Source organism: Diadema setosum, chromosome 8, assembly GCF_964275005.1.
Source record: "Diadema setosum chromosome 8, eeDiaSeto1, whole genome shotgun sequence".
In the NCBI taxonomy this organism is placed as follows: domain Eukaryota; kingdom Metazoa; phylum Echinodermata; class Echinoidea; order Diadematoida; family Diadematidae; genus Diadema; species Diadema setosum.
Window position 1 is genome coordinate 11,355,743 of NC_092692.1, and position 144,179 is coordinate 11,499,921.

Below are 144,179 nucleotides of genomic sequence, written 5' to 3' on the forward strand. Positions count from 1 at the left end.
AGAGAACAAAGTTGGGAAGAAGGTGTGTTCAGTCAGCCAGCTTTAATCAAAGCACAGATGGAAGATGAGGAGTTGTTGAAGTTGAGAGAGGGTGCATTGACTGTAGATGAGGCGAAGGGAGTGCCAGAATGTTTCTATGTAAAGTCTGGTGTTTTGATGAGGAAATGGCGTCCTCCAGATCGTCCCGCAGATGAGGACTGGACGGTGGTCGACCAGATAGTTGTTCCTCCTCCGTATCGAAAGGAAATTCTACGTCTTGCACATGAAATTCCAATGGCCGGACACATGGGTGTCAAGAAGACTTTGTGTAGAATCAGAACTCATTTCTTCTGGCCCAAGATGAGAAAGGATGTGTCTGAATTTTGTCGAACGTGTCATGAATGTCAAGTGGTAGGAAAACCACAACATGCCATTAGACCTGCGCCGTTGATTCCTATTCCGGCTTTGGAGGAGCTATTTAGCCGTGTGATGGTAGAAGAAGGAGGTGCAGTTGTGAGTGAGAGTGTCCTACACAGTGCTGGGAAAAGTGCAAAAGAGTTTGAACCTGATGCTCCAGATTCTCAGAGTGTGAGTTTCAAGTCAGGAATGATTCCGCGAGTAGAGAACTCAAAGGCACTAGAAAATCCAGAGTTACTGCTCAGTCATCTGTCTGATTCGGAGAGGCAAGATGTTGTCGACATCTTCCAGGAATTTCCGGAGGTTTGCAGTGATAAATTAGGCTGTGCGAAAGACACTGTTCATACGGTTGATGTTGGTAAAAATGCGCCCATAAAGCAGCATCCATATCGGATTCATCCTGCTAAGAATTTGGCCAAATGCGAGTTCGGGAAAGCTTGTGTGACTTACCTAGGTCACAAGGTAGGCCGAGGTAGCGTCGCACCACGAGATGCTAAGGTCCGAGCCATCGTGGATTTCCCAGTGCCGTCATCGAAACGGGAGCTTCAGCGCTTCTTGGGAATGTGCGGATTCTACCGGAGATTCGTTCCCAACTTCAGTCACCTGGTGGTGCCCTTGACGGACCTGTTGAAAAAGGGTACAACGTTCCAGTGGTCGGCGAGCTGCCAGGATGCGTTCCAGAAGCTGAAGGCCGTCCTCATGAACGATCCCGTGCTCATCGCACCGAACTTCGAGAGGAGCTTCCAGCTGGCTCCGGATGCTAGTGACCGACGAGTAGGAGCCGTGCTACTTCAGGATGACGACAACGAACACAGCAAACCCGTGTGTTTCTTCTCCAAAAAATTGAATCGCCATCAGCAAAAGTATTCAACTGTGGAGAAGGAATGCCTCAGTGTCGTTCTAGCTGTGCAACATTTCGAAGCGTATTTGGACGGTGGAAGAGACATTGTGGTGTACACTGGCCATAACCCATTGACATTCTTAGAACGCTTCAAGCACAAGAATCAGCGTCTCTTCCGTTGGAGTTTGATTCTCCAACCGTACCCACTGAGAATTGTGCACATAGCAGGAAAGGACAACAAATTAGCAGACGCTTTGTCGCGAGTTTGAAACTGTGCGCGCGCTGATAATGTTGCCGAACGATAATTACATCAAATCTACAGTGAAACCTACATCAAGCTGAACATTTCAAGCAGGACTCAAACCAGACAAGAAACTGATGTTGATATTTTTTTTTTTGTGTATGACAAAGTATACATGTGTTTATGTATTTTCGTTCAGTTTTCTTCCTTTCCCAATGATCTGTGAAGGAAGAAATTGTATTTATGTTAATCATGTTTGTTTTCAGCGAAAACATTATATGTGAGTGATGCTAGGAAGTATGAGAAAGTACTAGTACACAATATTCTGTCTTTACAAGAAGACATCGCTTGAAAAATTTCATGATGTGTTACACGCCAAGCATTATATGATATTTTGGAAACCCAACATTACAGGAAGCGCCAGGATACAATATCTGTGGTGTGTAAGATTACAGTGAAAGTTGTGCTTTAGTTGCACACTTCTACATGTATTGTGATTTCATTCAATGTACCAAAGAGTCAAAGGATTCATATTGTATGTATACCGATACGTTACAGAGTTAATGCTCGCAAATGCAAAAAACAGTATAGCAAAACACATCCGGCCAGTCACAGGAAAACTGTTGACCAAATTTTTAGTTTTATGTCAACCGATTTGTGTTAAAACACAATAATTTGTGTTGTTTTGTATAAATGAAAAAAGTGTTGAGTGACAGTGAGGCATAAAGAAGCCAAAATGTTATAATGTCACCTTTGTAAATTAATAACCTGTATATGTATTTCGTTACAGAGTGACAGCGTCACATTTGTGTGTCGAGTATGATCTCGATATTTTCCAGAGTTTGCACATATATTACAACATCTTATCGCGTGACAGTACATGTGTGTGAAGGGACAAAAAGAAATGTCCGATGGTTAAAATTTTGTTGTTGTTTTGGCTAACTTATGACGAAGAGTTGACATAAGTATAAGATGTATTAGCAAGTACATTGAGTAGATGTACACATGTGTTGACGTGTTTAAATACGATTTTGTATAATCAAGAAATGTGTGCTGTTACAACATTCAGTGAAACTCCAATGAAAGTTTGTGTTGGAAAAACAGACATATCTTTGCAACAGTCAGAACAATTTTGTGAAGAAAGTGTATTTTTGGTTTTCACATTTAAAGATGAAGTGTATGTGTTACCAAAAACAAAATACTATTCATGCCTGAAGTTATGTAAGTTTATTGGTATGTGAGGATATAATTACAGTCGAGACTACCAGAAAGCACAGTCTCAGTCAAAATATTGATACTACTGGAGAAATGATTGATTACATTTGGTGTAATCTGTCCAGATTATGTGCACTCGTATGTGCACCCGTTGAAAACAGTTGATTTGTGTATTTATATGTTTTGTAGGGGGCTTGTCAAGTTTGCATATATTGTTCTAAAAGTGGACAATTGATGCCGGAGTTAACTGATTCTGATAAGGCTCAAAATCAGTAATTATATGTGTAGTCTGCCAGGTGATGTTTAAAGAAAACAACACAAAGCTAAATTAATACGTGTAGTAAGCAAGAACAGTGAAGCAAGCCTTACAACGAAGGTGTTTATAGTCGAAAAGTTACATTCATAACTTTCCTCTTGTTGGGGGGAGGTGTGACGGAGAACCGTGATGTGCCTTGGTGAAACCAGGATGGGGTGGAACAAAAGTGTCCATTCGGGACATGAGAGTTGAAGTTGGCAAACATGGCGTGAACAGTTGCAGTCATTCGGTGCTGATCCAAGAATGTTTTGTCGGTGTATGACAGATGTTATGTCGGTGCTGACGGGTGTTCTGTTGGTGCATGACAGTTATATTTAAAAATAAATTTAAACGATGATTGTATGAACATCAGTGATATGGCTACAAAAACAATTAAAATTTCACTTCCCACATTCCCATTTTGTTAAATATTTCACTTTTACATTACTTTGAAACTTGACAAAGTTAAACATAGTTTTATATTCTCATTTAAATCATTCCATATGTTACTTTATTTCAATGTTTGGGTCGTATGTTCTATTGGTTTATGTAACAATATTCAAGTAGATGAGATGCACTAAAACATATTCTCAAATATACTAGTAACATTACCAATGTGAAAATCATACTTAGATATTGAAGTATTAAATATGATCAATTCCTGGTAGGGGAGAATTTCATTTTCTTTGAATAAAGGGACTGTTGGAGCATATCGCACAGTGTGCGTGATAATCCAAATGGCTCTTTTCTGAAGCATTACAAGTTCAGATAGATGAGACGAATACGAATTACCCAATACGACATCACAATATGACAAGTACGGTGATACTATAGAACTATAAAGTAGGTTTAAATATTTTGATGAAGTATATTTCATTCTGGACAATGCTTCGATACTTCTTGAAATCTTCAGTGATACCTGTTTGATGATATGGGCCTTCCAGCCAATGAATTCATCACTGTAACACAAAGAAATTAAATTGTTTTCACACACTGTCTGGAGAATTAAGTTATCTTAAAAATAGGGTCATTTTTCATAGGAGCTTTTCTGTTCCTTGTTTTGAAAATGTTATACACTTTAGGGTGTTTTTTTTTTTCTTGATTGAGAAGTAATCTATTGCTTTGAAACCACAAACTTAATCTCTTCATCTCTTCTTTTGCTACAGATATCAATACTGACAGATTTTGATGTGACAAATTGACAACTATGTCATCAGCAAATAAAGAAAATCGAAATATATTAGAACTATACATGATATCATTAATGTAAACCAAGAACAGAAGAGGCCCCAGTACTGAACCTTGTTAGACACCACATGATAGTTCAATGAATTGGATTCGACACCATCGAACACCACATATCGCTTCCTGCCTAGTAAGATGACACGTCCATGAGAGCTTATTATGAACACAAACACCTAAAATTTAATTGACTAGACTTCTTCTAGGGAAGTATAAGAGAACCAATATGTGCCTTATTGCATTTACTACAAATACAATTCTATTTCAACATACTATTTTACATCAAAAACTAATCACACATAAATAATTACAACTGAAAATAAATCAACTAATTTGGGATACAATATACATACATGTAAAGCAGACCTGTAATGCAATAGTCATGTATTATAAAGAAGGGATAAACTTCACATTCATTAACAGTTTGGCTTCTAACCTATATAGTTATCAAACTATATCCATGAATTTAATAATCCCAAAGAAAAAATCGAAAAAAAAAATCGCAAACTCCTAAAGGGCTCGCGCATGTCAATTTAGGAACACCTGACTAAGAAAAACCAAAACCTTCTCGCCAAAACCAGAGAGCACTCGGCAGTGAAAGACGCATGGTCATCGGACGGAAAGATTGTTGCGTTGATCCGGGCGACGGGAGGAAAGTTAGTAACTCGAGGGATCCGAGGAGAAAACGACCTTCCTAAAGGCTAATTTAGAAAATTGAAAAACAAATGACACTGGACATTTGATTTTTATCAATATGTCATATTGATTTTTGATATTTCAATGGTAAAGGGTTATCCATGTGTTAGTTGTTCAAAGCCAGTAAGAAATAACCATAAAGGAATACAATGTGTTAAGTGTCAGAATTGGGTTCATATCAAGTGTGTTGGGATCTCTGAAAGTGAGTATGATAATCCATGTCATGAATTTTTAAATTGGGAATGCTCTAAATGTATGTTTCATTATTTATCAAATTATGTAGATCAAGATGAATTGCCTCCCAATAATAGTAATCTCATTAATAAACCGCGTTCTGTTAAATGTCAAAATGATAGTTTGAAGTTTAAAGAATTATCACAGAAAGGGCTTCGGATTTTACATCTGAATGTACGCAGTTTGACTAGAAATCTCTCTGAAATTCACTTGTTAATTCAAAATGGCATTGATGTTCTATCATTAAATGAAACCTGGTTAGATGATACAGTATTGGATCATGAGATTCAAATAGACGGTTACCGCATGGTTCGAAAGGATAGAAATAGACACGGGGGGGGGGGGTGTTCTTGTATATCAGGCGCGGTGGAGCACCCCAATTTGCATCTCATTATCGCCCCGTTCTATTTGAATTTCCAACGGGCATCCACGGCTGCCCGAAACTGTGTGATTGAAAAAGTCAAATCTTTACCTTCTCCTTGTGCCGCTATGCGTGCCGCTAGTAAACTCAAACTTCCCACACTATCTAAGTTTTTAAAAACCTTCCTTTTGATGAAAAAATTATGAAATTTGCAGCACTAGAACTTGAGATTAAAGCGTTTTGAAAATCACCTCTCGCAAAACATGCTCTCTGTTTTTTTCCGACTGGACTATGGCCGGGCTCCAATGTGTCCGAAATTGGCAACATAAGTTTATCAGGCCTCAATCCATATATGGTGAAAGTTTTCGCTTCGTTCCACCTGTATTTTTTGAGAAATCAACTTGTTTCTACAGGGTTTGGAATAAAAAATTGTAGTCAGCGGAACAATTGAAAATTACGTCATTTCTTTTCCCGTAATATTGGGCATGCATGGTACGTGAGATTCAGGATTTCGTGCTCATTGTTGGTTTGCATGTGACGCAGTCAATTTTGCTGAGTGTCGCACGGCGGTGACTGCTGAGCTGCTGCCGCGCACGCTGCATGCAGCAAAGCGTTGTGTGTGCTGTGACATGCAACGCTACAGTCACGCGATTATATATACATGGGACCGACCTGTACGCTTTGCGTTCGTGTCATTTTTGACATCATCTTCTGTTTTTTTTTTCGACACAACCATGGCCGGGAATATTACGGTATGACATTTAAAATGCAAGCAGATAAATAAATTTCGGTGTACTTTGTTCGAATGGCGCTTTGGTTCCACAATCACACTTCGTGAATTTTAGGATGATTTTCGAGGCATATTTTTGGTAATTTTGCTCGCCAGGTTTTCCCTAAAATTTCACATTTTATCATTGTGAAATCCTTTAATATGTTATATGTGCATATTCGGACATGTTTTCAAATTCAAACTAACTCAATTTTAATCCGAAAATAGGTTTCCTTAAATTGTTATTAGCTTGAGAAGTTGTTTACTTTTTCTCAACTACGCGAGTACATGTTGTTTACTTTATGCAAATAAGGCTCGGCTGCCGATGGATTTCTGCGATATAATTGGGGTGCTCCACCGCGCCTAATATATACGTAATAACTTACACTATTATGTATTGAAACACAACAGCTTAGAACATTTAGAAGCTATTCCTCTTATAATTCCTCTTATAAAACTCCTGATCACTCAAGAGCGTTCATTTTTGTGACATGGTATCGACCGGCTAACAGCCCAATTTGTGTGTTTGATTATTATGAACAATTGATTTCATTTATTGATTCTTTTGGCCGAAATGTTATTGTTATGGGAGATGTCAATTGCGATATTATGAAAGATCCAATAAGCAATGAAACTAAGCATCTTAATCAAATAAACATTATTCATTCTTTAACTCAGATTAATACAAGAGAGTATACAAGATGTTCCGATGTTTCAGTTAGTTTAATCGATCATATGATGGCAAACTCTCACGATATGGTCAAGTCCCATGGTGTTATACATTCAGGGATAAGTGATCACTCAATTTGTTGTTTGATTTGGAATTATAATGTCTGTATTAAAGCCCCTGACATAGTATCTTACAGAAAAATGAAGAATTTTTATGAAAACTCATTTCTTGATCAATTACGATCGCAACCGTCATGCATAATGTCTACGATGAAGACAACATGGAGGAAGCCGTTAAAGAATGGGAAGAATTATTAATGGAAGTTATAAACAATCATGTGCCTATTCGGCACAAACGTGTAAAGAACAGATTCTGTCCTTGGATGTCTCCAGAGATCATTGAATTGATCAAAGATCGAGACAAACAGAAAAATAAAGCACATAAAGTAAAGATTGAATTGTTAAAGACGCAAGAGGAGTCTACGAAAATCGAGCTGAAAAGAAAACATGAGGAACTTTGGAATAAATATAGGAAATTACGAAATCATGTTACATTTAAAAAACGGAGATGTAAACGATCGTACTTTTCAGATAAATTAGCTTCGGCAAAGACATCTGGTGAAATGTGGAGTATGTTAAAGGGATCGTATAGTTTTGGTTGAGACCTAATTTCAGGTTTCTAACATTTTTTGGTGAGATAATGAGAAACCTCTTATGAAATATGAAAGAGCATGTAATTCTATGAGGAATTCAACGTTTATTTGATGAAAATTGGTTTGGAAATGGCTGAGATATCAAAAAAAGAGCGATTCTGATAAGTGTGGGACCCACACTTTATTACGATCGCTTTGTTTTACTTTGTTTTTGGATGTTTCAGTCATTCCAAACCCGATTTTCATCAAATAAACTTTGAATTCCTTTTAAAATGGTATGCTCTGTACTATATCATTAGTGTTTTCTTGGTATCTCGCAAAAAGTTAAAAGCCCAATTCTCATCTCCACCAATACTGTACCATCCCTTTAAGATCTGTTCTCCCACATCGTACCCCAAACAGTTCTCAACATGATAAATCTAATAGTGACAGATCAGAAGCCAATGTTTTTAACCAATATTTTGCAAATATTGGGTCAGAACTAGCATCGAATATTCCATCTGTTTCCCCTTCGTCTCAGGCCTCGTATCACGTTGACTCCTCTAACTCTTCCATGCAAACTTCTCCCAAGTTCTCTTTTCAAACTGTTTCTGAAGATGAAGTTAGTGATCTTTTCAGAAGCATGGAAAACAAGAAGTCTGTTGGTGTAGATGGAATTTCTATGCACTTGTTAAAAATTTCTGCTCCTGTCATCGTCCCTTGTCTTACTTACCTTTTTAATAAGTCACTGTCAGAAGGCGATTTTCCATTACGCTGGAAACAGGAAACAAGTTATTCTTTGCATTAATCAGGTGATAAAACATTACCTTGTAATTATCGTCCAATTGCAATTTTATCTTCTGTCTCAAAAATCCTCGAGAAGATTGTAGGCAAGCAATTCTCAGAGTTTTTAAAATCTAGTAATATACTTTCGGAGAAACAGTCAGGGTTCAGGCAAAAGCACTCAACTGTGACAGCTCTTGCACGTGTTTCCGACGATTGGTTAAACGCGTCTGACAATGGTCAATACACAGGAGCAGTTCTTATTGACATGAAAAAAAGCATTTGATACGGTTGACATCAATATTTTATTAAAGAAACTTATGGGTGCTGGTGCGCAAGGAAATAGTTTTGCCTGGTTTGAAAGTTATTTGACAAATCGTCAAATATGTACTTATTTTTGTTCTGAAATGTCTGAGTTTGTTGATGTCAATTACGGCGTACCTCAAAGTTCAATCCTTGGACCACTATTGTTCACCCTTTATATAGACGATATAGTTCAGCGGGTACAACACTGCGACCTACAACTTTATGCAGATGATACCATTTTGTATTACTCTCACAAAGATGTTAATTGTATACAGTATTTTCTGAATGCAGACTTGGAACGCATACATGATTGGATGTGTTTGAACAAACTTAGCTTGAATGTTGATAAAACGGAGAGTATATTGATTGGTACCCGTTCGATGTTGACTAAACGCAAAGATTTAAATGTTTATATTAGTGGAAAGCATATTCAATGCAAAGAAGCCGTGAAATACTTAGGGGTGATAATACACCAAGAATTAAAATGGAATGATCATATTGAATATCTTTGTAAAAAAAAATTGGTAAATTGGTTAATTTTTTAGGTCGTCTTCGAGTTTATATTAATGAATGTAATTTGAAATTGATTTATCGTACAGTAATTCTTCCTTTGTTTGATTACGCAAATATAGTGTATGATTCCTCCCACCTGAAAAATACCGATCGACTGCAGAAATTACAAAACAGGGCTGGTAGAATAATACTTGGAATAAGTCCCTATAAACACATATCCAATCATGAATTACATCAAATTTTGAATTGGGAATCCCTAAAATCTCGCCGTATTAAACATTCTATATATTTGGTGTAGAAAACTTTTAAATGATCTCAGTGCACCATATATGCAAAATTCATTTCAATTTGTTTCACACCCATACAATTTACGCTCCTATGGAAATCTCTCCTTACCAAAGCCTCACTCTGATTATTGTAAAAGAATGTTTTCATATCGTGGAGCTACTTATTTTAAAGATTTACCACGTGACGTTAAATTTTTAATCTCATATAATTTGTTTCTGAAAGAAATTGATCAATATATACCAAAAATGGCTTTAATGGATATATATATAGACGATGAAGACAAACAAGTTGACGTAATGCATTAGAATCCAACTTCATTTATTTGTAAATAAATTTGTTTACAAATAAATGAAGTTGGATTCTAATGCATTATGTCAACTTGTTTGTCTTCATCGTCTTCATGCTCTTATTCCAACACGCGGATAATAATACCATTATATATATACATATATATATATATATATGTATATATATATAGTTTTGGCGGGGGGTGAGTGAGTCATAATGATGGGATAATTGGGGTTGTAATTTATTTGATTTCAACTGGTAGGTGTCAGAGGTATGTGTCCATTTTGTTCTTATCTTAACCTTATTTTTTGGTTTGATTAAAGACTTATTGATTTTCTTCACTATTATGTATTATTGACTCATGCCTTTATCATTACGTGTATCACAACATTGTTATTTCTAGGACCCCTCTGGAAAACAGCTGTGTTATGACGAACATAGCTGAGTAGGGATATCCTTCCGTTCATTTTATGTACTATTTTGTTTATGCAATGATTATATGTAATATGACTTTTTAACGGAAAATAAATTTAAACTCAAACTGGAAAGTTGTTGGGAGAACAATACAATACTATATGTACAGAGCTTTTCCGATAAAATTCATAAACCTTTTACATTATGAATATAGTGCTCATAAAAACAAATTCATTAACATTTGAGATCTCCCTAATTCATTAAACACACGTTAGTGTGAAGTAATGTTATATGCAGATGACACGGTTCTGTTTTATAGTGAAAATGATGCCCAGGAGATTGAAACCGTGCGTGAATACTGAATTGCATTATGTAAACCAGTGGTTGGGACAAAACTGTCTGATGTTGAACGTTGCAGATCCGTTGAAACTTGAAACTGTTGGACGAATGGATGAAGTAACGGAATACAAGTATTTAGGAGTTTGGATGGGTGAACAAAGAAGATGGCAAACACAAGTTGAAGCATGTTGTTAAAAAAAATGCCACACGACTAGCATTGTTGAGACGACTCCGGAAGTATCAAACCGAAAACAGTGCTAAAATTTTGGCAGACTCATTAATCCTACCTTATTTTGATTACTGTTCTTGTGTGTGGTCAAATTGCTCACAAAGCCTCACAGTTTATATGCTAATCAAACAACACAAGAAATTGCCAGAGTGGTAAGGAGAGTGGATCACACAGTGCCAACCAGCCAGGTGCTTGGAAGGCTGAATATATACCAGAACTCATTGCACCCCTTGGTAACACACACTCATAATATAGTACACGAAACGCAAGTCATAATGGTCTCATAATTCCACAAGTTAAAACTCAAGCAAGAAAAACAAATCGTTTTCACACTATTCTTCATGTCTTTGGAATCAGCTCCCCGCTGAAGTCCGAAACGCCATTTCCCTTCAAACGTTCGTAAGAGCATAAACATCTCACTTAGGGTAGAATTCCGTCATTTTCATATCCCTACATTATGTAAGGGTATCATTATATTTCAAACAAAGATTTTTTCATTGTATACACAGCACTGATATTATTTTGATATTGCGATGTAAACGGGATGTCCTTTATTTGTTACGTTGTGTATTTTGAATTAACTGTTGTACTGTGTTATTCTGCTGCAGGGCCCCCAAGAATAAACCACTGATGGGGCTACCCTGGAAAGAATACTGAATAAATAGATAAATAAATAAATAAATAAATAAATAAATAAATAAACCTTTGAACTTTATAAAACATGTGTAATACCATATTTACTCAAAGCGTACCGTACATACCTTTATAAAGGTTGTTTTGTTTTTTCGGAGAATAGAATGGCATTGATAAACTAGCGAAGACATTGTTCTGCTATATCTACATATTTAAAGGGTGCGCATTCAAAGGTGAACCATGAGACGTGCTCAAAGATACCTTCACAGCCCGGTACAAAACATTCATTATTGCTATGGAAATACAGCTGTTATGATGCCTTGAAAGAGACCTCAAGATGATTTTCAGATTTTTACGATTAAATAACTATAAATCAGTTATATCAAGTACAGAGTTTCAGAATTTATAGTGATTTGGTTGAGGATAAGAATTTTTTTCAACATTTATAACAAATCGCAGTGAACAAGGATGATGACATAGCAGCCTCACCATGAAAATGTAAAATTTTGGGCTCAAGGAAGCAGAACCAAAGAAGAAGGCATGCATAAATTCTACACAGAAGAACCTGTTAAGCAAGTAGAAATTGCCTACACTGCTACATTTCTGAAATAATTATGTGAGCTTCCTATGTCATCATCATTGTTCAGTGTAATTTGTTTTTGATTTTTTCTTTTTCAAAGTAAGTCTGTTGGTTTCTCTGCTCAAAGACCACAATGAATTCCATAAATCTATTCATGGAGCTGTCGATTTATGGACTACATGATGTGAAATTATGAAAATCGTCTGGATTTCCCCTTCGAAAAGTCGCTGCTTTCGTACAGCAAGACTTTCTTATTACCATGAAATGCCATGGAAATGATTAAAGAGGCATTGTCGTACAATGTTTAGATATTTAAAAAAAGGGAGCGCATAGGCAACTCAGTGAAAAGTGTCCACAGTTACTCCCACTCCCACGGCAATAAAGAAAACACGCAGCATTGATACCAACGCGTATGCGTGTGTTCGTGAGTATATACATGGCTTTCGATCCAGCCGAATGGCTATGATGGCTACAAAGACACTTTTAGTTTCGAGAAATGTTAGGGAATTGAGACAGGAGATCTGCCGTGGCTCAACAATAGTCATACGGTCGAATAGGTGCACATGTATAGGCAGCCTCTGGCGTCTGGGGAGGTGCTCGAAGTTACCCCTACCCCGTCGGCCTCGGCCCCTTCGATACAAAACATGCAATATACCATAAAGGGAATGTAATTATTCCAAGCGGTATGCATGCCCTTTGATAGTCGTTCAAGTCGAAAGGCAAACAAGCTTTATTTTTCGATAGAATTTAGCGGAATGTATGGACGAGACTTTTTTCCACAATATCTTTGGTAGTGTAAACAGGGCGACCATTCAAAGGCAACCACTGTAATCAGCACCCTCGAATTGACAATATACCATCAAAAAAAACAAAACGTTTTACATATCAAGAAAATCAAGGCTAGGTGCACTTTTTATGAAGCCTAGCCTTGTTTTTCTTCATATATAAAACGTTTTGGGGTTTTTTTTATGGTATATTGTCAATTCGAGGGTGCTGGTTCCAAATCTGATTGATGCCACTCGCGTAACATTGAGTATTTTCTGCAAAATGCAAAAAATCCAAAATGGCCGCCAGAAATGCTAATTTGGCCATGATAATCCCAGTTGTGTCAATTTTATGACCGCGGTTATTCCATCAAACTTTTTAAATTGTTGTTCCTTGTGTAATTCTATTTGCATATGCAATAAAATTGTCATTTCAAGTAGGTACATTTAGTATTTTAAGCTTATTTTCAATTCAAAATGGCCGCCACTCCTATACTCATGTACTATATGAATGGCAAAAAAAAAATATGCATGGAAATGGGAGACGAATTTGCTGTATTTCCTTTCACATACCAACGCTGTTATCAAATTTTGCATGTGCAATGCAAATCTGAGGAGTGCCACTTGCAAAATAAACAAACAAACAGAAAATATATTGTTTGTAGGCTTATATTTTCTTCTTAATACAAAACTTCATAATGGATGCCACTCATATACCACTGTACAATATGAATGGCAAAATATACATGGAAATAAAGAAATTTTCTTTTTTTCTGTCATGCAGCTACATTTTTTATCAATCAATTTGGGTGCCGATTATAAATCAGAAGGTTGTTACTAACAAAAATCTGTTTCATTTGTGATGCAAACATCCAAATTTGCCACCTCAATCTGGATTTGTCCCTAGGGATTATAAAAAAAAAAAAAACACCAAAACTTGAAGTGACGCCAACATCAAGATCATTTATCAGGAATTATTAGATATGAACATTTGATGTTTATTTACCTTGAGATGTTCAAAATCATAAAATTCACTCTGATTTACTGAATTAAAAGGCTGAATCTCAGATGATGACACAAATGAAATTCCCAAATAACTGCCGTGTTCTAAAAGTGATATATAAAAATTTTTCAATCCCCTCATCCGAGAATAACCATTAGGCAGGGGAAAGTGGAAAAAATTTACCACCTAACTTCCTCTAGTCAAATCTCTGAAATAAAAAAAAAAAATGCCCAAAAAAAAATTCTGTATTAACCCAGAATAAGAATGATTTGCCTGAAAATACAAATGACAACTGACCTTCTGTCTTATTTGTACATCGTAGATCAGATTTAGCACTGGTTCTATGATCGTGTGATTTCACCTATTCTCTCAAGGCTGGTAGCATTATTTTGAAAAGTTAATGTAACAGCATGGACTTGTGTTTGGAGGATTACAAAGAGTTTTGTTAAGTATTGCTGGTAGTATCCATCATATTTCTATTCTATTTTTATTGTAAACAGAAAGTCAGGAAACGGAAAGCCATCATACCACAGTTGTCCTATTTTGTAACACCCAACAATGATTTTATATTTTGTCTAGGAATGCAATCACTGTGTAATATAGAGTTGACGCATGATGCTGAAAGACGCATTGAGTTGTTGTCAGCAGCATTGCTACTTCCACCAGGGGAAAAGTCTGTCTTACCCCACACGACTGTGGGAAGCGCACTGTTACTCCACTACTAAAACAGCTTTGACCTCAGTAGGCACATATCATCACTCGACATACTCAAAATAACATCAGATACTCTTAATTTTGTGCTTGCCACTGTAGAATTGACACATTTTCTCTCTGGAGATGAGCACTTTGCTCACACCTTTCCTTAAATGATGAATTGTGGAATTATGGAATATATACCAATGTCAGTACAATGCAGGTGATTCATGATGGAAGTAATGGGATGGGTCTATTTTAGTCAAGGGGCTTGCTTTACACCTGTTTGCCCCCACCTCTGCTGCTGCCCAGCCCTCGGTTTCGTGGCCCCTGCAATCCTGCTGCAATCGCCTTACAAGGTACTTACGGGTCACTGGGTGATCTTGCCATAGAGACAGGGTGAAGACATGGGGACTTGCTTGAGCACTCCTTTACAGAAGATCCAAAGCCCAACCTTACCAGCAAGCATCCACAGAGCTATCTGTCAATAGGCATGCTGACATTGTTGCCTATAAAATGCAGCCATGGTAGGTGAAAGGCTTCACTGTTCTCGAGATAGATGGATTTTACCACCAGTTTTCTTGGATTGAATGTGTTTGCGTATGATGTCAAGGGAGTCTCTGAGATCTGTAAAGTGCTCCCTCATTCTGAAAGCAGTGCTATAACAACTTTACACTGCTTGTCTTTACTCTTCAGCACTTGCAGATTCAGGATTGCTCTAGGTAACAAGACCAGCTGTGCTAGGACTCTGGATGATATGGCCTCCCCAGGGTGGTTGTAAACTAACTCCACTCCTCTTTAACAAATACATGGTGACATGACAATCACTTCATGAAAGAAGTTTGCTCGTGCAGATGATCTTGCCCTTACGTCTCGTAGAAGGTCCTTGGATGACATCAGTCTGACCCATCTCAAGACAATGGGCGAATACTTCACCTTCTGAAGACTTTGCCCTAACCTTTAAAAGATTACCATCAGGGCTATGCCTTCCATCTTAATAACCATCTTGCCAACGCTATGATCAAGGTAGCCTCCTGTGGCAAGCCTTCCAAGCATAGGCAAAGGAGTTCCCTACCTATGACATAGGCCCTACCTGGGAGTTTTCTTGGACCGCACTCCCACATACAGGGAACACAAAAACTGCGCTGTAAACAAATGATTGTTCATAGTCATCTGGAAACTTGCAAGCAGGCCTTGGGTCCAAAAGTCATTACTCTTATTGTTTGTTCTTTTATCCATCTGAGAAGATGGCTGGATAGCCTATAATTAGCTGCTCTATAACATAGCTGGTTTACTATGGGGTCCAAATGGATGTAAGGCAGGACCTCTTAACCTAGTTATGCACCTTACTTTGAATGAATGAAGCAGAATATTTCATATGTATGAGTTGTGACTCTCTCCACACACAGAACCTCAATTTTGTGTCCTATTTGAGGGACAGACAGTTTTTATTCTTTCTAGTGGGAACGGTATGATCGATTACACACAGCATTCAATCCGGTTCCTTTGGATTTAGAGGCTGACGTGCTCCTGACTGAACCAAACTTGCCACCTCTGTACTGTTACCCTAGCTCTCATCTACTCAACTGCAGAGTATCCTGCTCATAAGTATGGGCCAATAGCTGCCATACGAAGCGTATTGATACGTCTCTGAATAACGGCACACCCAAGTCTACCCTCCTTCACTGGCACTCGACGTCTGACTCTCCCTCCTTGCGCTGAAGGAAAGGATGGCAAGTGTCACCAGTGCCGTCAAAGCATACCCTGACCTTCCAAACAAATCATGACAAACAAATTTGTCTGACAAATTTGCTTTCACCCAGTCAGATGCAAGGATTTTAGTACCTTATAACAGTTTGTCGAAAAAAAAGAATCCGACAAAATGCTTCATGAAATGCAACCCTAAACAACCTGCCATCAATGCGTCTGAAACCCCACAAGCCAACCTGGATTTCCCTCCCGTCACTTGAAAGCTTTGATCCCAAAACTGGTGGTGCAGATGCTGGTCTGATGCCATCTCTGATACCACCCAAGTTTAGTTACATGTACCTACAACACTGTCTCTGGCCTGGCAACAAAGCCAAAGGGCTTCAGTGGGTGGTGAAATAAGTCTTCATGTCTTATCCTGTTTCTACGGCAAATGATCACCCTCTAACCCTTGAGGAAGTACTGAACATCATCAGATGCGGTTGCAATTAAGGCAATTGCAAGACTGATATGCATCTTTAGCCTGAGAATCCTGCGAATTTGGGGCTGATGTCGCCTGCTGCCAAATATCCAATTTTAGAGATCTTTAAAGACAATAAAAATGACAGTTTTAGTTTTAAGACAAGACTAAATGACCTTATGATGCCAAAGTGTCTATTATCAAGACCTGGGAACTGGGAGAACTGAAAGAGGGTTCTAGGAACAGTACCCCCTGGAAAACCACCCTCCGGATAACTACCACCCGGATAATCACCCCCCAGGGAAATTCCCCCTTAGGGCAACTGCCCCCCGGACAACTACCCCCCTAGGGCAATCACCCTCCAGGGCAATTACCCCGTAGGACATCTACCTCCCGGACAACTACCCTCCTAGGGCAATCATCCCCCTGGGCGATTCCCCTTAGGACAATTACCCCACGGATAACTACCCCAAGGATGACTACCCCTGGATAACTATCCCCCAGGATAACTACCCCCTGGATAACTACCACAGGAAAACTACCCCTGGATAACTACCCCCCGGATTACTACCCCCTGGATAACTACCCCCCGGATTACTACCCCCTGGATAACTACCCCCCGGATTACTACCCCCTGGATAACTACCCCCCGGATTACTACCCCCTGGATAACTACCCCCCGGATTACTACCCCCGGGATAACTACCCCCCGGATAACTAACCCCCGGATAACTACCCCCCGGATAACTACCCCCCGGATAACTACCCCCCGATAACTACCCCCCGATAACTACCCCCGGGGTAACTACCCCCCGGATAACTACACCCGGGATAACTGCCCCCCGGATAACTACCCCCCGGATAATTACCACCGGGAAAAATACCTCCTGGATAATTACTCCACTTCCCCCCCCCCAAAAAAAAAAAAAAATAAATAAATAAATAAATAAAAAATAAATAAATAAATAAAAAAAGAATAGATGAAATGAATAAATAAATAATAAAAAACAATAAATAAAAAGACCTGGATGCCCCCGGATTACTACCCCTAATTTACCCCCTCCCTCGAAGAATACTCCCTGGATAAGTATGACCTATACCCCCTAGATAAATATCTCCCTCACCATGAAAGACAGTAGGAGTTATTGCCCCGTTCTTCGACATTTTGTGTGCATTTCGTGCGATATAAGACTTTCATGTACTAGTATATCCTAGACGTAGGCCTACGCACACGTTTGTTTAACCCATTGAAAAATGATGGTTATTGAGCTCTTGCAGCATAGAATTCTGTCAGGATTGGCAATGGTTATTGGTTATTAGTTGTTTGTTATTGGTTTTGGTTATCTGTTATTGGTTATTTGTTGTTTGTTATTGGTTGTTGGTTAATGACTTTCGGTTACCCCAGGGTTCTGTTGGAGGCCCGGGTTTTGTTTTTGTTGTTTGGTCTGTTTAGGAAACTAATCACTAAAATATTGCGCAAGCATTGTATTGGTTATTATTGTTATGCATGTGATACACAGCCTAATTTTCTTTTAAACCTCTTCTGTCTTCACTGTCACCCGCCATAACTGCAGAACTTGAAGCGTGTTGGCAAGACATGAAGAATCTTGCTGGCATCCAATGGCCTTAAACTGAATGATGATAGATTTTGAGTTTATTATTATTATCATTATTATTATCATATGTATATATTGGTTTCAAGAATGAAATGTTAAGTGAAGTTGATCATCAATGATATTATGTCCACATCAGTCCTGTCTGTAGCACTGGTATACTTCATCAAAAACAGCCCGTAACTCCAATAGGTGTTATAATTCATTATGAAATCTCATTTCGAAGTCATGTAACTCAAGTTCAGCGGAATGTTAGAGATGAGTTGTTGTTTTTTTTTTATCTGCAGCTGATATGCTTAATCATGCTTTGACTTCTTCGCGGTTGGCTTATTTAAATTGGTTTCTGTGTATTCTTCAAAAAAATCACAAACTTTCAAACACAGACGGTGAATGTACGTATCATCGACTCGGATGCGGCTCGGGCATACCGAAATCATCGAAAATAAACGAAGAATCACTGTGGTTGCTTAGGGTGGGATTTCACGGAGCACGCGAACGATTTGCGAAGGACGCGAATGACAAAATCCAACATTCGGAAAAGTTTTTCTCCGAATGTTTTCCGACAATGAAGCCGGAAACTATTCTTGCGCAATTTGTGCGAAGTTCCCACGACGTATGTGCGATTGTCGTGTGTATCATTGCTAAAGTACAGCATGTTACGTACACGAAGAACACGCGACGGAAATGCGAACAACGAAAAATTTTCAATAATCATGGGAGAAAATGTAGCAAGGAGAGGTGGAAGCGATAAAAAAAAAATCAACTCAAATCAGCTTTCTTGAGTTGATTTTTTTTTTCTTTCCTCTATTTCTCTTTTTGTTTTCTCTCATTTCTCTATCGTGTGTTTGCCTACATTTATTTCCCCTAACTGTTAGGACGTATCTCCACTAGTAAAGCATTTGATCTTTTTTTTTTTTTGCAGTTCCTCCAACACATAATCTGTATAGTTCAAATGAAATTTACATACTTAAGATTGATTTTAAGTATATTCTGCGATTTTTTTTTTGTATATCAAATATTCTTTCTCTTTGCTAGTCTATAATTTCTTTTGTTACTATAGTTGCTAATAATTGTTTGATGTTTAGATGTATGCTACGATTTCTATTTGCAGAAAACGTACAGGGCATACATCCCCCAAACGTGCGCTAAACGTTCGCGAGAATGTCTCAAAAGGTACGCGAACAGTTTGCGATTACGTCGTAAAATGATCGGAAAATCTTCGCAGATTTCGCGTAACATACGCGAGACATTCTCAGAAGTTTCGGAGTCTGTTTGGGGTTTCACGAACATTTTGCGAACATCGCGCGTGTCTTGCGAAGGTCTTGCGCATATGACGAAGCTTTAAAGACACTTTCGAGAACAATTCACGAGCAAATCCCGACTAAGTGTGCGGAAAAGGTTCGCGAAAAATTTCAAACTTTTTTGAAATTCTCGCCGAAGTAAAAACGACATTCGCGAACAATTGACGACGCTTCCGAACCCTCACGTTTGTTTGGCGATCTTTTGCAGACTAAAATGCGAATGCTGGATTTTGCCATTCGCGTCATTCGCAAATCGTTCGCGTGCTCCGTGAAATCCCACCCTAAGACTTCGTCGATACCCGTTATTTTTCGCTGTACAGCCAAACATTGTATATTCAATAACATCTGTCAGATGATTTATTTATTATTTGTAAGGCATCATTTACAACATTTTGGCATCAAATAATAAAATGTAATATATATACAATAATATGATTCTCATTATGGCTAGTTTCTTCAATTTAAACGATATTCATTATCCAAACATCTGAGACATAATTACAGTACATATATATGAGATTACTCTACAGAATATGATATTATATTCTGTCGGAAGAGAAAATACATAATTATCTAAATGTATAGGTAAGCATATAGCGATACGTATTTTGCACACGTGTGGTTCTCTCTATGTGTCTACAGGGAGGCCTACGTCGTTGATACAGATCGGCATGCTACATTACACAAAGCCATGGGCGTAAATCGGGGGTGGGATGGGGGTATACATCCCCCACCCCTGAAATGGAGGAGGGGGGATTGCCTGTTCAATCATCCTCCCTGAAATTTGAAGAAAAAAACAACTACAACAGAGGAAGCAGAAATGTGATTATATCATTTTTCAGCATATTGCTTGACGTTCATACACCCACCTTCAGAGCGGTAAGAGAGCTGAACAGTATTCAATCTTGTTGGATGATGTATAGACTATTTCAAAAAAAAAAAAAATCCTGAATACTTCTGAGTGTACAACACTTATATCACTTATATTCGGAAAACTCGAAAGTTATTTCATGTACAAAAGGAAATTCCCTTTTAATTAACACTTTCCTCTCTTATTTTCACAAGATCAGTTAATTTCCCAAATATTTCATCAAACCGTATTCGAGATATCTAAATTGTAACTTTAAAAAGGTAAAAGCTCCCTCGAACCGGAAGTGTGGTGATAGCTCGCCCCCCCCCCCCCCCCCCCGCTCCATGCATGCAAGGACAGACAGTTTTCCAAATATGCCACAAAATATTTGCATCAAAACGTTTAAATGCAAGCAGAAAATGCAGAATGTCCCTCGTGCGAGAGAGGGGGGGGGGGGCTGGATAGCGCTTATCCCCTTCCACATTTTTTGATTGACAATTAATTTCCAGACATTCAAAAAAAGTGTGCTACAGATTTTTGAATTTCAGTTCTAAAACTAAAAAGAGCTCCCTCGAATATGGGAGAGCTACTTTGCCACCCTCCCATTGCTTGGTCCCCTCTATAGACTTAATACACTTCGGGAAATGACAATTTCCTAATTCTGCACAAAAAAGGGTGCTTCGGATCGCTTTATTTCAATTCTAACAACGCAAAAGCTCCGTCGAGCGGAAGGGGAAATCCTTCTCCCTCACCCCAACCCTAAACTTTACTTCACTAGATTTTGTTCATACATAGACATGATGACTCGGAATAAGAGCTAAATTCCGTGATTGTAACACTTTCCTGAAAGAGCCCTATTTATTCCATTATTCCTTTTTTTTTTTTTTTTTTGCACCAAAAGTTTGCACCAGATCGCTGAATTTCAGGTCTGAAAAGACTAAATCACCTTCGTGTGAAAGGACAAATGCCATTTATCTACCCCCTCATGTGCTTGCTTTTTCTTTTTGATTGTTTGACAGACACCGTTCATGATATTCATAAAAATTAGTTATCCGGGGGGTAGTTATCCTGGTGGTAGTTATCCTGGTGGTAGTTATCCGGGTGGTAGTTATCCGGGTGGTAGTTATCCTGGTGGTAGTTATCTGGGTGGTAGTTATCCGGGTGGTAGTTATCCGGGTGGTAGTTATCTGGGTGGTAGTTATCCTGGCGGTAGTTATCCAGGGGGTAGTTCTCCGGGAGGTAGTTATCCAGGGGGTAGTTATCCGGGTGGTAGTTGTATGGGTGGTAGTTATCCTGGTGGTAGTTATCCAGGGGGTAGTTCTCCGGGAGGTAGTTATCCAGGGGGTAGTTATCCGGGTGGTAGTTATCTGGGGGGCAGTTAACCGGTGGGTAGTTATCCGGCGGGTAGTTGTCCTAGGGGGAATTGCCCTGGGGGGTGATTGCCCTAAGAGGGTAGTTGTCCGGGGGGTAGTTGCCCTAGGGGGTAATTGCCCTGGAGGGTAATTGCCCTAGGAGGGTAGTTTTCCGGGTGGTACTTGCCCTAGGGGGGAATAGCCCTGGGGGGTAATTATCCTTCTGGTAGTTATCCGGGGGGTGGTTGCCCAGGGGGTAAGTGCCCGGATACGCTGAAGGAGGGACCCCACATTGCTCTTTAGTTGATGTTTAATGAATAGTTTGTCGGTTTTGCGTTTGGATATAGAACGGGACAGTTTCGTTTATGCCCTCACCAGTTTTTGTTGTTGTTTTAATTCAAGAAGAAATTCAAGTTTGCTCGATAATATCAAGACGGTACTCCTAGATTATATCATATCAAAGTGATGAAGGTTATGATCCATTTCAAACTGGCCTCAGGACTCCCAAAATTTATGAATTTTAGAAGTTTCTGCTCAGTCACGGCTGGATGAAAAGACTACTTTGTGAAAAGACTACTTAGCTTGTGATGTCACATGTGTACAACGATATAAATCGATGATATTGTGTCTTCCTTTGTATCTGACGTGAACCATTTGGAGTTATCCGTCCAGGCTCCTGAGAACTCTTTGAACTGCAACCTGAGCGAGTTTAATCCGGTCACTGATGAACAGCTTCGACGTCTCATCATGCTATCTCCACCAAAATCTTGCACTCTGGACCCTCTTCCAACTTGGCTGCTCAAAGAGTGCCTTGATGAGCTGCTTCCGGTTCTTAAAAACATCATTAACACATCATTGTCATCGGGTATAGTTCCAATACCTTTCAAGACATCTCTTGTTTCCCCTCTGTTGAAGAAACCGAACCTAGATCCCGATGTCCTGAGCAATTACCGACCAATTGCCAATCTGCCATTTGTGAGTAAGCTTCTTGAAAGGATTGTGTCTACACAGTTAATGTCTTATGTTGACAGTAATCATCTGCTTCCTACAAACCAGTCAGCATACCGCAACCTCCACTCAACAGAAACTGCCTTGTTGAAAGTGCTCAACGATCTCCTTCTTGCTGTCGACAAGGGCAATGAGGCTGCTCTTCTTCTTCTTGACTATTCGGCTGCGTTTGACACGCTCGACCGCACGTTGCTACTACAACGACTTAGTAATGACTACTCCATCACAGGCACTGCCATCCACTGGATCAAGTCATATCTTCAAGATCGCACACAGAGGGTGATAATCAATGGGACCTGTTCACGTCCTAGTCCTATCAGCTGCGGAGTTCCGCAAGGATCCGTTGCCGGCCCCCTTCTTTTTCTCCTCTATACAGGTCCACTCACCAGAATCATCAATTGTCATCATGGAGTCAACTACGCTATGTATGCTGACGACACTCAAATTTACATAACTATGTCACCTGGCGATAGGATTGCTGCTGTTAATTCACTGAGAGAATGTCTCAACGACATCAAAGCCTGGTCCACTGCCAACAGACTCCGTCTGAACGAAGACAAGTCTGAACTCATCCATTTCTCATCACAGTTTAGGAGCGCAGTTCCTCTACCAGATCTAACTACTCGGGATGGGATTATTAAGGTCTCTGACTGTGTTAGAAACCTTGGCTTTACTTTGGACAAACACTTAACTCTTAAACACCATATCACAAACATTTGTAAGTCTGCATCATGGGGTATTTTCAAAATAGGGAAGATCAGGCGTCTGCTTGATCAATCATCAGCTGAGCGGCTCGTCCATGCCTTCGTCTCCTCCTATCTGGACTACTGCAACTCCCTCCTTGCCGGCCTCCCTCTTTCTCACATATCCCCTCTCCAACGTATCCAAAATTCAGCCGCTAGATTAGTCTCCCTTAGTAGGAGACATGATCATATATCTCCTGTTCTCCGCTCACTACATTGGCTTCCAGTCCATTCCCGTATTACTTTCAAGATCCTACTTCTGACGTACAAAATCACACGTAATCTTGCACCCATATATCTTCAAAACCTAGTCTCTCTCCGCTCCTCCTCTTCTGCCAGACCCCTCCGTTCATCTTCCTCTCTCCAATTGCTTCATGGCCCACGTACAAAAACCCGTTATGGTGACCGAGCCTTCTCTTCCATTGCTCCCACTCTTTGGAATAAACTCCCTCTGTATATTCAGAATGCCTCATCTGTCGAATCATTTAAAATTCTTCTTAAAACTCACCTGTTTAATCAGTTGTAATTTTTTTTCCTCCTGGAGGCGCACACAGTTATCAATTATTGTACCATTGTATCACATGTATTTGTCTTTTCTTTCTTCTTCTTTTGTTACTGTTAACGCTGATTTTGTTAATGTTATTGTGTTTTCTAATCTATTTGTATGAGTAGCAAAGTGCGCTTAGAAACGTCAGTATGAAGCGCCATATAAATGCAATTATTATTATTATTATTATATAAAGAAAGAATAAAGAAAATTCAACATATTAATTCCATTTTCTTACATAACAAAAGAACGCTCGACTTCTCTCGTTCAGAAGGCAGGAGGAATAATATTACCTTTAATATACGTCAGTAACAAGTCGAAGAATCAATGTGCACTTTATTCAAACAGCAAAGTTTTGTGAAATTCTCTTTTATTTTCCTTATAATCCTAATTATCATTGTACGCGTGTGACATCATACACTGTAGTAGTCTTCTCATCCAGCAGTGACTGCGCAGATACTTAAAAAATTCATAACTTTTGAACGGATTGTCCGATTTTCCTCAAACTTTCACTGATGTGTTCTACTAATATTGCTGCTTTCTCTCAATCCTCATGTATATGAAGGTGGACTTGTCCTTTGAGGACATCCATGAGATATATGATCAGCACTAAATCTTGATTTAAAAGAATGTAGCTGCATGACGGAAAAAAAAACAGCGAATTGGTTTTCTATTTCCATGTATATTTTTGCCATCCATATTGTACAAGAGAATAAGAGTGGCGGCCATTTTGAAATTTTGCATTTAGAAAAATAAAAATACATGTGGGCCCTCCATATTGTAAGTGGCACCCAACATATTTGTATTGCACATGCAACACTTTATAACAGCGTAGGTGCAGGACTGGAAATACAGTAAATTTGTTCTATATTTCCATGCATAGTTTTTACCGTTCATATTGTACATGAGTATAGGAATGGCGGCAACTTTAGATACAAATGTACCTATATGAAATGAAAATTATTTTGCATATACAGATGGAGTAACTCTAGGAACAGAAATTTACAAAGTTTGATGCAATAATAAATTGGTCATAGAATGCACATTATTGTGATTAACACGGCCAAATTAGCATATCTGGCGGCCATTTTGGATTTTTGCATTTTGCCGAAAATGCTCAAGGTTACACCACTGGCATCAATCAGATTTGGAATCAGCACCCTCAAATTGACAAGAAACCATCAAAAAACATTGTATCAGATTATCAAAAATGAGGTTAGGTGCATTCTAGCCTGGACTACTGGGGAGGTGCCCAAAGTTACCTCTACCCTATTACGGCCCCGTGCAAAATATGCATATAGTATGCCAATATGAATGGGTTCTTCTCTTACTATGCTTTTATTTTGGCCAAATTCATAGCCTTCCAATGGCAATACTATATTAAACATGCATTGTACCGATCGGATGCATATTTAATTCCATGGTATATATGCCCTTAAAAAATCGTTCTAAGCTCTGTTTTATGAAGAATGTATTGATGATATAGTTAATTTCTATGGTAAGTCTACGGCAGCCTGTGTGGTAAGGAAACTTATAATCGATTATATCTTTTGATAAAACGGGGCCCTGCTGATGGCCATGTAGCAGAGAAACTTCTGTCTTTACGAATTGCAATATAAATTGATCTATGGAGAATATACAGAGGTGGCATTGTCCTACAAAAATCTACATAGTGAACCGCACTGAGCACATTCAAAGGTGACCACATGGGAATTACACGCCTAAACTCACCCCTTTGTCATATGCTTGTACCCTCTCAGTAAACTGTCCCGTATACAAAACATGCGATATACCATAAGAGAATATAGAGTTGTCCTGAAAGCATACATATTTTTTTTTAAATCGTTCCCGCTGTTAAGCAAAGACACTTTTCTTTTCATCAAATATAATGGAAATGAAAGAGAAGACGATGCTTTATAATACATATGTTAAACTAGTAGGAAAAAGAGGAGTAGGCAAAGTTCCCCAACCCACAAGGCAATATATCAAACATGTATAATATACCAACGTCGTTCCGGTCGCATAGCAAAGACATTTTTGTTTTAAAGAAATACAACAGGCATGATAGATAATAGAAGAGGCATTTATTTTACAGAGTTGAAATGGTGCACATTAAAAAGGCAACCCTTTTGGAAAGTGCCCAAAGTTACCCCCCCCCCCCCCCCCACTCCACAGCCCCTCGTAAACATGCATTAAAGTGATGGTATAGTACTGGAAAGGTGGAGATGAGGATTGAGCTTTTAAAGTTTTTGAAAGATACTAAGTTAATTGTTCATGAAATGTTACAGAGCATGCGATTCTGAGAGGAATTAATAGTTAATTCGATGATAATCGGGTTTAAAATGCCCAAGAAAACCCTCTTTTTATCCATTATTTTATTGCTAACTGAAATTGGAACGGAAAACATCCAAAATCTGACGGACTTAGTTGTCAGTTTACGAATATCGGACATAGCTTTTTTAATTCATTTCACTTTTATTCGGCACAAAATAAATCAAAAGTACATTATGTACACAATAAAAACAAAAGCAAAACGTATGTACCGGGACACCCCCCCCCCCCCCCCCCCCCCAGCATCTAGTGCTTGTTGTTGGGGCCCAAGACAAGATTATACAAAGTACAGTCGTTCAATGGCATATTGTGCAAAAATGAAAAGAAAGAAAAAAACGCAAAAAAAAATTATCAACCCTACACTATATATATACACACCCCATGTTCTTATCACACACGCAGCGCCCAACAAACACATTCAGTAGCAATGTCAGGATCAGAGAAGTGAAGTGAAGAAGAAATTTGGTATCAAGCAGTCTACTCAGTCATGGATAACAGTTTCTGAAAAGTATGCTGTTTGAAATAATGTTCTGAAGCGAGAACGTGTAGTGCTGGACTTGAGATCTGGACTAATTGAACTCCATTCATTTACACCTGTAAAACGAATTGAATGAGTCCTAACTGTTCAGCTGTTAAACGAGCTAATGGCATTCTCCGCCTATATCTTTCTCGAGTAGAATAATCATGAAAACACAAATTACATTTAAACATATCATGAAACAAAATTGGGAGAATACTATGATACTGAAACATGAACACTAATAAATCGAACATTCATAAATGGGTAGAATTTTTAACTTGACAAAGATTGGTAAACTTGAACTGCGAGAATTGCTCTTATAAATCAATCTTATCGCACGCTTTTGTAACATATATGATTTCTAAGCATGAGTTTTGTATGTCTTACCCCATATTTCATTTCAATAATTAAAATGTGGTAATATCATTGCATTGTATATATGAAATAGAATTTTTCTAGGTACAAAACCTACCAATTTAGATAACACTTCAACACATTTTGATATTCTCGAAGATATGTTTTCTAAGTGGTGCTTCCACTCAAGAGACTCATGAATAGAAATACCAAGAAAATCTATAATTTCCGTTCTTTCAATAATTACATTTTCAATCTTAATCAAATCAGAATTTAAAGAAATGGCTTTTTGATGTCTCAGTTTCAATCAGTTTCATGTCTCTTCAATCAGAAGATATTTTTATAATTTCCTAAGGAGATGATGGTTTTAAAAAAAAAAAAAGATTTAGCACTTTGACATGACATAAACTCTTGAAATTAATAAGATGGGTTAGAAATTGACTTTGACAATGTTTCGCCAATATCAATAAAATTAATAGATGCTGATTCCAATTGTCTTTTCTTTCATAGCTGAATTATATATTAAAATGTTTTCAATAAATGCTTTCATTTAAATTTTAGGAAAAGTCACCAAATATGGTTGAAATTGGGTAAAGGGGGTATAGGAGTGGAAAATGAAAATATAGTGATTGTGCCCCCACCCTATTTTTATTTTCCACTCCTTTTGTATAGGATTAAAGAGGAGATCCAGTCCAAATATAAGTTAGTCTGATAAGAAAGAGTAAAATATTACGAGTTCAACAGTAGAATTTTGATTGAAATCGGATGAAAACAAGGAAGTTATGACATTTGGAAATTTTGGTAATATTTCAGGAAACAGTTCTTGAACGGTCAATATGAATTTGCAAATGGCAAAGTGAGCATGTCATCCCCTCACAACTTTAATACCATATATTTTGTACATAGAATTTTGAAATTTCCCGTTTTCATTCAAACGCAATTATGCCCGAGGCTCATATCCTGATATATCTAATTGATCACTATTCTGAAGTTATTCAACCAGGAATAACATCATGTTATTAAATAATATATTAACATATTAATTGATTTTTTGCCAATTTTGTACACGATGAAAGGAAAATTGTGAGGTTACAACATGGTCAGCTTACTAATTTGCATATTCATATCCACTGTACAAGAACTGTTTTGCAGAAACTATAGCGAATCTTCAAGATGTCATAATCTTCCCCTTTAATGGGCTTTACATGGTTAATGGGCGGGTATAGTTTGTTTGATACATTCTTTTTTTCACGTTTTTGCAATATCATCGAACATCTATTCGATGTTCCTCTTATTTCTTTACCTTCTTGGACTCAGTCTGCATCCCATCTTTTGTTGACAGCCAACTAGCCTGGACAAACTCTTTACATATTTGCAAAGAGCACATATCCTTCACAGTCAAGCATGACGCCTGCCTACTACTTCACTTTGCATTAACGTTTGCCTTTAATAATGCGCGCCACCTGGTCCGGTTTCTGTCGAGCCGACTTTTCTGTTGTTGACTGCGTTGGTTTCTCCCTTGTTAGCCTCAATGGTGCGGAAAATATTTTGTCAGAATCGTTCTAATCCAGAATGACTGATGGGGCAGGTGGTGTGCCTTTTCATTCTGTATTACTTGATGAGTTCTTTGATATATTTAGACCTACTACACCAGAATTGATTTTTTTTAATAAAGGAGTTTCTATAATTCATGTACATCTTTTAATGATGAGTTTGTTGCTGACAACATAAATTCAGCAGCCAAAGAAATACAGTATGATTTTCATGATTTAACCCAAGCCCCATTGTCTAATCATGCACTATGCATCAATTTAAAGATATTAGTAAGGGTTTCACTAAAGATACATTTTCATTGATACATTGAATGTAAGAAGTATGAACAAGAATTTTGAAGACTTACAGTAATTGTTGGATGATCCAAATAGCCCTATATTTTCAGTGATAAGACTCATTGAAACGTGGTTATCTTCACGTCCAAAACGATCCTTAGCGCTTGAAGGATGGAATATTTATGTGAATACTAGACCTGATCGCTGGTGTGTTACTGTATATGTTTTAAGCACTTTTGAATGCACTGTTTGTGAAAAGTTGAGTAAAATGGATGATATCTATGGGTCTCTTTTCATTGAGATTAGTGTTCCTGGTAATAGAAATATCGTGATAGGCATTGTTTATAGCCCTCCAAATTCCAACAACAAAGATTTCTTATAATTATGTCACCGAGTTGCTTACAAATCCTTTATTTGCTACCTCAGACTCTTTTATTACATTCGGTGACTTATAATGACTTGCTAAAACACACAACGGACAATATACGTTGGGTGAATTTCTTTGAGACATTTTAATCTCTTCTAATTTTTTACCTCTTATTTCGAAACCGACTCTAGTATCTCTTCATGCGGCAGCTTTAATTGATAATATTTTTTGTAATGTTTTAAACCTACACGACTCTTCAATAATTCTTTCCGATTTCACAGAGGCGTAGGCGAGGCGTAGAATAACCCAAGAAAATTTGTCTTCCCTTTGTGCTTCTTTAAATAATGTCAACTGGGAATGAGCAGTGGCGTACCGTGGGTCAAGACATTGGGGGGGCACCTCATGGCAGCAACATCAGAATTGCATAACGTAACAATTAAATGCGAGCGAGCGGAGCGAGCGAGCTTGAAAATTTTGACATTTAAAGTCCCCAAACTGCCGTTTGTAGCTATATGTATGTATATATTTGCTTTGGAAATTAAGGGGGTTGCACCGGGCGCAACTACTGGCAGTTGCTGGCAGTAACATCACGAGAATGGCATAACGATTAAATGCGAGCGAGCGAAGCGAGCGAGCTTGAAAATTTTGACATTTTACAGTCCCCAAACTGCCGTTTGTAGCTATATTTTTCGCTTTGGAAATTCAGGGGGGGGGGCGCACCGGGTGCAACTGCTGGCAATTACTGGCAGTAATATCAGGAGAATGGCATATAACGGTTAAATGCGAGCGAGCGAAGCGAGCGAGCTTGAAAATTTTGACATTTCATGTTCCCAAAACTGCCGTTTGTAGCTATATTTTTTCGCTTTGGAAATTAAGGGGAGGGGGCGCATCGGGCGCAACTGCTGCCAATTACTGACAGCAACATCAGGAGAATTGCATAACGATTAAATGCGAGCGAGCGAAGCGAGCGAGCTTGAAAATTTTGACATTTTACAGTCCCAAAACTGCCGTTTTTAGCTATATTTTTTCGCTTTGGAAATTTAGGGGAGCCAACGCACCGGGCGCAACTCCTGGCAATTACTGACAGCAACATCAGGAGAATTGCATAGCGATTAAATGCGAGCGAGCGAAGCGAGTGAGCTTGAAAATTTTGACATTTTACAGTCCCAAAACTGCCGTTTTAAGCTATATTTTTTCGCTTTGGAAATTAAGGAGAGGGCCTGGGCGCACCGGGCACAACTGCTGGCAATTACTGACAGCAACATCAGGAGATTTGCATAACGGTTACTTAGTAAATGCGAGCGAGCGAAGCGAGCGAGCTTGAAAATTTTGACATTTTACAGTCCCTAAACTGCCGTTTGTAGCTATATTTTTTTCGCTTTGGAAATTAAGGGGAGGGGGCGCACCGGGCGCAACTGCTGGCAATTACTTACAGCAACATCAAGAGAATTGCATAACGATTAAATGCGAGCGAGCGAGCTTGAAAATTTTGACATTTTACAGTCCCCAAACTGCCGTTTGTATACATTGTATATTTTTTCGCTTTGGAAATTAAGGGGAGGGGACGCACCGGGCGCAGCTGCTGGCAATTACTGACAATTACTGACAGCAGCATCAGGAGAATTGCATAACAAAAATGCGAGCGAGCGAAGCGAGCGAGCTTGAAAATTTTGACATTTTACAGTCCAAAAACTGTCGTTTGTAGTTACATATATGTTTTTTCGCTTTGGAGGGAGGGGGCGCCCGGTGCTCCCCCTGGATCCGCCACTGGTAGTCAAGGGTGTCGGTTTATGTTCATGATTGGGGGAGGTATGACCAGCGAGGGGGCGTCGAAGTGACCAAGCGGGAGAAGGATGTCTAAAATCTGCACTTTATATAGAGCATCCCCTAATTTGTTTGTGTTTGTGAGTGTGTGTGTTTCATATAGATGGAAAAGTTAGGAAATAGCTAAGGTCAAGTCTTATTATTGGCAATGCAAGGCATTTTAATATAGACTAGTATGTAAAGCAACACTGCAAAAATCAATGATCAAGCTTTGATAGCAAAATGTGTACAACCTATCAAACATCACATTGCGCAACATTGCAGCGACTCTTTTTGCCATTCCGATGTTCTGAGTACACTGCGCACATCCTGCTTGTATTCAAAATGGCAACCAGGAATCACACTGAATCACAATCTTTTATCGTCTCCGGGCTTTTTGAACAATGTTTCACTATAATACCTCTTTATGGTTAAAAGAAATCTTAGAAAAATATCTTTTTTCTTGATCATCCTTTCATGTCGATTTCAAAAGCAGTTTACTAACCCTTAAATTACCATTTTGGTAGGGTTTTTTTTTTCTTTTTTTCTTCTTTTTTTTCTTTTTTTTTTAACCAGCGGATTGGGGGGGCACGTGCCCCCCCCCCCCCATGCCCCCCCGTAGTTACGCCACTGGTGTCTGATGCTGATGATATTAATTTTTCTTTGAATGATATTTTTGGATGTTTTGAAAATCATTGGGATATTCATATCCCTAAAAGAAAGGATAGCAATGTGGGAATAAAACAACACCAAAGCTTCCTTGGATTTCAAAGTCCATTCTGCGATATACTAATAGAAAAGATATAACATTTTTATGCATTTGGCATAAAAAGAACCCATGGCAGCAAGCACGATTGAAATAAGAAGGCTCTCACTGAAATGATACATTTGAAAAAGAAAAAATACTAAGCACCCACAGAGACAAAAATATGATATCAAAAGCACGTAGAATGAATTAAAACAAACAATGAATACATCTACTGAAATTTCTGGCATTTCGAAAGTACGATATGATGGTGTGTCGATAGTCAGATAGTGTAAATATCTTTAATCAATATTTTGAATGTGGGGAAGACATCACTCAAGAAATTCCTATTACTGATAAACATTTTTCTGATTTTTAAACCAGTTAATACACGTTCAATATTCTTACTCCTTTACCATTAGGTATGATGTTATTAATATTGCATCTGGTTTAAAAATATAGTGTAGGTTATGATGACATAAGCAATATGATTTTAAAGTGCGTATTATGTTTTAGGATCTCTTAATATATAGATCTATCATTCAACTTGTCAATGTTAAGTGGTCACTTTCCGAAACAAATGAAAAAAGCCATAGTCATTCATATATTGGAGAATGGAGATAATTTAGTTATTAGTCATTTTAGGCCTATTTCTTTATTATCTTATTTGTCAAAGATCCTACAGAAAATTATAGGCCTATATAAAAGAACAATGATTTCTTTGAAGATGTATTGTGTTTTTACAGGCGCCCAGTTTAGTTTCCGAGAAAAGCATTTATTATATAGCACCTGACATGCTCTATTGACTTTTGTTGATTAAGTAGCACATGCTTTAGGTAATCATTATATTTTAACTGATTTGACTTCTCCAAGTCCTTTGACACTATAAACCATGATAATTATGTTACTTTTTTAATTGTCCCACTATGGTATACGTGTTTCTGAAATTATTTCAGGTAATACAGGCGTTATTAAAGGGGGTGTCTAGTAACTGATCAGTGGGAATCAGTGGGAATGCTGAGGGATGATTGTTCCAATCCTTGTGGGATTCATTTAAGAGTACATTATATATCTATTGTTGTGTGAAAATTATGTGCTTCAGAACGGTCTCATATTCAAGTAATGTGCAGATTAATGCCCCGTCACTGACTAGGCACGCTAACCTGGAAACATTAAACTGCACATTACTTGAATGTTTGAGACCATTCTGAAGCAAATAATTTTCACACAACAATAGATATATGTACTCTTAAATGAATCTCACAAGGACTGGAACAATCACCCTCCAGCATTCCCACTGATTCCCACTGATCAGTTACTAGCCTTCCCCTTTAATGACTTCCTCAACATTCGTTGTTCATACTATATTCGTCTTTGATATTACCTTATTTAGATTACGGTATTTTAGCATGGGCAAACACGCATCAAGCACTATTGGATATACGATATAGGGTTTTACTGTTACAAAAGAAAGCACTTCGAATCATGATTTTGTAATGCTTTTCCATATTCTCATACAGCTTCTTTGATTTTTGATAATGAGATTCTGAGAATTAAAGATTTGTCTTTATTTCAGTTAGGGCAATTTATGTACAGCTATAATAATAACTGGCTCCCGTTTATATTCAATCCCATGTTTCTTCGTAACCTGACATGATTTATCATAAATATCCAACTAGACAGCCAAATGAATTTCATTTGCCTCTGCTAAGATCTATGCTTGCTCATAAGGCATTTATTCACACAGGTCCGAGATTCTGGAACTCCCTTAGTTTAGACATTAAAAATGCGCCTTCATTGAATGCGTTAAAAAAAAAAAGAAGATTAAAACTAGCCAATTGCATGCTGTAGTCCTATGTTGTAATAGAATTAAACTAATTTCGTTATTCTTATAGGTTCTATTTTGTAAGCATGATGTTATTAATTCTTCTTGGGCTCCTTCTGAGGCATTCCATATCACGTCCCATGTTCATTTGCATGTGGACTAATTTCGTTTACTATTATACGTGTCTACACGGAGTAGAAAATCAGTTTTGATGCCAACAATATTCCCTGTGCCACTTTCTCGATCGCTTTACACACTAATAGATTGTTACTGTCCTGCTAATATGGCTAATCGTCTCTGTGCGCTTTAACCTTTATAATGTATGCAGTGATCTAGGTTTTTTAACTGTCTCATCTCTTTTCCTCTATTTCTGTTTCCTCTTTCTCCCACTTTTTTTTTTTTGTTCCGTCATTCCTAATTTTCCGCACTCTTTGTAGTTTTAAAGGGATCGTAGTTTTGGTTGAGACCTACTTTCAGGTTTCTAACATTTTTTGGTGAGATAATGAGAAACCTCTTATGAAATATGAAAGAGCATGTAATTCTGTGAGGAATTCAACGTTTATTTGATGAAAATTGGTTTTGAAATGCCTGAGATATCAACAAAAAAAAGGGCGATTCTAATAAAGTGTGGGACCCACACTTTATTACGATCGCTTTGTTTTACCTTGTTTTTGGATGTTTCAGTCATTCCAAACCCGATTTCCATCAAATAAACTTGGAAGACCTCTTAAAATGTTATGTTCTGTACTATATAAGTGGTTTTTTTTTTTTTTTGGTATCTCGCAAAAAATGAAAAGCCCAATTCTCATCTCCACCAACAATGTACCATCCCTTTGCTCTTTACCCCCTCTTTCCTCTTCCATTGAGTGAGGTACCCACATAAAAGCACAGTCTTTTTAGTTAGTACCTCATTTTTTTCATAGAATGTATAAATATGTTTGTATAAATTATACCTCATTTTGTAATGACTACAGACATGAACATGTTATTCTTTGCTAAATGTGCGTATCATTCCATAGAATGCATGTCAAATTTTCGCATTTTTGTGCAGTCTGTTGAAAGAAGTGAAAATAAAGTTTGATTTGTATTGAACTAAACTGAATTGTCCAGAAATCCGACTTTTTTTTTGTAACATGAAATTGCATGTATAGGGGAACCCGGGGCAAAGTGGACCAAATTGTTTTGTCCACCCAAAACGGGAATCCAAAGCAGAGTAAAGCAAGATTTTTGGTTTATGATATCACCTTTATAGGACTACCGCTAACAAATGATAATAAAATTTGTTTTCAAATTATCAGTTTTATCCATTACTGTGACCTTGAAAAAAAGTATGAAAATTCCATTTTGCCCCAGACCATTAGGGCAAAGTGGAATACGAAATGGGGCAAAGTGAAACGCTTCTCCTAGAGGTTATCTTCTATGTAAAGACCTACTTACAGTTTTAGAATTTAAGAGTATCTATAGTCCCTATAAATTACCTTTTTTTACGCGTGATAATTTTCCACCAGAGAATTTTAAGTGTTTTCTAAAACTGTACTTGAAAAACATAATTTGCAATAATAAGTTGAGGAATTGTATGCAATTTTCGTGAAGTGTTAGGTCACGTGACAAACCCTAGAATAGTGATTGATGACGTGTAGGCACGGAGTCAAGATCAGATTCCGCTAGCGATTCAATCTAGCAACTATATTGCAGGACGAGAGCGTATGGTTGCAGCAAGGCATGTGACATGCGGCCCTGCTGCGCGGCCTCGAGCGTGGAAACGTACCAAACTTCATTTACTTTTACCCACAAGCACAAGCCCATTAGTTAACATGTTCCACCTTGCCCCGTCCACTTTGCCCCAACCATGTATATTTTTTTCCCGACATGCATCACTGTGATGTACTGTCGGCCAATATTTGCTAGCCCTGGGCCCCGTTGCTAGAAACTTTGCGTTTAAACGCAACTTGCAACTGATTGTCACTGGCCAATCAAAATTATTGTTGCATGCATGTCTTCTTACTAGGGCAGACCCTGAGCCAATCAGAATGGTTGTTTCAAAATTAGCAATTATTTGCAATTGATTGCAACTTCCTTGCAACGGGGCCCTGATACCATAATCTATGAAAGCTTACACCCATATGCATCCTTACCACGGTTTTCGAGATATTTCAGATAAGCATGATAATTTGGCTTAAAATATATCTAATTATCAATTTTTGGTTTTGAGGTGGGACAAACAGATATTTTCCGTAAAAACATACAAACAATAACTTATTTGCACGGCTCTGATATCAAAAGATGTAGCCTCCCAGGAGGGTTCTTGGTGCATGAGCTTTAGATTTAAGACTGAATATACATAGGTTTAATGGAGGTGTTTCACTTTGCCCTGTGTTTCTTTGCCCCGGCTTCCCCTTATATTATTTACTAGGTGGTGATCGCTGGCGATGAGGTGTATGTACAATAGGTTTCTATGTTTGGAGGACATCTTTCCTTGAAATTGCATAAGCCCTATCTTTCTTTTCCCCTCTTTGTTTATTTTTCTCAATGAAAATGTTGTACAATGGTAAGTGCTTTTTTTTTTTTAGGTATACGATCCCCTACCTGAACCTCTCGTTTGACCAGCATAATGTGTGCCACTAAAAGTGGGTGAGAAAAGAGTAGAAAAAAGTCATAAAATAGGAAGACAAAATCGGTAGCCCTAGTGAGTTTGAGGTATGGAAAGAGGAAAGGGGAGGAGGCCCAGCTATTGGAGTCCCCCTCTTCCGTTCTCTAGACTTACAACCAATTTTCATGTGGAGGGGTGCAAATATGCACCATATATGGCTTTTGAGGGTGCTAAATAAGCACCCCATTTGGAGGTGAAAAATAGATACCTAAATGGAGCCGCTATTGTTACAACGATATGAACCCTTTAGAGTACAAAATAGAACCGTAATTTCTGTGTGCAGGGTAAAAGATAGATTCAGCTATTTTTGCTGGAAAGCACTTTAGATACTTTGCACAATGATGATTGAACTAGATATTCTGATCAAACAATGAAAAAGTGGTCCGCGGAGAGTGTAAGTTTTTGCACTACAGCTTTGTCACACCCTTTTTTGTTTTGTTTTGTTTTGTTTCGTTTCGTTTCATTTTCGTTTTGATTTGTTTCTGCTCCTTATGATTTTATTGATTCGTTATAATTGCTGAATCTGAATAAATTTGTGATAATTTGGAAATAAAACTTGAGTTGAATTGAATTGAATTGAATTGAACTGAAAAATTCAATTCAATTAATCAGGTTTTTCCTGTTGGGCTTCTTGATTATGTTTGTTGTTGTTGTTGCTGCTGCTGTTTTATTATTTTTTATTGTCAACTAACCTGAATGTCCTTTTCAAGAGATTACAACATGGGATGTAATGTGTTCTGGAGGAACAATAACTAATGACAATACAAATGTTGTTGTCATTTCAATTTTTTACAATTGGATAAGTGAAATGAACTCTTATCATATTTTTGTATTTTTGTTATTAGATCGCATCCTTTGCCGTCTTTTTTTTTTTAATAAGCGTGATTAAAATGAGTATGATCGTTAATATCCCATCAATCAGCTGCCGCTTCCTGCATGTAGGGCCTACACCTTTGAGAATTTTTTTTTTTTTCTATATATTTTAGGATGGAACGAACTACTCCACTGAGCTTCAGAGGAGCTATTAATAATAATACATGTAATAATAACATGCCCTAAAAGACACAAAACGTGAGCTTAAACGCTTTTCGTCTTTGGGACATTGTATTTGACATTATCATTATCATATGACATTGAATGAAGCACTACGTCTGCCATCGTCAACAACGACAACAACAACAAATCAACAATTTTGGTCGTGTCGCCGTCAATGTTGCTGGCGGCGTGTAATCACCTGACCTTTTTTTTTTTAGAGTGCAATGCCGTGGAACCTTCGGCGACAACGTCATCATCGCACCGGACAGGCAGTTGACCCATCTGTTTTGTGTCAGCTCACACAGGTCATTTCCTTGTGTTTTCGTCATCATTGGTGTGTGTTTTGTGCTTTTGTGGTGAAAGATAGGGAGGACGAGATCTGAGGTCACGAGATGGGATGGGCAATGATTCTGAGCAGTTCATCCTGACAATTAAGCAAGCAACAACTGAGTAATTTACTGACCAAAGCAAAACAAAGGTGGTTTCAGTGAAACGGCAGAAAGAACTCTATAGCCAATAGGTGGGACTACGTAGATCTTGGGGAACACACTGACTAGCACTGTTCAGGCGTTAGAGGCACATCGTCCAATGCTTGATTGATATCAATCATGGCTGAGCCATTAACAGAGGCAGGGACATCTTTCTCGCCATGGGTGAGTCACTTTACACACTTAATATTCTTACTTTTGGCCAGAATATTTACTGTGAAGGTGTTAGTACTGTTACCATGTAAAAGGTTTTAGGCCTAATTTGAAACACAGTTTCCAAGTTAGTTTACAACACAGCTTACCTTCAACACACGGACGTAGGCCTACACACAGGGAGGGATGCTATGTTGAACCCACAAATGTAAAACGCCCATAACTAAATGTAAAAATACATCGCCCACAAATGTAGAAATTGGACATCGCCCACAAATGTAGAATTACTAGAAAACGCCCACTAATGTGGGCGTTTTGTTTTTTTTTAGTCATTATCGATTATTGTTATTATTAATATTGATTATGGACTTGTCAGTTTATTGGTTACTTATTTATTCATAATTCATAGGGGCAAGCATGGTATTACCGGATGCATGGTATTACCGGACACGCACATTTTTGCGTACTAATGACATTCTATACGCGCGAGACTTCGTAGATTAGCCTCACAGAACTTTGTGTGGACCGAAATCGCAAAAAACGCCACATAAAAATGTAAAAACACGAAAAAATTCACATTTTACGTCAAATTTATAGCTGAGTGACCCGCACCTCGAGATAGCTAATATTTATGCATGTTTGAATCACATTTCGCGACTGAAATTCTATGAAATCCCACTCACATACAGGAAAAATGCTGAAGATTCCAATAGAACCAGAAGTTCACTGATCGATATCGGAAATTTGTAGCTATTGTCCTCAAACGCGAACGATGCGGAATAGTTGTGCGCTAAGGGGCCCGCAACTCATCACCCGCGCGTGCAGCTCCCATAGACAAAGCATGTAAACTAGAAGTAGAGTCTAACCAGTTGTCGATTTTTTCACAAGGTTTTATACTGTGAACTGTTTGAAATGTTCAAGACAAACATTTTACCGTAAAATACGAATTTTAGCCTCATTTGCCAATTTTTTCTTTGTCATCCGCTCAGTGATAATGTGTATGATGATTTGTGGGATAAATTGTGATTCTTGTGCAAGGATTAGGTGCGAAAGATGTCGATTATTTCATTGCAAAAATCGTGTCCGGTAATACAATGCGATTTTGCACCGCGCAAAAAGACAACTTTTGTAGAGGGTTATGTTTGAAGCATATTTTCTAAAAACTGGAGTGAACAATTGACATCAGTTGGCTGAATTCGTAATTTCCAGGAGTCTGTGAATAAGTGATGTTATTTTTAGCCCAAATTTCATCCTCTGAGTACGGAATTCAAAGCCACGAAAGAAAGCGTCCGGTAATTGGATGTGCCACTTGGATGATGATTACTACGGCAACTATTTGAACTCTTTGAAGACTTGCATAACTTAGACCTCCCCGAAAGTGACAGAATAATCAGCAAGTTGATTGCGGTCACTCTTACGGAAGAAGAATGTAGAAATGATTCCAAAACGTCGCCCACAAATGTAATGACCAATACGTTGCTAGACTTGCTTCTTATTTCGCAGGGCTGCCCATCCTGTGAAATAATATGCGTGTGCGGGTACGATGGGGAGATGTGTGTCTGTATGCATGTCTGTTTACGTGTTGCGGTGTGCTGTGTGTCACACCTTTCCGGGCAAGCTATGTACGCGCGCTTGTTGCGAGTAGGGATTTTCCAGCACGCAGGTCAATTTCCTGCGGGCGGACAAGGATGTTATGGGGCTTGTTGCGAGTAAGGATTTTCCAGCACGCAGAACAATTTTCTGCGGGCTGACAGGATGTTGGCGAGTTCCGTACTTGCGTTTTACCTGCTAGACGCATGCTACTTACATGTACCTGCACTTGCATGTATTCTGTTTGACCTGCATGAGAGCTTCAAAATCGATCTGTTTTTCAGTTATGAGCAACATACGGGGATTGTACCTGCGTTACAGCTGTGAATTAAGTACCTGCGTGGCGCCTTGGGAGTTGCCAGTGAAGTGCTGGCATGGCGCTATGAGGGCCTCCTACTGCTGTTCTGCGTGTACTTCTGCGGGCAAACCCCCGCGAATCACCCTGAACAAGTTTTAAGCATGCTCAAGGCCTTGTCAAACCGTGTCTCGGGAAGCGTTGCGGGTTGACTTGAGGGGCCAAAATTTTTACCACTGGACCTCCCCGCAGTTGGCCCGCACATGACAGTACCTAGCACGTATCTCGCCCGTAGCTGCCCGGAGGTGCGCACGCTAGTCCGATTTTACCTGCAGCCAAGTTTTGAGCATGACCAGAACATTTTCCGGGTAGATTACCTTTCATCCCGCCCAGAAAGGTGTGACAGGGCCTTAAAATTTGTGAAGGCACTCCGCACCCCCTTTTACAGAATTCCTGGATCAGCCCCTGTGTTCAGGACCCCCAAATAAAAACAAAAGCAAAAACAATTAAAACAAAAACAAAATAAAAAAGAATCACACAAAAAAATTAACTCACTGTACACACGTATTACAGCTGAAATAGCAGTCTACATAAACGCCCACTAATGTAGAAATACGCCAACCACAAATGTAGAAATTTTCTACATTTGTGGCAGGTTGATGTATGATTTTTTATTTTTACTACATTAGTGGGCGTTTTTTTTTTTTTACATTTGTGGGCGCTGTTCGTTTTTACATTTGTGGTTGACATTTTTACATTTGTGGGCAATGTTTTCTACAATTGTGGGCAATTTTTACATTTGTGGGCGATGTATTTTTACATTTGTGGGCGTTTTTACATTTGTGGGCATTTTTACATTTGTGGGTTTAACAAGGGAGGAAACGACATTCGGGCAATTAGATCTAATTGCAAGTTCCCAATATCTATTCAAATCCTGCAATTAATCGCAAATTTGCAATTAATTGCAAGTTGCAATCAATTCTGTTGCAAGAAAGATGCAATTGATTGCAAATCAATTATTGCAACTCTGCAATTAATTGTAAATTTATCTTGCAAATTGCAAGCTCCCTTCTTTCAACTGCAACTTGCGATTGATTGCAAGTTGCAATAGATATTTGCAATTAATCGCAACTCGACTTTCTTGCAACACCCCCTTACAGACTCTATCCGTCACTTGAAACCGCTCTGGTAAAATACTTTTACTACTCGTTTTAGCTGGTTAGTAGCTGGTGTCAGTGCTAGTGTCACAGACCTAGTCACGGAGGAGTGATAAAAGGCCCTAAACACTAAAACAGGTCTACTCTAGCTCTTCTACTAGTCTACATGTAAATTAGACATCATTCCTACATCTGTCATTATTGTCAATGATAGTTATGATTGTCATGAAGTATTATAGTATTGCACTCCGACCTCTGACACTACTATTATTAGACCTAGTAATGTTATACCAAATGATGCACAGATGCGCAACCTGATTTGTCACACTCACAGGCAAGAGACCACTCCAGGGCGGGAGTCCAGTGTCACAAACATGATGTCAGACTTCAGCTTGGCCTCCATATGACCAGCTTCTTTTTGTCAAACTAGCTGGCAATGCACTGTTATTGTAAACCCGATGAATTTATTCATATTTAAGACCAGTGTGCCGGTTTAAATGCCTTGAAGAAAGACAAGCAAACAAACAATAGGCAGACTTGGCAGCAGCCAGCAGGACGATACTTAGACAAAAAAAAAATAAATAAATAAATAAAAAATCTCTTTGTCTGGAGGAGTCTTTTATCATTTTTTGACTGTATCGGCTCTCCTTCATAGGAAGGGTTCTGTGAAGCCAGACGCAGTCTCTGCGAAACATATCCCCGACGACCAGATACAGACCGATCTTTCAGTCCAGACGACAAACTTGAAACCCATCTCCACTACCAATCAATATGGCAAGCTCCTTTTTCTCAGACACCATTTCTCACTGGAATAACTTGCCACATTAGATGTAGAGGCTGCAAGTAGCGATGTAGATGTTTCTAGGCAAAGAATACTAAAAAAAAAAAAAAAAATGCTTTTAAAATATCTTTTAACTAAGAGTACTTAATCATCCTGTCGTGGTATGTCCTGTACAATGTACATGTACTTGCTATTACTGTACATTATATCACATGAGAAGGAAACTGGTACATTTTAACTAATTCCAAATAATTAATAGTATCAGTATCCAGTTGGTTTTAATAATATTGTAACAGATGTGCTTGTAGAACTTGTACATGTATGTGATGAATGCAGTATTGATGGGTAAAAAATACAAAGTTATGGAATTAACATTCTTAATTCCAAATGGGTAGTTTTGACTTCAAAGAGAATTCTCTCTTGCCTGTACCTGATAACTCATATCCCATCTCTAGTATTCTGAATTTGGACTCTGTCCTGCAGGTCGGCTTGATCTTCATCTTCAATCTGATTGTCGGCACAGGGGCACTGGCGATGCCGAAGGCCTTTGGTGCTGCAGGCTGGCTCCTCAGCATGATCATCATTACAATCCTTGCCCTTGTCAGGTTTGTTACAACTAGACATTTCCTCTGGCAGAATGTTACTGCTAAATGTGCAAGTACATGTTATGTGTACATGAACTGTGATATTATTTCGTGATAACATGGTGGATTTGATTGATAGGGTCAAATGATGGATGAGAAGACAACGACAGGACTGAAACATACACAAGAAACAAAATGTTCACAGACCCCCAAAAGTGACTGCGAGGCTGTGACTTTCAAAAAGTGACCATTGTGTATTTTATACTCACTCATGTACGTATGACGGAACAGATCTTTTTTCATTTTCACACAGAAAATATTCAATAAGTGTAGAAACACCCCAGTCAGATTATTTTGCTCATAATCTTTCAGCATTAAAATATTACGCCATTTTGATAAGAGCAGGAGTTACTTGTTGTTACGTGTTGTTACTTGAGTTACTTGTTACTTGTTGTGGTGGGTATTTTGATAGGAAGCCTAGTGATGATGTCTGTCTTTCTTCTTCTTCTTCTTCTTCTTCTTTTTTTTGGTGATGTTTAGAAATGAAATTGTACTTATTCCCAAGGTTCCCTCAAAGAGACTTGAAGTTCAAGCATCACAGTCAATGGTCGAGATCAATGAACTGCGTCTCGGTGTAAACAGAAAGCCATACTCTAGGCAGAATACAGTGCTCATCTGAGAGGTCTAGTGATCTAGGGCAGTCACCTATGTGGTGCATTTGAAACGCGCTCCTCTTTATATCATATAAACCAAAATAATGTTTACATTCTTTAAGTTGCTCCACTACATTTCGTTATTTGCATAGGATGGTTTACTTTGTACGCTTTTAATAATGATGCTACACTGGTGCCTTTGTAACAAGTAATTCACTTTGAACACTTATTCTATTATATAGTATTTGCAATCTTGTTTTCAATACATGATTCTTTTGTTCAAAGGCAACCCTCAAGCAAGCTTTTGTATCATCACAATCAGCCACTGCAAAGTAAGCATGAAACATGGATTATAAGCCAGCCTGTTTGGAGGTAGAGTTCACAAGCATTTGTGAAGTGGTGGGATATTTTTGATTTAGTTCACACAATTGACAAAGTAATCATTACCCATGATATTGTCTTTCCCCTTCCTGCTCATATCCAGCTACATAACAGCTACCTTTGTCATAGAGGCTATGGCAGCAGCCAATGGCATCATAAAATACAGGCGGAAGGACAAAAAGAGAGAGGTGAGTTACCATGGTGACACTAATCCCCAAGCTGAAAACAATGTTTATAGGTGGGCTTTATAAATGCATATTTGTGACACTGTTTCACAACCAGTTCTATCCCTATCTTAGTAGCTCTTTTGCAAGATATCCCAAGGAAATCATTCAAACCTCCTGTGGGGGGAGGGAAGCAAAATCAGGATTTGGTTTGAAATTGGCATGTAAACCATTGACATAAAAATGTGTTTCCCTCCAAAGAAGGGAAACAGTTTCTGCTATATGTGACCCGCCACGACAAAAGGATCCAAAAGTTGCTGAGCCGAGAAAATCAAGTTTGAAGTCAGATCATCAAAATCGGTCAAAACCATCGAATTTCTGTTTTCAGCATAATTCTGTGGTCTAATGTTTCGTCTATCATCTGCTGAAATTTCGAAGTTAACTGATCAAAGGAAATGCAAGAAATTAGCGTTTTTCTAGGCCATGATTTTCTGACTTTCAGCGGAACAGAAATGTGTCAGAAGATTTGGATTTAGTACCGCAGATAAACTCCGCCCCTAGCAATGAGAGAGTGATCTTATCGGTCAGTGTGTGGCATCCTGGTTACTGATTGGTCGAGCGTAGACAGCTGGCACTAAGTTGAATGAACATCGCAGAGGTTGCTAGGAGCATACCTTCTATTTTTTGGGGCGGTGAAAATTGTCTTACCTCCCCTAGATCACGGTTGCATCAGAATTAAAACTTTGAAGGGGCTTTTCTCAACATAATCTCATGAAATCATTGATATCTCCGCAACCAAGGACACATATTAGTCATGTTATAAATGGTATTAAAGCGAAAGAGTAAGGGAATAATGTCATGTGATTTTTAGAAAATCGACCTCCCCAAATTTTGGATCCTTAAGTTGTAGTGGGTCACATATGTACTGTATAAGCTGTTATTTTCGCGTGCAGATATTTTCGCAAATGACGGGTTCACGGACATTTTCGCAAGATGTCGTTTTCGTGACTTGGCACCGAGGCGCCAGTACCAGTGCTTGTCCGTTCACTGCCACTCTGTACCTGAGTATTACGATGGTGTAAGATCCTACAGTACAAAATCAAATGCAAGCGGTTTCCCACGAATCGCGCTGTCAAGCATGCGCCTCCATAAGGCATACACGCCTCCCTGCGGTGCGTGCGTGCTATGTGCTGTGAACGATTGGAGTATTGTCATGCACTTACTAGTATTAGTACGGAGAAGTTCGGCAGAGTGATCACAACTGCACAGGGAGAAAACATGTGGCCTCGCTCGTAATGTGTACACTCCGTACTCAGCTGTACACACACCACATTACACACTGTGGCCTGTTTGTGCCATGCATAATGCATATTTGTATGGATGATGTACACGCACTGTACTTCTAAACGTCACATGATAGGGGCTGGCTCCAGTCATGTGACATCGGTAGTACACCGAAACTTTCGCAATGACTCCACTAGCTCAGAAACAAAATTAAATACAAAATATAGTACTATCAGTACTAGTAAACAGTTGCGCACTCGCCAAGTTTGTTGTCATGCCTGCTGTATGTAGTCAGGTCGCTTAGTGAAATTACCGTTACACGGCGGATAAAAACACCAAATTTGGAGAGATGACCCTTCAGGACCTACTCATTGATATTTGAGTAGGAGCCCTCTGTAAATTTTTTATTTTCATGGTATAAATGCTTAATTTCATCTTGCAGAAAATTTTTCGAGCATGAAACTTGTGTTCATTTCACGAGGAGCCTATATATTCATGAAAGCAAAATATGCGCGATTCTAAACAATTTGTTTAATGCCAGTGGCGCGAAAAAGACCGTCCACTCTGAGTCACGAAAGTTTCATGTCGCGAAAATAACACCGTATTTATGTATCTGAGGGAGTAAAGTAACAAAAAAGAGGTTCACATTTGTTGTACTTTTCTCATTTTTCATGGAACTGGAAAACATGAACCTAATCTTGAATTCCTAGATCAACAAAGCATTAGAAACACGGAGGTGGTTGAATTAATTACCGATCTATGAAGAGAAAATGCTGTTGAGGTGTCACAGTGTGATGTAGGTCCCTACTATTCCCATTTTAATTACGTATAAAATATCAAAAAGACTGCAAATGTTTTCTAATGTCAAGGGGGGGGGGGAGATCATAGATAACAAAAAAGAGGTTCACATTCAAACTGTTGAACATCGAAACAATCAACTTTCCGAAGAGGTGATGAAATTATTCATCCCAGTAAGCCTCCTCTGCGTCACTGTCTTCGTAGTCTGGGATGGCTTGAAGTCTTGCATCTTCAACGGCTTTCAGGATCCCATTCACGCGGGAACCCTTCACGATGATGTCTCGATCTTGCTGCAAAATGTCTTGTACACTCATCATCCACTGGGCGTGAATGGGCTTGATGACCGAGGTGCGGAGGTCGATAGATTTCGCCACATCGTCGACATTTTCGCCTTCTTCGGTGCCTTCGGCCACCCTCTTGGCATACCAGTTGGAAAACTGCGCCTGCATCTCCTTCTTGAACACGTTGTTGACAGTGGCATCAAGGGGTTGCAGTGTGTTCGTGCATGCGCCAGGAACAAACACATAGAGAAATTCCATCTCGTTGAGCTTGTCAGTGAATTCCTTCGTGCAATGAGCATGAAAGACGTCGAAGATCAGGAGGGGTTTTCCATCAAGTGGCAAACCCATCTTCTCCTTCCTTTGAGTGATGTACGGGAGGATGATCTTCTCAACGTAGCGAATCATGCTGTCACTAGTGCTCCAGTGACTTTCAGTGTGCCAAATGTCCCAGTCTGGTGGGAAATCCACTGGGGGGGGGGGGGGGGGGGGTGGCGGCATTGGTCAGTCTTACCCTGGTAGATGATCTGAGGGGATAAGAACTCTCAACTCAGAGTGCACGCTAAGAGGGAGGGGAACTGCCGCTTGTCATCAGATCCCCTGATTAGCACTTGCTTGTCTCCTTTGGGATGCATGTCCAAGATCCAGCTGGTATGACTTGAACTGCTGTCCAATCCCATTTGATTACCAGCTCATCTGGTGTGTTGAACTTGCACACTCTATGTGCAGTTCTTCTGTGAAATCTTCCGGCGATTTCATCAATGTCCTCAGGACGATTCTTCACTCCTTTTGTCCCCTTCCTTTTTGTGTAGCCCATTCTGTCAAGCACTGATCTGGCCCATGTCCAAGATCCAGCTGGTATGACTTGAACTGCTGTCCAATCCCATTTGATTACCAGCTCATCTGGTGTGTTGAACTTGCGCACTCTATGTGCAGTTCTTCTGTGAAATCTTCTGGCGATTTCATCAATGTCCTCAGGACGATTCTTCACTCCTTTTGTCCCCTTCCTTTTTGTGTAGCCCATTCTGTCAAGCACTGATCTGGCCCATGACTTATCAATTGTCACACTGCCTCCATGTTCAGCGAGGACAGGAGGCCTGGCTGTTTGGAGCAGACCTGTATTACCAGCAAGTACTAGCTTGGTGCTGACACACCCCCCACTTCTTCTCGCTGCGTTGATGAAATCCTTCACCTTCCCGTCCCATTCTTTCCCCAGCAGAAGTGGTCATCCTCTCGTACCTTTTGGCAAGGAGTGAGGGGTATCGCCTGACTTGCATGCCTTCAAGTAAGCATCCTTCATGCCCCGAATGGTACTCTCGTTCATGGAACTCTTCAACTCGGATGAAAACTTCCTGCGAGCAGTGGCTACCCCATTCTCTGCTGCGAAGTGTCTTATTTTTGCTTGAAGTTTGCTACTGTACATGCCATAAGGGCCACGCTTTTTCTTACTCGGAGGCACAGATGATGTTGACGAAGACATTTCGCTCAGCACATCATCTACCTTCTTATTTGCAACTCTTACAGCAGGAGCAGGAAGACTGTGTGAGGCATCATTCGGTTGAGGTAAATTCGGGGGTCGTTCATTCAGAGGTTTGAAGTACCGAAGCATGATTGTTGTCGTGAACAGTCAAGTAGTAAATTTCCGGAGTGAAATTACAATCAAAACAACACTGACAAACTTTATTAATGGAATTTATGAATGAAAGGCGTCATGAATGGCATTCGCGATGAACGCATAGTATTTCATTATTTTCCCACACATTGGGTACACATTCACAAATTATTGTTTGTTTGTTTTTTTTAATTATTTATTCGAATTTCATTCCATTTCATATCATAGAAACAGAAATGTTCACAGAAACAAAACAAAACATCATACAAAGACAAACTGCTTTTACACAAACATTGTACACAACAATGTCAATCTTACACTACGTAAAGACAAAATGCAGTATAACCACCATTGTGCAAACTAATATCAAATTTTACATTGTAACTCTCTACACCAAGGAAACGAAATCTGCTTTTTTTTTTTTTAAACACACATTCTCGCACAAGCCCGCAAAACGGGAACATAATAGATCATTTGCTTAAAACACAAAACGGGGCATATTTCACTGTTTCGCTAAGAGAAAAAACACAAAACAAACAAAGCCATTTGCGAGACAACATACACACTTGCACACACACATCCCCACACAACGCCAACATGCACCCCTCCCCTCCCCCCTGTGCCTTCAGCCCTCAGGTTTCAGGTTTTATTCACACTTGAATAACTTTGCAGTATAAATTGCCATTTGTTTCTCATACAATAAAATACTTCCTACTCATAATATGGAAGTGATGTGGAAATGGTAGAAGCAATAGAGACGAGGAAAAAAAAGGAAAAAAAAAAAACCCGACAACAAAATGACAATAACTCGCAGATACATGTACGGCAAATTCAAAACAGAAAGAGGTAATCACATAGGATTAGATGAGTAGTAGTAGCACACACACACACACACACACACACACACACCGAGTACACACAGCAAGCACACCACGCAACCAAGATCGCTGCACTCTCTCGCCCTTGAGGTTCCTCAATTAAAGAGGGATACGCGTAATCTTAGACATACATAGGTACATGCACGTACTAGCATCTGTGACTAGCATGCGCGTACTGCTAGTATCTCCCACCAATTATGGCCACGCTTTCTCAATCCCCTCCAGCCAATCCCGCCATGTGAGCATGTTGATACAGAACTTGTATTTTCGCGCCAATGGCAATATTTTCGTGTGTTGCTAAATTCGCGGTCCCACAGTGATACGCGAAATTCGCGAAAATAACAGCGTATACAGTAGCATATAGTCGGCTGAGAACCAGCAGCTGGGTTTTATTGCAGTTTTGGGGGTTCTTGAGTTTAAGTTGGTATCATGTTGTGGAGCTTGATCTCCTCTAAATCATTCTAATTTTCATTAAAATGTTAAAAATCAAAACCAAAAGGGCCCCTATTAACCCTATATTTCAAGCAATGCTTATAAGTCTACCCACTTTTGTTAAAATGATCAATTTTGATTTAAAGCTTTCTTATTTCATAAAAATTTATTGTTTTGTTTTTCTGTAATACACTCATGTCTTAGAACACAAAAGCACCCTTCTGGTTCTCAGCTGATGATCCATAGCATTACAATCCTATCGATTCTACAGAAGCCACCCATCTAGCCACCCCCCCCCCCCCCCCCCCCCCGTCCTAAAATGTGACATGATTTTCTCTCATCTATGACTGTGTTTATAAAAGGCTTGTCAAACACTTGATAGTTCTTTCTACCAATTGAGCACATCTCTCTCTCTCAAAAAAAGAAGCTTTGCAAAATAAGCTGATAAATTATTCAGTGAAACAAAATTTGCACAACTCTATTCAGAAAAGATTTTCTGAATGATTTATGTTGTGATGATCCCTCCATCTCCATATCTTTGTTCATGTTGATATACTTTAAGACTTTGCCTGAGATTGTGAAAGGAACTTTTTTTCAAAATACATGTCAATTCATTGAATACAGGAATGTTAATTTAACACAAATCTGTTAAAGGACAAATTCACCTTCATAAACAAGGACTGAGAGAATGCAGCAATATTAGTAGAACACATCAGTGAAAGTTTGAGGAAAATTGGACAATCGATGCAAAACTTATGAATTTTTAAAATTTTTGTGTTGGAGCCGCTGGATGAGGAGACTACTAAGGGTTGTGATGTCATATGAGTACAACAGTATAAAGAAAATGTAAAGAAAATTCAACATATTTTCACTTTTTCCGCATAATAAAAAAGCACTTGACTTGCCTCTTTCTAAAGGCAGTGGGAATAATATTACCCATAACATATGTCAGTAACGAGTCAAGGGAATGTGTACTTTTTTCAAAAGATGAAATTTTGTGAAATTCTCTTTATATTTTCCTTTATTGTTGTACGCATGTGACATCATACACTGCAGTAGTCTTTTCATCCAGCGATGACTGCACAAAAACTTCATCACTTTTGAACGGATTGTCCGATTTTCCTCAAACTTTTAATGATGTGTTCTACTAATATTGCTACATTCTCTCAATCCTTATGTCAATGAAGGTGAACTTGTCCTTTAAGTTATAAGAGAAAAGCATGCACAAAACTCAACTTCATTTGTTAACGCTTTAATAACAATGACTAACTTAACTTACATGTACAATGTACGTACACAGTCACACAAGACTTTTTCATGCTGACTTTGCCTTTTTTATTTTTACTTCATTTTGTGTTTTCATTTTGTTAGCACTAATATATTGTCATAATGGGTAATTCCATTTAAAAAGGGTCCCACTAGTTAAATGCCCCTTCTATTTGCTTCATATTGTCATTGCTTAAAAATTACATGTACCCTAAATCAATTTTACTTCTGAATACTCTTATTCAGGTAAGTATCTTCCTTTTCAAAGTAAAATATAGAAATTGCTTCTTCGAAGTTCATATTGAATTTTGACAAAAAGTGCAAAATCACAACGTTTTTAGGCAAAATTGTGTGACATTTTACTGTAACACCAGTTAGACAGATTTACAGCTTGTTTGTGGATTAAACTCTATTTCATGGGGTCAAAAATGATAAAAGACGAGCAAATTTTGAACACTTTAAATATAATTCATGCATCAGTTGATACACATTTGCGCACGTAAATCCCAAGAAAGACGTTTCACGTGTAAGTTTTGGTGTCCCCATAATTGCTTACACGAGAAACCTTAATTTATAAGTGTGGAATCCATAGTGTTGAACTGTTTATTGTTATTTTTGTAGCAATCACATAGTTTAAAAGATTTCAAGAGGAAATTGGGGTAAAATAAACAAATTTGAAACAAAGACCAAATTATAATTTTCACACACGTGGCTTTGGTGTCCCCCTAAATATTACGTCAGGGCACAGTGATAGCTAATTTTTTGTGTCTTATCACAACAATAATTGCTTCTCATTGGCATATTTTACAATGTAGCTGTGGTTTCTTTGTAACAGGTATCAAAAATTGACCACTCTATTAATTTGGAAAAAAAAATGCAAAAATAATATTTGGTGTCCCCCTTACACGAGAAACATTGAAGAATCTTTTTCCTGGCCAAAAATAGGGGTTGTGTCATTTTTTCAATAGTATAGTTAATGTCTTACTTCAAAATAATCACTTCTATTGAAACAAACATAGAACTAGTTTGAAATATGTGGTAAGATGCCAAAATGGATGGTTCACCATGTAAGGGGGACACCAATGGTGTCCCCTTTACATGGTGAACCAGTTTTTCCCCATACACTGCAATTTGGTATGCTGACTTCCTTCAATTTCAGTTTCAGAAATACACCCACATTTAAATCCTACAAAACAATATTTTGAAGTCATTACATTGGTTATCAATAGAACAGTGCATAAGATTGAAAATCTTTCTTTCTGTTTGCCATTGTGTACAAAGGTTCTGCCCTCAATGAAATGCACCATTCGTAAATGAATACAACCCTGTTCAACCACTGTGGTCAGCAGACTGTTTTACTTGTGGTCCCTATATTTGGTAAGGGCTTGTGCTAAACTGTTGGGGTCGCAGGCATAGCGCAGCTTGCTGAGATGAAATTAGCTCAAAAAAGCTGTGTGGTGTCTTCAAGGGGACACATCAAAAAGAGTTCATAACACAGGATGAAAACCAATCAATACAAAGAGAAATAAAAGAAAGGATAACACGTAACATAACAGAGAAATGAAGATAGGGTTTGAATAACATAAAGAAAAACAGTGAATGACAGAGAGATGATAGAAGGAGAGGAAAGATGGAAAGTAAGATGAAAGAAAACAAGGAATAACATAAGGGGAGGAAAAGTGTTAAAATATGACAGGATAAAATGAAAAATAATGAGAGACAGAGACATAAATAAAAGGATGAAGATTAACAATAGCACAACATACTCTGTGTAGCAGTTCTGCTTATCGCACTTAGCTCTACAAGATGGAAACCACATTAAATTTTCTCAATAAGATGAAGGAGTATTTAAATGTATTTTGAATAATTCTGCTAAAAAATGGTATCATTGATGACTTTCACAATATTTTCTGTAAAGAAATTCTTTAGTTCGCCAACTGGCCACATCAAACTGAAATCAGAATCAAAATCAGATAAGAATAATGAAGAAATGAGTAATGGGTAAAGATTAACAGCAAGGAAAGGAAAAAGAAGGGCTACATCCACTACAGATTGGCCACTAATTACACGAAAATGAATACAAACAAGGGCAAGAGAGACGTCGACAGTAATTCAGTGTTGGTGATTTCCCAAGACAGAATTGTACAAAATTGCACTCTCGATCTGGTGCTTCATAGGCTGGAGAGCATGCATACGATATCAAAGAAATGTTTGAGTTGCCACAAAACCTATAACTCAGAATGAATGGAAACACTATATTGAGTACAAGCATACAAATTAGAAGAGCAGAATGGTAAGAGTAAAAAACGAAAAAAAGTTAAGAATGTCGGAAATTAAAGATTACGAATAAGTATAAGGAATCTCAATGTTTTTAGATGCAACATTTATAACGAATAGCCCCTCCATCCACTTCGAATCATGATTTTAAGACGTCAACTTGAGGGTAAAATCATAGGGCCTATCGTATCTCCATAACAGATATGAGTCATTCATGGACTTAATGGTTGAATTTTTATGTGTGACTTGACACATATTTGCTGCATTGCTTAAACAAGGATCCCCATTTTATGTGCGATATTTAAATGCTAATGAATTCATTAGCATTTTTTGGCGCTAGTGTATTTTCACACTATTCCTTTGGAATTTCCAGTTTCTCCTGTTTAATACCCAAACCATTTTTTTTTTTCTTTGAAAGGCTGAAATCACCTTTCACCAAAAGCATATTGCCCAAGCAATGTTTTGATACATGGCGCACATTTGTTGCGGGCTGGTAATGGAAATGGACGCTGTTTTTGATGTGTCTCTTTGAAGGCACCATTCAGCTTTTTGCGGCTAACTTCACCGCAGTGAGCTGCGCTACACAGCGCCTGTGACCCGATTGTTTAGCAAAAGCCTTTTGTAAGTCTTGGGGGAAGTGAGCCTTTGTACTTGCGGGCCGTCAGTTTGGAATTCATCGCACCTTTATATAAGAAATGAGTCATAGAAGAGACAGAACAGTGATAATCTCCTTCCTTCATGATCTTTGAACTTTTCCTATTCTGTAGCTTATCATTAAATCTTTTATCTTTGAGTGTACCTTGAGCATTTCATTTCATGGATTTGGGGCAAAAGAAATTACACCTATCCTATTGTTATCAATATTGCTGCTGAGTGTCAACCTGGCAAAAGAGTGTACAAGTGTTCTTTTATGGAGCTGGTAGGAATTTTTTAGATGAAGAAAGGCATAAAATGTGTCTTATGAATGGTGTACCATGTATGCGTCATATATAGCACTTAAAAAAAAAAAAAACCCTCCTTGCTAGACAATACCCTTTAATTTCATCTTCTACACAAAATAATTATGATTTATAAGACTTTTTGTATACAAATACAGGAATGCACACGGTACAATCATCACACATGTACACTGGCTCGCATGAACATTTCGATAATTTTTAAAATCTGGTTTAAAGGGGAAGGCTAGTAACTGATCAGTGGGAATCAGTGGAAATGCTGGGAGGTGATTGTTCTAATCCTTATGGGATTCATTCAAGAGTTCATTGTATATCTATTGTTGTGTGAAAATGATTTGCTTCAGAACGGTCTCATATTCAAGTAATGTGCAGATTAATGCTCCGTCACTGACCAGGGACGCTAACCTGGAAGCATTAAACTGCACATTACTTGAATATGAGACCATTCTGAAGCAAATCATTTTCACACAACAATAGATATACAATGAACTCTTGAATGAATCCCATAAGGATTGGAACAATCATCTCCCAGCATTTCCACTGATTCCCACTGATCAGTTACTAGCCTTCTCCTTTAAATGTAATCAGAAGCCCATCATTCCTGTTAATCAGCAAATTTTGAAATTTATAAGAGAAGTTTTGTTGTACAGTAAGCCATGATGCCTCATTCAACATATGTCATCTGACCCTCTCAACGTCAAACGTGACAATATGTTTCCTGTTGTCCTAGAAGTTTATCTAAAGTTGCTAGTGGAGAGATAAAAATTAATGTATAGGTTAACCTTCAACCTAACACACACACACACACACACACACGCATACACGTATCAACTTAATAAAGAGTTGTATTGTCCATTTTATTGGAAAATATACTCCATTGAAGCTAGAGAAGCCGGCTGTTATTTGAGAGAATTCAAAAAATCTGAAGAACACATTCAAATGGAACTACATGTAAATCTATGCACATAATTATGACTTCTTCTTCTTGCATATGAGGCAGCGGCAGCTAAATAACATCCCTCAATTGTTCTAGCCAAGTTACAAAGTTATAATTATGACTGAATCTGCACCCCAAACTTACACATCGGTAGGATCTTTCACCCTGAGACCAGAATGGCCCGTATTCATGAAAGTGGTTTAAATTTAGACCATGGTTTAATCAAATTTCTTCTGCATGTAAATGAGCATGGTATGCATATATGCCAACAGACATCCAATAATATTGATATGATGCAGGAATATGAAAGGTGTGCCTATTTCATGCTTACCATGTATTGCAGTGCATGGACTAAATTTAAACCATGGTTTTTATTTAAACCACCTTTGTGAATACAGGCCAATGTCTCATACCATGTGCTTTGAAAGCATAGGCCATGACTTTAAAGGAAAAGTTCACCTTCAGAGACATGTGGGTTGAATGAATGCAGCAATATTAGTAGAACACATCAGTGAGAGTTTGAGGAAGATCGGACAATCCGTTCAAAAGTTATGAATTTTTGAAGTTTCTGCTCAGTCACGGCTGGATGAAAAGGCTACTATAGCTTGTGATGTCACATGTGTACAACAATATAAAGAAAGAATAAAGAAAATTTAACATATTTCCATTTTTCTCGCAAAACAAAAGAACACTCGACATCTCTCATTCAGAAGGCGGGGGGAATAATATTACCCTTAACATACGTCAGTAACAACATATGTCAGTAACAAGTTAAAGAAATGTGCATGTTATTCAAAAAGTATAGTTTTGTGAAATTCTCTTCTTATTTTCCTTATATCGTTGTACGCATTTGACATCATACACTGTAGTAGTCTTCTCATCCAGCGGTAACTGCGCAAATACTTAAAAGATTCATAACTTTCAAATGGATTGTCCGATTTTCCTCAAACTTTCACTGATGTGTTCTACTAATGCTGCATTCTCTCAATTCTTATGTGTATGAAGGTGGACTTGTTCCTTAAAATCTTCCTGGAATATGAGATGACGATTTTACGGCACAAAGTTTCCATATCCTCGAGGAGGTGAAGAGGAGAAAGTACATTTATGTAGTACGCCATATACAATTGCATTATATACATATATTGTAATATGTTTGGATGGACTTTGATGAAATGGGATTGAGCAAAGTTATAGCACAACTTCGCACATTACATGAGAGGTTATGAGAGCTTAATTAAGTAGGAGCATCTTGATGGGAAAGTTTGGCATGCTTAATAGTGTGTATCAGCTTATCTCTGAGAGGACCTGTAAATAATATTCTGAGAGTTCAGGTAGTGATGAAATTAATTGAAAACTTAGTGATACCAATGGTTGTCATTTAGTGCCCCTGTATTAAGCATGGCTGCATTTTTCTTACCCATCACGGTTGCAGAAAGGAGCAGTTAAAGCTTTGGGTGTCTTGGATCCTGCAGAATTCAGAAAAAAAAAGTTAGATATGAACGTGTAGGAATTTAATGAATTTATGTTCGCTGCTTAAAGAGGATGAGAACTTCACAAACTTTAATAGATCATATGAAGGTTGTAATAACGGGTGGGGAGGAGCACGCACATAGAGCATATTACATGTTGAATCATCATCTTGGTGTATTACGAGGCATCTGATTGGCTGAAGTGACAGCTAGATGCAGGAGGAACTTGGTGCAAAGATTTGGGGGGACTTCATGACATGCTAATTGAGTCCCCAGAGTGCTCTGGAGATTGGGTATTGTGAGTTCAGTAAGATGTGGTCTTGCAAGTTTCATTCACATGGCATCCAGCACGTAAATATGAAAACAAAAGGAATCCTGAGCCATTTTGACTTGTCATACTCAAGAATTCCAGGTGGCTGCAAATGTGCAAAGCCAGCCTGCAATTTGGCAGCAAGAATTATTAGAGCATGCACACATTATATTGGAAGATTTATAGGTAATAGACATCATCACAAATGACTTTATTGACAGATGGGTTGAAAATAGGGAAAAGACAGGAAATATTGTGAAAGGTGAAATAACATAGATCTGGAAAGAGACAAGAATTTTAGTAGTCAACCTCTGCGGTTGGTGATAAAGAGTCTTTGTGTTGTGCATCCACTCGTCACAGAGAGACGGATGCTTCAATGAAGTTGACTGAATGGGCTTGTTCTCCCAATGTGGTTTTTAAAAATTGAATTACCCACGCAAGTGCTCTAGAGATAGGATATTGTGTGTATTCATTGGGGTCAAGGAGGTTCAAAACAGGGTGTACATTATTCAAGCAACTTTCAGTTTTTGTATTGATGCACAAGAGAATTCTACAGGCGCATTTGTGCCTTTGATGATCAGGGTTCGTTACTGGCATCTTTCTAAGCAATCTGAAGATTTATTTTGAGCTCTAACATTATGTCGGCTATATTTTGCTTGCTTATTTCGAAGTTTTGAATGAAATAAAATTTCACTTTATGATAAAAGAATATGAAACATTTTAAATCAATTCCATCCCCAAATATTTGCAAATGTGTAAATCTAAGCTGTATGTCGTGAAAGTGTTAGAAATTTTACCCTCCAAAAAGCCAGTTTCATTACTTTTTCAAATATTTCTGTCAAATGAAACTAAACTGGTCTCATCTTTAAGTATAGTTCTTTGTAAATTGATATGTCAGATTCGTGTGCAGATATGTACAGTCAAGTAATTCTTATTTTATTTCATCATATTTTTTGTGTGTGTTTGCAATTTTTGTTCCCGCCGAATGAGTTCGAGCAGGGGACTATGAAACGGCTCCGTACGTATGTGTGTGTGTGTCCGTGTGTGCGTCCGTGTATGATCAAAATGTTCAATTTGCTACTTCTCTGTCATTTATGAGCCAATTTTGATTCTGTTTGCTTTATATGATAGCACTACATGGGAGCTTTGAAACTTAAGCAGAGAATTTTAGTTGTGACCTTTGACCTTGACCTTTGACCTATATTGTACATTTTGCTACAAAATGCTACTCCTTCGCCATTTCTAACCCGATTTCAATTCCGTTTGCTTTATGTGATGGCACCAGGTGAGGGCTTCAAAACTTTTACACAGAATTTTGACCTTTGACTTCTTTGACCTTTGACTTTGATTTTTGACCTATATTGTACATTTTGCTACAAAATGCTACTCCTTTGCCATTTCTAACCTGATTTCATTTCCGTTTGCTTTATGTGATGGCACTAGGTGAGGGCTTCAAAACTTTTACACAGAATTTTGACCTTTGACTTCTTTGACCTTTGACCTTGATTTTTGACCTATATTGTACATTTTGCTACAAAATGCTACTCCTTCGCCATTTCTAACCCGATTTTGATTCCGTTTGCTTTATGTGATGGCACTAGGTGAGGGCTTCAAAAATTGTACACAGAATTTTGACCTTTGACTTCTTTGACCTTTGACCTTAATTTTTGACCTGTATTGTACATTTTGCTACAAAATGCTACTCCATTTCTAACCCGATTTCGATTCCATTTGCTTTATGTGATGGCAGTAGGTGAGGGCTTCAGAAATTCTACACAGAATTTTGACCTTTTACTTCTTTGACCTTTGACATTGATTTTTGACCTATATTGTAGATTTTGCTACAAAATGCTACTCCTTCGCCATTTCTAACCCGATTTCGATTCCGTTTGCTTTATGTCATGGCACTAGGTGAGGGCTTCAAAAATTCCACACAAAATTTTGACCTTTGACTTCTATGACATTTGACCTTAATTTTTGACCTGTATTGTACATTTTGCTACAAAATGGTACTCCTTCGCAATTTCTAACCCGATTTCGATTCCGTTTGCTTTATGTGATGGCACTAGGTGATTGCTTCAAAACTTCTACACAGAATTTTGACCTTTGACTTCTTTGACCTTTGACCTTGATTTTTGACCTATATTGTACATTTTGCTACAAAATGCTACTCCTTTGCCATTTCTAACCTGATTTCGATTCCATTTGCTGTATGTGATGGCAGTAGGTGAGGGCTTCAGAAATTCTACACAGAATTTTGACCTTTTACTTCTTTGACCTTTGACCTATATTGTATATTGGCTACAAAATACTACTCCTTCGCCATTTCTAACCCGATTTCAATTCCGTTTGCTTTATGTGATGGCACTAGGTGAGGGCTTCAAAACTTCTACACAGAATTTTGACCTTTGACTTCTTTGACCTTGATTTTTGACCTATATTGTACATTTTGCTACAAAATGCTACTCCTTCGCCATTTCTTACCCGATTTCAGTTCCGTTTGCTTTATGTGATGGCACTATGTGAGGGCTTCAAAACTTCTACACAGAATTTTGACCTTTGACTTCTTTGACCTTTGACCTTGATTTTTTACCTATATTGTACATTTTGCTACAAAGTGCTACTCCTTTGCCATTTCTAACCTGATTTCGATTCCGTTTGCTTTATGTGATGGCACTAGGTGAGGGCTTCAAAACTTCTACACAGAATTTTGACCTTTGACTTCTTTGACCTTTGACCTTGATTTTTTACCTGTATTGTACATTGGCTACAAAATGCAACTCCTTCGCCATTTCTAACCCGATTTCAATTCCGTTTGCTTTATGTGATGGCACTAGGTATGGGCTTCAAAACTTCTCACAGAATTTTGACCTTTGACCTTGATTTTTGACCTATATTGTACATTTTGCTACAAAATGCTACTTCCGGCAGGGACATATATTACGCACCACGTAATTTCTACTTTTCCTTGTTATTTGTACATCCCTGTGTCTATTCCTTTATGTACAGCTCATGTTAAAGGGATGGTACAGTATTGGTGGTGATGAGAATTGGGCTTCTAACTTTTTGCGAGATACTGAGAAAACACTTAACTAGGATATAGTACAGAGCAAACCATTTTAAGAGGAATTCAAAGTTTATTTGATGAAAATCGGGTTTGGAATGACTGAAACATCCAAAAACAAAGTAAAAAAAAAGGGATCGCAATAAAGTGTGGGTCCCACACTTTGTCAGAATCGCTCTTTTTTTGGATATCTCAGCCATTTCAAAACCAATTTTCATCAAATAAATGTCGAATTCTCCATAGAATTACATGCTCTTTCATATTTAATAAGAGGTTTCTCAATATCTCACCAAAAAATGTTAGAAATCTGAAATTAGGTTTCAACCAAAACTATACGATCCCTTTAACTATGAAAGGATGGAGAAAAGTATTCACAATGTACCATCATAAAGACATATCTTCCTTGGAGAGTATTAAACTACATTTGTAGTCATGATGCAATGACACATGATTCAATTGTCTTCCTATCTGTGGGGCAGCTCCAGTTTAGCACATACTTCAAATATTTCTGAGTGGCGGCATTAAACATGTGATCAAAGGGAATAAGACTATTGTTACTCCATCTCTTAAACCTCCTTTGTGGAATGATGTGTCACAAGTTTCATTCACATGACATCCAGTCTGCAAATCTGAAAAGAAAAGGGAATCCTGCAAATGTGCAAAGCAAGCTGCAATTTGGCAGTAAGAATTATCAGAGCATGTACACGTGATGATGGAAGTATCGGGAGATTTGAATAGATGAAGTGCTTTGGAGATTGGATTGTTTGAATTCCGTGAAATGGAGTCTCATGAGCTTCATTCACATGGCATCCAGGACATAAGTCTGAAAACAAAAGGGACTCTTGAGCCACTTTGGCTTGTTTACAAAGCAAGCTGCAATTTGGCAGCAAGAATTACCAGAGCATGTATACACAAATCATGATTGGGAGATCTATCGGGAGATGATGAGGTAACCCATCCATAATTTGTCTCAATGGGGGCAATATCACTAATGACTTTATTGATGAAGGAGTTGAAAATGGGGAAAAGAGCGGAAATATTGGGGGGATGAATTAACATCCAGATAGAGACAGATAAATGTTGTAGTTGCCTTTTCTGGAAGGGGACCAAAGAGTCTTTGTGCTATGCATCCGCTCGTCACAAAGAGATGGATTCCAAACATTAAAGTTGACCAATTAAGAAGCACCAAAGCCTGCCCAATCAAAAACCACCACAGCCTGCCCAATGGCCTTTCAGTGTTCATTCTGGGTTTTTTTTTTTTTTCCTATTATAGTATACATACCCAGTCTTTCTTTACTACCTGTCAGTGAACAATGCCAGTTGGACATGTGTATCATTTCTGCATTTGGTTCTACTATATGCACTCATGGATAAACCTGTATTTGTGTTGACCTATGATGAAGTATTTTTACTACAACGTACAGCATCATGAGTTCATATCTTGTAATCTAAAGGGGAATTTTCTCCAAACACTTGTGTTGGTAGAGGGACAGTGATTAAAGTTTTAAGATCATCTGCATTCATCATCATACTGTTCACTGTTTAAAATGAATTCATTCTTTCATTTATTATTTGAAACATTCAACAATTTACACATTGGTAGTGTTTTAGATTGTCATTTATTTGGAAGTTCATTTATGTTATCTATCTATGACTTCATATTTAATATGTATTCAGATACATCACCCACTCACTAAAATGAAGGAGATAGTGAATGGAGCCCTTTAAACATCAACTTGTGTACTATAATAAAGGGTTGAATTTGAGCTGCATGGTACATTGCTTGGTTTTTAGTTTATAATCATTTGTAGCATTAGATTCTTATCACATTGCAACTCACACACCAGGCAGGGGTTTTATGGACTTTGCTCACTGCACTTTACTAGTATTTCAACTGTTGATTTATGAGGTCAGCTTCTTTTCCATCACTATTAACAGAAGGAGTCATGCAAGCATTCTGTCACTAGAGACACTATACTGGGGATGCATCAACATTCTGACACTGTAATAGCAGCAACTGCATGATATATCACCTTTTTCAATGTTCTTTATGAGCACACTCCCCTTTTTTAGTTAGAATGAGATGAATGTTTCATATATGTACGAGTCATCTTTTGATACTGGAAGCACTTCTACACCTGCTCATAAACTGCAACTGCATAATATATTGCCGTTTTCAATGTTCTTTATGAGAGCGCTTCCCTTTTGTAACTTGAATGGGATGAATGTTCATATCTGTACGAGTCATCTTTTAATACTGGAAGCAGTTCTGGTACACCTGCTCATAATGTCTGAATTAGGGGTCACATCCTGTCTGTCAAAACTTGGTTGTGTTGTATTGAGATTTTTCATAATTACCTTCATTATGAATATATCAGCGAACAATTATTACTGAGAATACAAACTCGTTTGATGTGTAGGAACAAATGACTGTACATGAGGCATGTATTTCGCTGTTTTTCTCCACTCTCCTGCCAATATTCCTTTTCTCCTATATGTAGATCATTCTGACCTGGAATCCTCTCTTTGAATTATTAGCTCCTTTGCACCTCCTTTTTTTCAGATATTTCGTATTCTTTCTCTTTTTTCTCCTCGTTCTATTCCTGAAACACAATCATACTAAACATTTCTATCACGAGCAGGATAACAATCAAGATGGCTCCACACAAGTAGAATCTACACCGCACCACAATTCTGACACACAAACTCCCCCCACGCCTGGTGGAGTGACTGCTGCTTTTCAGAAGGTACCAACATTGTATTGTCATGTCTTTTTGCACTCACATATTAAAGTCCATAGCCTTGTTTCTGTGGAGACTTCGTTATATGTGCTAACTTGATATCATCCTGGTTTGGAGTCTTCTCAAATAAATAAATATATTACAAGTATTGGTAGGTGTACATATAAGATTGATTGAGCAAGTGGCTGTTTCTGGCACATTCCAGTCGTTCTGGTAGTGCAATGTATTTTATTTATATTTAATCAAGGAATCATTTATAATCAGTGTATGTGAGCTCTATCTGCAAAAACACAGGAAATGCATTTTTGTGGTTACAAACCATCTGAATGTCAATATTGTTGCCACATTGTCTGCCAGTTAGGTTCACAGATGCCGAAGTACTATAAAAGTGGAAATTTTCGCCATGTTGAATTGCGAGACCAGAAGCTAGCACGAAAATGATAATGCACACGAATATTTTTGCATGCCATATTTTTCAATACTTAGCAGTGGTTGAGGTCTTTATTATGCAGAATTAAAAACCTGCGAAACTCATCATACTCCGCCGACCTCGAAAAATCACTTGCGCGAAAATATCCACTTTTACAGTATCAAAGAAGCTTTTATAGGACTCGCTTTCAGCACCCTCAGTGCACGTGATGAAAGAGAGACATGAGTCATACTCCTACATTTAAGTGCATTAAAAAAAAAATGAAATTTGGCTTCCTTGCAGTTATTCCTTCTTTTTTCTTCTGAAAGCCCTAGGCATCTTCTACTTTGTCTTGCTTATGAAAAAAAAAAAGAGTTAAGCTTCTGTGATACCTGGTTCTCAAGCTGTAACATTAAATCTCAGCAACTGCCAATAGAAAACCACTTATATTCGTTATACATCATCTATCCCACAGTGTCCTGTTTATCCCAGGTTACTATACCCTTCTGATAGCAGTCTTTATATGAATACTTTTGTCAAAAGTAGTCATGTTCTTATACTGTGCTCCCACTGTCACAATTGGCACAATTGAAGTCATGGTCTTAATCGATGAAGAGTGCTGGTAATCTTATTAGATCTCACATACTGAGTCCAGTCATGGCAATTGCGTTGATGGTAGAAATGCTTTGGACGGTACAGAAAGTTTTTACGGTCAACACAATTGATCATGTCTATCGTGATCATCGCATCAAATTGTCTTGGATTGAAACAAAGTGTGTCAGATCACATCTAATCTTGCTTCTTTGTAATCATGGTGATTTGGATGGTTCTTTTCACTTATATTCCTCTTATTTTATGCTCATTCTGTCCCTAATCACTCAAAGACTATACATTTTGTTTTCCTGAGTCTGTTGATGGCCATCTCTTTAATGTTTAAATCATAATTTTCAAAAAAAAGTTACTGGCACGATTGCATGAACATGTACAATGCATACAAACGTAGGTGGCATTCTGAGGTCCTGTTTACCTTTGGGAGCGTTGATTTTAAAAATGTTCAAGATATCACTTTTGATGCATATGTGTAGGTCCGTTGTATCACAAAACATTATACCATATAATTTTTTTTGCAATAAAGCCTAAAATATAAGGAGATATCACTATTTTTCTCATTAAACCATAACTGTGGACGGTTTAGACTGGAAACATTTTTATTATAACCATTGTTCACACTTTGTATATTTAACAATACTTAAAGGGGATGGCTAGTAACTGATCAGTGGGAATGCTGGGGGATGATTGTTCCAATTCTTGTGGGATTCATTCAAGAGTACATTATATATCTATTCATCACTCATGTTAGTCGTACAGCAGATTATTTTTAGCGACGCCAACAGGAAAATCGACATCTACACTTATGCTTCCTGACATGTGATTTGTTTCCAATTAATGTGAGCTGTTGGATATGAATCATAAAGTACTTCCTGTGAGTTTGGTGCCATTTGGCAAGGTGAATTTTGAGATATCTACATGGATACGGAAGTACGCTAGCACTACACCTACACCAGCGCTGGGATCGCGAAGCGGCGACACTGTGTTAGAATCTACGTGGTCAGGGCACTCTTCCGAGATATGGGTCCTAGTAGGCCTACTGAAACAAACTGTTAGATCTAACATTAGTCCTTGGTGTAAAGAACACCACTACGAGATTTACTCGACTACAAAACATCGGAAATCCATAAAGCAGATACCTTACCTGAAAAATTCAGCACAGGAACAACAGTGCCTGCAGGACAAGGGTCCAGATCTATATCTGGGGTCTGGACTTTCGTCTGGACTTTCTTCAAGTTCTGACAGCAGGGTATGTAACGTTTACGCTGTGCCTTAGCGCTGTGCACATAGGGCCTACAGCTGCAATGTCGACGGTGAGTGAGTGTAGGGCCTACTCATCAAAACTTGGACTGCCACGTAGAATCTACTCCTTGACTGCTCAGTAGTCCTAGTCCTAGTTCTAGTATTTCAGAGTCTATGTGTACTGGGTACCGTTTTCATCTCACTAAGCGTAAATCGTGCGTGCCGTTGAAGAGAGTCTATCTACATTTGGATTTTCGAGATTCACTCAGCCCTCATCTACGTTAGATAGTTTGAACTGGCGAACCATCGCTCGATCATGATCATCAATGCGTAACGTTACTTACACACGGTCTTCTATGGGCAGCACGTTCGGATAACGATGCCAATTTCATTTTGCATATCTGGAATTTCCCCACAAGTTTTATCTAAATAAAAAACTGTTGAAGAGCTTGCTTTTAAAGATTAATAGATATTGTTTAACATATTTATTATAGCTCCATATTGCAATTATACTAAATAACAGCTTTTGGAGTGCTTCGTGTGAGATTTCATCAGTAAATTGGCATTATGTAGTTCGTCTTGCTAATGTCGGAGTTGTGCACAAAGAGCACCTGTGACGTAGGCCAAATTGCGTGGATCGTTCCATGGCTTGCTCGTTTTCATTTTTTTCAAAAAATCATTACAGGCTTATCATGGGTTTTACAATCCTCTCTTTCCAGTAGTAGGCATCAAAAAATGTAGATTATAAAATTATCAGACAATTAGAAAATGTCAGTACAGTTTTCTTTTAAATCCCAAATACATGCTCTCCTATTCATCCAATTAAACCTAGGTCAAGGAAGGTGAACATTCAACACATTTGTGACAAACTTGTCATTTTGTTTTGCCAGTTTTGTGAAAATGTAATCACACATTGTCCACATGTGCTATCTAGACCTATTAGGAGAATCATGCATTATGGCGGAGGCATACCAGTCGCCATAGCGACATTTCTAGTTTTTTGTTGTTTTTTTTTTTTGCTCCTACATTATTCATGACAACGAGATTAACTGTTCCTTTTTATACTGAAGATGGTAAGCATCATTGTGGGTGAGGAAAAACAAGACAAAACAGAACAAAATGCAGCTGGCTTGCATGGAGTAATTTTTGGCACCAGTCGGTATCACTAGGTTTTTTAGATATTAATTTTCACTGCTAACATGAACTGAATCCTGAATGTACCGATTTGTGATTAGATTTGCAATTAAATCCTCTCAGAGGTAAATGTATCATGCAGTACTCTCCTGCCAAAATGTTCATTGTCATGGTTGTTAATGGATTGCCTAGTCTGAATTGAGCTCTCAGAATAGCAATTCACTCATAAAGTGCTAATTGAGCCCCCATAGTATGGACCATTAGTCCAGGCTAGGCTCCATAGAAAGTGCACCTAACCTTGTTTATATATATATATATCGTCGGTGATACGGCGAACCGACAAAAACCGCCGCGCAGCGCAAAAACACAATTCCGAGAAAATTGCATTTGAAAAAAATGGGTAGGGTCAATGCACTAATTTCATACCTTCTCCCCATCAAACTGATGAGATGTTTGGAAAGTGGTGAGAGTAAGAGTTATGCTTTCAGAAAATGTTGTTTTCACAGAGAAACAAAGGCTAATGTTAATGAGAATAATGTGGAAACAAGGAACGTCATTTCGTCGAATTCCCCCTTTTTGCGATCTCCATAGACCCCGTGTATAAGGGCGAGTACGACGAACTGACAAAATACCGCTGTGCGTCACTTCGTCGAATCTCGGCGCGTAGGCGCAATGCGTGTAAGTCAATGGGAATGATGATATTTGTCACTTATTACATGGTTCGGCCCATGCTCTAAAAATGTAAATGTTCTTTTGTCATGCCTGGAGTTTTAGACCAGGTACCACGCCAAAACAACAAAATAATATAGACGTAATTTGTTGTTTTTCCCCTCGTTCTGTGGATTTCCATGGTTCATTGACAAATCAACTTGTGTTCTTGTTCATATATTATGTACATGTACCTATGTGCTCTCTATTCTTCCACTTTTTCACATCATTTGGTTCTTAAGAAAAAAAAACTTCAACATGAAAAGCAACAATTAAAAAAAAACATTTGAGTGTTCATTAGGTCAGTTTTTTTTCATCATTTCTAGCATTTTGTGGTGTGATTCCGTCTTGCACATTGGAGCTCTATGACTTTCGGTCTATTTAATATTTCAGTATATCTTTTTCTGTATCCTTCTATATCAGATGTGTCGTCTCTATTTAAAAGCGTAAATGGGGGGAACCACCTCACCAAACACTGTCCTTTAGTGGGAACGATACATAAAGGAAATTTAAGGAGGGGCTCATAGGAAAATACGTACATGCCGCCTTTGTCTCTCTCGCACAACTCTCAGCTAGCAAATAAACTTATCATCACCGTTTTGCATCATGTCATATAATATATTGCAGAATTATTTTTTTTTGTGATTTTGCAAGTGAACTTGCAAAACAGTAGGAAGTTCACTTGTAATCAAAATATAAAACTCAAGGAAACATTCAGACATAGACAAGAACACACACACACACACAATCTCTCCCTCATACATACACAAATACAAAAGAGCATTTTGTCACCCAATAACTTACGAGGTGAAAATCACTTTAGATTTATTATATTACAGGAGTACAGTGATTAGTAAGCTATTCTTTATTCTTCTTTTCAAATCCTACAAGCATTGCTTTTAGTAGGTTCCTCATATTTACACATCATTATATTACATGTCCTTATGCGTTTTTGAAATTATGTCTAAAATTGAATGTTGTGTGATACATATTTTACTCTGAAATCAAATGGAATATGAAACCTGGAAATGGAATGTGGAATATGGAACTTGAATAAAAAAAAAAAATCAAATGATATTGCACAGATGAATAAAATTTACTAACTTGGTTACATAAAGTTTGCTGTCACACGCCTGGAAGTAGAAATATTAAGAATGCATGGCAACATGACAATAGATGGCTAACATATCTTTCATAATCATTAGAAATATTTTTCATAGTTTATCAAGCAAATTAAGAAAGCAGCTGAACTGCCAGCAAATTTATCATGGCAGAGATTTACTCGCATATACTGACATGTGTTCCAGTTCACACTCATTGCACTCTGAGGTTCTCTGTATCAATGTAACAATGATGATAATAATAATAGTAATAATGAAAATGATGATGGTAATAATAATGATAACAATAGTAATGATGATATAATGATAAAATCAAGCTCAAAGAGATTTGCATTTGTCCATTTTAAAATGCCTCCTTTCACTTATGAATCCGTTTGACTTTCCTGGTGCTATGATTAACCCCTATACTATTTATTCTTTTTCTGTTTTGTTTTTGCTTTATTTTTTTTTTTTTACTTTGCTTTTTTTTTCAAAGGGGATTTGTCTTTTTTCTGGTTTGGTTGATATCTGGCAGAGCACTTATACCATCGCCTATGGACTCATCTACGACAAAACTCTGAGTGAAGTTCAGGGGTTAGACCGCAACAGTATGGTTGTAGCTCAATGCCTAATACTGCAATTTTTACCCTACATTTAAAAAAAAAAAAAAGAAAAAAAATCTCAAACATGGATTTTTAGTTAAATAGTACATTCTGCATAAGCAGACTCTCAGCCTTTAATGGTCTATAACTCAATTGAAATTGATTCTTCTAACCTATGTGAATGTTGGAAAGAAGTACACACTCTGGAAAAGTATACTGAGAAATGGGCTCTGAAGTATCGGGTCTACCAAAGAAATTAAAATTACCAGTACCATGAAAGAGACAAAAGTATAATGGAAAGCTCTATAGCAACAGTAGTGAAGGGATTATCAGATAAAGCTGATAATATTAATGTGAACACAAATTAAAGAATCGGTCAAAAAAAAAAACAGTCAACATGTTTTATAAATTTAACATTATACATGTTATTTGTAGCATACACATGGAATTTGAAATTCATTATCATGTGTTTAAACTACACCACACAACAGTAGAATTTCTCTTATTTTTTCACATGATAGCCTAAAAAGACTTGATATTGAACTTATTTGAATTTGAACTTACATGTACTTGAAAGACATAGTATTTCAGAAATTTTTGTGTGGAAGATTTTGTCATAGTGATCTATTAAAAAGTCACTATGAAATCTGCATTCACGACTGTCATCACAGTGCAAGCAAAAAAAAAAAAAAAAAAAAATCATAGCAGCCAAAACCATCATATCTTGCACTCAACTTGTCTGCATCACCCTCAGCAAGGTCCATGCCTTGAGAATCTATGTTTAAAAGAAGAGAAAGGAAGAAAGAAAACGAAAGAAAAAAGCGAAACAAGAAAAAATACAGAAATGCAATTAACATTGGTAACATCCTGAAATTTTATGACACTCAAATAACATTCACTGTGCCTCATACAGAATGGTAAAAGCAGCTAGGGTTTCGATTGAATGAATACACACACAACTGGCACAGATATGCAGAGCTGCTTTTCAGTGCTCAGTGATATGTGAACAACAGTTATAAATCAAGCAACAACAAAAAATGTCTAGATTTTCATACACAAGACTTCGTCTCGCAGTTTCATTCTGATAACAAAAAAAATCTTTCTCTAAAGGCATGACCCACATGCAATGTGGGAATGTGATTACAGTCAAATAAAGACACTCCTTTGACAGAAATTTACATTCATGTCAGCAAACACTAAATCGATTTTTTGTTTTTGTTGTACAGCATTGTAACTTACTTCGTGTAAATTGGAGGTTCCGAGATAAAAATGAAATATGATTCAACAGGTTATGCAACAAGTCAGCAGCATTTCTATGCCAATGCATTTATCAATTACATTTATCGATAGCACTACTGAAGCCCCAATTACAAACTACACAGACTTCAGCATAAAAACAACATCCAAACGGGGTCTATAAATGCACTAGTTTCTTCATTACTTCTTTATAGAACAGTCCACATAAGAGGTGAGATGGCCTGTCACCTAGTCTACAATAATAGCTAGAATATGAAAGAATGAATTCCCTGCATCTCATAAGCCATCACCTGAAATTGGTTGACTTCAATCTTTATTGAAGTTGTTTATTTAGGGAAAGTCTTAATACTTTCAGATTTAATTATTTGAGAAAAGCATGCCTGTGTTCTTTTATAGATGGATGTCAATATACAGTTCCTAGTCCATTGCTTGTTTTAAGAGCTATAAAAAAAAAAATGATTGAACATACCAAATGAAGACAGTGGAATATCCATGTCTGGGACTTTTCCATTTGCACCTTGACCCTAGTCCTTCACTGTGAAATGGATGAAGTTCACCTGTTTTCTGGTCCTTGCCTGTTTGGAGTTTATTCAAATACAAGAACAGCTAAGATTATACAAACAAAACACAGAGTGCCTGACATGGTATGATTAGAAAGTATGTTAGAGATGGGTGTATTTCTAGCTTTCACTATAACTATCAATAACATCAAACTGAAAAGCCCCACAACTGATGTTGAAAGATTGAATGATTTACTAGTATCAAGTGACAAGCTGTAATAAGGAGTTTTTATGCCTCCGCCACGAAGTGGTGCCGGAGGCATTATGTTTTCGGGTTGTCCGTCCGTCCGTCCGTCCGTCTGTCCGTCCGTCCGTAATGAGTTTTGTGGACAAGGTAACTATCGAAACCTGTTGAGGTATTCTAATGAAACTTGGCATGTATGTGTATTAGGGGGTGAAGTTGTGCCTATCAACTTATGGGTGCACATGCTCAAGGTCAAAGGTCAAAAGGTCAAGGTCAAATACATAAAATTTCACTATTTCCACCATATCTATTGAATGCCTTAAAGGTCCAGTTTACCTTTGGGAGCAGTGATTTCAAAAATGTTCAAGATATCACATTTGATGCATATGTGTAGGTCTGTTATATCATAAAACATCCTACCATATTAAATGTTTGCAATAAAACCTAAAATATAAGGAGATATCAGGGTTTTTCTCAGTAAACCGTAACTGTATACGGTTTAGTCTGGAAACATTTTTATTATAACTATTGTTCACATTTTGTGTATTTAACAACACTTAACATCGATTATACGGATTCAAATTTTGACAGTGGTTGTTTCTATCCCTAACTCACATTTTAGAACTATTTTAAAGCACTAATGCTTTCATCTGCAAATGGTAAATTATGCCTTTAAGATATTTTCTTGAAACTTAGTGTATACATGTATTACCCAATTAAGATTCTCTGGTGAAAGTTTGGGTCATGAGTCAAAGGTCAAAGGTCAAAAGGTCAAGTAGAAATATTAAAACTTCTTTTTTTTCTCTGTACCTTGGAAAATTGTTCAAGGTATCTTCATGGAACATAGTATATACATGTACTGACTGGAAGTGATTATCTAGAGAATGTAGGGTTCATGGGGTCAAAGGTCAGGGGTCAAAAGTCAAGTGCAAGACTTCAAAATTTTACTATTACCCTCATATTTATGCAATGCCAGCAGGGTTATTTTTTGACACTTGGTGTATGCGTGTGTAACCTATCACTAGAAATTCTCTGGAAAGTTTTTTTTCTCTCTTTTTGCCTCAAAGGTCAAAAGGTCAAAGATCAAGTGAAAGTGCTGAACTAACTTTTTCCTCCATATCTCGGAAGTGGCTCAAGTTACCTTGAAACTTAGTACATATTATGCATGTTCTACCTGAAAGTAATTATCTTATGAATTTTAGGGTCAAGGGCCAGATGAAAATGGTAACAATTTACTATTCAATTCTGAAATTGCACTTTTTCTCCACACCTGTACCTTGAAAATTACTCAATGCCTAAATGTATGAATGGGTCAAAGTCAAGTTAAAGTCCTTAAATCCCTAGATACATGCTCTCTTATTCATCCAATTAAACCTACGTCAACGAAGGTGAACATTCAACACATTTGTGACAAACTTGTCATTCCAATATTTTGCCAATTTTGTGAAAATGTAATCACACAGTGTCCACATGTACTATCTAGACCTATTGGGAAAATCATGCATTATGGCGGAGGCATACCAGTTGCCAAAGCGACATTTCTAGTTTCTTTTTATGACAACTTTCCATCCTGATCCTCTTGACCCTTATACAGTATTTGCCCCTTCCCCCTCCCACAGGCCTAAATTGACTTCTTTAAATGAAGACAAGTGGGGCCACCCAGTTTCATGATATTAATCTTTTTGGTTTGATCAGTATGTCAACTTAAACAAAAAAAAAATGCATACAATTCCTAGAAGTGTCACTTTTGATTACAACATTATGACTACCAAAAAAAAAAAGAATGCTTATTTTCAATTATCTAGTTTGACATAACAACAACCATTGTTTCTTTTTAACTTCTGACTGTGACTATGCAACTAAGAATTCAGAGACAATGTTGTAATTGCAGTTTTAGAAAATACACATAATGCTGTATAGTCGTTAAAAGTTTAAACTAAAACACTTGCATTTTGCCCTAGATGAATCTTGACGAGCTCGCTGGACTTCCATAGAAGTCTAGCTCTTGTGGGGACGTACTCAGCAGCTTGGTTCTGGGCCGGCTAAAGTTCAGCGGTCTGACTCTGGGCTTTGTAGCAAGGTTCAGAAGTCTGGTTGTAACACTGCAATCAATGATGTGAATACAAAATAAAAAGTGTGCATCATAGCTCTTGTTTGAGTATATATGTTACATATATTACATGTTATTTCTGGCATCTGTATCAAATTTGAAATCTATTAACATGATTATGCACTACACATGTACACAGACCTTATTATTTTTTTTTTTGAAGGTTTTGATTATTGAACAAAAAGACAATTCATTAATTTTGTGTTGTCTCATTTCAACATGTAGTCCCGTAGTTTGGGATTAATGACCTCAGATTATACAAGGTCTTATCAATGAGCATCCTGGTTACAAGGTCTACATCTACCTCAGATCTGTATCTATGAAGATAGATCTAGACACAGTTTTTTTTTTGGTTTTTTTTTTTTTTTTGTGGTCAGAATCTTTATGTTTATCTATCTACTGTAGATTTTATAAATAAATTCTTGCATAGTTTAGAGAAGTACACTAGTACAGTAGGTACATGTAACTACTAGTTTTACAGTGGTAGGATCTAGACCAAGTGGCATACACACATTGGCAGTATTGAGAAGAACTTGGATGACCACCTACACTAGCTTTGTCTTTGACTGCCATAGGGCCTACATTTTGTCAAATGCCTATAACATATTTTTGGATATGTCTAAGGATTACTGGTACCAAGAAGAAATCCTAAAGCTACACTATCCGCACCAGTTTTGTTAAACAATGATCAATATGCTGGTACCAACAGTCCCCAGACCTGAGTTACACTGTCTGAGGAACCATTTGTACTGGTACCATTATTATCCAGGGTACAGTTATATTGGCCTACCGTGGCTTTCCAGTGGGGCTGGACACGGTTAGGTCAGGGCCTGAAGTGCAGCCACAGTCAGACTCTGATCACTGACTGTTGTCATGTCATCATGAAATTGATTTGCTAAGATTTGTTGCCTGTTGTCTCCTAGACTCTAGAGTATTAATAGTAATACTTCTAGTTCTGCTACCGGTACTACTCCTTTACCAGCATTGAAGTACGGGCCTATAGATAGGCCTATAGATAGGCCCAGATTTGCTAGTGTAGGCCTGACTAAAGACTATTATTCTTAAATTTCTACTACACCCAACCGTTATACCGTTATACCATTGGCATTTAGCTGGAAGTTAAACTAGATTCGTTGATCTAATTCCTAGGTAGGTCTAACGTTAGGAATGAGAATATGATAGACTGTAGTGTAGGCCTAGAATTAAAGACTCTTATTCTTAAATGGTAAAACGATTAGGTGTAGGCCCTAGTAGAAATTTCTACTACAGTCCCTACACCTAACCGTTATACCATTTAAGAATAAGAGTCTCTAATTCTCCCTCTAGGCCTAACGTTACACAGTCTATATTCTATCCTAGACCGCCAGGCCTAGGGTTTCTACACTTCTCTAGATAAACGAATCTAGCTTAACTTCTAGTTTCTCAGTCCCAGCTCTAAACCACGATTTCAGACATTCTATAGATTTATTCTAGACTCTCTAGATAGTACTAGTACTTGACAAATATTGGTTGTCACACTGTAACTCTCATTTCAAATGTAAAACAGTGTCTGACAGTGACACGCAGATTCACCATGACATGCTGGGGTCAACAAGCAGATTTATGTATGTGTGGGACTAGGATGCTTAGACCTTAAACAACGATCGTAAACATAGCGATTGAGGACAAAATGAATATTTGTACCTTTTCTGAATACTATCAGGGTACATTATATAAGTCCTAAAGGCATTTACAAACAAATTTATGAGAGGAAAAACTACGAAATCTAAATTTTCCTTCGATTACTTACGGAAGGGACTTGATTTCGTCAGTTCGTCAACTTCTTACGTGCAATTCACTTCATGCATAAACAAAAGCCGGCGAAGCGACGAACACGCTTTTCGTCAGTTCGTCAACTCTCGATATGCCAAGGTCGGGATTTTTTACATTTACATTTTCTCATTTTCTCAAAAAATATGAGTTTTCACGGCACGAAATTTTGATAGTTGTTAGAGTACCTCAAAAGTAATCTTTTAATGACAAAAACTCAAAATCGAAAATCTGACCAAAATTTGGGTTTTTGTCACTTCGCCGTATCAGCGACGATATATACAATGTTTTTTTGATGGTTTCTTGTCAATTCGAGGGTGCTGACTCCAAATCTGATTGATGCAACTCACGTAACCTTGAGCATTTTCAGGAAAATGCAAAAATCCAAAATGGCTGCCAGTTATGCTAATTTAATTTGGCCATGATAGTCCCAGTTACTGTAAAACATGATATATTCGCGGCATGAAATTTTCGCGAATTGGAGCCGATAGCCTTTTTCGTGGCATGAAATTTTCGCGAATTGCCACTGGCGTTCAATGCATGTAGTGTAGACAAAAACTTTCGCGTGCATTTTAATTTCGCGAATTTTGGCGCTCGCGAAATTCGCGAAATTAAAATGCACGCGAAAATTCCTCGTTTTACAGTATGTCAATTTTATGACCGATTATTCCATTAAACTTTTTTGAATTTGTGTTCGTTGAGGAATTGTATTTGCACATGCAAGAAAATTTTCATTTCAAGTAGGTACATTTAGTATTTTAAGCTTTAAATATTTTCAATTCAAAATGGCTGCCACTCGTATACTCATGTACTATATGAATGGCAAAAAAAAAAAAAAAAAAATATGCATGGAAATAGAAGACCAATTTGCTGTATTTCCTGTCACATACCTACGCTGTTATCAAGTTTTGCATGTGCAATGCAAATCTGATGTGTGCCACTAGCAAAACAGGCAAGCAAACAAACAGAAATTATATTGTTTGTAGGCTTATATGTTCTGCTTGATACAAAACTTCAAAATGGATGCCACTCATATACCCCTGTACAATGTGAACGGTAAAATGTTACATGGAAATTAAAAAAAAAAAGATTCTGTCATGCAGCTACACTGTTTATCAATTTGGGTGCTGATTATAAATCAGAAGGTTGTTACTAACAAAAAAAAAAAAAAACTGTTTCATTTGTGATGCAAACATCTAAATTTGCCACCACCTCAATCTGGATTTTTCCCTAGGAATTGGGAAAAAAATGCCAAAAATTGAATTGACGCCAACATCAAGATCGTTTATCAGGATACTTATTTGCCTTGAAATGTTCGACATCATAATATTCACTCTGATTTATTGAAAAAAAGGCTGAATCTTAGATGATGACACAAATTAAATTTCAACTGTTCTGTTCTACATTATCTAAAAGCGATATTATGCAAACTTTCCAATCCCCTCTTTCGAGAAAGAACATGAGGCTGGGGAAAGTGAAAAAAAGGGACCACATTACTTCCTCTCGCCAAATCATTGACATAAAAAAATGCCCCAAAGTTGTTCATGTTAACCCAGAATATGATTCACTTGAAATGACAAATGACCTTCTGTCTTATCTCTATATCGTAGATCAGATTTACCACTGGTTCTATGATTGGGTGATTTCACCTATTCATTTTGCTCAAGGCTGGTAGCATTACTTTAAAATGTAACAGCATGGACTTGTGTTTGGAGGATTACAAAGAGCTTGGTAAAGTATTGATAGTACTATCCACCATATTTTTTGATGGTAAACAGAAAGTCAGTAAACAGAAAGTCATCACACCAGAGTAGTCTTATTTTGTATATAACATTCAACAATGATTCTAGATTTTGTCTAGGCATGCAATCACTGTGTTATAGAGTTGATGCATATAATGCTGAAAAACGCATATTATAAGAGTGAGTGGTTGTCACGAGCATTGCTACTTCCATCAGGAGAAAAGTCTGTCTTACCCCACACGACTGTTGGAAGGCTCAGTTACTCCTACTGAAACAGATTTGACCTCAGTAGGCACCTAATATCACTCAACATATTCAAAATAACATCAGATACTCTTAAAGGGAAGGTAAACCCAAAGAGCAATGTGGATTGAGTGAAAGCAGCAACATTAGTAGAACACATCAATGAAAGTTTGAGGAAAATTGGACAATCGATGCAAAAGTTATGAATTTTTAAAGTTTTGGTGTTGGAACCGCTGGATGAGGAGACTACTAGAGGATATGACGTATGAGTGGACAACAATACAAAGAAAATATAAAGGAAATTCAACAAAAATTCACTTTTCTAGAATTATGAAAGAGCAGTGGACCAACCGCTTTTAGAAAGCAGGGGGAATAATTGCTACCCTTAACATATGTCAATATCAAGTTGATGGAATTTGTAATTTTCATGAAAAATGGATTTTTGTAGTATTTTCTTTATATTTTCTTGACATTGTTGTCCACTCATACGTCATAACCTCCAGTAGTCTCCTCATCCAGCGGTTCCAACATCAAAACTTTAAAAATTCATAACTTTTGCATCGATTGTCCGATTTTCTTCAAACTTTCACTGATGTGTTCTAATAATGTTGCTGCTTTAACTCAATCCACATTGTTCTTGGGGTTTATCTTCCCTTTAATCTTGTGCTTGCCACTGTAAAATTGACACATTTTTCTGTCTGGAGATGAGTACTTTGCTCACACCTTTTCTTCAATGATTAGTATTATTGTGGACTTATGGAATATTTACCAATGTTACTACAATGCAGGGGATTCATGATTAATATTAATGGGATTGGTCCATTTTAGCCGAGGAGCTTGTTTTACACCTGTTTGCTCCCACCTTTGCTGCTGCCAAGCCCTCGGTTCCGCGACCCCTGCAATCCTGCAGTTTCCTTACAAGGTACTTTAGGGGTCACTGAGTGATCTTGCCATAGAGACAGGGTGAAGACATGGGGACTTGCTTCAGCACTTCTTTACAGAAGATCCAAAGTCCAACCTTACCAGCTACCATCCACAGAGCTATCTGACAATAGACATGCTGACATTGTTGCCTAAATGCAACCATGGTAGGTGAAAGGCTTCACTGTTCTCGAGGCAGATGAATTTTACCACTAGTTTTCTTGGAGTGAATGTGTTTGCGTATGATGTCAAGGGAGCCTCTGAGATCTGTAAAGTGCTGCCTCATTCAGAAAACAGTGCTGTAACAACTTCCCACTGCTTGTCTTTAGTCTTCAGCACTTGCAGATTCAGGATTGCTGTAGGTAACCAGACCATCTGTGTAAGGATTCCGAATGATGGCCACCCCCAGGGTGGCTATAAACTAACTCCACTCCTTCTTCAACATATAGGCATACATGGTGACATGACAATCACTTCATGTAGGAAGTTTGCTTGTGCAGATGATCTTGCCTTTACGTCTCATAGAAAGTCCTTGGATGACATCAGCCAAGTCCTGACCCATCTCAAGACAATGGAGGAGTACTTCACCTTCTGGAGACTTTGCCCCAACCTTTGCAAGTTTGCCATCAGGCCCATGCCTTCCATCTTAGTAACCATCTTGCCAACGCTATGTTCAAGGTAGCCTTCGATCTGTGGCAAGCCTTCCAAGCATAGGCTAAGGAGTTCCCTACCTATGATATAGGTGTAGCACCCGCGCCGAGGGGCGGCCGGGTGGGCTGTGATACTCAATCAAACTTGACAAAAGAAGAAGGGAGGAGACACGTCTTAGTGGGTTGTATGGGCACAAGCAGCAATCAAAAAGTGATCATTTATTCATAATCATTCACTGTTATCCACTCGATAACTCTTTCTCATACATTCTCATAGTTATCACATGGAGCATCAACTCGCAGTGAATATATCAACTCTTACAATAATCATTCATTTTCACTGTTATATATACTACCCTGTGTATGTGTGGTCTTCTATAATAAAACTAATTAATCAAAACACAACATAACTGATAACTAACTAATTAATAAAATGAATTAACATTACGGTTCTTTTGCAATAACACTTTGATCTGTTCTAATCCAAATAATTGTAAAACATATCAATGTAATAATCTTTTAACCTGTCACTCTCAATATTAATCTAACAAACTATATACATGTATTATATACAAACTTAATTATGGTGTTGTAAATTATGCATAATGAGGCTTTGGTACGAATTCAACTCATCATCACTAATTAACAACCAAAAGGAGTTAGTCACCAGTATAACTATGGCACAACAAATGTTCACCATGATTTGTCAAACAACAACTATTAAAAGGTAATCATATTCTGTTAATAAATCTACTAATCTAGTCAATAATGTACAGTGCTACTAAAATGCTACTAAACAATCATACCAACAATAACTTCACCCAACACATCTTCTAATACTCTGTTCTGTGAGTAGAATGGTATAAATTGAAAATGGAAAGAAAATAAAATGGAAATGGAACTGATATTATACCTTCTTTCGCATATTCATGTAAGGCACTGGACATGAGATATCAAAATAGCTACACTCAATCTGATTTCATTTAATGCTTTACAAGGGATGTGCAGTTTCCTTTAAAAATGAGGAACCACACAAGTGAGAAAAGCAAGGAAAACTGTAATCTTCTACAGCAAGTTCAAAGACAAAGAATTTGTTTGTAAACTTGTACCAGCAGGTTTACCTCATTCCTTGGTACAGTACTGAATAGTGTCTGTTTCAGACCCTGTGTCTATAAACTTCTCTACTCTCATTTATACAACCTTTGATACACTATATATACAGACATACATCCATTCTACTTAAACTAGATAAAGAATGCTCCTTCATTCCAATCACACATCCAAATAATTATGTTAGAGACAAGTACAACATACAAATTATATATCATATTACTGAACAATCTTAATGGGTCTATGTTGTGAGACTAGCTTGTGGCTGGAGACAAGCTCTGCCAGAGTTTTCTATCAGCCCCAGTTTATCCCTTAATTCTAGCTGGACAGCATCCACTATAAAGAACACCTAATTCACACCTTACATTAAGTGCACCTCCCCTGTAAGGAGCATGCTGCTACCTTTGTTTTGTCTCAGCAAATGTGTTTACACAGACCAAAGATGCTGAATGCAAGGGGTAGGGGTATTAAGGTACTAATTTCTGCCCTCACTCTACCCTGTTGCACACACACACTTTGCTGGCTTTGTTCTCATCTACTGGGTAGTGAATGGAAGGTGGTGCAGGGGGAGCAGGCAAACAGATTAATCTGAATCAGGCTTTGTTTCCACTTCCTTTGCTATATAACTCCCCTGGCCTGTTCTCACAATATACACCAAGCATGTTCACATTGCTGTCTTATAGCTATTCCCAACACCTGTTAACTCTATGGCTGTACTAAATTCTAGTAACTACATATTGATCTCCAAACTAACAGGAACATAGATGAATACTTATATACATGGTTATGTACAGAACATATAAATATATATATAGGCAAAATGGTATGAAACATATCATGAGAATGCACATATTATATTCATGTGTATTCTCCTACAAATCCTGATACCAACAAGTCTTCCTTTTTAATATACCTTGTTTGATATATTTCCCTCATTTAACACTTTAGGAATCATTTGAAGATGGATGGAGTAAGTAGAGACATACTCAGAACAAGTTACCATGTATTAACTCACCCAAAATCTCTCTAACATAAGTTCTCTAACTTGTTTATATCGCCCGTCATTCAAGCTGTAATTCATTATTACAAATTGACACAATCACACTTATAACTCACATCTTTCACCATTGACTATATATCATACATACAAGTAGAAATATGATTGAATATAGTGTATCAAGAAGTTTCTTACCTTGACAAAAGAAGAAGGGAGGAGACACGTCTTAGTGGGTTGTATGGGCACAAGCAGCAATCAAAAAGTGATGGGTTAGCTGATGCTGCTTTGGCCACATGCTACCCTCTCCTTTGTTCTCGACTCTTCCACTCTTGTGTAGGGGTGAGAGAAGATCTCTCACAGAGGGGTTATATGTTTCACATAGGACATAGCTTATATAACAAAAAAATGGGGGGGGGCATATTTTCCTGTGGGTTCTACATCTCTCCCCTCCTAAAAATAATGTCTTCCACGACATTAAAACATATGTGTTTTAGCTATACCACTTTTATAAAACTGTGTGAATGTTTAACACTTCAATTCGCTTATACAGACAATAACATCAGTCACTTCTAAGGGAACATACCCTTTTACGAGTGTTTCTATAGAAATATATCATTGTCATAATCATAAAATGTTGAGGATCCATCCTCCACGCTTTCTGCATGAATCCCATTCCTGGGACTGTTACGACCTTAACAGGGTGTGCACATATCCTGTTGTATAACGCGGTCTTCCAATCTTTCTCAGATTAATCGATTACAAATGATACAAAATATGCCGTCAGTGGCATTCTCTCAACAAAAACACTCTAAATAAAACAAATAGGGGTTCAGGAACTAACAATGGAATGTAATTTCCAGTATGCCATCTTAGACTGCTTATCTCACCTAGAGATGAGCTTCACCTTCCTGAACCATTATCTCTCTTTAAACCCTGCGCACAGGTTTGCTTCTACTATATCTCTCTATACATCTATCCCTATTTGTTATTTCTTTCATCTTCAACACTGAGTATAAGTCTAAGCCGAATTGCAAGTATCAGTCTGAGTTAATAAAAATTACGGTTTCACTCATCCTCATTGAAATTGTCCTTTCACTTGTTGCGGAGGATCTTGTTTGTCTTCTTGATGTAGCTCGCACTTCAGCCCAGGTTGACAGTAGATTTCTGGAAATGTCATGGTGCGATGAACAGATGATGTGCAGACTTGCGGACATCTCGCGTGGGCAGCAGACATCATGGGGACATCATGTCGGGATCTGGCCTGGAGGGTAGTGGTGATGATGATACGAACTATTTGGCCCACTGGAACTCATTCCCATACGGGGATGCAGTTGGGCAGGTACGGGAAAGAGGGGGAAAGGTTGTTGGTTAAAGTTAGAGTACTGGTTACGAAGGAGGTATTGAGGAGGAATGGAGGATTGGATGACAGGCTGGCCGGCGTTCATGTCACTGTAGAAGTTGGGGAAGGGTTGGTGGTTGTAGGTTGTAAGCTGGGGTCCGTAGACTAGATTATCTTGTCTGTGGCCAGACATAGTGTTCATATGACCAATAGTCGAAGGCTGTCCCAGTTGTTCATATGTGAAAGTGGTTGGGGGTCTCCTGGTGCGGCTAGACGTCCTTCTCTCTTGGATCTGTGGTGGGGTTTGTGGTGGTGCTGGATTTTCATTTGTTTCTTCTCTTTCAGGTGGTTGGTGGGTCTCTTCAATATCCTGAGGTCTCTCAACTGGGGCTTCATTAGCTCTTTGTTCTAGAACATTTTCAGCAATCTGGTCACCATTCACCTGGTTTCTCTCAGTCACTTCCAGTCCTTGGTAGGATGTCTCCTGGTTCACACCTGGATCGTATTCCTGAGCTCTCCGCCTGTATTCCAGGTAATAACCTGATTCTGAGTCGTCTGAGTCTGAGATCTCATCTGGAGGTGGTGACTCTGGCGACTGTCTTCTCTTTGGAGGCCGGCTTGCTGAGGAACGAGTTTCAGGTCTTTGGGGTTCATGTTTTGGCACGATTTGGGGTCCTTTTCCAAGGTAGTCACAAGGCAGAAGGTGATTCCTGTGTAGAATTCGAGTTCGCCCTTTACCACTCTCTGGCGCAATCTTGTACACTGGCATTTCCTCCTTCTGAGCGACAACCCTGTACACTGTGTCCTCCCAGTATCCGCGGAGCTTTCCAGGGCCACTTGTGGGAGCCAAATTCTTGACTATTACTCTGTCACCTGGAGAGAGGATTGGACTGTAGATGTTCTTGTCATAGAGCTGTTTATTGTGTCTGGCTGATGCTGTCATTCGCTGGGAAGCCATCTTGTATGCCTCCTCCATTTGATCTTTCCACTTCTCTACATAGCCGTCATAGTCCTTTGGGGTGCCTGAGTCCTCTGCAGTTTTCAGACCAAATGCCAAATCGACTGGAAGACGGGGCGTTCTGCCATACAGGAGGAAAAATGGGGAATACCCTGTGGAGGAGTGCCGGGTACAGTTGTACGCGTGGACCACTTTGTTGAGATGCTCTTTCCACCTGGCCTTCTCTGTGGTTGGTAGTGTGCGGAGCATTCCAAGTAGTGTCCTGTTCATCCTCTCTACTTTCCCATTTCCCTCGGGATGGTACGGCGTCGTGTGGGATCTTGAAATTCCAGTCAGACGACAGAGTTGTGAGAAAAACTTATTCTCAAACTCCCTCCCTTGATCATGGTGTATTCGCTTGGGGAGGCCAAACCGTAGTACAAAGTCATTGAAAAACTTGTCAGCTGCAGTCTTCGCGCTCTTGTTGGAGGTTGCGTAAGCCTGTGCAAATCTAGTATAGTGATCTACAATGACCAGTATGTACTCCTGTCCGCCAACACTCTTCTCTAGATGAAGGAAATCTAAAGACACCAATTCAAAAGGCTGAGATGCAATGATCGGGTTGAGTGGTGCCTTTGTTCTCCTTACTGGTTTCTTGTCTTTGATGCATGAACATGTGCGTCCTATGTACTGCTCAACGTCTCGTTGCATATGAGGCCAGTAAAACCGATCCCTGAGGAGAGAGAGTACACGGTCTGCGCCTTGGTGCCCCATGTTGTCATGAAGTTGTTGTAGAACTAGTTGGTGGTAACACTTGGGTAGTAGCATTTGATGGCGGTTGGCAGTTTTTCGAACTAGGACGCCATCTTCGCTAACATGCAACTGTTTCCATTCATGCAACAGACGTCGAGAGCAGGGATGCATGTCTTTCTGGGCTTCTCGGGTTGGGAATTTGTCTTGCAGTTTGGCTTGTAGGACTGGTCTGATTGCTGGGTCTTGTTCTTGTGCTGTTCGAATTGTTTTGCTGGTAAGGATTGGTGGTGTCTCGGGATTTCCTATTATGCTCTCTCTTGCAATGTCAGTGGACAGGGCGTGAACGAAAACTGCCTCCGTCCCTTGTTGTTGCACTGCAGCGTACATTGCTGTAACTGTGTCTGGGGAGACCTCCTTCGTGCACATCTGCTGGTATTCTGCCAAGTCTACTGGTAACCTAGAAAGTGTATCTGCTACTTGGTTCTTCTTTCCAGGGAGATATTTCACTGAAAAGTTGAAATCAGCCAGTTCCGAGACCCACCTCTGTCCAGTTGCGTTTAGCCTTGCTGTAGTCATGATGTAAGTCAGGGGGTTGTTGTCTGTGAAGATGGTAAAGCTAGGGGCATAAAACAAATAATCCCGGAAGTGTTCCGTCACTGCCCATTTCAGAGCTAGAAATTCTAACTTGCCAGAATGTAGGTGGTAGTTCTTCTCGGCAGGGGACAGTGTTCGGGAACCATAACCAATCACACAAATCTTTCCATCTTGTTCCTGAGTCAAAACGGCACCTAGTCCTTCCTGTGACGCGTCTGTGAATAGTGCAAACGGTCTGTCAAAATCCGGGTAGGCCATGATGGGAGGTGATGTTAGCTGGTCAATGAGATTTTCCAGTATCATTTGATGGTCATTTGTCCATGTGATTGGTTGACTGGATGGGACAAGATGTTTCTTTTCTTTTGTTTTCCTGTTCCTTGAGTTGCTTGTCTTTTTGTCTACTTTTGGGTCTTGGTGTGATGGTCCCTTCAATAGGTCATACAGAGGCTTAGCTTTCCGAGAGAAGTCAACGATGTACCTGCGGTAATATCCAACAAGGCCAAGCACTTGTCTTACACCACCTACGTTCTTTGGGCGCTTATTTCTCAAGGACTGTAGTGCTGCTGTATCTTTCGGATCTGGTCGATGTCCCTTGTTGGAGACGATCCGGCCCAGGTACTTTACTTCTTTCTGAAACAGCATACATTTCGCTGGTTTCAACTTGATTCCTTGTTGCTTCATCCTCTGCAAGACCTGTTGAATGTGGTTGAGATGGTCATCAAAGTTTTGGCTGTATACCAGAATGTCGTCCAAGTACACAACACAGAACTTATGAGTCAGGCCATCCAAGGTCCGTTCCATGTGGCGTTGATATACCGCCGGGGCATTCTTCAAACCAAACGGAATACGTACCCATTGGTATAAGCCCCAGGGGGTGACAAACGCAGTCATCGGTTGGCTGTCCTTGTCCATATACCCCTGGTGATAGGCCTTGCCTTGGTCGAGTGTAGTAAACCATTCGCTCCCTCCAAGCCCATCGAGGACATCCTGGATGCGGGGTATTGGCTGGCGGTCGCAGATGGTCTTCTTGTTCAACTCCCGGTAGTCGATGCACAGACGTAGGCCGCCATCCTTTTTCCTAACACAGACTACTGGAGATGAATAAGGAGATGTAGACTTTTCAACGAACCCACGGCTAATCAAATCTTCGATGTAGTTTCGGACCTCTTGGTAAAGTGGTCGGGGAATAGACATGTATGTACGTTGAACTGGAGAATGATCGGTCAGATTGATGTGCATTTGCAGGTCCTCAATACGTCCGATGTCATCATCATTCCTTGCAAATGCGTCCCTTTCTTGTCTTAAAACCCTTTTCACCTTTTCTTGTTGCTCTGGGGTAAGATTAGATAGGTCCACATCAGGGATGAAATCATCATGAGCGGGGGTATCGGGTGTAACCGTGGCAACCTTTACCTCTGGCAACTCATGGGGAGTCATGACATGACCTGGTATGATGGCAGCCGCTCTTTGCACCCGTCCCACAATCGTTGGGCCATGGACTGTGATGTCATGCTTTGTTGTATTTGTGACCAATATCTCCACCTTGCAGCTTGATCCAGGTTTGAGGCAGACCAACCCTTCACCTAGAGACAGTCCATCAGGGAGCTCACAGTAGTCGGGCTGAAAATGCACCTCAGTTGGGGATTGGATGGGTATCGCAGCTCTCACTCTGCAGGTCATCAATATTGAAGCTTGCTTAGAGATTGTTGTGAAGCCCTTAGGATGTTTCACCACACCCAGTTCATCGTCTTCTTCTACACTCTGTAGTAGACTTACGACCGAGTCGACGATGGCTGGGCTGGAGTCAAAAGCATCATGGAAAGTGTCGGTTCCCTGCTTGGTGTCGATGTAGGGGGGTTGTCGTACCATCTCACTGATTACATTGAATCCAATAATTGGCTCACTGAGAGGGTCTTGCGTAACCAATATTGGAATATCAATGACAGGAGCCTTCTCTTTGTCTTCCAGTGAAAAGCTGACTTTCATCCATCCCAGGAAGGGGATTTCTTGGCCATTTGCTGCCTTGAGCTGCAAATTCTGCCCTTCCATCAATTCAGCAATGGGATGGATGACCTCGTCTGGTAGATTCCTGTCCTTCCATGCACGGGAGACAATAGACACCTGGGCTCCGGTGTCCCAAAGAGCACTGGTCGACACACCATTGACTCGACATCTCACCATGCACTTTTCTCCGATGAGATTTACTAGTCTCCTATAGTGTCTTCCAATCAGGCCAACTCCTACATGGGGATACTTGAAAGTAGATGAATTTCTCTCTGCTAGCGATGACTTGGGATTGTTGGGTTTATTCTTGTTGTGGATTGGCTGGGGTGTTTGTGTTTCCTTGCGAGGGTTTCTCCTTACTGTGCGTGCGGGTTGGGACTTTGGTTCGCCAAAGGTTGCCGGTCGTCCCTCCTTGGCAACCCTGTCGCGTTTCCCGTCTGGTACCGCGCTCTGCAGCCCCGAAGAAAATGGTCTCCACTGCCACAATGGAAACAATGGGCACACTCTGCACCCTTGCCCTGCTGTCGACAGGCATGGCATCCCCAGTCAGGCCTTCTTCCTCGGGTTGGTGGTCTATTCTGCTGAGCTGTCGGGCGGTTTTGGCTGCCAGCCTTCAGGCTTGCTAACTCAGCTCGAATGTCCTGCAGCTGTTTCTGAAGACTGCTCACCTCCGGCTCTACCTTGTTTATTTTCGCCTTTGTTGTCTTTTGTTTACCTCGTCTTTCAGTCTCATTCATTTCTGAGGCTTGAAGATGTCGAAACAAAGTCTCATCCGACACTCCAGGATCGCTTAGGAGTGGTCGCATGTCCATCCTGATATTATCGTTCTGAAATCCTGTCGTCAGAGAATGCAAGAACATTTGCTGTACAAGAGCTGGGTCGTACCGCAGATTTGTACTTGCTTTCTCCGAGGCTTGCAAGACCTTTTGCCGCAAGTCCAGCATCCGAAGGAGGAAGTCGTGGGCTGTTTTGTTCCCTCCCTGGGCTGCCGCAGACAGTTCTTTGTACCAAGTGGTAGCATCTCCTTCCCTGAAGTGGGCCTTTAGAATGTCCCGCAGTGTAGATAGTGTGAGATCGGCTTTGCTCTCTAGATAGCTCCGGAGCCTCATCCCAGGGCTGATGGCACGAAGGACGCCCTCGACGATCTCAGCCTCTGGGTATCCCTTGCTCTGCGCCATCTCAAGCTGCCTGTTGAGGTTCGCAAAAGTTATTTTATCTTTCTGTGTAGGCTCACCAATCTGCCCTATCACACGGAACTCCTTCTTTATGAGCCCCTGTAGGTTAGAGAGACTAATACTTTCCGTCATCTGTGGGACTGGATGGGGAACAGTAGGACTGTCGATCAGCGGTGTTTTACTCCCAGCCGGTTGTGCAGGCTCCTCCTTAGTTTCCTCCTTAGTTTCCTCTCCTGCTATCTCCCTGATGTTGGCTCCGACCTGGCGCAGATACTCGAGTCCACCGTCCTCCATCTCCTCTACCTCCTCCCTGGCCAAGTACCTAGCAAAAAACCTAACACACCCCATCTTACCTTTCCCCCTTACCTTTTCCATATCTGTCGTGGGGATCTGCATCTTCTCGCCCAGTAAAAGGAGTTGGTCCACGTCCAGTCCATGGAGGCCTTCCTGTACTGTCTGGCTGATGCTTTCTAGGCTCATGGTGAATGCTGGTGTCTTAAACAGGTACTTGGTCAGGGATGGTCTACAGGTTCAGTCAGTCCTTGGACGTCACATCTGCCCTTCTAGCTCTGTGGCAGGCGATGTCCTGGCAGGGTCGCCAAATGTAGCACCCGCGCCGAGGGGCGGCCGGGTGGGCTGTGATACTCAATCAAACTTGACAAAAGAAGAAGGGAGGAGACACGTCTTAGTGGGTTGTATGGGCACAAGCAGCAATCAAAAAGTGATCATTTATTCATAATCATTCACTGTTATCCACTCGATAACTCTTTCTCATACATTCTCATAGTTATCACATGGAGCATCAACTCGCAGTGAATATATCAACTCTTACAATAATCATTCATTTTCACTGTTATATATACTACCCTGTGTATGTGTGGTCTTCTATAATAAAACTAATTAATCAAAACACAACATAACTGATAACTAACTAATTAATAAAATGAATTAACATTACGGTTCTTTTGCAATAACACTTTGATCTGTTCTAATCCAAATAATTGTAAAACATATCAATGTAATAATCTTTTAACCTGTCACTCTCAATATTAATCTAACAAACTATATACATGTATTATATACAAACTTAATTATGGTGTTGTAAATTATGCATAATGAGGCTTTGGTACGAATTCAACTCATCATCACTAATTAACAACCAAAAGGAGTTAGTCACCAGTATAACTATGGCACAACAAATGTTCACCATGATTTGTCAAACAACAACTATTAAAAGGTAATCATATTCTGTTAATAAATCTACTAATCTAGTCAATAATGTACAGTGCTACTAAAATGCTACTAAACAATCATACCAACAATAACTTCACCCAACACATCTTCTAATACTCTGTTCTGTGAGTAGAATGGTATAAATTGAAAATGGAAAGAAAATAAAATGGAAATGGAACTGATATTATACCTTCTTTCGCATATTCATGTAAGGCACTGGACATGAGATATCAAAATAGCTACACTCAATCTGATTTCATTTAATGCTTTACAAGGGATGTGCAGTTTCCTTTAAAAATGAGGAACCACACAAGTGAGAAAAGCAAGGAAAACTGTAATCTTCTACAGCAAGTTCAAAGACAAAGAATTTGTTTGTAAACTTGTACCAGCAGGTTTACCTCATTCCTTGGTACAGTACTGAATAGTGTCTGTTTCAGACCCTGTGTCTATAAACTTCTCTACTCTCATTTATACAACCTTTGATACACTATATATACAGACATACATCCATTCTACTTAAACTAGATAAAGAATGCTCCTTCATTCCAATCACACATCCAAATAATTATGTTAGAGACAAGTACAACATACAAATTATATATCATATTACTGAACAATCTTAATGGGTCTATGTTGTGAGACTAGCTTGTGGCTGGAGACAAGCTCTGCCAGAGTTTTCTATCAGCCCCAGTTTATCCCTTAATTCTAGCTGGACAGCATCCACTATAAAGAACACCTAATTCACACCTTACATTAAGTGCACCTCCCCTGTAAGGAGCATGCTGCTACCTTTGTTTTGTCTCAGCAAATGTGTTTACACAGACCAAAGATGCTGAATGCAAGGGGTAGGGGTATTAAGGTACTAATTTCTGCCCTCACTCTACCCTGTTGCACACACACACTTTGCTGGCTTTGTTCTCATCTACTGGGTAGTGAATGGAAGGTGGTGCAGGGGGAGCAGGCAAACAGATTAATCTGAATCAGGCTTTGTTTCCACTTCCTTTGCTATATAACTCCCCTGGCCTGTTCTCACAATATACACCAAGCATGTTCACATTGCTGTCTTATAGCTATTCCCAACACCTGTTAACTCTATGGCTGTACTAAATTCTAGTAACTACATATTGATCTCCAAACTAACAGGAACATAGATGAATACTTATATACATGGTTATGTACAGAACATATAAATATATATATAGGCAAAATGGTATGAAACATATCATGAGAATGCACATATTATATTCATGTGTATTCTCCTACAAATCCTGATACCAACAAGTCTTCCTTTTTAATATACCTTGTTTGATATATTTCCCTCATTTAACACTTTAGGAATCATTTGAAGATGGATGGAGTAAGTAGAGACATACTCAGAACAAGTTACCATGTATTAACTCACCCAAAATCTCTCTAACATAAGTTCTCTAACTTGTTTATATCGCCCGTCATTCAAGCTGTAATTCATTATTACAAATTGACACAATCACACTTATAACTCACATCTTTCACCATTGACTATATATCATACATACAAGTAGAAATATGATTGAATATAGTGTATCAAGAAGTTTCTTACCTTGACAAAAGAAGAAGGGAGGAGACACGTCTTAGTGGGTTGTATGGGCACAAGCAGCAATCAAAAAGTGATGGGTTAGCTGATGCTGCTTTGGCCACATGCTACCCTCTCCTTTGTTCTCGACTCTTCCACTCTTGTGTAGGGGTGAGAGAAGATCTCTCACAGAGGGGTTATATGTTTCACATAGGACATAGCTTATATAACAAAAAAATGGGGGGGGGGGCATATTTTCCTGTGGGTTCTACATAGGCCCTACTTGGGAGTTTTGTTGGACCACACTCTCACATACAGGGAACACATAAACAGGGCTGCAAGCAAATCATTGGTCAAATTCATCCAGAAACTTACAAGCACCTTGGGTCCAAAAGCCATTACTTTTTTGTTTGTTCCATTATCCATCTGAGAAGATGACGGGATAGCCTATATTTAGCTGCTCTAGCTAGTTTTCTATGGGGTCCAGGTAAGGTAGGACTTCTTCACCTGGTTATGCACTTTGCTTTGCATGAATGAAGCGGTATATTTCATGTGTATGAGTTGTAACTCTCTCCACACACAGAACCTCAATTTTACATTCTATTTGAGGGACAGAGAATTTTTATTTTTTTCTAGTGGGAACGGTATGACCAATTACACACACCATTGCTCAGTTCGACTAAGGAATTGAACCCAGATCCTTTGGATCTGAAAAGGCTGACTGAGCCAAACTTGCCACCTCTGTACAGCTCTCGTCTGCTCAACTGCAGAGTATCCTGCTCATAAGTATGGACCAATAGGTGCCATACGAGTGCCATAAGAGTGGCTGCCATTTTGAATTTTTGCATTCTAATAGAAGGATCAAAATACATGTAGGCCCTCTATATTGTAAGTGGCATCCAACATATTTGTATTGCACATGCAACACTTTATAACACACGGCACGGTACGGGACTGGAAATACAGTAAATTTGTTCTATATTTCCATGCATATTTTTTGCCATTCATATTGTACATGAGCATAGGAATGGCGGCCATTTTGAATTGAAAATGAGCTTTAAAATGTACTTATATGAAATGAAAATTCTCTTGCATATGCAGGTGGAGTAACTCTAGGAACAGAAATGTACAAAGTTTGGTGGAATAATTGGTCATAGAATGCACATAATTGTGTTTATCACAGTCAAATTAACATATCTGGTGGCCATTTTGGATTTTTGCATTTTGCCGGAAATGGTCAAGGTTACGCGAATGGCATCAATCAGATTTGGAATCAGCACCCTCAAATTGACAAGAAACCATCAAAAAACATTGTATATATAAAAAAAACAAGGTTAGGTGCCTTCTAGCCTGGACTACCATAGGGTCATTAATATAATTTGTAACTTAGATAGTGTAATTAAATTGGTTTATGACTTTTGCCAAGGAAGGAGGTTATGTTTTCATTGGCATTGGTTTGTTTGTTTATTCATTTGTTTGTTTGTTTGTCTGTCTGTGTGTGTGTGTGAAATAGCTCAAAAAGTTGTGGACTGACTTGGATGAAACTTGCAGGAAAAGTTGGTAATGATACAGGGAGCAGATGGTTAATTTTGAAAGTGATCAGGGAATTTTCATGGATTCTGAAGGATTTTATGTATTTATTTTTTTTTTATGTGTTTGGGGTCAACTTAGGATCAATGAACTTAGGAGTTCAAGCTGCGCGTATTTGAGGTGTACCACGTACCATGTATGTGCACTTAAGCACATTCTCTGCTTGGGAAAGGTGCTGCGCAGCTGGAAGCTGATGACATTTAAACAAAAGGCTTCTATATTGGGAAACTTGGATGATTTTCAGCATTGTGTGCATTGTGTGTATGGGTGGAAATGAGCTGCATGGAGGTGGTCTGGACGGCTTTTCTACTTATGATACATGTATATTATTGCCATTATGTTGTTATATCAGTCGCGTATCCAATGTATACCATGTTATTTAAGTGTCAGGCTAGGTGTCACTTTTATATCTTATTCGTGTGAAAAACACAAAAATAAACCACAGATCTAACAAACCAACTCAAACTCCCAATACCGGTATCCCAAATAAAGAGAGATAGACATATTTAGAATTTGAAGAAGACATACATGTATGATACACTTATGCAAATATGGAACATAAAGAATCCCAGGAGCAATTTCATATGGCCAACATCTTTATGTCAAGGCACATCAAGTCTTTTAAGAAGGGATTGTGAGCATGTCCAGGTTGGGGAAATGTGTTAATTTCTTTGGGTTAGAGGAGGGACTATCTTGAGGTTGTGGCTGGTCTGGGTGCTGCTTGCCTTCTTTCTTTCTAGTGATAATGCAAGCATAAAGTAAGCCCTGATATTGAAAATTTCATGTCATCATCCCCAACTCCTGCCATCGTCGATGCTTGTGGGTTGTAATATTCACTCTGTTGAAATTTAAGGTACATCAAAGTCCATGGTCAATCAGGCAATATATACCTGTCGGGGTCTAATTGTAGCTCGGCTGCGTATTGCTCTCAATCTTGATCATGAACAGTATCATATCCATTCCCAGTAGAGCATATTAAATGTTGATGGCCTTACATGTATTGGAAAGTATCCACACGTATAGTCTACACATACCAAATAATCCAAAATTGTGGAGTCTGATTCTGATTGATCGTGTCAGTTTGGGACCCAATGTCAGACTCAATCGTGACAATCCTGTCGGATCATATCTGAATGGAAGACCAGACAGTGATAGATCGTGTCATTTAGAATTGACTTATCGTGACCATATTGCATCCAAAGGCACCAAATCATGTCAGCACTTATTGACATGCATCATTGTGTATCCAAATGCAACACACAAGAGAAGTATAAGCAAAACTTTCAGCTACAAATTCCCAGTGGTTGTGTTCATAACAAATCGATGACTGGGAAAATTGCAACTTATTTACCGTTTGAAAATTTACATAATGTGTGTATACCTCATGGTAGATTGGTTAATCTTGGTATATTGGTCTGCTGTTTATATACATCAATATGTTATATATGCATATCTATATTTCTAGGCAATACAATACATATGCAATTGGTTGTTGGTGTAGACATTAGTCAACTTGTGTTAGAATATCAACTGCACGTTATCTGTTTCTCTCATTAAGTGTATCTCTCCTTACTACCCTCACTTAACAGCTGGATGAGACAAGTTCAACCAGCTCATCGAACGCTGATCCCTACATCCCTGACGTGGAAAACGATGAGAAAGAGAGACTGCTGAGTGGGAATCCAATCAATTATTCTTCAGGTATTTAACCCCCCCCCCCCCCCTCAAAAAAAAAGCAACAACAAACAAACAAGCAAAAAACAAGGGGGACTGTTGGGTTTGGACTTTTTAGGAGCATGTGCTCCATTATATGACCTGTTCAATGAAGGAAATATCATGAACCTCTAGTCACCATGCATTCATCTAGATCCACACTTCCCAACCTTTTTTTAACCCAAGGCCCACTTTGGCTCCTTTACAAAGTTTTTTTGAGGCCCAGTTTTAATATCAAGCCTACATGTGTAGATTGAATTCAATTTTTTTTTTCAATTTTCGTTTTGGGAAGACTTTCTCATCCCACCTACAAGAGCTTCATGGCCCACTGGTTGAGAAGCACTGGTCTAGATCTCTCATCAAACGAGTGTGTTGATAGAGCACTTTACGGCTGTCTCGGCACACAAGTCAATATTGCACACTCTTGATAGGTTTGTCTCTCCTGTGTCCACCATGATTACACAAGAGACATCTAACTGCAGCAATGACAAAGATTTAGCTTGACAGCTTCCCAAGCAACATGGTATGTTCGCTTGTTTCTGTGTATGGGGCAGGGATAATGCACAGGCGTAGAATATGGGCATTAAAAATTCAGGTTTTGTTTGAAAGAGATATCGATAATGCAGATTTTAGAACATTGAAATATTTAAGTGTTTATTTGTGGATTTTGTTCCTTTTTTTGTTTTTTAAATGATCATTTTCCACTTTCCATTTCATTGGCATAGTGGCAAGGACAGCAAAATGTTCTGGCAACAAAAGTATGTGGTGATCTGTGATGCGGGAAGGGAAACTCCACGTTTGGCCGCTACGAGATGGCACTTGCACATGTGGCCTGTCCCAGGTTGGGGGGGGGGGGGGGGTGGTCGAGGACTCGAACAGGGCATAGAGTTGTTTACAAGAGGATTACACAACCATGAGTGACCACGTCTCGCACCTGTCAAACGACCGTTCCTCGACAATCGGTTTGATTGTATGACAAGTGCCTTATCTACATTATGGCAGTGTGTGATGTAAAGAAACACAGGAAGCAACACTGGTCACTACATTATGATTATGAAGATCTGCATTTATGAGCAACCTTGGAGCTCCATATATTTTTTATGTAGGTCTACAGGGAAAACATGTTAAAACCAGATGACATCAACAGGTAAATTCAGAGAAAATGAGGAAGCAAGTATGCTTACAATTTCAGTTGCATTCAGTTGATGTGTCGACCCCCAAAGCATGGCGTTGTTGGCCTTTATAAAAGTTGCCTTTTTGTGAAGTTACAAACGCAAACAGAAGAAAACTGACCAGAAATGAATACACAAATAATTTTTTCATAAAGTTGTTACAATAATAAAAGATAATTAGCCTCATGCGGCTATTTACCATTCTGATTCAAGTATACTAACTGTTAACCTCTGCCATCCCGCTGCATGAACACTGTTATCTATCACTTGTTTCAAGTGTCAATATCCTATGTGTACTCTCTTCTCTTTTTAAATTGTTGTACACCGAAATGCTTTTGTTTTGATCATGTTCTCACGACAGTGGAATAGATGAAGGAACTTACTAATCTTTTTGGCTGGTGACAAAAACGAATGAAAATAAATAGTAAAAAAAAGCAAAACTGCACTATCATCTGCAGCGGCATACAGGTGCTACGAATAGGGCCATGAATATTGCGGCAAAAGTAATTGCTCTATACACTGACCTTCTTAACAATCTTGGACAATAGAGAAAATGTAATAAGATCACTCCCGAAATTCCTCTAGGTGTACTAAATATGCCAAATATCTACATCATTATTCTATATTTTGTCCTCCCTTTGTCTAGAAGTCTACTCCATCACGTGTTCTAGCAACTACTTTCACTAGTAGGCAACTGTTATATAGAAAATGATAATCAATGAACGTTTTTTATTTTAGAGATTCACTTTCTAACAACACCTCATACTCAGTGCAAAGTGCATTCTAAGTCAGCAGGCAATCATAGGCATACTGTGCACTACACGATGCTATGTGTCACTAGGGAGTGGGAAGAGAGCTTCCCTGGTGTCACTTTCGACTGTACTAGGACTGTTCGTTCATTCCTGATCTGTCCCACCACCCCCCCCCCCCCCCACGAAGCTTGCGATAATTCATAATTTCGTACTAAACGGCGCGAAGGCGATTTTGAGGCTCTCTGTTGGCGGGGCTGCGCCAGCAGCGGACCTTCAGTCTTTTTGACGAGATTGGCAATGCAATCTTGTGCCTGATTGATGACTTTGGCCTCTTGGCTTAAAAATTCATTGAGCAGGAGATGAGAATGCAATTAGTTTGCTGACAGCTGCTGCGGGTAAGAGCAACTTGTGTTTCTGCTGTAATATTAATGTAATTGATTTAATTTCAAGCCAGTGGCAAACAGCATCATGTGTGGGTAATTGAATGTGTGTACGAATGCGTGTGGGTAATTGAATGCTTGTGGGTAATTGAATGTGTGTACGAATGTATTGTCCTTGTCATATTTTCCCGATACACGTGGTTCAGTGAACAGTGTCTGGGCACTATAGCATTGGTATTCTATATTTTTTTCCCGACCTGTGTATCTCAAAATAACTACATGTATATTGTTATAGAATTAGTATATCATTTACTCATTATTTATCTAGCGATCCACGTCCGACAAGCTTTGCTTTTTAGTGGATCACTATTTTCCATAATCGAATTTGTTTTCCGCTCGCCCACGTAGTATTTGTACAGTGTTCCTCTTTATTATTGTACATATATGTTGTTCTATAATTTGTCTCGTATATTACATGAATCTTTTGCAAGCGTTTGAACAATATCATTTAATGACATGTATACATTGTACTATGTTTTTGATTTTCGTTGATTGGAAATAAACTATGATTGATTGATTGATTGAACAGCATCATGTGATGTAGTCAGTCAAGCGTAAGAGCTTCATTTTCTTCCATAGTAACCCTCATGATGAGGTAAGCAGACGATTAATAACCATTATGATAATAGCTAGTTTTTATATATCGCACATTTCAGACTTCAGTTGCATTCAGTTGATGTGTCGACCCCCAAAGCATGGCATTGTTGGCCTTTATAAAAGTTGCCTTTTTGTGAAGTTACAAACGCAAACAGAAGAAAACTGACCAGAAATGAATACACAAATAATTTTTCATGAAGTTGTTACAGTAATAAAAGATAATTAGCCTCATGCGGCTATTTACCATTCTGATTCAAGTATACTAACTGTTAAACTCTGCCATCCCGCTGCATGAACACTGTTCTCTATCACTTGTTTCAAGTGTCAATATCCTATGTGTACTCTCTTCTCTTTTTAAATTGTTGTACACCGAAATGCTTTTGTTTTGATCATGTTCTCACAACAGTGGAATAGATGAAGGACCTTACTAATCTTTTTGGCTGGTGACAAAAACAAATGAAAATAAATAGAAAAAAAAAGCAAAACTGCACTATCATCTGCAGCGGCATACAGGTGCTACGAATAGGGCCATGAATATTGCGGCAAAAGTAATTGCTCTATACACTGACCTTCTTAACAATCTTGGACAAAAGAGAAAATGTTATAAGATCATTCCCGAAATTCCTCTAGGTGTACTAAATACGCTAAATATCTACATCATTATTCTATATTTTGTCCTCCCTTTGTCTAGAAGTCTACTCCATCACGTGTTCTAGCAACTACTTTCACTAGTAGGCAACTGTTATATAAAAAATGATAATCGATGAACGCTTTTTATTTCGGAGATTCACTTTCTAACAACACCTCGTACTCAGTGCAAAGTGCATGCTAAGTCAGCAGGCAATCATAGGCATACTGTGCACTACACAATGCTATGTGTCACTAGGGAGGTGGGAAGAGAGCTTCCCACCTCCCTGGTGTCACTTTCGACTGTACTAGGACTGTTCGTTCATTCCTGATCTGTCCCACCACCCCCCCCCCCTTTCGTACTAAACGACTGCGAAGCGTCTACACGGCGCGAAGGTGATTTTGAGGCCCTCTGTTGGCGGGGCTGCGCCAGCAGTCTTTCAGTCTTCAGTCTTCAGTCTTTTTGACGAGATTGGCAATGCAATCTTGTGCCTGACTGATGACTTTGGCCTCTTTGCTTAAAAATTCATTGAGCAGGAGATGAGAAATGCAATTAGTTTGCTGACAGCTGCTGCGGGTAAGAGCAACTTGTGTTTCTGCTGTAATAGAAATGTAATTGATTTAATTTCAAGCCAGTGGCAAACAACATCATGTGATGTAGTCAGTCAAGCGTAAGAGCTTCATTGTCTTCCATAGTAACCCTCATTGGTGAGGTAAGCAGACGATTAATAACCATTACGTATGATAATAGCTAGTTTTTATATATCGCACATTTCAGACTTGGTAGGAATTTCAATGCACTTTACAGACTAAACGGTGACAGATGACCTTTATTACGATAATTACAATTATGATGGTATTGTATTTGTAAATTTTGTTTTCCAACATGTTATTACAATTTTGAAAAGTGATGTAGAATGAGATTATCAATCATTTTAATCCATGAACTCTTCACATAATTGTACTTATTTCATATCTTTCTTGGATTGGTAATGCTTTGTGCATTGCTGCTGTCTGTGTGTGACACTGAGATCATTGTAGTGTGTGCAATGTGATGAGCATTGATGTTATGATGCTGTTGCACTACTGAGCTCGTTGTTGCAACAGAATTTTCTTCACTAGAGCACCGAAAATTGCTTTCACCCATGTTTCAAATACCCAGGGCATCTCGCTGAAAAGAATATTGAACAATTCAACAAGATGGTGGATTTCTATTTTGTTACCCTAGGGTAACAATACCACATCAAATGAGAACAACTTTTCTTGATTTATATTTGAATGTGGTTGCAAGCTATGCCATAGTTAATGGAAAACATGTGAGACACTACCACTCCGCTACATCCTTATTCTCTGTCTGATTTTAACAACAATTTTATCGCTATGTCCATCTGATTATTGCATTCAGTGAAGTCAACTTCAAAATGGTATAGACATGCACTTTCAATAGCCAGATGTGGACTGGTCAGATCATGACCTAGTTGTAGGTCACTAGTCGGCTATCTGCCTCTTGTCTGTCTTTATGATAGTTGCCATGGCCAAATTAATCGGACTCAGATGGGTATCACATACGCATCTTTTCAAAGACCCGAACTTTTTTATTGTTTGAAGTAGTCATGTGTTCTGGCTGTGGTTTCCATACAAACGGAGGCCAGTGATAAATAACTGCTCTCTGAAGTTGAAAAAAAAAAGGAAATGCCCTTGACACACAGAGACAGCATTTGGCTAGCAGAGCTGCTGAACTCCAGATTGTGCAAACTGAGAGGTCATTGATCAGATTTTGGCCATTGATATTAGCAGTATAATTTCTTTTTTTCTTTTTTATATACTGGGTTCTTCTTTCCCTTTCACTTGTGTGCACACCACACCAATCGCTGTCATTGAAATGCTGGCCCTGGGGTTGCTAATATGGAAGTTATTAAACTCCTGGTTTTGTGAGTACTGGCTTGAAAATCACATTTGATTTGGACTTCCTGATGTTCCTCCTAATTACGTCATTGTGCCACTCTGCAATTAAAAAAAAAAAAAGAAGTGTAAATAATGCTAACAGTTACAAAAATGTGCATGTGACCAATTGTAAAGATTGAACTGGAAGGAAAATGTCACAACAGCATGCAAGTAAGGAAATTATGTGAGAATGGGGGTCGCATTTTATCTATGAAAACAGGGGCTGACTGTAGCCCTTTTTACACTTGCGTTTCTTAACCCTGTACTTTCTCTGACCCAGGACTATCGTTAATCCCGTACCAATTTTTTCTTACACTTGCCAGTAAATTCCATACTAAGCTCTTGTCCCGGGCTAAAGAGAAAACTTACCTTTTTATACTCATATAATTAGTCCAGTACTGTGTGGGGTTCAGGCTTCATCTCCGTCGCTTAGCCCCGGATTATTTCTTCGTTCTGTTTACACTCGCTTGCTTGGCACCACATTTGCGGGGTTAGCACCACAATTGCGGTGCTAACCCTGCTTTTTTGCAGGGCCAGATGGTACGGGATTATTGGTGGGGCTAGCCCACTGTGGTAAAAACAAGTGTAAACAGAAAGTGGGCTAAGGAAAGTCCAGTACCAATCGTGGGGCTAAGGCCCCCTCCCCCTTAGTCCCACGTACTGTTGGTACGGGACTAAGCGAAAATTTGCAAGTGTAAAAAGCCCTTGTGAGTCTTCCTTTTCGTATGGCTTCAATAATTTGCATTAACAAGGAAGCCACTTTTATTTCTTACTTTGCTTTCATTCGACAGTGAAAGCGGCCAAGAAGCATGCAGATTACTTTGAAATCACAGAGCTGGTAGACATGGGACAAATGGCTTCACTCTTTTTCAGCAGAGGTCAGTTTCCTTGTTTAATATATGCTGGTGGTAACTTTCCTGGTGAGTGTTTGAGAAAGAAGCTATTAAAGTTAATCTTAAAATCTTAGATCGACTTAAAACTATGGTATGCCACTGGTTTTTCCGTTCACTTTAATACTGTATAAAAGCTGTTATTTTCATGTACAGATATTTTCATGAATAAGGAGGTCACAGACATTTTCGCGAGATGCTGTTTTTGCGAATTGACACTGAGGTTATTATACATTCACTATTACGCTAGCGCATCATGACATTTTCGCATGTAGTTAAATTCGCGGTCCATCCATGATACGCAAAATTCACGAAAATAACAGCTCAACCTTTCAGGTCACCATCAATTTCAGAACGTTAATACTTATACAGAAAAATTCCATCGTCACTTATTTTATTTTGTATAAATCTGTTAAAAGCTGCATGAAAAATGTCTCCAAAATTTGCATTTTTATGAGGAAGAACAACTTTGAAGATGCTCACAGCATACCATAATCTTAATTAAGTATATTTTAAACTTTTAAGACTGACTTCATTTCTTTGTTAAACACCCTCTAGGTTTCCATGCTTGCAGTCATCTTATATCTTTATTCAGTGTGTATCTAGTGCTCCAAAGGAAACCACATACAATTTATACATCCATTTGGTTTATAGTGTAGGAATTCAACCCAAACTATGCTGGTACTAGTAGGTTATTTTGGTACAGTGTAGTCCTTGGGACTGGTAGTTTTTTTTTTTTTTCTTTCCTTCTATTAAAATTGTGTTGCAGCCTAACAGCAGAGTATGTGAAGATATCTTATATAGGTGGGAATTTGGGGACCTGAATTTTACTTCATTGTAATGAGAATTTTGTGATGATCCTGTATGGTTTTAACAGGAGTGCACTAAACCAGTGTAATGCACCAATCTTACTTAGCCTGGCTATCTGGCATGGTGCAATTTTGTTAACATTGAAAAACAGAAATAGTAACATTTCATAGAGGGTGCAAATATTGTTGGAATTATGCATTATCACAGATACTGTTCAAGCTTTGTGAAGCAACCAGACCTGTACTTGAACATGGGTGTGACTTGTACATACATCTGCTATTATATATTTTAACGTTATTGGTAGAGATGGATGTGTATTCATCCCTTCACATTGAATATGGTGTGAATATTAATATTTTTCATATAACAATAAATGTCCCATTTAAAGAAATGCAGTATCAAGAGAACAAGGTGTGTTGTGATTTTGCTGATTAATTTTACTCTATAGATGTGAAAATGCTTCAGTGTAATAATAAGATACCTTTTTTGTTTTGATGTACATGTACTTTTGTAGCTTTTCTTGTAGTGTAATGACCAATAAAGTGATATCCATAAAGAAAATTGTAAGACTGTCACAGTATGATTTGCATTATCATCATTACCACTAGCATAACTAACATTCTGTCATCATCATCTTCATCATTTGGGAAGGTTTAATTGTCACTAATGATTGACTGTGTTTGCTTTCCCTCCTCACTGTCAGGTGGTCAGGTTCTCTTCTATGTGTGTATAATAATCTACCTGTATGGAGACCTTGCCATCTATGCGGTTGCTGTACCCTTGTCGCTCAGGAACATCACCTGGTGAGTGGGACATTGTTTGGCGTGGGCCACCAGTCCTTTTCTATATAACACAGTCTAAGCAACACTGCACACTGGCACTGGTCCGACAGTCCAGGACCAGCAAAAAATCACTGTCCAACCAGTAACTTTTTCAGGAATGGACCAGTAAAAAATGGAAAAATCAGGTACCTACAGTCGCAGCGGACGGGTGCAATTAACTCACTGTTTTCATTTTGACCTGACCTCGCTTTCCTCTTGAGTGAACACGTTTCGCACGAAAACCGCTAGGAAAGTGTCGTAGCAAAACTGCTGTAACTTTACTATTTATTCATATTTTTTGACAATCCAAACGGTTATGAAAAGTAAAAACCTCATTTTAACCTGCCATTATGTTACATTTTTTAAATATCGACGATAAAATATTCCAAAATGGAGCATAACTTCACTCGCAAAACGTAAAATAATTGTCAAAAATCATTGCTAAAATTTCACATTTTGACTTCGTGAACAACAAAAAACTTTCAAGTATGTTACTAAGTATGTATTTCTTTACAGAACTCTTAACTATCACATTCGAAAAGTCATGCGTCCAGATATGTCTGGAAATAATCGAAAGAGGTGCACTTTCTACCTTCGTTCCGAGCATGAAATTTCATAGTCATTCGCACACGGGAAGACAGGGTACAGTCCCACGTACCCACATTTTTGTTGCTCTCACGTCACCTGTGCTTCAGTGCCGTACGGCACTGCAGTAAAATTTACTCTGATCGTAACTCGTACCGGGAATTCGTAGTTGTAATGTTACTTACTAGTGCAGTAAAATCTGTGTAAAGTCCAAATAATCCAATGTCATGAATTTGCAACTGGTATCAGAGCTGATCTGGAGTATATTCACATTTTGGCTACTTTCTTTTTAGTAGGCCAGTTTTGATAACGTAAGTACTTGTTTTTGAGGTGGCGAAGTCCCCTGCAGCACACTGCTACATGTACTGTAATATCAACACCACCCAGCCCACTCTCACAGCGTAGCATGCATGTGCAGTGTACTAGGCACCCACAGCATGCAGCCACCTCGCATCTCGCGCAGTGACAGTACACTGCACTGCATCGACCAATCAGCTTGCTGGATCGAAGCAGCATGGGACAGTCCATTCATTGCGCAAGCGCAAATCAGTTTTTCTTAGAATATGACGTCATTATTCTCGTTTGCTGCTCCCGTACAATTTGAGATTTCTGACAACATACCTCATTTATTTTCACTTGTAACTTCAAAAATAGGTCTCGGCAAAGCGAACACCACCCTGCTAACGTCCGCCCATGTCTAATGAATATGTATGTCAAGTTTCATGAATATTAAGTGGTGCGACCAGATGTGTCTGGAAATAATCGGAGGGTAGTTTTCCGAGACAGCGAAACATGAAATGTTGAATATCTTAAAAAGTTCTCAATCGTTTCTCATGATTTTTCGTATGTAGATAGAAATCATGATTTTGCATTGATACTGAAAGTTTGAGCGATTTTGGTCAATGTATAGCGGAGATATGAGAAGGTGAAATTTTGGTGAAAATGAGAACGCCCGATTCGCACTGCCTCGATGACGGTTGAAAATTCAAAACGTTTTGTGGGTTTCGGGGGAGTTAATTATAGTCGTCCGCTGTGACTGCCTACTGGTCCGACAGGCAGGTCATACCAGTAGAAAAAAAAAAAAAATGGGTTAATGTGCAGCCCTGGTCTTAAGTACTGTGTTGCGCCAAAATGTCAGGGTTCAGTGGGCACTCTTGATCTCTCAAGAAGCATTCTCTGTGTTGGTTAGACATAACATCATGACTCAACAATGTGTTTATTATGTCTTGATATTTGACATACAATTAGCTCCTTTGGAATTGACACCCAGGCTGGCTCCGCCAAATCCCAGGCATTGTTTGTTTTTGTTTTTCAAGTTTTCTGTGCTACCACTGCAATGAATCAATGTGCCAAGTCATGATGTCTAGGAGGAGTTCAGTGAGATTTATTTAGATGACACTTATAAGTCAAAACATACAGTAGTTCTCAATAATATTTGCCTGCAAACACTGTTTAATTTTTACTCTAAAATGGAGACATAGGCTTTTAATAGAAATGTGTGAAATAAATCTGCAATAACACAATTTCAGCTGAGTGACAACAAAAATGCAAAATATTTCCCAAAAAGTTAACCCGAAGTATTGTAGTCTCAGAGCATACCTGATTATGGTTGCTACGTGATATTAGATATTTGATTACATTGAGTACCAGTGCGATATATCAGGCCACAGCCAGCAGTATCCATTATGCCCAAGAGTGTTACTGTAAAAGTGGAAATTTTCGCGGTGTTGAAATTTTCACGCATTTCGCGCATCAACAAACTAGCGCGAAAATAAAAGCACACGAATATTTTTGCTTGCCATATGTTCCTGTGCATGATGTCTTGATTCTGCAGAATTAAACACACGCAAAACTCTTCTTACCCGACCAAGCGTGAAAAATTAGTCGCGCAAAAATATCCACTTTAATATACAGTAGTTGTACATGCAGCTTGTTAGTTCCTGGGTGCATGCAATGCAATACTACTGCTAGGGCACAATTTGCTCATTACTTTAATACATGTACTGATATTGTTGTACACACACCCTAACTGAATTTGAAGGGCTCTGCTTAAACAAAAAAGTCAGCACCCAACTTTTATTATTTCACACGTTTGATCTCAAAATAAATTCACAACAGCTCATTATCCCGGCAAATCACGTCTCTACGGTCTGCCAGACAAGCGTCTTGGTACCGTAGCCTTGCGATGTATCGCAAGCAAATTTCATATGGTGGAAGATGAATTTTGAGCCCTTGTGAGAACTAGCATCTTTAAATCTTGTCTCCTCACATTTAATATAACTTGCTCTCTTTCAGCACATCCTCTGCAGGAAATCTGAGTGACAACGACGAATGCTGGAGTGGCGTGTCCATCTCACGAATGAACGCTTACAGGATATATCTGGTAAGATAACTGCCAGGTTTTCATGCCTCCACCACGAAGTGTCGCTGCAGGCATTATCTTTTGGGGGATTTTTTTTTCTATTTGTCTATCCTTCCGTCCATATTTCGGTCAGTCTTTCTGTCCATAATTGATTTTATGGACAACGTAACTCAAGAACAGCTTGAGGTAACCTAATGAAACTTAGCAGATATATATTTTTGAGTGGAAGAAGTGAACTGTTAACTTGTTGGTGCGTGCACTCAAGATCATAGGTCATAGGTCGAGGTCAAATTCTGTAATTATAATATTTTCCCCATATCTCTATGGTATTTTTATGAAATGCATGTATTCCAAGATAAAGATTCCCCTGGAAATGTTGTTGGCCAAGGAGTCAAAGGTCAAAGTTCAACAGATAAAAAATGCTTGAATTTCACTTTTTAGCTTACCTGACCGTAAGGCTCAAGTGAGCTGTTGCGATAATTTATCACGCAGTGTCCACTATGTTTTGCGCGTTTTTTTATAAATTTTCAGCTTCTTCTCAAAAACTTCTTGATGGCTTTGGGCCATACTTGGCAGGTAGCAACCCTTAAGTGATACATCATGTAGGATCTCAATTTGTTCAAATGGGTAGCAGGGGACCCCATATCCACCCCCCCCCCCAAAAAAAAAAAAAAAAAAAAGCGGAATCTTTAAAAATGTTCTCTAGAGTAGTAGAACCAGAAGTGATAGAGCTAAGTCAATATTATGAGTAAGTAGATCGGTCATTGTAGTTTCAAGATGGTTCATTGCAGATCTTCGGGTTCCCACCGGGAGGCCCTTTTAGGGTTCACATTAGGGTCCAATTATTGCATTTCCATCCTCATCTTGAAAACGTGTGATCAAATTTTCACTTAACTCAGCAGGTATTGTTGCTAGGTGTGATAGTACACAAATATTCACTCTTCCTAATTAGAGTTTCTGGTTAATATGGGCAGAGGTGACTTCAAATGATATCATTCACTGAAGGGCACAGCCCCCAAGTGAATAGTTCTTTGGGAGGCACCAAGGTAACCAAAATGGGATCAGTTTTTACAAATTTATATTTTTCTTCAAAATAAAGAAAAAATCAGATTTGTCATCAAACTCTGCAGGCATTATCCCTGGGACCCCAAAGGGACCCCAGAATCCCAGAAGCAGAAAATCTTCGAAGAATCTTCTATTTAAAAAAAAAAAAAAAAAATAGAAATGCACCGAGTATAGTGAGTATAAATTCAATTTTGTATCTGGCACTTGGGGCCGGGACTAAATTCAGGGCCAGACTTCATGTTTTGATCTTGCCTCATAGGTAATAGCCCACAAAATGTTGAAGTTGAACTTGCCATGCACAGGTTAGCGTGAGACCTCGTTCCTGGTCTCTTGTTAATATGCAAAAGATGTACTCATGGGGGGCATTTCATGAAGCGTTTCATGAAGCGTTTGGGTCCGACAACTTTGTCGGACAAAATGCTTCATGAAATGCCCCCCAGGGGTTCATTCACACAGTCAGATGTATTCAGTTGGTACAAAGCAAATTCATCGTTAGGGGGCACTAATCCCAAACTCTTATGACAATTTGAACTGGAGGTTGTTGTTTCATGCCCATCAACTATGGAACAAAGAACACACTTAAATGAAACTAGTTGTCTACACCAGTTGTCTACCGGTTCATGCTTGTTTATTCCTTCCCTCGCGTACATACCGGAGTGTCCGAATCTCACATACATCAAACATCTATACACTATTCGCTCCCTCAAACGTTTTAACCTCCCCACAGCTGATTTAATTACTGTATACTCAGAATACATACGTCCTGTTCTTGAGTATGGCTGCCCAGTGTTCAGTGGCTCCCTCACAAAGAAACTTGAAAGTCAGTTGGAAATGATTCAGAAAAGAGCCTGCAGAATAATATTAGGCAAAAACTACACATCGTACATTACAGCTCTTGAAACCTGCAAGTTGGGCACTTTAGCCGAAAGGAGAAGACAGCTGAGTCTAGAATTTGCTTGTCGGATGGTTAAAAACCCGCTCGTATCTCACTGGCTACCTGCTAAACACCAAGGGCATCAATACACATTGCGTTCGAACACAAGGTACCAGCAATGCAAATGTAAAACAAAATGGTTTCAGGACAGTGCAATTCCATATTTCATTAATCTACTGAATAATAAAGATTAGAAATTTTTATGCATTTGTATATGTAGCATTTCAAGTATAATGTTTTCCGCCTGTTTGTTTATCAGTCTATTTGCCTGTGTTGTCTTTTGATATGGTATTATTTGTGACAGAAAAATATATTGCGGATTTGAGTAAATGACCGGATATTTGGTATATATGAAACAATAGTGAGGATTTAACTGATTTTTTGAGTCATAATTTTTATGATTGTTATAGCCTAGACGGGTAGATTTCGTTTTTCCTTTTTTAATTTCGAATATTGTTTTGTTATGGTAACCGCATTTTTTTATAAAGAAAAACAATGAGTCTGGATTGAGTTGATCCTTCTTTTTTATTTTTTTTCATTTCAGATTTGGACTTGAGATATAGTTTTTTTTTTCTGATGGATATAGTTTTTTGATATGTAGGCCTAAAAGATATGTTTTATTTATGTTGAAGGATGAGCTGTTATGATGATAATAATTGTTTAAAAGAAAAGAAAGAAATATTGTTTATTTTATTGAACTTTGGCACACGTGACTAATGTGATGTGAAGGTGTAATTTTTTTTTTTTTTATCAAAATCAATATATGTAGATGAAATAGTAATGGCATTTTTTTAATGACTAGATGTGTAATGATATGTTGACAGTCAACTTTTTTTCCCTTTTCCTCATTTCTTCTTTTTTTCGTTTTTCTTTTCTTTTTGAAAAAGTAATCTGAGTAATGATGGGCTGGTACCCTCACTGATTTCATTATCAGTTGTAATAGTAATGATTTTTTTTTTTTTTTATTCGGTGTTGAGCAGTGTTGCCATGTTGACAGGATATTTTTTTATCTCTTTTTTATTTTTTTCGTTTTTTGTAAAAGCAATTTCAGAATTGATTGGGCTGGTACCCTCATATATTGATCACTTCTTGTGATTTACCACATGTGACTACTGTAATATTTGTTCTTTTTTTATGTATCATGTCGTTATATCATTGTTTGTACAGAGCACCAAAATAATCTGTCTATTTTTATAACTATGATTGTAAAACATGTGCAATTCAGCCCTTGGCTGCCAGACATGATTTTTAATAAAACCTGTTCAATTCAATTCAATTCAATTCAATTCAATTCAATTCAATTCAAAACATGTGTTATTTTCAGACACTAGATGGCGTAACTACAATTGTATTATAACTTTACTAGTGAACACATACAACAGAGATGATACTTACAATGCCCTTTCTCAGTTGGTAGGCATACCTGTAAAAGGTCATAAATGCAGACCTGTCTTGAGGGAGAAAAAACAAACAAACAAACAAACATGGATGTGCTAGCCTCGGGGTAGAAGGCACTCATTGTATCATCAACTAATCTGTGGAGAGCAGAAGGAAATAGGGAAGACAGACCTGTCCGGGGGAGAAAAGAAAAGCATTCATTGCGCTAGCAAGTTCATCTTTAGGGTACAAGTTCATTCTATCACATTGACAGCTCTTGTCAGTTTAAAGCATGCCAGCAATTTTGTGGGGAAGCAGAAGGGAATGGGAGAAGAAAAAGCTGAATGAATGGATATTGTTGTTCTTGCATGAATTTCAGCTGACTTTACCATTGATGAGTTCAAGAGTTCACAGAATCTGTAGCCTAGTAGGTGGGGTTATTTAGGTAGATGATAGAGTGGAGAGGGCTTCCCATGCCCCCCTCCAGATCTTGGCTGTTTACCGCACAATCACAATGAAAATAGGCACACACATTGCCTACGTGACTAAATCCGCAAAACTGCAAGGTTGTTTTCAACGAGTTATTATTTTCCCCGCCGAACGAGTTTGAGCAGGGGACTATGAAACAAGCTCCGTACATGTGTGTGTCCGTGTGTCCGTCCGTCTGTCTGTCTGTCTGTCTGTGCGTCCGTGTGTGATCAAAATCTTCAATTTGCTACTTCTCTGTCATTTCTGAGCCAATTTTGATTCTGTTTGCTTTATATGATAGCACTACATGGGAGCTTTGAAACTTCTACACAGAATTTCAGTTGTGACCATTGACCTTGACCTTTGACCTATATTGTACATTTTGCTACAAAATGCTACTCCTTCGCCATTTCTAACCCGATTTCGATTCCGTTTGCTTTATGTGATGGCACTAGTTGAGGGCTTCAAAACTTCTACACAGAATTTTGACCTTTGACCTTGATTTTTGACCTATATTGTACATTGGCTACAAAATGCTACTCCTTCGCCATTTCTAACCCGATTTCGATTCTGTTTGCTTTATGTGATGGCACTAGGTGAGGGCTTCAAAACTTCTACACAGAATTTTGACCTTCGACTTCTTTGACCTTTGACCTTGATTTTTGACCTATATTGTACATTTTGCTACAAAATGCTACTCCTTCGCCATTTCTAACCCGATTTCGATTCTGTTTGCTTTATGTGATGGCACTAGGTGAGGGCTTCAAAACTTCTACACGGAATTTTGACCTTTGACTTCTTTGACCTTTGACCTTGATTTTTTACCTTTATTGTACAATGGCTATAAAATGCTACTCCTTCACCATTTCTAACCCAATTTTGATTCCGTTTGCTTTATATGATGGCACTAGGTGAGGGCTTCAAAACTTCTACACAGAATTTTGACCTTTGACCTTTTTTGACCTTTGACCTTGATTTTTGACCTGTATTGTACATTTTGCTACAAAATGCTACATGTACTTCCGGCGGGGACATATATTGCGCACCGCGTAATTTCTACTTTTCCTTGTTTTTCTAGTTTACATGAACGTTAATTTATGCATAATGTATGTGTAAAATCAGACTATTTGCCATTGATTATTATAGAAAAAGCTCTGAAAAGGCATAATTTTGGTGTAAATATTCTTTCCTGAGTCTTTTAATAGCAAATGCTAAGAAAATGTGTGCAATTATTTTTTTTCCAATTACTCAATGTATTCCTTTGCTTTTCAACTTTTGTTCAATTGTTATCTAACGAAATTGATCGGCGATACTGTTCCAAGCATGAAAATATGTTGATTATTGATTTTCATCAATAAAAGCAAAAAAAAAAAAAAATATGAAATTCGACTGAAAGCACAATTTGCACTTATACATGAATTCATGTTTTTGAGCAATTTTTTGTCCGATATGCATGTACACTGTACATGTTTATGCGTACCTTTGGAACCGCGCACCCAGGTGTCGCAAATTTGGTGTCAAAACAGGTTCAGCGATGCAGTGCAATTAACTCGCTAAAAAATTTGACCTGGGTGCCTGATTTGCATAAAGTAAACAATGTGTTTACGCAATATCTCGCCTCAGATCAGAAGCCATCAAATGATAAAATCTATACAGCAAATAGAAGGAGAAAACTATTCTCTAACTTGCAATGTTAGTTATTTTGAGTTTGATTGAGGATAAACCTGTGAAATTAACGTCGAAACTCAGCTTCCAACAAAGATAATTTAGTCTTTAAAAAAGTGTTATTTCCTCACTTTTTTATTCATTGCCCAAAAATGACACTTTAGTATGACTTGTGATAGTATGTCCGTACTGTGTTCCAAATATCTTTTCTGTAATATTTGTCGCACAGTTATGTCAGAAAAAACAAATCAAGATTACTGTCATTTGTGACCCACGTAAAATCCATAGCGTGTGCGTTACGCAGTCCTATGTATCGGTTTTCGTGCTGCATGTAACAGTTGATGCACAGTGCAGGGTTCGTTTCTCACCCACTCACCACCTTGTAGACCGAGACCAAACCCTGTCGCCATGCGCCAAACCTGACACCGCAGATTGGTTAAGATTGCACTGACCAGTTGAGTTACATGCGTAGGAAGATGATCTAGTTGTACATGTCCAGTATTTTCTCTTAAATTCAGGGCTGCCAACTCTCACTCATTTTGGTCCTTTCTCACTCTAAAACTTTATTGTCCCCGCCGAACGAGTTCGAGCAGGGGACTATGAAACGGGCTCCGTACGTGTGTGTGTGTCCGTGTGTCCGTCTGTCCGTCTGTCTGTCCGTCCGTGTGTGCGTCCGTGTGTGATCAAAATGTTCAATTTACTACTTCTCTGTCATTTATGAGCCGATTTTGATTCTGTTTGCTTTATATGATAGCACTACATGGGAGCTTTGAAACTTCTACACAGAATTTCAGTTGTGACCTTTGACCTATATTGTACATTTCGCTACAAAATGCTACTCCTTCACCATTTCTAACCCAATTTTGATTCCGTTTGCTTTATATGATGGCACTAGGTGAGGGCTTCAAAACTTCTACACAGAATTTTGACCTTTGACTTTTTTGACCTTTGACCTTGATTTTTGACCTGTATTGTACATTTTGCTACAAAATGCTACATGTACTTCCGGCGGGGACATATATTGCGCACCGCGTAATTTCTACTTTTCCTTGTTTTTCTAGTTTACATGAACGTTAATTTATGCATAATGTATGTGTAAAATCAGACTATTTGCCATTGATTATTATAGAAAAAGCTCTGAAAAGGCATAATTTTGGTGTAAATATTCTTTCCTGAGTCTTTTAATAGCAAATGCTAAGAAAATGTGTGCAATTATTTTTTTTCCAATTACTCAATGTATTCCTTTGCTTTTCAACTTTTGTTCAATTGTTATCTAACGAAATTGATCGGCGATACTGTTCCAAGCATGAAAATATGTTGATTATTGATTTTCATCAATAAAAGCAAAAAAAAAAAAAAATATGAAATTCGACTGAAAGCACAATTTGCACTTATACATGAATTCATGTTTTTGAGCAATTTTTTGTCCGATATGCATGTACACTGTACATGTTTATGCGTACCTTTGGAACCGCGCACCCAGGTGTCGCAAATTTGGTGTCAAAACAGGTTCAGCGATGCAGTGCAATTAACTCGCTAAAAAATTTGACCTGGGTGCCTGATTTGCATAAAGTAAACAATGTGTTTACGCAATATCTCGCCTCAGATCAGAAGCCATCAAATGATAAAATCTATACAGCAAATAGAAGGAGAAAACTATTCTCTAACTTGCAATGTTAGTTATTTTGAGTTTGATTGAGGATAAACCTGTGAAATTAACGTCGAAACTCAGCTTCCAACAAAGATAATTTAGTCTTTAAAAAAGTGTTATTTCCTCACTTTTTTATTCATTGCCCAAAAATGACACTTTAGTATGACTTGTGATAGTATGTCCGTACTGTGTTCCAAATATCTTTTCTGTAATATTTGTCGCACAGTTATGTCAGAAAAAACAAATCAAGATTACTGTCATTTGTGACCCACGTAAAATCCATAGCGTGTGCGTTACGCAGTCCTATGTATCGGTTTTCGTGCTGCATGTAACAGTTGATGCACAGTGCAGGGTTCGTTTCTCACCCACTCACCACCTTGTAGACCGAGACCAAACCCTGTCGCCATGCGCCAAACCTGACACCGCAGATTGGTTAAGATTGCACTGACCAGTTGAGTTACATGCGTAGGAAGATGATCTAGTTGTACATGTCCAGTATTTTCTCTTAAATTCAGGGCTGCCAACTCTCACTCATTTTGGTCCTTTCTCACTCTAAAACTTTATTGTCCCCGCCGAACGAGTTCGAGCAGGGGACTATGAAACGGGCTCCGTACGTGTGTGTGTGTCCGTGTGTCCGTCTGTCCGTCTGTCTGTCCGTCCGTGTGTGCGTCCGTGTGTGATCAAAATGTTCAATTTACTACTTCTCTGTCATTTATGAGCCGATTTTGATTCTGTTTGCTTTATATGATAGCACTACATGGGAGCTTTGAAACTTCTACACAGAATTTCAGTTGTGACCTTTGACCTATATTGTACATTTCGCTACAAAATGCTACTTCTTCGCCATTTCTAACCCGATTTCGATTCCATTTGCTTTATGTGATGGCACTAGGTGAGGGCTTCAAAACTTCTACACAGAATTTTGACCTTTGACCTTGATTTTTGATCTGTATTGTACGTTTTGCTACAAAATGCTACTCCTTCGCCATTTCTAACCCGATTTCAATTCCGTTTGCTTTATGTGATGGCACTAGGTGAGGGCTTCAAAACTGCTACACAGAATTTTGACCTTTGACTTCTTTGACCTTTGATTTTTGACCTGTATTGTACATTTTGCTACAAAATGCTACTCCTTCGCCATTTCTAACCCGATTTCGATTCCGTTTGCTTTAAGTGATGGCACTAGGTGAGGGCTTTAAAACTTCTACACAGAATTTTGACCTTTGACTTCTTTAACCTTTGACCTTGATTTTTTACCTGTATTGTACATTTTGCTACAAAATGCTACTCCTTCGCCATTTCTAACCCGATTTCAATTCCGTTTGCTCTATGTGATGGCACTAGGTGAGGGCTTCAGAACTTCTACACAGAATTTTGACCTTTGACTTCTTTGACCTTTGACCTTGATTTTTGACCTGTATTGTACATTTGCGACAAAATGCTACTTCCGGCGGGGACATATATTACGCACCGCATAATTTCTACTTCTCCTTGTTTCATTTGCATGCATTTCTATTGATCTCACTCATTTTGACTCCTAAATTATAGCATTGGCCTATGGGAGTTTCACTCCAAACTAGTTTCCAATGTTGGCAGCCCTGTAAATTTGGTTGTCTATCTGCTCTGATTTTAACATAACTACTAATTGCACAAACACAAAGCTTTGTAGGAGGTGAGTCTGGGGTATACAGACTAACAATATGTTAAAGGTTCTGTTCACTTTTGGGAACAGTGATTTTTTTTTTTTTTTTTAATGTTCAAGACATCACTTTTGATGCATTTGTGTAGGTCTGTGGTATCACAAAGCATCTAACCATATAAACATTTTGCAAGAAAGCCTAAAATATAAGGAGATATCAGTATTTTCCTCATGAAACCATAACTGTAGATGGTTTAGTCTGCCAGCATTTGTTGAACATTATTGTTCATATTCTGTGTACTTAACAATACTTAGCATTGATTATACAGATTCAAATTTTTACAGTGGTTGTTTCTATCCCAAACTTACATTTTGGAACTATTTTAAAGGTAGGGAATCCCATTTGCATGCCTTAAATGAAGAGTTGTATAAAAACAGTGGTATGTTGAAGAGAGTATCATTTTAGAAACTCCCATAAAGTATTGAAAGTGGAAGGTAACATTTAGTACATTTTTATTGACCGTTAGATTTTGAATTGAATTTTTTTCGGGGCTCACCGTAAATTCCAGTACATTGCTCGAGAGGCTACCTTTGCAGACCCATTTGATGCACTGCATGTGTGTCCATCATGTATTTTTTGTGAAGAAAGTTCATCAAAACTTACAAACATTTCTATATACATTCTTGCCACACACTCTATTATGCTATTACATCAGCTTTTATACTTTTAGATTTGTGTTTATAGATTTAAAAAAATACAGAAGACTGCAATTGTGACTGACACACAGAACTACTGAGTAGTTGAGTTTTGTGCATTATTCAAATTGTAGATAACTGTTGACTTCCAAATTTCTCAGCAGTGGCCTAAACAAGTCCCCTGAGGTTCATATCTAATGTTTTGCTGCATTTTGGGAGGTCTGTAAAAGGTATCCCCTACCTTTAAAGCACTAATGCTGGGTTTTTGTTTCATTTGCAAATGGTATATTATGCCTTTAATCAAATGTATATTCATGCAGTAGCAGACTTGTGTCAGGAAATTATCCTAAGCCTTACACATGATCAACTTAAACAGAAAAATACAAATATCTCAGCATTTTTGCCAAAAAATTAAGATGAAGGATGACATATATTCATATCAGATACATATGTGAAGTTTCAAGGGATTTGGAGGTACAGTGCTTTGATGACCTTTACAAAATTCAAAAGCTTACGCCCCTTTTCGCGGAGTTAATTGCACTGTATCGCCAGGCCTGAAAACATACGGGAGACTCAAGAGAAAAATGTTGTAAACCATCACAGTGATAGCTTTTTCTGAGGGAGACATATCACACAGAATGTCAAGCAACCTTGACCACTCCGCTTTTGCGTGCTGTGACCCACATGTTGTCACCATCTTTATCTCTATCATTTTGTGTTACATAGTAAGTACAGTACAATGTACCCTTTCACTCTTGTTTTTGTCTTATGTTTGTAATGTTTATGAGATGTATGTTCTTTTTTTCTGATATCATAATAATGATGATGATGATGATGATGATGATGATGATGATGATGATGATAATGATAATATTGATAATCACCATCATCATCATCTGGCAATAAAAAAAAAAAAGAATGAAAATGGAGACTGTTTTGCACATTCTGCAAAGAGTTTCAAACACACAGTCTTGTATCCACTTTGTCTCCCTCTCTTTCCCTCTCTCTCTCTCTCTCTCTCTCTCTCTCTTCTCTTTCTTGCTTACAGACAGTTTTTGGAGTCTTGCTGGGAATTTTTGTCTTCTTCAACGTCCAAAAGACAAAGTACCTGCAGATTTTTACCAGCCTCACAAGGTGGTTAGGTAAGAAATGTCAGTCATTCTTCTAGCCTCATTTCCACTCTAAATACTGCAGACACTGAGGCTAGATTTTGAGTCTTCCGAATTCTTACATAGTGTACCCCCCCCCCCCATGTCCTTTTTTCTTCTACTGAATGGTGTACAATGTGCTGTGGGATTTTCATCTACCAGTTAGTAGTCAACATGTTTATGTGAACTAGAGAACCTGAATTTTAAAAAGGAGATCAATTTTGGAAGCATGTACATTGTATTTCTGACCTCTTGGTGTTCTGGCCAATTGTGACATTACCTTTTTATGTGTCCTGTTCGCAAGCCTGTCTCAGTCAACAGCATGCCAAGATCGCATATTTTACTCAAACACACAATACCACCTAAACAGATCAATAAATCATCAAATGCCGCAACACAATGAAAACTACATTGCATTGCCTGGTCATTGAGTAGCTCTGTTTCATAGGGGGTTTTTGAGTAAATTCTATTTTCTTTCATAGTGTTGTCTTCATACATGTAGTCATGCCTACCAGACTTGGACAATAACACCGCTACTGGCCATTTGCTGGAAAAATAATCATAGCTTTGTCACCATATCTGGGAAATTACCCCCTGAGGACAGATGATGATAGATAGCACTTTTTCACATGAAGACAGTAGCATTGGCACTACAATGTTTAAAGGGATGATGCAGTATTGGTGGAGATGAGAATTTGGCTTTTAACTTTTTGCGAGATACCAAGAAAACACTTATGATATAGTACAGAGCATACCATTTTAAGAGGAGTTCAAAGTTTATTTGATGAAAATCGGGTTTGGAATGACTGAAACATCCAAAAACAAAGTAAAACAAAGCGATCGTAATAAAGTGTGGGTCCCACACTTTAGTAGAATCGCTCTTTTTTTGGATATCTCAGCTATTTCAAAACCAATTTTCATCAAATAAACATTGAATTCCTCAAAGAATTACATGCTCTTTCACATTTAATAAGAGGTTTCTCATTATCTCTCCAAAAAATTTTAGAAACCTGAAATTAGTTCTCAACCAAAACTAAACGATCCCTTTAATGCTCAGTCAACATATCTAGTTTCATTAACAACAACAACAAAAGTTTACCAGGAGGAATCGCTACAAATATGCCTAATACCACCTGCATTTTCTCTGCTTTCTCAAACTCCCATTTAATCTACTCTATCTCAGCATTTAGTGTGATGATCATCTCAGCGCTCATCTACATCAGCTCTGGTAAGTCAGAGGGGAGGCCTGTAATTGTTGGCACCTTTGAGAGCATCCCAAACTTCTTCGGCATCTGTGTGTACGCCTTCATGTGCCACCACTCCCTACCCACCCTGGTAACACCCGTCCAGCCCAAGAGGCGGCTGAAGTCCTTCCTTCTCGGTGACTACATCCTCATCTTGGCGTTCTACCTTCTCCTCTCCATCACGGCAGTGTTCTCGTTTAAGCAGCAGAGCATCCAGGATATCTACACGCTGAACTTCTTCGGCTACGAGGGCAGGCAGGTGCTGCCGTGGGTCCCGCTCCAGTACTTTGTCGCCCTCTTCCCCGTCTTCACGCTCAGCACCAACTTCCCCATCATCGGCATCACGCTGCGCAACAACCTGATGGCGCTGTGCCTGCGCCAGAGCCGCACCTATCACTGGACGATCCGACGTCTCGTCTTCCCCGTCCTGGTGCTGGTGCCGCCACTCGCGATCGCCTTCGCCACCACCAACGTCTCGCTGCTGGTCGGCATCACCGGCTCCTATGCTGGGGCTGGCATCCAGTACTTCATACCCGTCTTCCTCGTGTACTACGCCCGGAGGAAAACAGAGCGGACAATGGGCAAGAGATGGGTGCAACACCAGCACATGTCTCCATTCCGCCGTAAGCTCTGGCTAGTGTTGATCATGGCCTGGGCAGTGATCTGTATCATCTTTGTAACAGTGGACCACATCCTGACCGGGAAATAGAAAAAAATATTTGGGTTGTTACATTCCCTTGTCATGACCTTCCAACATCCAATTTTGTTTTCTGTCCCAAGTTTTTCTTCCCCTTTCTCTGAGCGTTTTCCAGTTGCCTTCTCTGTCATGTGAGGAAAGAGAAGGTGACAAGGGACATGAAAATCTTACCACAGTCATAGAAACTTCATCTTTAGCAACATGTTATCAGTGCAGTGTAGATAGTCCATACATAATTTTGGGTCTGTCTTAGTGAGGGCCGTAGGCTTGCCACTACAAATGTATTTGTCTGACAAGTCTTGCATTTGGCAGTGCATAGAATGTACCATAGATAAGAGTGACAAAGAGTTAAATGTAACACTTGTTCTCAACTCAGAGACCCAATGATATGGATGATTATACACTGTAATGTAGGAAAGCGGAGGCTGACATTGTAGGTAGGCTGTCTGGTAGTCTGGTAAAATAAACAAAATGCTCTTTTTATCTTTAGAGGATTCTAGAACTGAATTTCCATTCATTTCAGGCACAACTTAACAAGAAAACAGTTATCAGCAACACCACAGTAACAAACTGTATTCTAAATCATGGCCATCAAAAACCATCAATAATTGAATGTTTTAGAATGTTGTTGGTTCCACCATTATGTTTTGTTCATGTACAAATCATATAAACTGGCAGTAGTAAAGATCATGAATGGCATAGTTCAACCACATGTCTGATATGATTTGTTCATTACAATGATCAGATTTGTCCCAAGAAATTGATGGAGTTCTTGGTCTCCAGGCAGCGTTGGTCTGCAGACTCATGTTTGCATGCAGACATTTGTAATGTCCATGTGACATTTGACTACGTCTTGTTCGCGTACAGACATACAGTGTAATCATGGTGTTACACTGTAACTGCACTGAAGCTTTTAATGTGAACAGTACTGAAGCTTGCTAACATTAGGTTAATAGGTAGCATAATGCAGAAAATGCTTGGTGGCATCACGAAAGTCATGCTTTGCTACAGCTGTTCATGCTAATAAAGGCAAGCAAGAATACCTCTTTGATAGCTCTTACATTTAGCAGTCTTTAGTATTTCATGTGCAAACCAACTCTTACCAGTTTGTAACCTCATTGAAAGTGCAAATACTTGGTAATGTATTGACAATGTATGCTCTAACATTAACATCAATAATCTGTCCATCTACATTAATTGTATGAACTGAGTGAGACTAAAAATGGTTTACGGACAACAAAGAACTTGTCACCATTGGGGATGGGCAAAGAAAAAAAAAATAAATAAATAAACATTTTTCTGAGTTTTGCCTGCTACAGACAGACTTTAATGCTAAGTTTCATCTGCCAGAGGCAAGATAATTTTACTCTCATGAAAAAAGATCTTGTGTTGCCTATTCTGTATTACTATTATTCACTTTCAATAGTTCACTGTCAGTGCAAGACCTTATAATGTCCATTCAACTGCCACATTCATACTGCTTTTGCAGTGACTTGCTTTTGTTGGTAAATCTGTACTCAAATGTAGCATGCCCCTCTTCTGAAAAAGTTGATTGTGATTGATATACGCCTTGTGGGTTTATATCAAATATATTGCAGTAACTACTTCAACTATTCTGTGCTGATTTATTCAAAAGTCGTAGTTTGCACTTTTTAGGTTTTTTACTGGCTTGTGAATACTAATTCCATTTGTAGATCTCAAGAGGCGCTTGCCTCGAAGAGCTCTACTTTGGCTCTGTTTGTTGAAGTGAATCAGTGTGAATGTAAGGCCCTTTGAAAGAGGCTAGGATATTGTTGAATAGGAATGCATATTTCTTGGTTGAGTGATTTAGGCATGATTTAGACTAATATAATGGTGATAAGGATCCTAGCCAAATGATTGGCTGGGAATAATCGCATAAACAGTCTTTCATTTTTCCTAACATGCCCCGCAGGCATGAGTTTTTACCATGACCACCTACTAAATGACTGGAACTAATGTCTGCTCAGAGGTATGCCCATGACTGTGGCATGCTGTGATCGTGCTCACTGCTGTCACAATTGCATACTTTATCGGTGTGCGCTCATCAGTTACAATTGTGCCCTCAATCACTTACCTACATTACTTGCTGTAAACAACTTTATCACTTACTTGCTGTAAACAACAAGTTTATGTTCAGTGTGTTTGGAACATTTGCTTCAGACATCTTGGCTATTGAGTAAGTTCTTCATGTAGCTCACTGGTACATGTATTTACCCAAAATGGAAAATAGTTCATAAAACTATTTTATAAAACAAATAATGCTCAGGTTTAATTAAGTTTGTGACGTTAGTGGAGATGCATCTCACACTCGGGTATTTACAGTGTTGTGCATGTTACCATTGTTAATACCCTGAAGTGCACTGCATCTCTACTAAAGACTTCTCACGTGAATATTATTGTATATTATACAATATGTTTAAACATGTTTATATGGATCCTAGTCAAATGATTGGCTGACAAAGAATCATGTGACAAGTCTTTGATTTTACCCATCATGCCCAGCGGGCATTCATTTTTACCATTGACCACCTACTAATGACCGGTACTAACGACCACTCAGAGATACTCGTATGACTGCGGCTTGCAAAAATCATGCTCATTGGCATCACAATTATGTACTTAAGCAATGCGCATTCGGTCAGTTAAGCATGCACTCAGTAAAGCATGCATCTTTACTAATACCCTCTCACCTGTGCATTATTTGTTTGATATTAATAGTGATTTTAGGCACGTTATCATCATGTGCTTTACATGATTGGCTTGAAGCAGAAGATACACACGTAGATGCAAGTAAAGTTTGCAAGAGGTAATGTAAAGGGCAAATGCTAAAGAGTAGGCTGCTACTGGTACTGTCCTTTGAGCAGTAGAGGGAGGTTTGGCGAAATTTTGTGGAAAATTTTAGGTTTGTATTTTAAAAGGCGTTTGCCACAGAGTGAATGCCAGTTGAATTCATCCAGTATGGCGCTCAAAAATAGCCGATAACATTCTTTATTTGGTGCAAATATTATATCAGTTGAAGCTCAACCAAAGTAAGTTTTTAGTGTAAATTAATTACGGTGTATTAAGAATTAACGAGCAGTTGGTATAGCATACATATAGACAGTAACATCCCTTTTTGGCAGCCTTGTGTGGAGCATGCAAAAGTAAAGCCATTCATGCCATGGACTGTTCCATATAGTATCTGCTCGTAGTTCATAAGGAAATCCAGTCATACCGTGTTCCTGATCATGCACGTAGTTTTGATGTGCATATCTTTTAATCCGTGCTCTATCATTCAAATTGATGTCAATTTTGCATTGAGATGTTCTATTGCAACTGGTTGACAAGTTGCCCCACATCGACATAAACAAGCATTGAATTAATCAGTGTTAAGAAGTAACCGTGATAGTGTTTGTGCTTCCTTATACACTTTGAAGTGGTATGCTGCCGATGACTAGCAATTGGTATTTTTTGCCTCTTACACAACTAGATGCTGTGTTGTAATGGACTTTCAGCCAATAATTGGTTTAGGCCACTGTTTTAAGCGTATCAATGACTTTCCATGTGTAACTGTATACCACATCATAGAAGTGTGCTGTAATCATTAAGATGCGCAATGTAGATGTATATTATAATGAAAGTATTGTTACTGAGAAATCATCTCACTTTGAAATTATGCTTGCCATACAGAGTATCTGTGCACAAAATGATTTACTGTAAACCTCATGCAAGTCAGCATAGCCAAGACCATTGAAAGTCTGGTGACTTACGCAAATGTCGACTACAGTGCACTGCTGTTATAACGAACACGGTTATTACAAAATTCTAGTTTACAGCGAAGTAAAAATTCAGGTCGCAATACTATCCACTCTATGTACCGGTATTTTGTTGATTTGTTCGGTTATAACAAATTTTCAATATAATGAAAGAGTACAGGCAGTCCAGAGGACTTTGTTATAACAGGAGTCCACTGTGCCATGTATCTGGTCAACAAAATCCCAACTTTTTTTTTTTCATACAGCAGTGTATATATAGCAGTATCTCCAGTCACTGTTAGATGTGATGAATGGATATACTGTTGTAGGATGTTATGATCTTTGGAATGGATAGGAAGGCAAGTTTAGCCATGAGTGTCATAAGTAGTAATTTTAAGCTAATGTTTTCTCCGGCTCAAACAAATGATCAGGTGTGTTGATATCCTTTCATGCTACTGTATACTGTAAACTACTCTTAAATTTTTGTGAATCGGAAATTCCCGACGATTTCGTGAGTGGTTAAATTCGCGATCATGGAGTCCTGTACTGAATGGAGATAATGTACACGCGTTCAAAATATCAAAATTTCAGACTGCATTTCAACTTTGGTTTGAAAAATCACACCAACATCAGTATCGGAGTGACAATGAAATAAAGAAAATTTTACCAGAGTAAACTTAATTGGCAACAGATGTATCTAGATGGCATTGATATTATATTAGGTGCACTGTTTGTTTGCTAGACATAATGCATTCTGCATACCAAAAATGTAGGGTAGAAATGTCTGCATGACGGATTTCGAGAAACAAAGGGACATAAAAATGGAGACCTTTTGGCATGGCCTAGGTATACCATTCCACTCGGAGCTCATAATCGAATCGCATTGAGTAAACTCCTTATCAACAATTGCAACAATTATTATAAATCATCATTACTGTCGCTGGTGTTATTATTTTTTTTTTTTTTGCACACTTTCCAGTTTTCCTGCAGAATGTGGAGCAGTCAGAAACAGCTGACCTTTATGCAGCGCTGGTCAAGAAATATGAGACACATGTGCGCACACACACACACACATACACACACACACACACACACATATATCACACATTACGCATTTGACATGATCAGACCAGGGAGGTGTTACAGAGATGGAGTGGCAACTCTTTGTAATTCATGCAAACACATGTTTGGGTACAAGGCGTTACAATGGGATGTCTAGCATTCCACTACGCTTTGAGGTCATGCTCGGCACCGCTATAGTTGCAAGACGAAGTTCGGAGACGAAGAACACATTTCACCTTTCGTTGAATTACAAGCTTTATTTCACCGCAAAATTTTAAATGAAATACTCGAATTGATTTAAAATAGTTTAGGAAAGAATTCAATATTATAAACATGTATTTCTAGTTTCTTCGTAATTCTCAAATCGAAATGAAATGAAAATGAGGCCTTCTTAAAAACCTAATATTTTTCTATAATGCACACATTTCCGCAGGTTAATTTTCTATCTTTTAATAGGGGATATTTTGATCTTTCAAATAAAGTACTCCGCTAAAGCGTGTTCCAGTGTGTTTTTAAACTATTTGCTGTTAAAATTGTGAGTTTTACACTGCATTTTGATTCGCTGCTCCAATTCAAGGTACACAAATTCATTGTTGCCATCACATTGAAAGAGAGAGCGAATTGCAGTAGGAGCAAATATTTCTAGATGTGATAGCGCTAGTCCCGATTATTGATGCTCTCTTTTGTCAAAGCACATGGTTAACACCTGTAGTTGAACGCATAACTTCTTGGCGGTGCCGCGCATGATTTCAAAGGAGAGCAGTAGTTGTCTCTCCTTCTCTAGCACCTCCCTGGTCAGACTTTACATCAAGAGTATCTGCATACATGTTCAATTGATTTTTGGGTTTATTGATACCACAGAGAACTGAAACACCTTGCCAATGATGGAACATTCTTGTCTGTTGTTAGCTAAAGAAGCCCGTAACATATGCAAGCAATGAAGAAATGATATGCCCAGTGAGGATTAAGAACTAAGTCAATATTGGTGATATTTTAACATTTAAACTTCCATTTAACAAGGAATTTCATGAGAATATTGAACATATAAGCAGCAAATCAGGACTTTGGTGGGTTTGTGCGATTTGACGACTTACGACTTACTTACTTAAATAAATAAATCAAACAAACAAACAAACAAACATTGTGCCGACTTAAGTGAGGTTTACTGTATTTGCCTTTTGACGGGATGTTCTTCACAGAATGCCATGAGTGGCTAATTACGTGTGCAGTTTATATAAAAATTCATTGATTGTTCATGTTTGTTAATGCAGCTGTATACAAGACTCATGTTGTGTAGAGTATGAAATACTGTCAGTAAGAGAATGCACTTTTACCTATTCAAAATATGTTTTGACTGAGAGTGATTGGATGCAAGGCAACTTAAACTCAAAATCAACTCCATAATTTAGTGGAGTATAATTTGTGACAGCAAGTAAACAGTAGTGCAAATTTATCAAAATTAGAAACAAAGTGCAAAAGTTAAGGTATGTTCAATTTTGCCCAGATAGAGTACCAGTTATATTAATTGCACCAATATGTCAGACAAGGTGACAAAAAAAGTCATCCACAACTGTATTGGTTTGTGCATTGAAGTAGATAGAAATACAGTGTAAGTCTATGATTTTGCAAAGCCGGTGGTCATTGCCATTCTCCTGAAGAATAATCGATGCTGAAGTTTCTCCAGCTCTGAAATCTTGTATGTGACATTTTCTCTCTCATTTTGATTGAGAGACAATGGGAATTTTAACAGTAAAAACCTTCTGTTCAGATCAGTGGAGGATCTGCGTGATATTGGCATTGTCACCTCACTAAATTTCCATATGAATTTTGAGCAGCTCTCCATTTGGTTTGTATGCCGAAATTCACCACTTATTGTTCTCCTACGAAGAATTTTCTTCAAACCAGTTTTTGGTACATACATGTAGTAAGAGTAATATGTTTTTGTATTTCTTTGTCGGTGGATACACAGTGTAGGTTCTGTTCATGCCCAGATACTGTATGTGACAAAATAAAAAGATTAGTGAAATTTTTTGCCTCAAAACAAAGGGAGAGTCAAGCCGGTCAAAGTTTGCTCAGGATGTATTCGCTAAGATCTGGAATCAACAAGCAGCATACATATTGCTGAATGAGTTATTGAATGCAGTTCAAATCTGATTTGTGTGCAATGTGAATCCCTGCTGATGAAATCCACAATAGCTCGCACAGGTTGAAGAAAGCATCATGTCACTGTACTTATACTATTTGTATCATTCGCTTGCTCATATTATGCAGAAAGGGGAGAGTTCCCCAAATACATGCTAGATACCTACATGTATATTTTGTAGAAAACCATAATTTCATCTATTCCTATATTTTGTAGAAAAGTGTATCTATCTTCTTTCAAAGCATTCTGTCATGACGTCACAGGACTCCTGTAAATCTACGCCACCATGATGTCAGTTACTCTACAGTGGACTCTCGTTATAATGAAGTCCTCAGGACCACCAGTTTTCTTTCATTATATCGAAATTTTGTTCCACCTGAAAAAAAAAATGAATAATAAAACGAAGAGCGGATAATGTTGCAGCTTAAATTTTTACTTCATTGGATACCAGAATTTCGTTATATCCATGATCTTTTTAACAGGATTGCACTGTATTAAACAACCCCTGCCAACGTATGTATAGACTGTACATATTTTCATATTCTGACCTGGTGACATGTCAATCTAAACCTTGCATAAATTTCCTCAGCATGGTATCTCAATGTGCAGCATTGTAGGTATTCAGAGAAAGACAGGGAGACAGACTCTTTTCACTGTAATACTCATTTTATTTACATGTGGAGCTCGGTAGCTACACAGTTTGATATGCACTCCTACACGTATGCTGTACAAATACTATTTACATTACAAGTGGGATTGAATAAATTACGTAATATTTCTGTACAGTATTCATATAGAGGGGCATCCTAGACGATTTATATAATGTCACATCATGTACACTTGTAGTACTTAAATCGATAGTTCCATGACTCGTGAAGTCTATTGTGGATCTTCAGCAGATGCTGTAAACCGATACTCTGAAAAACCCAAAACATGATACTCTGAACGAGGATGATGACTTTAATAGGAGGCTTAGAAATATGGCAATTTCATTCCATTAAGTTCGCCTCTGTAGAATTTATGCATGCTTTCTTCTTTTATTCTGCTTCATTGAGGACCCAGTCATGCATTCTTATGTGAAGATATGTCATCATCCTTGTTCGTTATGATATATTATGAATTTTTTTAAATGTTCTTATTCCTCATCCTAAGCACCTAAGCACTATAAATTCTAAAACTCTGTAGGCCTACCCAGAATAACCAATTTATAGATGTTGAAATGCAAAAGTCTAAAAAAATTCATGTGGAGGTGTCCTTTAAACCTCTAAGAATACAGTACTCATGTGTGTGTGATTGCATTCATTCTCGTATCACTGTGAAACCAATGGAGGAAATGGAGGAAAATGTATCTTGCCAGCGTGCACTTAGAAATAAAGGTCAACCACAAAGTAAGCAAAAAGAATCATGCTTCACCGAGAGAATGATTTGCAGTATGGTACAATATGTACACGAATGTGCCTATGCCCGTACATGAAAGGAATACAATCCATCATGTAAAATTGGTTGTGGTAGTCTCTACCACTGCTTTGAACTCTATTATACATGTACAGCTGTAGTAGATCAGCTGTTTTTACACAGAGAGAAAGTAGAAATTATTGCAAGATAAGTACACTCGTGTAATTGATTTTACTCACAGTATCGTGATCAGTTTGCACACAATCGATGTTTGTAAAGTACTATCAGAGGTACTGGAAGACATGGAGACTGATTGTATGGCTAGTAAGATTAGGATGCAATATATCCACAAGAATGAGACCATTAACAGCTTTATAGCATAATGGGAATTTATAGACATTGGTGTTGTCTTTGCAGTGCAATAAGTTTTATCTTTATTTTTTGGTTTGCATTTTCTCGTTGGACGTTGCGTCTCAATACAAGAAAACAAGACACATTTCCCATGTGCACGTTAGTCTACTTTGATATTATTCGTGCTCGGGCTGTCACACTTGAAATTGGGTTTTTCTACAAATTGAGTGAAACTAGTACAAAAGAGAATTTGATCTTCCAGCAGTGTGGGTCAGGGAGAGGGCACTTTCTGTGAAGCATCAGGTGCAATGTTTGCTACTGTAGTGGCTGAGCAATGTTCCTGCATGTTTCAGTTTATTTCTTTCTCTTTTGTTTGTTTGGTTTTGGTTTTGGGGTTTTTTTTTTTGTCTTTTTTTGTCTTTTTTGCCAGGGCTATTGATCAAGTAACATTCATGTCTTTCACTCAGTGATGCGGTTACTATCATATTATGCAGAGTGGAATTCCGGAATAGTGAAACTGATGCTGAGCATCGTGCTAATGCTGTCATGACTATCAGCAACCTATTTGTACCGATTGTCATTGGATCATCAGCACTTTGAGTTCATGGTCATGATATTAGATTCTTGGGAGCATCTGCAAGTACCCATGTATGAATAGAGTGACTGTGTATTGCATCATAGTGAGCATTTGTTGTATCCCAATAATCAATTGTCTCTCTGTCTCTTGAAACTATCAGATCATATGTTTTACTGGAATAAGAGCATCCTTCAGTGAAAGATAATTGATTTATTATGTATAGTGAGATTATTTTCACGTCACATTTCTTCATTCCTCTCTTTAGCTGCAATTTCCATAGGCATTATACTTCATGACAACATTCTTATTTTCCTGCTTACAACACATAGCAGTAGAGAGGTTTCTATATATTTACCTTAAATGTAATTTTCCATGTCTCTCATTGTTAGGCCTATTTGGTTGAAACTCATCACTAGGTGAAGTTGTATCTTCACCTGAAAAATACAAGAGGAACAATTTGGATATTTGATGACCAGACATTATCTATCCAAGTTGTTAGACAATGCAATGTTTTTATGATGTCATACAGTAGTTTGCTTTCTCCAAGTGTAGTGCTAACAACCGCTGGAAATGGCCAAAATAATCATGAAATGAGAGAGATGTAGCATAGTCACATTTTTATAGCAATGATGTGATTATTTGATGATCTTGGGAAATAAATATATATGTTTTTAAGCTTTCATGCCATGCTTTGATGTGTGTGTATTATTTCTACCAGTGTATTGCATTACTCTCATAAATGTACTCTGAGATTTGCGTTAACTTTGCGAGTGCCCTAGCTCATGTGGATCACACTCTACAATCGATTGCAATACGGTAACATGGATAGGCCCCAATCTCAACATTATCTGAGTACATTTAAAAGCCATTAAGATGCAGCAAGAACAGAGCATGCAACGTATCATAACAGCCTCACACTTGCAGAACAGGTGACCCACTTGTGCTCACGTCAGAACTCTTACCACAAAGTTACTAAAACTGGTCATCATTCACTCGGTTAAAGACATACTGTAATAACTTTCGATGCGCACAGAAAGAAATGACAAAAAGTTGACATAGACAGAAACAAATTTTATGAATTGCTCTATCAAGGAATATGTAATCAGAAGGAGGTGAGAGGAGGGTGGGGAGAAAGCAAAAAGCACTCCCACAATTACGTGCACTGATGTGGTATATCCAGATGTGAAAAATAGCTCGGAGCAAGCTGAAAATTGAGCTCATTCATCATGAATACAGCTCAATGTGGCTGATCATCTCAAGGATTGAAGTGACATGCAGACACAAAAATTATGCGGCTGCCTCAATTCTGCTGCTGCGAAGATCGAACAGTCCTTTTACTCGACACGGCGGTGGACGGCAGGGTGGAGATACCCGAGGGGGCTTCTGTGATGGCTGTCCGCTCCGTGGCTGCGGTCCGCGGTACCGCGAGCTCTGTACCGACCTCGGTGCCTTGGTCCAGCTCGGATGGGTCCACCGTCGTCGGTGGGGGAATGGGCTCGGGACTTGGGCTCCACGTGCGGAGGCGGAAGCAGGCTGGGTAGCCCTGGCTCCGGTTGTGCTTGGCACTCCTCCGCAGCTCTTCCTGGGCTGGTCCAGGCTCGTGTTCCATCCAAAAGTGCTCCACTTTGCTCTTGATATCAGCATTCTCCTCCCGCCACTCACGTTGCCACTGGCGCAGCTCTTGAATATGTTCCATCTTGCGCACCTGTAGAGAAGACAAGTGTTGTATGCCAGGTTCACATTTTGACTATTTGCAATGTCAGCCATCAGATGTTAATTTGCATTTGCAATACCATGTCAGCACCCTGGTTTGTTTGTTTTTTTTCCCCTTTTTTGTTACTTCTTTTATCACTTCTACTTTAAAAGGAGACTAGCACTGATGTGAAATGGTGATACTCTGAGGGTGTTGGGTGAAAATGCATCATACAACTTGCCACGCCCATTGAGAAAAAATGGTAATTAAAGAATATTCACAGGCACAAGTTTTGACTGATGTGTCGTTAATGGGACATCAGATAGTACTACACATGTATGTTCATTTCAAGAGTTAAAATGGCAGATAAGGAGCTTGAATTGTATATCTGCTGCATTCCCATGTAATTGGTAGGGACAGGCCATCACGAAATTCCGTACTATTGCAAGTCATAGCTTACAGCTAACCTAGCTATATTTCATGTGAGACGTACTTGATTGTATTGTATCACTGCTATTTGTGACCCGCTACAACAAAAAGGTCCTAAAGTCGCGCACGGTCGAAGCAGTGAAAATCGAGTTTGAAGTCAGAGCATTAAAATTCGTCAAAACTTACGATTTTCTGATTTTGATATATTATTGGAGTCTAACATGTCTTCTATCATCTGTCGAAATTTTGAAGCAAAATGATCAAAGGAAAGATTTAAAAATAGCGTTTTTCTGAGCCATGTTTTTTGGCGTTTCAACGAAGCAGAAACTGGTTCGAAAATTTGGATTGAGCGCCACAGATAAGTTCCGCCCCTAACAACGACCAGAGTGATCTCATTGGTCAGTTTGCTGCTTGCTGCTACTCGAAGCGTGAAGCTCGCACACTGCCCAGTCAACTGGTGCGTGCGGACGGGGTGCGCTATGCTCAGCCGCTTCTCACATCCTGGTCACTGATTGGTTGGTGAGGAGACCGCCGACGCTGATGTGCTTGAATGAACTCTTCGGGGGTTGCTAGGGCTTACCTTCTATTGTCCAGAGGTGAAAGCTGACTGGCGTGTCCCTTGATCGCGATTGCGTCGAAAGGAAGACTTTTCGGGCGCTTTTCTCGAAACAGTGATTTTCCAGACGTCTCGACATGCTCTCTTTTAAACATCGATATCTCCGCAGCCGATTATTTTTATAAAATGTGTTATATATCAATTCAAAGCAGAAAGATTAGGAAATTACATCATGCAGTTTTCAAATAATCGACCTCGCCCGACTTTAGGATCATTTTGTTGTAGCGGGTCACATTTTTTCCGTATTTTAAAAAACAAGTGACCTTGTCACAGATATGATCTGCACATGACCCAAACAATCACCTTGTAACCCCTGAAGAATGCTTGAATGACGGTGGCAGCTTCTACTTCATTCCATACGAGAGACAATGGCAGCGGAGGCCGAGGACTGGAGGGGAAAATACAAGTAGAGAAACTTTGCAGGTCGGAGTATTAAGCTCATTTATTCTGTGAAAATCAACAGCACACAGGAACTGCATTTGCCACTTGTCTATTTTGCTTAACTGACTTTAGGTGGCTAGTGACTTTGTATGTCAGTACCAACATTGACCTTTGCACATCTGACAAAAGAAACAGCAAGAAAATTACTCTTTTCTTGCATGACCATATTCAGGTAGGTAAGTTTTAAATGCAACACAGGTCTTGTGGCCAAACCATAGGAACAAGGTTAAAGTTGCATTTGTGCCATACATATTGCTCAGCTTTGTTAACTGTCATAAATGAATGGAATTTTCAAAATGATCCTTAAAATATATTATATAAGAAACATGATTGCACGATTGCATTTTGGACTTCTAATGCATATCAAATTGTAATTCATGAATTTCAAAATACAGATGTAGCTTTTTTCTTTTTCTTTTATGTTTTCATTTCGTCCCTGATCTTTCTTGTTTCATTTACATTCAGTCGATTTCCAGGAATTGCCTGATGGGTTGTGAATCCTGAATGGACAGACAGATACACTGCCTGACTATGACTAATATCTTACCCAAGGCAAGAATGAAAATGAAAATGTATCGTAATGAAAATGTAATGAAAATGAATCGTTAATGCATAATTTGTTATATTGTCCGAGAATAAGAAACATCTGGGCAAGGACCAGTGACCTTATTTTTGAATGTTCAAGAAAAAATATCATCATAGACGAGAAAATCATAGTAATAGGGTATGAAATTTGTGAGAAGGATTATTTCTTTATAAACGCAATAATTGATTTCATGGAATATGCAGTTTATAAGGTATATCTCATGGAAGAATATAGAAACCAGTCATTTACTGCATCCTTTATTGTAAAAGAATTCAAATGAGTTTCTGTTATATTGTAATGACATCTCTAAAAAAAGAAGTATTCGAGAAATAGATAAAGTCCGTTACATACAGAATTTTCATTTGATGTAAATTGAACTATGATTACAATTGTTTTATGCTTGTATTGACTTATGCATGATTCTGAATAATTGATTTAAATAAAGTCCCTCAAAGAGGAAAAAAAAAAAATCTTAACCAAGGCACTCTCTGGGCAGGGACAGAGATATATATGTGGTGCAATATGTTGGTTTACTCATGCAAATATTTCTTACTTTTCTGCCAAGATGGCCTTCACAAAGGGTATCTCATCCAGATTGTCCCGCTCTCTGTCCACTGTGTTGGGATTATGCCTGTAACATGGGTGTGAATGATCCAAGATGGACATAGCTGACAAGTGCTTACTGCAAACAATACCTTTCAGGTGACTGAAACTACCATCTAATGCAAATGTATTTCTACTTCAAGCTCTACAAGTCTTGAATAGAATTTATATCCTATGCTTGTTTCAAGCAATTTACTGTGGCTCTTCACATAGGGCTCTACAAAATAAGAATTTTAAGAGAGAGAGAGAAAAAAAAAAAGAAAAACTGAAAAAAAAGGAGGAACTCACAAAACAACAAACAAGAAAGATTCTATATTTATGGTCTTTGGCTGTCAAGACACTCATTGCTACATGTACTATGAAGAGTGGGAATGATTTTCTCTAATTTTCAAGAATGATGACTCAAAGATGAAAAAACAGTCCACCTGAACACAATGGCCTGTACTTGCTCACCCCCGACACGGACAGGGTTGATTTTGTAGATGACAATATCGCTGGTGTCTACATTGTACAACCAACAAGCATGAGGCTGGTTTGGCCAATAATAAGTTGTTGTTGTTTTTTTTCTTCTTCTTCTTTCTGTTATGTCCTAAAATGATGATAAATTGTGTGTTGCAGCAATACTTAGCATTAAGTTTTCTCAATGAGTCAAGTACTGTACACGTTATCTAAACCTTCAAAATTACCTTCTTTGCAATCAATTTCAATAATAAAATAAAAATTGAAACTAATGTCAAATAATATCCTACCTCCACAGGTACTCAGTCAAGAAATCACAGCCGTTGAATCTAAATCGTTTTCTCTGTACCATGAAACAGGAATACAAAAGGGACATGGACATGGTATCTCAATGTAGATCTGTACAATGTCTTTCAGTCTTGCTTTTACTATTGCATTAAAAAAAAAAATTGTACACCACATGTTCAATGCACAGTTGGGTCATTATGACCCCCCCCCCCCCCCCCCCCCCCCCCCCCCCCCCCCCGGTGGAATGCCCGATTGCCTCAAAATTTTGCATGATGGTAGAAGATGAAATAATCTACAAAGTTGTTTGTTTGTATGGCTGAATTTACAAAAATCTTTTTTTTATTTCATATGAATTAATTGATGCTAATTTAATCGAGAATTCATAGCTTTGCTTATTTCTCAGTGAATAAAGCTTTAGGAATACCAATTAATTGGTATAAATGTCTTTTATAACTTATCAATTCCTCAAAGAAAATAATAGGTTGTGATATTCATTTCTTATGTATCTAAGTGTTTCCAGTCTTCTTATGTATTTCTTTGATTTTTTAATACTTTTTTTGGCTGTGTGTGTGTGTGTGTGTGTGTGCATTAGAGACAGTGTGCATATGGTATTTGTTTTACACTATAATCAGAAAGTTATTATACATGTACTTTCTAGAAAGTATTGACATAATTTGGAAAAGTTTCTGATTTTGTCCACAGGTTTACACAGTCATATGTAGAAATAACAAAATTTCAGTGACATGTTTTGGGTTAATGTAATCTGACACCTGTGCCATACACTGTATCAAAACATGGGGGAAGGATCAAAGAAAAGAGAAATGTGAATGTTCGAAATATTTAGAAATATCGAGGCATTAAGAAGCATCAACAAAAATTTGATGGGGGCATAATGCCCACCCCCCCCCCCTATTAGGGCTACAGTGCTTTACTTGAATTCCACACTGATAGCTCCTCAATATATACTTGTATGTACATTGCAATGTAATTATGGACATTCTATATAAAGCCCTTATTTGACACACATTATACTATCGATAGTAACACCATTAAAGACATGACATTGACACACCTACAAAACCCTATCCAGAGTACCTAGACAGAGGACAAGCTTATACAACTGATTTATTACAAAGCTCTTCCATTCTTCAATGGAAATCACTGCAATAGCAATTCTAGTAAACAGTACCTCTGTGGAAGGTATCATAGGCAAGTAAACCTACCTCAAAGCATCTCTCCTTTTTAGCTTGTTTCAGCATTGCCAACAGAGCAGGAAGAAGAACTGGAAATATGTAGTTTTCAAGGTATTCTCTTGGTGGACCTTTGGGGAAAGATGGAAATGTATTGAAGTGAGAAAATCTGATGCACTGCATTGCAAAGTATCTGTGTTTTCTAAATTTGCTGGTCCTTCCCAGCAGGCAGGTGATTCAAACACACCTTGCTGCAGCGAGCTTTGATGAATACAGATGGCATACATTAATTCCCTGCATGATTCAACATTGAATTATGTTCAAAACTGATGATAATGATGGGGGAAAAAGGAAAATGATGAAGAGAGTGGAAGTAGGAGTATTAAAGAAGGGGAAGAAATTTCTGTAAGGGTAGCCAAATAATGAAATCAGACACATTGACATATTGACGAGAATAGTGGGTATTGTGCCGTAAGACAAACTCTTTTTAATATTCTGGTTGGCTCCACGAGGAGAAAATCTTGGTGTTTTTGTGGTTCAGCAATCCTATGCTGTACCTGTCCTTTCATATCCATGCAATAAACCTTTGTTCCTTGAACATAAATTATTTAAGTCAAAACAAGACAAATAATTCTTGCAGGCAAAGTAGTTTAGTGATACAAAAACAGGCACATTACCAGGATATTTGTTACTTAATTCTTACAGCTCCTGTAGCCTTAAAGCCTTTATGAAGTTAACACAATATTCTTTTTATCACCTATAAGAAAAAAACAAGGAAATTACAGACTCTTGCTAATTTCTTTTCAGAACTCACCCACTACTACCTCAATAATATTTCAGTAACTATTCCTTACATGTGTCTTTTGGGGGCTTTGGAACCGGAGGAGGGGTTGGTTGTCTGGTGGGTTTCTCCACCATTGTGTAGCCGGCAGCAGCAGGGTGTGAGACAGCCGGGTCAAACTCGCTCAAGATGTCTGCATCTGCCTGCTCAGTCTTCTCAAACATGTGGCCAAACATGACCGGCGAGTGTGCCGCCGGATTGTAGTCGATGACCTCTGTGGCCACCGACTCCCGGTCATCGTCGAGGTGGAATGGAGGGCGCATGAGCGCAAACTCTGTAGAGTGGAGAGGAATATTAAAAAGGATCACTGTTTGTTTCTTTGCTTATTCAACATCATACACAATGAGATAGGCCTTATTGTCATCAGCAATGGCAATAGGGCCTATCTCGGGTTTCATGGAGGTTTTGTTTATTTCCATGTTTCACATGTGTTTGGAAAATGGTCAGCAACATAAACCAGGGATGCCATTAAGAATGTATGGAAGGGACTGAAAACCATCTACAGAGAGCTAATGGAAAGACTTCCTTATGTCCATCCCCCCCCCCACTAATTCTGCCATACCACACATACCACACAACCCAACTTTTATTAGCTTTAAATTATTCTTAATGCTGTTTCACTGACACTGCAACATTCAGCACAAGAAATCATATTCATACTCTCATCTACAAACTTCACATACACTATTAGTAAACCTGTGGTAGAGAGGTAATTAAGAGTAGAGTTCTACTTCAAGTTGTAAAATTAGTCTTACCGTGCTAAACACACTGACTGTATTGGTGATAATTGTCCATTTTCACAGTAACTGCTAACCGTTAGATGCCTAGTCTAGACTAGCCCAGCTCAGGCTCAGCTCAGCAGTGCTCACTTCAGTTCAGTCTCCTCAGCAGAACTAGCGGTCAAGATTCCAGCATCAATTCTAGACCACTATAAAATACCCCATTTGCGGCAGTTTAAGGGTTTTTCCCCACAGTAGACAAATCGGGCAAATTATTTTCAACCATTTCATATAACATGGACAAGACTATTCTTACATGCCATTGTTATTATAAAAATATGACCAATGACAAACGCAGTTTTCAAGATTGACCGGGGCAAAACCCAGCACCAATTTTCACTGATATTCGCCGTAGTAGCTCGGCTTGCGACACGATTTACAATTCCTAAAACCTATGCAACACACGCATGCTCCGCGGCCTTCAGCTGAACACCTTCAAATGGCTCGTGAACATTGCGTATTAGCGCCAATTCCCATTGCGAAAGCACGTGAAAATAGCTGGCGCACATGCATCGACTGCAAACAAGGATGGTAAATCTGGCGGTGTTGTTGATGTTTTTCTGATTTTTTTCGATGGTAACATCCACTTCCAGAGAAAAATGGCGGCCCACATTGGCTCGCGAAAGTTCTATTTTACATGAGGACATATTTTCAAAATCCATGAACGTCTGGAAAACAGCAGAAAAATCCAGTTTCGTAGACCCTCTTCTCTTAACTGTGATGTTTAGTACTGAAAATAACATTCTGGATGCGATATGTTGTTATTTAAGTGAGAAAATTTCACTTTTGTCGGAGATTGTGCCCATTATGTTGGTTGATATGTAGATTGGTATTGGTAGATATAGACTAGTGTGCTAGTATTCTATTTCTAGTCTATGTGTGGTATGCATACTGCCACAGTTACTCGGCTATACAGTCTGACCATCTAATTCTAAGACTCTCTACTGAAAAAGTGTAAATATTTTTGCGTTGTAGAAAGAGCGTTTTGCGCAACCAGTCCAGAAACTAACGTGAAAATAAAAGCATGTAAATATTTTCGCTTGCCACATGTTCCAGTAGTTAATGTCATGATTCGGCGAAATTAAAAACATGCAAAACTCTTTTTACCCGGCCGAGCGCGAAAAATTAGTCGCGTGAAAATATCCACTTTTACAGTACCAGGTACTCTTTTGATCTTGTCTTTCTATTTCTTAATTAATTATAGACGTCTACTCGACTTCTAGCCCGACCAGACGCCGTGCACTAGCTGTCGCGACTTAGACCCCATTTACACCGCCTGACCACTTTTAGGCCGGCCCAAATTGTGGTACTCGGTGTGCGTTTACACCGAGAACTTGGGCCGGCCTATATATAAATATTCTGACGGTAGCGGGGCTCTGCATGTGAACAATGATTTCATTGCAGCGCGCCCGCGGGAAATGTGTGCTGTGTACGTATGCAATTCTGTGAACTGAATACCTGGGGATTGTCCGATACAGAGCATGGATTTGGGGATAATTCATATCACAAATAACGTCACATCACCGCCACTACCCAAAAAAATCAATTTCACAGTTTCTCACCATCCTTACCTATGCACAAATTTTCTGGAGTGAGGAAAAAAAATTACAGAGATGAAACATTGTGAGACATTGTAGGACAGAATTCTCCGCTCCTTCAAGACAACACAAGACAAGACAGCATGCACGATATAAGCATTCATAACATTACGCAATTACGTCAAGATCGCTGCGGAAAGGAAGCGGGACTCGCATTTGGTACCGCATTTGGGCCAGCGTGCGTTTACATCGAGATTGGCGAGAATAGGTTGGCCCAGGGCCGGCCCGAGACAGCCTCCGGAGCTTGTCCAAATGCGGGTCCAAATTTGGTAGGGTAACATCCCCAAGCTTCTTTGCAATATTTTTCAAACTAAATTAATACATACATACATCATATCTACAGCAATGTATGTGAAATATATCAAATTTCTTTAATCTCAACTTTCATTTTGTTAAATATCTCACAGAATTGCACAAAATCCCAAAATATTTCACCTTGAAAATTCCCCAGTATACGGTCACGGGCACCAGTATTCGGTCAGAGCGATGTGCGCGTTCAAAGTCAATGCGTGTTCAAAGCAGCTGAAAAATGCGCGTGCGCGCTACCTTGTTGGCACAAAATTGCATCGGGGACGTTGTGGCGGCCGTTGGTGACCGAAAACTGGGGCCTCGGCACTTGCATTCAACCCTTGTACATTGGGACGCTGTATCGGCACGTACGGACATTTTGTTTTTCTTTTGCGTTTTTGAGGATACCATTACACTCCAAGCTTGCGATGAGCGAAAAATCCCACGAGAGAACGGCGTATCTCTCGATTTTTAGCACTTTTTCAGCGACCCGTACTCTTAAAACTGGGCCTTATCCGCGCGCGCTTTTGGAAAGTAGCGCCGATTCTGCACTTTTGACGGTAAAATTTGGGATTTTGGATGGCTTTTTGGAGGGGGCTAAGGGAGTTTCCTGTTGTGAATGAGTGTGGAAGTATGTGAATTAATGTGATTTGCGTGTGTTGTGACAGTTGAACTTACTGGCTGGTGACTAGTGATAAGTGACCAGGTGACTGAATACAGGGGGCTGACCGAATACTGGTGCCCTTACCCTACCGCATTTTGGGCCAGCGTGCGTTTACACCGACTTTTAGGCCGCCCTGGGCCGGCTCTGGGCCGGCCCAAAAGTCGGTGTAAACGGGCTCTTACACTTGCGTACAGCAACAGGGCTGTGTGTAGTTACTTAATACTGTTTATAGGCCTAGGCATACTCGACTTCATGCAAAATAAAACACTCCATTTGGACTTTTGGAGTCCAAATAGATTCTATGTAACGTTAAGTGTAACAAGGCCAAGATTCTAAATTACCAACTAAAATTACATGCAGGACCTAGATATGTACCGTCTTTTCATGCACGCTGCGTGCTGCATATAGCCATCAAAGTCGGGTCAAAGACTCGTAAGTCGTAGTTCTACAGGATCGTAAACGTAGAATTTAGAAACGTCAGCAGCAGCAGTCTGGAGAGATAACCTCTAAATTTACATCATTTTCAGTACATGGGACTGAAAAAACAACTGCCGCCATGAAAGCTCTCATACGAGAAACATACTATTTAATCCATCTAAAAATTGATTTTAAAAACAGACACACGCACAAAATATCGTCGAATAGAACATTACCTCGGCATATTTCATCCCAGATGCTCTTTTCTTTCTTGCGAGAAATATATGACATTTTGTTGAAGTAACACCACCACTCTACCTAGTAGTAATGTATGGATGGGTATGTGACCGAATGTGTCATATTCTGACGCTATATTCTACCGCAATTACAATATAGTTCTAACTATTAGGTTTATATTCTTCATTATAAAGCTTTAATTATGAAGAAAAAAATACAAAAGGTTCCTTTAATAACAATTTTATATAAGACACTTCGGTTTCAAGAAATAATATGAACGATACAATTTGAGGCGTATTGATATTTGTCTAGTTGCTGAAAGTGTGATCGTCATGGTGAGGCAGTCTTCCCCCGCCCCACCCCCTTCAGTGCCCCATCCCTTTGCCCACCCACTCCCCCTCCCCCCCCCCCCCCCTCCCCCTTTTGTGCTAATTTTTGTACCATAGCTGGCGCTCTTTATCTTTTGCTGGAGATCGAGAGATGCTGTACAGTGGAGGTCATATTTCTCATTTGACTTTTAAACATCATAAATGTGTTTTTGATGATATTTGCACCTACATCATATGGGAAATTACACATTCAAGGGTTATAAAGCTTCTCAAAGGGACATTTCTGAAACTCATGCCCTTTGAGGTTTTTAAAAAAATAAAAATGTAGTGTTGATCAGTTCTTCATAAGATGAATACCTAGATGCAGGCAGTAATCTTTGATTATGGGGGTGTCATCATCACATTATTGCCTACAAAATACTTGAAAAGACTTTGTTTTGTCAAACAGACTAACTTTATGAATTTTGACCTGTTTCAGTGGTAGCCAAACAAAGAAATACATTAAAATAACACAGTCATTCAAAGTTGTGTGATACTGATGGCTGCTGTGTACAAAGATCTATCTATACCACAACAACATAATAAGAAAACAAATTGTAGCCAAACAGAGTGGGGGGGGTAGAGGAGAGAGGAAGGGGAAGGGGGGAGGGAGGAAGAGATCTGACACAATAGATCAACATAAACCAGCAGAGTTTGTATGGGATGAATACTTCCCATAGACTTATGTGCATTGCATGCATCCTCTATAGGGCTCACACCCATAAATATTTCCCCATATAGGGATGTGTGTTAAAAATCAAATTTCAAAAAATTCTGTAAAATAGCTGGGAGAAATGAGGTGTTTCAGCTTCACTAACGTGGATAAGTTAGATATACCCTTTCATCCATCAAATTTTCAGGGTGGATTCTTCAGTTCAAATTCTGTCCAGGGGTCCGCAAAGCCAGACTACGAGTTCTTGTCACTCAAAAAATCACCCATTTTCCGTACACGTAGCCATTGAAATATAGTCCCCTCAAATTCCACCAGAAAAGCTTTCATCTTCCAACCAAAATGCAATTTGTAGAGGAATTCATACTCAATATCTACAGCTATTCCGTTTTTTGCCAAACTGCATCATTGATTTTTAATTAATTTTTTCTTCATTTATTTTGGTATCTTTGGTACGAATTTGTGAAGGGGTCTGGGACATTCCATTGTACTTACGGGTGTGAGCCCTACAGTACATCTGTCAACTTCAGTCAACTTCATTTCATGGAGGTTGTGGATGATTGAGTTTAAATTAACAGATTAAAAGTCACAAAGCTGGTATCCAAGGCAAGGAAAGCTTTCTATAGTTTATAAGGATAAGCAAAAAGATTGCAACTGCCCATTGATACACTGTGTGAATAATTTTTATAGAATTTTTTTTTTTTTTTACCAATGCACTGTAATACTGACTAAAAGTGTGATCTGTATGGGGCTGTGAAGATCACATTGCTCAAATTGAAGTTTTTCACAGAAAGTTTTTGAGAACAATTAATTACGGTTAAATTGCTCCAGATACCATGGCGTATGTAGAAACTGGGTGCTCCACTATATTTAGTCATACTAGATGTAGAATTATTGGATTTTGGCTCAGAATTGCCAAAGATGAGGAGAACAACTTCACAGTAGGCCTACATTTTTTTTTCCCAATGGCTTGGTTTTTCAAAAAAATCAAAATATACAGTTCACGGGAAAAAATGGATGAGTTGCAAAGAAGATATACTACAGTTAGAGCAAATTATAGAAATATATTTTATCACAAGGGAAGGGACTTTGGGCTGATTGCAGTTTCTAAAAGCCTTAAAGTAGCATATGTAAAGGATGATTATGTCAGAATAAGATGGGCCAGGGGCGGGGGTGCTCAGCCCCACCCCCTTTTTCTTCACCATACATACAATACATAGGGTGTCACTACTATTGGTCCCCCCCCCCCTTTTTTTTTTCACCCCGGAAGTGGCACTAGAGATAGAATGAACCCTTGAAGTGTGAGCGCAGTGTAAGGCCTTTGTTTATTGCGCTGATCTTAAGAAGCCTTTTTTTTTTTTTTTTTTTTTTTTTTGCTTGTTAGCTGATGAAACCTGGAAGTGGGCACCACAAGTTGGGCTGAAGGCCTTTTTGTTTTTGTTTTTGTTTTTGCTTGTTAGTAGAATAGTGAAACCCGCAAGTGTTTTTCTCCCCCCCCCCCCTACTTTTTAAAAAGTGACGCTGGTGGTGCATTTAGCCCATGATCAAATCGTAATTTGTTCGAATTATAAGATGATTAGTAATAAATTATAAAAGACTTGGAGTTTGAGATGCACCGACACTGATGCCACTATATTGCGTGAATTCAGATGCGGGTCTCAGTTACCTATCAATAAAACTTGATTTTCTTGTGATTCAGTGAGTGATAGAATATTCACTGAAAGAAAAGGAGATGAGTCTTATTATTCATTTGTTCTAGTGTTCTTTCTTTAATAATGAAAGAATTCCGGAAGGTGTATATAGCAACCATTAATTCTATGAAACCTTGTGCTTCCAAATGGGTAGATTGTTTTGTGTATACTAGGTGCCATTCAAAAGAGAAACACTTGTAAAATTTATTAGAAAAGTAATGTTGTGCATCTCTAAATCATTTATTGATGAAAGCTTTTTATTTAATGATAAGCTCTCACTGCTAGAAGTGCACTGGCGGGGAGGTTAAAAGGATGATAATTATTGGAGATGAGGATTAGGCCGCAACTGTTTTGTGAGATAACAAGAAACCCATTTTTTTTTATGCAAAATACTTTGAATTCAAAGTATTTTTTATGCAAAATCGGTTTTGGAATAGCTGAGACATCCAAAAACAAAGTAAAACAAAGTGACCGTAAAGTGGGTCCCACCTTTTGATAGGTTTGCTCAAAACCAATTTTCATCACTCTATACCATAGAGCTGTAGCTCTATGATCTATACATGATACTAGTACAGTTGTACTAGTACTCCCAATCGATCGGGGTTGATAGAGTTTAATCCGGGAGTTTAATAAAATCTTACAATCTTACCTCCCTGCTTTTAGCTATCAAATCCGTTCAAATCCAGTGCTTCGTCCGACGGTTTGACTTTTGTATGTACTAGTATTAGCACATTTTGTATAGTTATGCCAATGTGCAATGCTACCTTCAATAAACATATATTCTAAATGCATTTAAATGATTGTGAAATTCTGAAATTTTAGGGGGGGGTTGACATCTGAATAAGTGGTAGATCAAGAGACTACTTTAATCGATTATCATTTATAACACGGTCATGATATGATCGATTGTCAGCGTAAACAACTTGGCCGGTCCGCGCCATCCATGCTACTAAAATTCTGTGAAACCCTCATAATTATGTCAAATTTTGACTGATAGCTGTGTGATTTCCTTTAGAACTGCTGAGTCAAAGTAAAGGTGTCCATTTCTGCATGAAAACCCATCACTCCTCTTCAGCCAAGCAAGGAGATCGAGATCACGATCATCAGCCACATGGGTATTCGAGTGCGGCTGCTATTCGACGATTGCTCCCCGAGTCGCCCGGGCGCCTCGGGGAGGAGAAAATGTTGGTTTCTGCTGAATCCAGACGCATGCCGCAGAATAACAGACGTGGAACATTGCATCCGAGAAACTTTCAGTCTGGGAAAATCGACACACATAGAGCTTTATGTCGATGATTTTGTTATGCCGCCCTTTGAGAAATCAGAAATTATCAGGGAGAATGACCTAATAAGGTAGGATCCCTAGGACCAAGTGCAAATAACGACAAATTTAGACAGATTAGACTCCCTTCCTGATCCCGGATCCCACGTAGGGCCTACTCCAATTCCCAGTTGACTTGTAATTTTGTTGTGCAGCGGACTCCCGTTTACACGTTTACATCCCATCCAGTTTCCCCCCCCCCCCCCCGTGTTACATATAGATGCTATTATGTGCAGAGTCTATGATTCCATTAATGGATTAAGAATAAGAGATTTATTTGAATATTAAACCTGATTGGATTTACCTTGAAAGTTGGATTTGAAAAGTTTGCAATACTCATACCTTGTCATGCTTGTGAGAGACCATGTTGTAAAGCCTATTTTCAGAATTTGTCTGCACACCCAGAACTGATCAGACAAATATTAGAGTAAAGTCATGGCCAGAATGTATGTGGTTTTGGACTAAAACTATCTTCTTCTTCTTCAATCAAGCGTAATTCTCCTCAGCGTTCCGTCTGGAACCAAACAAGGAGGATGGGGGAGTGCGTGATATTGCTCTGTTTAGTTAGTCCTTGTAGCTTGAGTCTTGGTTGTGGAAAAAATAGTTGCTTGAAGTTTAAAAGTGATGCCTTCATGCTCAATACAGAAGTATATTTAGAGTTGGCCTACAATGCTTTTTATTTTCATTTACCAAACAATAGATGAAATTAGAATGGATGTCAAGGATTAAGTTCATGTGTGTGTGTGTTTTTTTTTTTTCTTTATCCCAGTATTTTTTTTTTCTTCTCATTGCAGGGTGAAACTTACCAGTGAAGTGCTGTATCATGAAAGAACTGTGGAACACAATTTCAATGAGCAAAGATGTGATGCTCTCAGAAACAGGGATAAGAAAAAGAAAAAAGCAAAAAGGCAAACTGAGGAATTGTGTCATGCAGGAAGGGAGTTGAACAACTCAGATATTGGGCATGAAGTTTCCAGAGCAAAGAGCAAGGATCTGATAAAAGCAAACTCCAAGAAAACCAAAAGGAAAACAGAAAGTACACCGGAAGAGACTGAAAAGGCAGGAGCATCACCTCTGTCTACAGGAAGACTTCGCAACACTGCTGAGACTTCACACACTCCCACAAAGCCTGTTACTGATCATTCCTTGTTGGAACAAAAATCAGAGACATTTTCTGCTGAAAAAAGGGGAAAGAATAAAAAGAAAGAACAAAATGAATCTATGTTGAGCAAGGGGAAGATTGGAAAGCCTGGAAGAGCATCTCAAACTGAAACCGACAGTAAAAAGTTATCAAAGCAGGACTCTTTGAAGAGAAATAAGCTTCCACATTCTGTTGGCTGTGATCCCAAAAGAAAAGGACCAGCGACCAAACAGACGGAAATTAATGGTACGAGCAGCACTAGCGGATCAGACTTCAGCGATTCCGACTCCAGTTCAGAGTCAAGCTCATCAGATGAGGAAGAAGTTGCTGAAAAGAGACAACTCAAGAGGAAGCAGTCTTCTCCTGGATCTGACCTGAGAACATCTTCTAAACCTCTGAGAGGACCCCACAGTCTTCGAGAAAAGAATGCTGCAGTCTCATCCAGTGTCAAAGACAAATCTCCATCATCATGTTCATCAGTAAGTACTTCAAAGGAGGGAGAACCCTTAAAGAATAGAAGCCAAAATGTCCATAAGCCACAAGGTGTTCCAAACTCAAAAACATCGTGTAGTGAGTCTGAACTAGTTGGTCCAAAAGTCATTCCGTCCCGTATTGTGGCTGCAGCAAAGGTGAAAACATCTGCTAGCAAGTCATCCAAGGGGCACCTGCGCTTTTCTTCAGACTCGGAAGCAGAGAGTGATCCCGAGACCCAAGTTTCCTCAGCCACGGCTCAGGATGAGCAAACGCCTGTGGCTGGTGAAATTTCAGTGGATGGAGAAATTCGGGAAGGATCGGCATCCAGTGTCAATGAATTGCTCGGGAGTGACGTGACACAGACAAGGTCACAGAACTGTACTTTCGAGGAGGCGACTGCCACTCTACCCACCACAGAAACACAACTGACTCAGGTGGGCATAGTCACTTTTCAGTGTCAACATGTAGCCATTTAGATATTTTTGGAATGATACAATTGTATAGTGGTACCTTTCAAAAGTTCAAATGGTTCTGTTGTAAGTGTATATTGTGTAAAACAAGCAGTGAAGTGAAGTGAAGTGAACATGTTGTAGACATGGAATGTAGAGTTATGTCAGGTAATATTCTGCCTTGTGATGTAAAAATCTTAGTAATGTAACATGAAACATATATCACATGATATGAACACAGAAACAACATTGCCCAGAGTGGATATATAGTATGTATGTTTTGTTTCTTCTGGGAAAGGCAAATGAATGCTCTCGGTGATCTCTGTGCTGTCATGAATATACACACTTGGTATATATTGGAATAATGTCCCTGGACATTTTGTGTGCCTGCATGCTACCAGGCTCAAAGTAGCGCAATATGAATTAAGGAAAATTGTATATTAAAATCAATTTGTAATGGAAATTTTTACATTTCCTTGCCCTATGAAAGTTGGTCCCATGCGGTGCCACATACAACCATGCAGATGTGCAATGCTTGTGTCACAGAAAATGTTAGGACATGCCAATAATTCAATACTTCTATCGTGTGTTATTAGACATTGCATGTGCTTCATCTGCATTCAGCTCACCAAGTATTTTTGTCAATATCTCTAACTCCAGTGCACTGAAAAAACTGAAACGTTATTCACACTGTCTAAAAATACATGTATGTGGAGGTTCAAGGTGCAAGAACAGCCTTTTCTACCACTTACCTTTGTGTATTCACCATCTGACATTTTACTTCCAGACATCAGCCAGAGCTGAAGAACCTCCAGCAGTCAGAGATTATTCAAGCTTTCCTCCACTCCTGGGTGCTCCTCGAACAGGCGATACCATTGCATACAAGGTGACTATGTGATACTGTGCTGTTTACTACATACCTGAGTAGTATATAGAGTTTCTTAGCTGTATATTACCCAACTGAGTCCCACAAAGTACTTTTTAGCTCACCTGAGCCAAAGGCTCAAGTGAGCTATTGCGATCGCCCTTCGTCCGGCGTCCGGCGTGCGTCGTGCGGCGTCCGGCGTGCGTCGTGCGTCGTGCATAAACTGTTTACATTTTCATCTTCTTCTTGAAAACCGCAGGACAGATTTTCATCAAACTTGGCAGGTAGCATCCCTAGGGGGTTAGGAACTTAATTTGTTAAAATGGGCACCATGCCCCACCCAGGGGGCCCCCAGGGGGGCCCAAACCCCCCAAAATTAAGGAATCTGTAAAAATCTTCTTCTCTAGAACCAGAAGTGATAGAGCTAAGTTAATACTATGAGTTAGTACATTGATGACTGTAGTTTCAAGTTTGTTCATGGCAGGATCAGGGGTGCCCCCCTTGGGATCCAGGGGAGGGGGTGGGGAGTGGTCCTAATGGGGCCTAAATTGTACATTTTTACCTTCTTCTTTAGAACCCCATGACCCATTTTCACCAAACTTGGCAGGTAGCATCCCTAAGGGGTTAGGATCTCAATTTGTTAAAGTGGGCACCATGCCCCACCCAGGGGGCCCCCAGGGGGGCCAAACCCCCAAAATGAAGGAATCTTTAAAAATCTTCTCTAGAATCAGAAGTTATAGAGCTAAGATAATACTATGAGTGAGTACTGTGTAGTTTTGAGTTTGTTCATAGGAGATCCAGGGGTGCCCCTCTTGGGGGCAGGGGTGGGTGGTTGGGAAGGTCCAAATGGGGGCCTGAATTGTACATTTTCATCTTCTTCCTGAAAATCTCACAAACTTGGCAGGTAGCATCCCT

The 144,179-nt window shown here is 38.7% G+C and overlaps 3 protein-coding genes across 3 annotated transcripts in view; 2 read left to right on the plus strand and 1 right to left on the minus strand.

Moving 5' to 3' along the window:
• Positions 1 to 38,072: 38,072 nt before the first annotated feature.
• Positions 38,073 to 115,885, plus strand: LOC140231817 (transmembrane protein 104-like). Its single transcript, XM_072311970.1, has 9 exons — positions 38,073 to 38,117; positions 42,412 to 42,533; positions 43,650 to 43,734; positions 92,166 to 92,277; positions 98,613 to 98,699; positions 100,225 to 100,324; positions 103,223 to 103,310; positions 113,833 to 113,926; positions 115,116 to 115,885. The coding sequence occupies exons 1-9, from the start codon at positions 38,073 to 38,075 to the stop codon at positions 115,883 to 115,885; spliced, it is 1,503 nt and encodes a 500-aa protein (XP_072168071.1).
• A 7,595-nt stretch (positions 115,886 to 123,480) lies between these two features.
• On the minus strand, positions 123,481 to 136,393 carry LOC140232379 (IQ domain-containing protein K-like). The gene is made up of 7 exons (XM_072312506.1): positions 136,285 to 136,393; positions 132,316 to 132,576; positions 131,495 to 131,592; positions 130,274 to 130,326; positions 129,475 to 129,552; positions 128,198 to 128,282; positions 123,481 to 126,861 (listed from the first exon to the last, which is right to left on the minus strand). Exons 1-7 carry the CDS (start codon positions 136,337 to 136,339, stop codon positions 126,457 to 126,459), a joined length of 1,035 nt encoding a protein of 344 aa, XP_072168607.1. The 5' UTR covers positions 136,340 to 136,393; the 3' UTR covers positions 123,481 to 126,456.
• A 3,546-nt stretch (positions 136,394 to 139,939) lies between these two features.
• LOC140231456 (uncharacterized) overlaps positions 139,940 to 144,179 on the plus strand; it is an 8,663-nt gene continuing 4,423 nt past the window's right edge. The window contains exons 1-3 of the mRNA XM_072311586.1: positions 139,940 to 140,367; positions 141,130 to 142,384; positions 143,187 to 143,285. Of these exons, the coding sequence (XP_072167687.1) occupies positions 140,126 to 140,367; positions 141,130 to 142,384; positions 143,187 to 143,285 (1,596 nt within the window). The 5' untranslated portion in view covers positions 139,940 to 140,125. The remainder of the gene's footprint in view (positions 140,368 to 141,129; positions 142,385 to 143,186; positions 143,286 to 144,179) is intronic.

Coding starts and splice junctions, on each gene's coding strand:
- LOC140232379 (XM_072312506.1), bottom strand. CDS start 136,339: ATGTCATATATTTCTCGCAAGAAAGAAAAGAGCATCTGGGATGAAATA. Junction 130,327..131,494: donor AAAAGGAGAGATGCTTTGAG/GTAGGTTTACTT, acceptor TTCATGGTACAG/AGAAAACGATTTAGATTCAA. Junction 126,862..128,197: donor CATTCTTCAGGGGTTACAAG/GTGATTGTTTGG, acceptor TCTTCTCTACAG/GTGCGCAAGATGGAACATAT.
- LOC140231817 (XM_072311970.1), top strand. CDS start 38,073: ATGGCTGAGCCATTAACAGAGGCAGGGACATCTTTCTCGCCATGG. Junction 92,278..98,612: donor TCCAATCAATTATTCTTCAG/GTATTTAACCCC, acceptor TTCATTCGACAG/TGAAAGCGGCCAAGAAGCAT. Junction 103,311..113,832: donor ACGCTTACAGGATATATCTG/GTAAGATAACTG, acceptor TCTTGCTTACAG/ACAGTTTTTGGAGTCTTGCT.